This window comes from Mustelus asterias, chromosome 15 (assembly GCF_964213995.1).
Source record: "Mustelus asterias chromosome 15, sMusAst1.hap1.1, whole genome shotgun sequence".
Taxonomy (NCBI): domain Eukaryota; kingdom Metazoa; phylum Chordata; class Chondrichthyes; order Carcharhiniformes; family Triakidae; genus Mustelus; species Mustelus asterias.
The window spans coordinates 11,537,597-11,681,775 of record NC_135815.1 but is presented as its reverse complement, the minus strand read 5'-3'; the positions used below and the strand labels follow the sequence as shown (position 1 = coordinate 11,681,775).

Here is a 144,179-nt window from a genome sequence, read left to right as displayed (position 1 = left end):
GAGAGCGGGTAAATTGAGTTGAAATCAACCATGATTGAATGGTGGAGTGGACTCGATGGGCCGAATGGCCTTACTTCCGCTCCTATGTCTTATGGTCTTATGGACATCACAATTCTCAAAATCCAAGTGTGTAATTTACTATGTACTGAGCTAGCACATTGGGTTTGGTGGTGGACCTCTTCATCAATGTCAGATTTTTAGGATAAATAGCTTCCAAGCTATGGGAAGTGAGGGACATTTTCCAACAACTCACCATGCAATTGAAAACATTGGATTTCATACATTTGGTGCAGATTGATAGAGGACTTTGGTCTTTCTGGTTTTCAGGGCAAGTCCCATGTTGGTTTCAGTGAATACGTCAACTCCCTGGTGTAGCTCTCCTTCAGCATGAGCACTAACCTGTGTGTCATCAGTTATCTATAGTTCTATTACAGAACTGATTGTTGTCTTCGTTGTCGCTTTCAGACAGTTCAGGTTGAAGAGTTTACCATCAGAGTGGTAAGTTATCATTGCATCTGGAGGGTGGGTTTGTCAGTAGCAAGTTGCAGGGTTGCTCCAAGAATGATTGAATGTTGGTGCAATAGGGAAGCTATGTCAATAGAAGCAGGAAAAATCCCAGAGCTATACCAAGGGAGATGCCGCAGGGATGACAAATATGAGGAATGGAACTATCATACTGATGCTTTTTTAAAGACTGGAGCACATTATTGCAGCAGAACCACAGAAGTGACTCTACTTTTTAATTTGGTTCATACATTTAATATTTCCGCAACCTAGGATGCTGACATTAGGTGCTGAAATATTCCAAGGTCTAATACTGAATTAACACAAATAATAAAGACCACATTTCTTCAAATTCTGAAGACCAGTCTTAGTTCTGAAATATTGGCCAGAAATTTCCAGTACCCCTACTGTGTGAGTTTTCCTGGGCTGGGGCCGGTGAGCCATTGAGAACTCCATTCATATCAGCGGAATTGGAAGATCGCACCTTTGTGGAGGGCTAGATAATTTCAGCCATTATCTCGGTTTTCCCATCCACAGGTTGAGTATTTCCACCATTCTATGTTTTCATTCCAATAGACATTTTTAATTGGCCAAACAGCCCCTCAAGCCTGCTCTGGTCAATAAGATCATGACTGAACTTTGACCTCAACTCCACTTGCCCTCCCGATGAGAATAATTTGGTGATGACACAAAGCTGGGTGGGAATGTGAGTTATGAGAAGAACGTAAAAAGGCTCCATGGGGATTTAGGCAAGCTATATGAATGGGCAACAACATGGCAGATGGAATCTAATGTGGAAAAATGTGAAGTTATCCACTTTGGTGCAAAAATACGGAGTAATTCTTAAATTGGGAAGAGTTGATGACCAAAGGGACCGAGTGTCCTTGTTCAGAAGTCACTGAAAGCTAACATGCAGGTGCAGCAAGCAATGTGGAAGGTAAATGGGATATTGGCAAGAAGATTAGAGTTCAGTAGTCAAGATGTCTTTCTGCAGTTGTATAGAGTCTTTGTGAGTGTGTACCTGGGATATTGTGTATAATTCTGGACTTCATACTTATGGAAGGACTTTCCCACCAGAGGGAATGAAGGTTCACCAAACTGGTGATGGGATTTTCCTACAAGGAGAGTTTGTGGAGGTTGGGACTACATTCTTGTAGAATTTACAATAATTCTAGAGGTGATCTTATAGGGCTCAACAGGATAGATGTAGTAAGGATGCTTCCCCTGCTTAGAGTGGTGGCAGTGGGAATGACAGTGAGGGGGGAAGAGTCTAAACCCAGGAGATACAGGAGGGAATTTTCCCATCCCACCCACCATGGGAATCGTAGCGGGCAGGGGCACAGACCATGCAAAGGTCCGTTGATCTCACGTGGGATTTTTCTGTTTTGGGGCGAGTGCAGCCGGAAAATCCTGCCCACAGTCTCAGAATAAGTGATAGGCCATTTGTGACCAAGTTGAAGAGGAATTTCATCACTCAGTGGGTGGTGAATCTTTGGAATTCTCTACCCTGGAGCCATGTGAAGGCTCAGTCATTGAGTATATTCAAGACAGATTTCTAGATGTTAAAGATACAAATGTGTATGGGGATAGTACAGGAAAATGGCGATGAGCTAGAAGGTCAGCCATGATCTAGCTGAACAGTAGAGCAAATAGCCAACTTCTGCTCCTATTTCCTATGTTTTCTCCCAATCCTCATTTCCCTTGATTTTCTTAGCACCTAAAAAAAAAAACAACCAATCTCAGCCTAGAACGAGAGAGGGCTGAATTCTCCCGTCCTAGAATAAGTCCTGTGGCAGGAGCAGGGATGGGGAGTGTTTACCATTGTGGAGGCAGATGAGAAACCACATCATCTAAAGATGTGCAAGTTAGGTGGATTGGCTATGCTAAATCCTCTTAGTGTTCTAAGATGTTTACGTTAGGGGGATTAGTGTGGTGTTTCAGGGATAGGGTGGGGGTTTGGGTCTGGGAAAGATGCTCTGCTGGAGAGTCGGTACAGACTCAATGGGCCAAAAGGCCTCCTTCTGCACTGTAGGGATTCTATGATATGTTCCATCCCCAGCATTATTAATTATGCATCCAGGGGATTTTGCACCTTCTTCCATGGCAGGGCGGGGTTGATGGAGCACACCCCGCTGTTATATCTGGGTGCCATATCGAAAAGGCACCCTACATCACTGACCCAGCGTTGAAGAAAGAAGGTGGATCTCTAGGACACTGAGGCTGGAAGGTGGACTTCCTTGAAGAAACTGAAGCTGGAAGTTCCACCTGATAGATGCCACCCCCACACCCTCCTGTGGTGTTCAAGAATCCAGGATTACTGGTGACCTCCATTCCGAACCCCAGAGGCAGAACCAGGGCTTCTTCCGGTAAATTGTGACTTTTGCACACCAAGTTGGTCCAGACATGCTCTCGACCGACGTGTTTTCCCACTGGAGCCACAGAAAATCGGGCGTCAGGGGAAAATTCAGGTCAGACCTTCATCTGCATCCAATCAGTGGTTTCATGTGAGCCTCGAGTGGGATTACCAATCCGCTATAATGAGATGAAGGGATTATGTTATGAGGAAAGGTTGGGCAACTTGAGCCTGTATCCAGAGGATATTATATGTTTCAATAAGATCACCTTTCATTTTTCTAAACTCCAATGGATACAGGCTCACCTTGCCCAAACTTTCCTTAACAGGGTGGGTACTGAGAGGATATTTCCCCTTATGAGAGAGACTAGAACTAGAGGACACAGGTTAAAAATAAGAGGTCCCCCATGTAAGACAGGGATGTGGAGATTTTCTTTCCTCAGACGGTTGTTGGTCTATGGATTTCTCTTCTACAGAGAGCAGTGGAGGCTGAGTCATTGAATATTTTTAAGGCTGAATTAGCTAGATTCTTGACTAACAAGAGAGTCAAAGGATACAGGAGGTTAGATCTAAAGCCACAAGCATATCAGCCATGAGCTTATTGAATGGCGGAGCAGGCTTGAGGGGCTGAATTACCTAATCCTGCTCCTAATCCACCACCAGCCAACTTCGCCCAACCAGCAGCGAATTGCTAATCCACCAACTGCACCAGTTAGTTGGTGATCCATCTCCACCATCACCAGCAGCCCATTGATATTCCACTACCATGAGCCAGTTGGTAACCCACTGATGGTGGGATCCAATTAGTGATCCACCAGTAGCCTGTTAGCAATCCAATATCACCTTCAGCCAATTGGTAGTCTGCTGTCACCACCAGGAGCCTGTTTTTAAAAACGTATTAACTTGGGGTGGCACAGTAGCACAGCGGTTAACACAGCGCCAGGGACCCGGGTTCAATTCCAGCCTCGGGTCACTGTCTGTGTGGAGTTTGCACATTCTCCCCATGTCTGCGTGGGTTTCCTCCGGGTGCTCCGGTTTCCTCCCACAGTCCAAAGATGTGCGGGTTAGGTTGATTGGCTATGCTAAATTAACTCTAGTGTCAAGGGGGATCAGCAGGGTAAATACGAGGGGTTACAGGAATAGGGCCTGGGTGGGATTGTGGTTGGGAAGACTCAATGGGCCAAATGGCCTCCTTCAGCACGGTAGGCATTCTATGATTCATGGCATGTGGGTGTCAGTGGCAAGACCAACATCTGTTGTCCATTCCTAATTTTCCTTTAACTGATTGGCTAAAGATTAGAGGTTAGAGGATTGGGACCCAAAGTAGCAAGGAGACAGAAGAGAAGGTTGAGGACAGCACAGAAGTTAAAGAGAGCGCATTAAGTAGTAAAGGCAGTGTCAGTAATCGTAGTACCAGACAGATCAGGCAAAAGCAGAGCAGAGAGCAAAGGAAGTCCAGATTCAACTGCATTTATTTCAATGCAAGAGGCCTGAAGGGCAAGGCAGATGAACTCAGGGCATGGTTGGGTATGTGGGACTGGGATATTATAGCACTTACTGAAACATGGCTAAGGGAAGGACAGGACTGGCTCAATTTTCCAGGGTACGGATGCTATAGGAAAGATAGAACAGGAGGTAAAAGAGGGCGAGTTGCAATTTTGATTAGGGAAAACATCACGGCAGTACTGAGAGGGGATATATCCGACGGTTCGGCCACTGAGTCTATATGGGTAGAACTGAGAAATAAGAAGGGGGAAATCACTTTGATAGGGTTGTACTGTAGGCCCCCAAATAGTCAGCGGGAAATTGGGCAGCAAATATGTAAGGAGATTACAGATAGCTCCAAGAAAAATAGAGTGGTAATAGTGGGGGATTTTAATTTTCCCAACATTGACTGGGACAGCCATAGTAGTGAGGGTTGGATGGAGAGAAATTTGTTGAGTATATTCAAGAGGAATTTCTCATTCAGTATGTGGATGGCCCAACTAGAGAGGGGGCAAAACTTGACCTCCTCTTGGAAAATAAGGAAGGGCAGGTGACAGAAGTGTTAGTGAGGGATCACTTTGGGACCAGTGACCAGAATTCTATTAGTTTTAAGATAGCTATGGAGAATGATAGGCCTGGCCCAAAAGTTAAAATTCTAAATTGGGGCAAGGCCAATTTTGATGGTATCAGGCAGGAACTTTCAATAGTTAATTGAGGAGTCTGTGGAAAGGCAAAGGCAAAGTGGGAGACTTTCAAAAGTGTGTTAACGAGGTTCAGGGTAAGCACATTCCTCTTAGAGTGAATGGCAAGGCTGGTAGAAGTAGGGAACCGTGGATAACTCGGGATATTGAGGCTCTGGTCAAAAAGAAGAATGAGACACTTGACATGCATAGGCAGCTGGGATCAAGTGAATCCCTTGAAGAGTATAGAGGGTGTAGGAGTAGAGTTAAGAGAGAAATCAGGAGGGCAAAAAGGGGACACGAGATTGTTTTGGCAGATAAGGCAAAGGAGAATCCAAAGAACTTCTACAAATACATAAAGGCCAAAAGAGTAACTCGGGAGAGAGTACAACCTCTTCAGGATCAACAAGGTCACCTATGTGCAAATCCACAAGAGATGGGTGAGATCCTAAATGACTATTTCTCATCAGTATTTACTGTTGAGAAAAGCATGGATGTTAGGGAACTTGGGGAAATAAATAGAGATGTCTTGAGGAGTGTATATATTACAGAGAAGGAGGGGCTGGAAGTCTTAAAGCGCATCAAGGTAGATAAATCCCCGGGACCTGATGAAGTGTATCCCAGGACATTGTGGGAGACTAAGGAGGAACTTGCGGGTCCCTGGCAGAGATATTTGAATCATCGCTAGTCACAGGTGAGGTGCCTGCAGATTGGAGGGTGGCAAATGTTGTGCCTTTGTTTAAAGGCCTGGGAACTACAGGCCGGTGAGCCTCATCTCTGTAGTGGGCAAGTTGTCGGAAGGTATTTTTAGAGACAGGATCTACAGGCATTTAGAAACGCAAGGATTGATTAGGGACAGTCAGCATGGCTTTGTGAGTGCAAAATCATGTCTCACAAATTTGATTGAGTTTTTTGAAGGGGTAACCAAGAGGGTAGATGAGGGCAGTGCAGTTAATGTTATCTACATGGACTTTAGCAAGGCCTTTGACAAGGTACCACATAGTAGTTGTTGCACAAGGTTAAAGCTCACGGGATCCAGGGCGAGGTAGCTAAATGGATACAAAGTTGGCTTGATGACAGAAGACAGAGTGTGGTTGTAGAGGGTTGTTTTTCAAACTGGAGGCCTGTGACCAGCGGTGTGCCTCAGGCATCGGTACTGGAACCACTGTTATTGTCATTTATAACAAGGGGCGGCACGGTAGCAGTGGTTAGCACTGCTGCTTCACAGCTCCAGGGGCCTGGGTTCGATTCCCGGCTTGGGTCACTGTCTGTGTGGAGTTTACACATTCTCCTCGTGTCTGCGTGGGTTTCTTCCGGGTGCTCCGGTTTCCTCCCACAGTCCAAAGATGTGCGGGTTAGGTTGATTGGCCATGCTAAAATTGCCCCTTAGTGTCCTGGGATGCGTAGATTAGAGGGATTAGTGGGTAAAATATGTAGGGATATGGGGATAGGGCCTGGGTGGGATTGTGGTCGGTGCAGACTCGATGGGCCGAATGGCCTCTTTCTGTACTGTAGGGTTTCTATGATTTCTATTAATGATTTGGATGAGATTATAGGAGGCATGGTTAGTAAGTTTGCAGATGACACTAAGATTGGTGGCATAGTGGACAGTGAAGAAGGTTATCTCAGATTGCAACGGGATCTTGATCAATTGAGCCAGTGGGCTGATGAATGGCAGATGGAGTTTAATTTAGATAAATGTGAGATGACGCATTTTGGTAGATTGAACCAGGGCAGGACTTACTCAGTTAATAGTAGGGCATTGGGGAGAGTTACAGAACAAAGAGATCTCATGGTACATGTTCGTAGCCCCTTGAAAGTGGAGTCACAGGTGGACAGAGTGGTGAAGAAGGCATTCAGCATGCTTGGTTTCATTGGTCAGAATATTGAATACAGGACTTGGGACGGCTTAATGAAGTTGTATAAGACATCAGTAAGGCCACACTTGGAATACTGTGCACAGTTCTGGTCACCTTATTATAGAAAGGATATTATTAAAACTAGAAAGAGTGCAGAAAAGATTTACTAGGATGCTATCAGGACTTGATGGTTTGAGTTATAAGGAGGGGCTGGATAGACTGGGACTTTTTTTCCTGCAGCATAGGAGACTGAGGGATGATCTAATAGAGGTCTATAAAATAATGTGGTCCATAGATCAGCTAGATAGTCAACATCTTTTCCCAAAGGTAGGGGAGTCTAAAACTAGAGGGCATAGGTTTAAGGTGAGAGGGGAGAGATACAAAAGGATCCAGAGGGGCAATTCTTTTCCACACAGAGGGTGGTGAGTGTCTGGAACAAGCTTCCAGAGGTAACAGTAGATGCAGGTACAATTTTGTCTTTTAAAAAGCATTTAGACAGTTACATGGGTCAGATGGGTATAGAGGGATATGGGCTAAATACAGGCAATTGGGACTAGCTTAGGGGTTTTAATAAAAAAGGGTGGCATGGACAAGTTGGGCCTGAGGGCCTGTTTCCATACTGTAAACCCTATGACTATGAGGTGAAGTTAAGAATTAACCACACTGTTGTGGGCCAAACCAGGTAAGGATGACGGATTTCCTTCCTCAAAGGGCAAGGGTGAACCAGATGAGGTTTTGCAACAATCAGTTATATTTCATGACCACTATTACAGATACTAAATTTCAATCCCACTAACAGATAATTAATCAAATGTCAGTAGCCTGTTGAGAGGTCTACGCACATCCAGCAACCAGCTGGTGATTGACCACCATTTTATTATCAGTGATATCCAGTTGGTAATCCATCAGTAGACAGTTGGTGATCCACTATCACCAGCAGCCCTGATGGTGATACGTCATCACTAGCAACCAATGGGGCAGCCCTATTTGTCAGCCACCATCACCAGCAGCCAATAGGGCAATGCCCCAGCAGCCCTGATGGTGATGCACCATCACCAGCAGCCAATGGGGTAATCCCCCAGCAGCCCTATTGGTGCCTGCCATCACCAGCAGCCAATGGGTACTCCCCAGCAGCCCTGATAGTGAGGCACCATCACCAGCAGACAATGGGGGAGCACTGATGGTGATGCACCCACACAAGCAGCCAATGGGGTAATGCTAAAGCAGCTCTGATGGTGATGCACCATCACCAGCAGCCAATGGGGTAATCCCCAACAGCTCTGATGGTGATGCACCATCACCAGCAGACAATGGGGTAATGTTCCAGCAGCTCTGATGGTGATGCACCATCACCAGCAGACAATGGGGTAATGCTCCAGCAGCTCTGATGGTGATGCACCATCACCAGCAGGCAATGGCATAATGCTCCAGCAGCTCTGATGGTGATGCACCATCACCAGCAGCCAATGGGGTAATCCCCCAGCAGCCCTGATGGTGATGCACTGTCACCACCAGCCAATGGGGTAATCCCCCAGCAGCTCTGATGGTGATGCACCATCACCAGCAGCCAATAGGGTAATCACCCAGTAGCCCTATTGATGATGCATCATCACCAGCAGCCAATGGGGTAATCCCCAACAGCCCTGATGGTGATGCACCATCAGCCAATAGGGTAATAAGACCATAAGACATAGGAGCGGAAGTAAGGCCATTCGGCCCATCGAGTCCACTCCACCATTCAATCATGGTTGATTTCAACTCCATTTACCCGCTCTCTCCCCATAGCCCTTAATTCCTCGAGAAATCAAGAATTTATCAATTTCTGTCTTGAAGACGCTCAACGTCTCGGCCTCCACAGCCCTCTGTGGCAATGAATTCCACAGACCTACCACTCTCTGGCTGAAGAAATTTCTCCTCATCTCTGTTCTAAAGTGACTCCCTTTTATTCTAAGGCTGTGCCCCCGCGTCCTAGTCTCCCCTGCTAATGGAAACAACTTCCCTACGTCCATCCTATCTAAGCCGTTCATTATCTTGTAAGTTTCTATTAGATCTCCCCTCAACCTCCTAAACTCCAATGAATATAATCCCACGATCCTCAGACGTTCATCGTATGTCAGGCCTACCATTCCTGGGATCATCCGTGTGAATCTCCGCTGGACCCGCTCCAGTGCCAGTATGTCCTTCCTGAGGTGTGGGGCCCAAAATTGCTCACAGTACTCCAAATGGGGCCTAACCAGTGCTTTATAAAGCCTCAGAAGTACATCCCTGCTTTTGTATTCCAAGCCTCTTGAGATAAATGACAACATTACATTTGCTTTCTTAATTACGGACTCAACCTGCAAGTTTACCTTTAGAGAATCCTGGACTAGGACTCCCAAGTCCCTTTAGCATTATGAATTTTGTCACCGTTTAGAAAATAGTCCATGCCTCTATTCTTTTTTCCAAAGTGCAAGACCTCGCACTTGCCCACGTTGAATGTAATCACGTAATCATCCAGTAGTCCTATTGGTGATGCACCATCACCAGCAGCCAATGGGGTAATCCCCAACAGCTCTGATGGTGATGCACCATCACCAGCAGGCAATGGCATAATGCTCCAGCAGCTCTGATGGTGATGCACCATCACCAGCAGCCAATGGGGTAATCCCCCAGCAGCCCTGATGGTGATGCACCGTCACCACCAGCCAATGGGGTAATCCCCCAGCAGCTCTGATGGTGATGCACCATCACCAGCAGCCAACAGGGTAATCACCCAGTAGCCCTATTGATGATGCATCATCACCAGCAGCCAATGGGGTAATCCCCAACAGCCCTGATGGTGATGCACCATCAGCCAATAGGGTAATCATCCAGTAGTCCTATTGGTGATGCAGCATCACCAGCAGCCAATAGGGTAGTTCTCCAGCAGCCCTGATAGTGATGTACCATCACTAGCAGCCAATGGGGCCACCCTGATAGTGATGCACCAAAACCATCAGCCAATGGGGTAATGCTCCAGCAGCTCTGATGGCGATGCACCGTCACCAGCAGGCAATGGGGTAATCCCCAACAGCCCTGATGGTGATGTACCATCACCAGCAGCCAATAGGGTAATGCTCCAGCAGCTCTGATGGTGATGCACCATCACCAGCAGCCAATAGGGTAATCATCCAGTCGTCCTATTGGTGATGCATCATCACCAGCAGCCAATGGGGTAATCCCCAACAGCCCTGATGGTGATGCACCATCAGCCAATAGGGTAATCATCCAGTAGTCCTATTGGTGATGCAGCATCACCAGCAGCCAATAGGGTAGTTCTCCAGCAGCCCTGATGGTGATGTACCATCACTAGCAGCCAATGGGGCCACCCTGATAGTGATGCACCAACACCATCAGCCAATGGGGTAATGCTCCAGCAGCTCTGATGGTGATGCACCATCACCAGCAGGCAATGGCATAATGCTCCAGCAGCTCTGATGGCGATGCACCGTCACCAGCAGGCAATGGGGTAATCCCCAACAGCCCTGATGGTGATGTACCATCACCAGCAGCCAATAGGGTAATGCTCCAGCAGCTCTGATGGTGATGCACCATCACCAGCAGCCAATAGGGTAATCATCCAGTCGTCCTATTGGTGATGCATCATCACCAGCAGCCAATGGGGTAATCCCCCAGCAGCTCTGATGGTGATGCACCATCACCAGCAGCCAATAGGGTAATGCTCCAGTAGCCCTGATGGTGATGTACCACCACCGGCAGCCAATGGGGCCACCCTGATAGTGATGCACCAACACCAGCAGCCAATGGGGTAATGCTCCAGCAGCTCTGATGGTGATGCACCATCACCAGCAGCCAATGAGGTAATCCCCAACAGCCCTGATGGTGATGCACCATCACCAGCAGCCAATAGGGTAATCACCCAGCAGCCCTATTGGTGATGCATCATCACCAGCAGCTAAAGGGGTAATGCCCCAGCAGCTCTGATGGTGATGCACCACCACCACCAGCTGGCAATGGGGTAATCACCCAGCAGCCCTGATGGTGATGCACCGTCACCAGCAACCCTGTTGGTGATCCATTATCACCAGCAGCCAATTGTGGGGGGTGGAGGGCAACCCTGTTGGTGAGTTGCCTGGGGCACCAGGAGGGGCGCGCACTCTCGGGGTTTTACGGTAGGAGGTGGCTGTGGGCACTGAGGCTGCGCACTCTCGGCATTTTACGGTAGCAGGCCGCACTGAGCGTGCGCGGCGCGCTGCCTCGAGGAGCCGCTCGGTGGGTGCGGGGGAGACGGAGCCGAGTCCCGACCTCAACATGAGCGACATCAACGTCAAGAAGCTGAAGGTGCCCGAGCTGAAGGATGAGCTGAAGCAGCGCGGCCTGAGCGTCCAGGGCCTGAAGGCCGAGCTCCAGGAGCGGCTGCAGGCCGCACTCGACAGCGAGGCGGCGGAGGAGGCGGTAGTGGAGGCCGAGGAGGAGATGGAGGAGGGGGGAGAGGGCGCGGAGGCCGGGCCCGGGCCGCTGGAGACCCCCGAGAACGGCGAGGAAGAGGAGGAGGAGGAGGAAGAAGAAGAGGAGGAGGAGGAGGCCGGCGCCGGGGAGCTGCCCGAGTCGCTGCTGATGGAGGAAGAGGCGGCGGTGGCGGCGACGACGGCGGCAGACAAAGCCGAGGCGCCGGGCCCGGGACTCAACGGCGCTGCCCCGGCCGCTAGGCCGCTGCCCGAGGCGGCCTCCTCCGCCTCGGAGGGGGGTCCGCAGCCCGAGGCCAAGGCCGCCGCCGAGGAGATGGACGACGAGGAGGAGGAGGAGGCCGAGAGCAAGACGGGCGAGAGCGAGAGCGGCCTGGGCGAAGAGGAGGAGGAAGAGGAGGAGGAAAACGGGATGGGCGAGGCGGAAAGAGCGGCGCCGGAGGCGGCCCGGGAGCCGGCACAGGCCGAGGCCGCGGCGCAGCCGAGAGCGGGAGAAGAGGAGACAATGGGGGCGGGCAGCGGCGAGGCGCGGGCTGCCAGCGGGCCGGAGCCGGAGGCCGCTGCCGCCTCGGGCCCGCCTCCCGCCCCGCAGCACTCCGGCAAAGGTGGGCAGCTCGGCCTTTTTATTCCCCATTAAGAGCGGGAGAGGGGGGTTAATTTTTATTGTCATTTAAACGGTAATGAGCCTCAGGACCATCACTTCCGGCGCTGCTGCTCCATTGGCGCGCGTGTGTGGGAGAGATGGGGCGGGGGGGGAGGAGGAGCTGTGCCCTGCCTCTCTCTCACACACTCTTGTGGATTTAAAATGGGAGAAGGGGGATGATTATACAGCATGGGGAAGCAGGCCAGAGAAAATGGAGGGTGGAAATAATGCGAAGCAAAATGGAGTAAGCCCAGGCAGCCAGAGCCAAGGGGATGGAGGAGGAGGGGAAGAGCTGGAGATTAAAAAAAAGGGGGGGGGAACTGGCACGTGGGGACAAATAACTTTCAATATTTTTTTTTCCATTCGCAAATGCATCGGGCTTTTTTGTTTGCACTGCATATTTCGACCTGGGGGGGAAAAAAAACATCCATCCCCAGTCACTTCAATCGAGCCATGAAAGGCATCTATCTTATCTGCATGAGATATGGGTTTTTTTTTGTTTAAGATGGTGGGCAGCATTTGTGACCCTTTTGGAGAGGAGGAGGATGCAGTGCTAAAACAGGATGCCAAGATTACAGATTGTCTCAGCCAGTGTGCAGTCAGGGGCTAGAGTTGGTGGCAAAAGGAAAGATTTTTTGGGGGGGGAGGGGGAAGAGAGGGGGTTTACAACCTGTCTTCCTAATATTTACCCACGTCAAGTTGATGCCTACCCAATCCTGGATTTCATCCAAGAAGTTAGAAGCAGCAGTGAAGGCTAATGCTGGGTATTCGGTGCTGTACATGTGGTGTATGAACAGCGCCATGTGTGTAATAGTTGAATGGAAATTCGTTCTAGGTACAAGGCAAGGATTAGGTTTGTGGAGGTTTCAGGGAAGAAAATAAGACACTGATCTCTGAACGTTGTACAAATGAGAATGGAGCCAAGCAAATTCAGCCCTAATGTGGCAACATTAGTCAAATTGCAGTGTGCGAGGCCCGGTCAGAAATCCGAGATTGACCACAGTGCGTTTTCCAACTTCTATATTTTACAACATAAATACTATTGGCTTTGTGCAAGGCAGTTTTTATTTTGTAGAATGGCTGGAGGTTGATAGGGAGTTGTGGGAAAGATGAATATACAGCTGGGAGATAGTAGTCTGTCAAATGGTGGGATTCTAGCTGGTGTTGCAGAGGGGAATTCTTGAGTTGGTGACCATGTGTTTTGATGGAGATGCAGCACTTAGGGCAAGTGGGCCATTTTCAATGCGGGTAAGCCTTCCGTTTCAATCTTTGAAGCTATATTCTAAGACCAATATTACAGCACTGATGTAGTCAAATTGCAGCACTGCCCAAGTGATTCAAGCTTAAATTCGAAGGTAGGAAAATATGTATTAAAAAGAGTATAAGGTTTTCTGTTGTCTCTACCTTGGCTTAACATTTTCCTAACTAAGTTTACCATAGTACGTTCAAAGTTGGATGCAAAAAGGAAAGATAGATAATTTTACGTTGATTTCTGAACTGAAAGTTTATCGCTTCATAATTAAGATAGATCCCTCACCAACGAGTTGACATCAAACTAAGATCAAGTAGAGTCTGTTTAGTTATATTTTGTAGTCTTCCATTGCATCTCTGCAGCAGAGTAACATATTGTGGTTCCACAGTGTGACAGTCCTGTCATTATAAAGTAACAATTCATCCTATGCAATGTGAGCAATGCCATAGGAGACCATTCACAAACAACTTAGCTGTTCGAGTGTGTGCACATGTGATGGCACTGGCTATTGGGCAATAATTTTGACATACAACTGAGAGCTAGCTAGTGGCTGCATTTCCCATCTGAAAAAAGGCCTAATACAGTTGCTGGTGCCGCAATCAGAAATTGAGTTTGCTCTGTACCCAGATTTGAAGAAATTAGCAATCTTTAAACAAACTGGTAGTGTGCACAGAATGTAGTTATTTAAGGCTACATTGTAGCAGTCCTTGGATCAGTCATTGCAATATTGATTCGCAACCAGCTGCATCTTATTTATGCTGCTTGGCTGCAAATCCAATTTTCTGTCGTGTAGATAGCTGCACACTGCTTATCCAGAGCTTTATTCGGGCTGGTTTATTTTGTGTTTGAAAGCTTTCAGACTTGAAAAAAAATTGTTTTTTAAGTATTCAGACAAGATATATACCATGCAATTACCCCACGCGCTTGTAAGACTTGAGGACCCCCCATAATTCTGCTCGATTCACAGCAGGGTCCTGTCACTTCCTATGAGCCAACTTTTCAACACGGCAGTTACTACGGTAGAGATTGAAATTGGCTGATGTTTGAAAAGCACGATTCCTAAACCTCCCAAATTAGTCAAAAGTGGAAATGCTATTTGTGTTGTTGAGTTAGGGTGAGTTGTCCAAGTGCGCTGTTGGAATATTTCCAGTTTAGTTTTGATTCATTGGAATATCTTTATATTGGCTACAATGTTTAGGTGAAAAGGACCAATAGTCATCCTACAATTCAGTGTTCCAAACTGGATGAGACATGGAGCAGCATTTGGTGTATGTTTCATTCTGTGATGAACTTAATGTTGGTTGATAAGTTTAAGCTGCCTTTAAATAGCTTAGTGCATGCCATGCTTTTCCCTTTTGGTGCCCTACTGATATTAAGCAGTGCAAACTAGGCAGCTGCTCTCAGGCTAACAGAGCAGGATTTGCTTATTAATAGCCAAGAACTATTTCTGGAAGCAGCGTTGTGTGTCCCATTTCAATCTCCCAATGACAGAACTGTCCTATTTATGCTGCAAGGTGTTTCATCAGCACATTTCCACTGAGGAGTAATTCCTCCTTACTTCCTTATTCAAAATGAAAGTGGTTTATGAAAAACTAGATGAGTTCACAATACTACTGCCCTCTGCAAAGAGCAGTTTCGGATTGATAGTGTTTATAATGTAACTGCTTCCTGAATCCCAGGCCTGGAGGAAGCAGTGTCCCATCTTGCTCTGACTCTAACTGTGTGGTACGAATGCACAGTAAATGAGTACCTTACTTCCTTCATACGTCAATACAAAATTTGCAACATTATGTTGCAGAAAAAGAATTACAAACACATTGAGTCTGGTGCAGTGGGTCACTCTTGTTGTGAAGGCTAACACTTGAAAACGACTGGATAAAGGTCTTCCTCTGGAACTATGTTAATGTGTACAGCATTGAACCTTTTCCTTTGTGGAACCACAGTGCTAAACAACCCTTTAAATCAGCATTCTGATTTAGAAATGAGTCTAGGAATTGAACAATGAAGAGTCATGTTGATGCAGTTGAAGTTGAACTGAGTTTCAGCGGGGCAAACCGCTTTGAATGATGCTGTGGTAGTTGGCAGAGTGGAGGTGATAAACCTGGCATGATTGTGCTGGGTGGCAGTACTAGACCAAACTTGGCTCTCAGTCAATTTTATTTCAAATAGCTGCATGTTGTTTAGAGTTGATCAAAATGAAACGACTTTTGAGGAAAAGTCTCCTGCAGTAGAACTAGAATCTGGTGATGTTGAGCTGTTTATAAGGGCTGTGCTCCATGTTTATCAGATTGCGGGGTATGTAGAAACTTCACATAGCGTATCTTCAATCCTTTCGATGCAAAGTCTTGTAATAGTTATGTTCAGTTTATGAATAATACATTTCATGGGCTGAATACTCTCAATTGTAGAAGAGTATTGTAGTGGGTAACAAGCTAATAAATTCTCCGTGTATGCTTTGCAGATACTTTGTGAGAATGAAATGTAAAAGACCACTTACACTTTTCGTCATATTGTGAATTTAATGCATTGTGGGTAAAATGTAATCTATTAAAAGCAAACAAACTGAAGTTGTTCATGAATTGCAATTAACCTCATTTGGAACAGTTAAAGTAATTCCCATATCTTTATGAATTACGCTCATGTTTGACTTCCTACTTTGTGCATGAATTGTATGCTGATTTCCACCCCATCCCCAGTTTAGTACAATCATTGTAATCTTGCATTTGGAGCCAGTATTGGTCAATTTGTTAACCTACTTTTCTCTTTAGGAAAAGAGGGCCAGGCTGAACAGACAACTGATAAGAGTAAAGAGCAAAATCGCAAAGGTGTAAAGAGACCTCATGAAGACCATGGACGTGGCTATTATGAGTATATTGAAGAAAACAAATATCGGCGGTATGATTAACTTCTTGTAATCAGTTTGTAGCACCTTGTTACTGTTCTGTTTAGTTCCAAGCCATTAACCAATATGTATGGTTGTTTCCAGGTCTAAATCTCCCCAGCCACCTGTGGAAGAAGATGAGGAGGAATTTGATGATACTGTAGTTGCCCTGGATACATGTACGTGATGTTAACTAGATTGGATAATGTATGTATTGTAAAGTGGGCGATGAGGCTAGAATTTGAACTACTAGAAACTTGTGAAGAATTGCTACTGAAGTCAAGTTTCAGATATGATTGACCTGAGACCAACCACATCATCCACAGAGCTCCCCATAGTAGCACATTACCATTATTCCACTACCCCTCCCCCCACCCACCCCAAAGTCAAGAATTTCCTGGGAGAGGCAAAAAAATTGGAGTCTTTTCATAAAGGGTCTGGAAAATTCTTTTCAAGGGATAATGAGTCAAGTTCCAGAAACTTTGCAACTCATGAGTGTTACTATTCCTAGCTGCTTTGAAGTTTCCCCATAATTGCTGAATATTTTTTCTCAGACTTGGATGCCTGCCGCACATTTGTTCTTGAACCTGCCTGTGTATTTCATGCACGTGCCTATAAATCTCAGACACGTGCTTCTATCTTTCTGATTAAAATAATGGAAACAATTGGATCAAATGAAGATTGTCACTTGAGCGTGCATTTCTCTAAAGAAAGGAATTCAAACTTATCAAGCCTATCCTAATAACCCATAGCCTGGCTATTCAGTATGTTTGAGGACTAAAACAGATATATAATTTCTACACAGCCTACATGTTGTGTTCTTGTATTGTGCAGTCTTAAAAATTTGGTCTGAATTCTTACCTGTGAGCCACATTAAATTAGCTGAACCTTCAATGACATGTCAACTATGATCCCAGATGTGTTTCAAATACGTTCCGTAACTTGCATTGGACTGTCATTATTCATTGATCTGCTCACTTCAGTCAGGTTAATGGGGTAGGTTGTTCTCTTTTTCGAGCAAAACTGTTACCTAGTAATTGCTAACCTCACCAGCTGATTATGATCACATCCTTTTTAAGACTGTCTAGCATCTTTCACAAGGTTGATGTCAAACTATTAGAATTACAATCCCTAGTCTGATTCCTTCTTAAGTATTGGGATCTCACAACTTCATTCAGTCAGTTCGAACTAGCCAACGCCTTGGAGCACTTAACCAAATGAACTCTTCACTTCCATAATAGATTTCATGTCACTTAGCATTCTATTCTATGGCATCAAGTCCAGAAGCCTGATCAACCCTGAGTGTCTTAATCCTGTTTAAGGCCATTTCTGTGTCACATTTAGAAGTATGTAAATAAGTTATTAGTATTATCTTCAGCAGTGAAAACCTGCTGTGTTAATTTGCCTTTGTGTTTATTCTTGTCCTTAAATCTAACACAGCTAGCTTCTAATGGCTGTGGCAGTCTGAAACACCATTCTGAAACACATTCCAACTAGTTGGGCCGAAGGGCCTGTTTCCATGCTGTAAACCTCTATGAACCCACAATCCTTGGTCTTTCCACTGAAAGCCTAAAGAGGTCCTGGGTTTTTGCCATCATTATAAATAATGTTCCTGACGTCACCTGGCAATAGTACATGTTTCAAATGTTTTTTGCTACTGGGGTGCAAATGCAGGTTTATAATTGTCACTCAAAATTTTATAGGAAAAGTGGACTTCCCTTTTTCTTCAGCTCGTTTCTCATTAACCAGAGCATATACTTGTGACTTGATATCAATCAGTTTCCTTAATAGTTGCCTTGTGCTTCTGTTTTGATATTGTAGCCAAGTCAGTAACTTTAATAGCAAGTTTTATGTTGGGGAAAGCCCTTTGTTTTTAAGACAGTTCAACTGACTTTAAACCAGTAACGGTGTAGCAGTTTTAAAAATTGTCCTCTTTCAGTTTTTCTCATGTCCTAATGTTTGCCTTGGGAAGGGGAGAAAATTAGTGTCTACTATGCTTGTATAGGTGTTAAAAATATCTAGTGAGTTGCATTAATACTCATAGATCTCTATTTTGGTGCCGTTTTGTCCCTGAAAAGATGTTCAAAATGTTCTTTTAGTTGCTCTTGTGTCACTCTGCTGTTCTTATTCTGTTGTAAAATAAGCAGTGTAACATTCGTACAGATCACTTATAGGGGTCCAATTTTTCTTATTTGCTTTTTAACATTCTAGCTTCTAATTAGTGATCTAGTAATGTAAATTTCTTGTTGGTATGTGGCATTATTTTCTAGTGGTATTACATTGGAAATCATAGAATCATAGAAACCCTACAGTGCAGAAGGAGGCCATTCGGCCCATCGAGTCTGCACCGACCACAATCCCACCCAGGCCCTACCCCCACACATTTACCCGCTAATCCCTCTAACCTACGCATCTCAGGACTCTAAGGGACAATTTTTAACCTGGCCAATCAACCTAACCCGCACATCTTTGGACGCTGTTATGTTAATTCTACACATATGCTAATCAGTGTGTACTATTATACTATGTGGTTTACTTTAAATACTAACACGTGTCATGTTCTTTTAAAGACAACTGCGATTTGCACTTTAAGATCAATAGAGATCGTTTTGGCGCCATGCCACTGACTATGGAAGGATTTGCCTACCTCTGGGCTGGAGGGAGAGCTTCCTATGGAGTTACCAAAGGCAAAATCTGCTTTGAAATGAAGGTAAATGCCTTCAGTTTTATAAGCAATTCTTTTGTAAAGTCACAAATTTAGGATGGTATTGTCTGACTTTGACATTTGTCCTGTCAGGTAACTGAGAAGATACCAGTTAAGCATTTGCCACCAGATCAGACTGACCAACATGAAGTGAGGGTTGGCTGGTCCTTGGCTTCCTACAGCATGTTACTTGGTAAGTTTATTTACAGCATCCTATTTTCTTCACCCTTTATCCTCTGTACCTTTTTGCCATTAACAGAGGTGAACATGCGCAACCATTTCTGAGTGGTCTATCAAAATGCTATTTCCCAAATCTGGTAAAGAACTGTTATCTGTTGGTTAACAATTTGAACATTGCTCAATGTTGTGTGTAATAAACCAGTTGGATGCGATTTTATAATACGTGAAGGTTTTCTTTTTATGAGACTGTAATAGGTAAGGAGAGGTTTTATGGTGAGTTCACAGCAGCTTACCTGCTAGTTACCAAGTCGCAGTGGACTGGGAACTATGTTGCAATGATTTCAGTGGCACTTTTCAAAAATGACGCCACTTACTGAGTGGAGTAGTCTTGTTATTTTGTAGGAAAGGTGAAGTGTTGCAGAATTTTATTGATCAGAAACCCAAGTTATTTTTTTCTTGGTGAGAAAGCTATGATTGGGTTATCTGTGAGCTTTTTGTCTTGGCTCAAAAGCTAAAGGTGCCACCTTACTTGGCAAGCTGAGTCCAAGTAGCTGTACGTATTTGCCAGAAGAGAAAATTGTGGATTGATTGCTGCAGTTAATATGGGAAACATATTTATATGGGAAAGAAACACTAAAGGAGACAGAAGAGAATTGGTACATAATAGTACCCACACCATAATACATTTCTGCATATATCAGGTTTTAAAGAATGTTTAAATTGTGCATTGTATTGATGAAGTAATTCATATTCTGGTCTGCATCTTAAAAGGATAATTTGAACGCCTAAAATGTTGTGGCTCTTCTGGTTTCCAGTACCTGAATTTGTGTTCTCTGCAACTTGATATGATCCATTTATTCAATGCATTAAAGCTTTATAGTGTGAAACATCGTTCCATGCTTCCTCTTGTTTCTCACCCTCCACCGTGTGAAACATTTTGAGCATTGATTGCTTGGTTTGGAGATTAAATTTATAGCTACTGGGGAAATTTGCCAAACTTCTTAGATTTTAAAATCTTGGTACTTTTGCAAAAATCATTTAACTCTTTGGAGCATCTCTGCCTTTACTTCTAATTATAATGGCTGTGTTGCAAATCGCCATCCATTAATCAAATGTGCAGGCAACCCTACAGAGACTGTACAGGATTCCAAGGATGTGATAGCTTTTCTTTACTATGTCACATTGCCTTTAACAATGCAGTGCTGTAGATATTCTTTGACCTCTTGTTTTTAAATTATTCCATTCTCAAGTAAACATTGTGCTTTCCTCTTTTGCTTTCAAATTTGCTGTTCAGAATCTTTAGCTGATTTTTTTCTGTTAGATCAGGCAAGGAATGTTTGTATTTTCTATATGTTTGCATCTCTCCGCCTCAGGCCAAGTATTTAGTTGCAAGATATTTTTGTTCTAATAGCTTATTCCTAGTTTTGTTTTCTCTCTTCCTGTCCTTCCCTTTGTTTGATATTTCTTTCCTATTGTGGTTTTCCTGTTTCTCCACACTTGGAATTCCACCTTTTTGTCAATATTTGACCCAGAATGTCTTTCCATGCATGGCTGGCACATATAATCAACATGTAAACTGACAGATTTCCAAACCATTTTATCCTTGTCCCATTTATCTTGGCAAATTGCATTTATCATCTCCACATGTCCAGATTGCCTGTTCTCCTCTGAAAAGCAACTCTGAAGCTTGCTTACATTGTGTTGTACACTTACCCCAGATGGAATTGCACCGTAGGCATCCCACTTCACAAACTGCTGATATAATGGCATTTCCCGAGGCATTTAGACTGGGTTTTCATCATAATGCAGTTTTATCCAGCTATCAAGGTATGGTCCCATTCTGCTCTGAAACCAAGTGATTAGACAGTGTCCTTGCAAGGGTTTCTGGCCCAAAACAATCTTGTAAAGACGGTAGGTGATCTAAACCCTTCTGAAAGTTATCATTGGGTACAGCAAAACAATGATATTGCTTTTACATTTTAAGGCAAACTGGAACACACTCCTCCTTTATGCATATTTCAACTTTCCTTTAATCCAGGATATTGACTGCCGTATGGCCTGTATAACTCTAGGCCATGCTAGAGTGATGACCTGAAATGGGCAATGATGTATTCATTACATTTTTTTTCAAAATTAGGAACATTATATTTTATTCAGTTTGCTTTCTACTGTCCTGATGGTCACATGATGCTATAATTTTGGTAACTCTGGGATCACTAGAATCTAGAAAAATGAGCCACTTGTGTATTTTATCATGAATTCAGTGCACCTGACCATTGCCTGCTCATTCTTTATCAAAATTCTAATGCAATTCAAGTTGCAAACAGTTGTATTGTGGAGCCTATTGCCAAAGGATACATCTACAGGCATTGAATGACCCTGTGCACTCCCAGCATTGCTTCGGAGTCCAGTTTGTAACTCTTAGCCTAGGCAGCATTGTTTGCTTGAGTTCAAATTGTTTAAAAACTCTTTTTTGTTTTCAGGCGAAGAAGAACTTTCTGTCGGGTACTCTGGGAACGGAGCGAAATGTTCAAATTGCAAGTCTGAAGATTATGGTGAAAAATTTGGGGAGAATGATGTGATTGGCTGCTTTCTGGTAAGTCAACAATACTTACAGGGAATCACGGCATCAGGACTAGCAAAGAATTCTGATTTATGAGGTGCTGTCTTTTGCCACCCATTTCTGCTGTGTTCAAATCTAACCCCAGTGCCATCATTGATCAGTATTGGTTTAAAGGAGTCAACAAACCTATGCATTTGACTATCAATTTTGCAGTTTTGGATATAATAATTATCGAAAACTAATTATATCCAGTTAGCTCCTTCACATTGAATTTAGTAACACCACCCTGCCAGTGATACTGTTGTTAGAGAGCAAGAAAGAATTTGCAGTTTAAAAATTATTATTTTTTTAATTTAAAAGGAATCTGCAAAATATATTTAGTGAAAGGAGCTTTTAAAAATGTCTGTTTGCATGTGTACATCAAGAGCTGAGCATTGCAGGTGTTCATGTTTAACAATTGATATGTAGTCCATGGAGGTCGATCCTTTACAGTAAGAATCAGATACCCCATATACCACAAGGATGTTTAATATTCAGCAGAAGTTGTGCGGTAGTCACTATCAAATTCTCTCAAATTGTTGATTGCAGTCAATCTTGGCTTGAATTTTTCTCTTTGCAGGAAATTCTAGTGATCTCAACATTATTTGACACGTTTTTGTTACAGAACTTTGATACTGATGAAGTGGAAGTCTCTTATTCCAAGAATGGTCAGGATCTGGGTGTTGCGTTTAAGATTGGGAAAGACAGTCTCACTGACAGAGCCTTATTTCCACATGTTCTGTGCCACAATTGTGCCGTGGAGTTTAATTTTGGACAGATGGAGACCCCATACTTTCCGATGCCGGAGGGCTTCGCCTTCATCCAGCAGGTTCCATTGGAGGAGCGTGTACGTGGGCCGAAGGGACCCAAAACCAAAGGAGAATGTGAGGTATATGTGAAGCTTTAAATCATTGATTCTTGCATTGTGCTGTGTAAGTCGGAACATAGGAGTAAACCGTTCGGGCAAGATCGTGACTGACATATATCTCAATTCCATTTACCCATCTTTGTTTAAAATCTCTTGACTGTTGAAAAATACAAAAAGTTGTTTTATACGTAGCCTTGACTTTTCTATAAAGTGACATGAGTTATTCAATATTTAAAGCATTGTAGTTGGATTCCATGCTTGATACTGCAGTGTTACCAGCTCTTGTCTCACCCTGGATATAGGCTATAATGTACTTCCTTTCTCACTAGCTGTTTCGCTTCAGATGTCATACATATCTCCAGGCTTCGGAGTATGTCTGCACTATAATTTGCATGTTGGAAGACAATGAAATACAGCAGTATGAATCTTGCCGTGCAAAACACAGCCTGCAGTAAATCTTTTATTCAATATTGACGATTCATGGTCACTTCAGCAAGGGGATGTTTGAATTAATCTGTTATATTTGGTTTGTTTTAGGTTTTGATGATGGTTGGCTTGCCTGGGACTGGCAAATCAGTTTGGGTTTCGAAGCATGCAGCAGAGTACCCAGGCAAATATAACATTTTGGGGACGAACAACATCATGGATATAATGAAGGTGAGATATTTGAGAAAGCTTTACTTTTTGATATGTGCATGTAAAAATAAAATAGGATGTATGTTTAAGTTGCTTTGACCAAAAGAGGTTCATATTTACTTTGCTGTTCATGTGGAAGCACTTTGATGTGCATCTGGGAGGCAGGTATTATTTGTGTATGTATTATTAGATGGCTTGTATATTCATACAATTCCAGTTCAATTTCAGGTTGTGATTACATTGAAGCTGCATGTCTAAAAGAAATTTAGAAATCCTGTATATAAACAATTGGCTGTAATAATATACCGTATTTTCTGATGTATCAGTTGAATTGATTAGATTTTCAATTTTTGTGGACTCCATTCACATATAAGTCAAAGTAGTGTGTAAGACAAGACCAGGCTAGCTTGAGATTCCACAGAGAGAAACAGCACCCATTACATATGTAACCAAAGGTTCATTTCACATCTCTTTCATTAGTACGTTTATTAATGAAAAAGAAAAATCATGCAACATTTTCAATATAGTTTACTTCATCTCAAAGAAGCCTTCAAATTGTTCGTCTTCTGCAGGGGCGGGATAGTGGTTAGCACTGCTGCCTCACAACTCCAGGGAACAGATTCTGTTACGTCCTTGGGTGACTGAGTAGTTTGCATGTTCTCCCCGTGTTTGCATGGGTTTCCTCCCACAGCCCCAAGGTGTGTAGGTAGACGGATGGTAAATGTGTGAGATTACAGGGATAGGGTGGGACAGGGGCCTGGATAAGTTTTAAGGTGTTTTTTTAAGTCTATTTATTAGTGTCACAAGTAGGCTTACATTAACACTGCAATGAAGTTACTGTGAAAATCCCCTAGTCGCCACACTCAGGTGCCTGTTCGGGTACAGAGGGAGAATTTAGCATGGTCAATATACCTAACCAGCACGTCTTTCTATGGGAGGAAACCTACGCAGACATGGGGAGAACGTGCATACTCCGCACAGACAGTGACCCGAGCTGGGAATCGAACCTGGGATAAGATAATCTGTCAGAGAGTCTTTGCAGACTTGATGGGCCAAATGGCACCTCCTGTCTTGTAGGGATTCTACGATTCTGCATATCTCATGACTTCCAGCTTGAACACTTTTATACACGATTGACCTGACTGGACTGGAGACATTTTGGTATGGGATTTGATTGGATTTATTTATACTCAAATTATGTAACTAAAAGGATGATTTCGACTATAGAAACAGATTTAATAATGGTTGACCCAAATTTACACTGTTCTCGGATGTGTTTTTAATTTTCTGCCCTCTTTTTCAGGTTTTGAGCTTCAAGCGTCAGAAGACTGACAGAGGTAAATTAACTACATTGATTCAACAAGCTACACAGTGTTTGAGCAAGTTTATTGAGATTGCAGCTCGCAAAAAGCGCAACTACATTCTTGATCAGGTATGTGGGGAGTTGATATTTCTGCCATTTAACTGACTGGTTGTATATTCTAGTTCGTTTTTGTTTCTGTATATGATGTACACAATAGGTCAGATTGTTTGGGAGACAAAGGATAGATATAGGGCAAGAGTTCAATGTATTGAAAAAATTGAGTACAGATTACAGATAGGACACTTAAGTTCTCGCTAAGTAGGAAAACAACCAAATAACCCAGTATAATTACACTTGATTCCTTACTATAGCCAATCCTCTTTGTAATATGTTTGCTACAATTAATTGTTTACTTGGTGCACAATTAAATTAGTGCTGTCTTATCACCTTTGCTGGGCTTAAATTAAGATGGGATGCTGTGCAAGAATGGGGGGTGTGGGGGTGCCTGGAAAACTCAAAATGAGAAGCATAGCTTTTTTTTTCAAAAAAACTTTTAATTTTCTTGTGTAGACAAATGTGTGTGCAGCTGCACAGAGAAGGAAGATGTGCCTGTTCGCAGGCTTCCAGCGTAAAGCGGTTGTCATTTGCCCATCAGATGAAGAATATAAGGAGCGTTCAAAGAAGAAAGCAGAGGAAGAGGGAAAGGATGTCCCAGAGCATGCTGTTCTGAAAATGAAAGGTGTAGATCCAATTTGAGTGCAACCCTTGTGTTGCCTTATCAATCAGTTTTTCTTTGGAAGCTAGAATACCTGGTCTTACTCTATAGTTTGGATGTGTTAGTGGTACAACAGTGCACTTAATGGTTACTTCTAGTGTTTTTACCAAACCTTTAAAAGTATGATTTTGCCCCTTTTGGATTTTTAAAAATTTATTTGCCTGTTACATTGGTCTTTTTATTTTACATTTAATGCAAGTTTAATTGTAATTTTAGAGATGTTTAACTTGGGTGTTTTACTTGCCTGCTATATAACATGTTTTGTGCCTTTTTTAAAAATCTTGCTTGAGAACTGACCTGTAGCTGTAAGCTGCTGCCATGCAGCTATTTACAAACAGTTTATTTCACTCATGAAAGTGTAACTTTTGTCTGGTGTAATTCTTGTAGGCCAACAGTGCATTATCATTCCCTCACTGATACAAAGTAGTTTCTGGTGCTCAGATATGTGGTGGTGCTACACAGGAATCCTATAAATCTTCTGAATTTCCATGCATTGCAGCTGGGGTATTATCTTGCTACTCAAGGGGCGCACTGTTATAATTCCAACCTGATTTTAAACAGAATGCCCTGATGCCCCCTTTGATCTGGACTTCCCAAATGTATTTATTCAAAGATTTCAAAATTAGTGGCCTTTGCCATAGAGCCGAGTGTGAGGCGTGACCTGGATTTGAAGGAGGAGAGGAAAATAGTGATGTCCTGGATTGTACAAATTTCTGTTTGAACTCCCAGACCCTTTAGTTGACTGCATTGCTCCAAATTTATTTTATTTATTAGTCGCAAGTAGGCTTACACTAACACTGCAATGGAGTTACTGTGAAAATCCCCTAGTTGCCACGCTCTGGCGCCTGTTTGGGTACACAGAGGGAGAATTTAGCACAGCCAATGCACCTAACCGGCATCACTTTGGATAATGGGAGGAAACTAGCGCACCCGGAGGAAACCCACAGGAGAACGTGCAGACTCCACACAGTGACCCAAGCCGGGAATCAAACCCGGGTCCCTGGCGCTGTGAGGCAGCAGTGCTAACCACTGTGCTGCCCCAGAAGAAGTAGCAATCAGGACTATCCTGGATCTGGTTTTAGTACTTCCTCGTACAAGGGTGGGGGGAGGGTGGTTCTGCTGCTGTTCAGTGATACGCGCGCACACGCAGAAAAAGGCATGCATGTGGACTTCGGGTGAGTACAGAGGTCAGCTGTGATGCTTACACAGTTGAATAGTCTATTTACACTCTGTCTGACCTGACTTGAAGAAAGGTGGCAGAGGAGAGCTGATGCCCTGTAGACCCCCCCCCTCTGACGTGAGTCAAGAGTACAGGATGCGAGGGAAATGGTGATGTAACCTGGCCGCACTGACCTCATCTAAGGAGAGCAATTATGGAGCTGCAGACAAACTGGAATATAGAGAGATTCTGCTGCGCCAGGTCGATTCTTACTTTTAATGGTCTGTTTTTCAAGGTATCTTCACACTGCCCGAACCAGGTGACTTCCTGGATGAAGTGAGTTACGCAGAGCTGCAGAAGGAAGATGCTCAGAAATTGCTTGAGAAATACAAGGAGGAAAGTAAAACCGCCCTTCCACCGGAGAAAAAACCCAACACCGGCTCCGGGAAGAGAGCAATGAACCGGGGGCGAAGTGGCCAACGTGGTGGAATGAACCAGTACAACAGAGGTGGCCAGAGAGGAGGGCGTGGTGGATATCAGAACCGTGGCAATTACCGAGGGGGTAGGCAAATATGTAAATTTTGTTTAAACTTGTATAAATGGACTGGGGTTCGTTTTGCTGCAAAATTATCACCTCATTTAGAACTGAGATGAGAAATCCAGAGATTGTGAATCTTTGAAATTCTCTACCCCCGAGGGTTGTGGATGCTCCATTGTTGAATATATTTAAGGCTGGGTTGGACACATTTGTGATCCCTCAGAATTGAGGGATATGGAGAAGGGGGGGGAAAGTAAAGGTTGAAATCCAAGATCAGCCATGATTGCACGGAATGGCAGAGCAGGTCTTGTAGTCTCCAATTATTGTGTTCATCTCTCCTCCCCCCTGCCCCCCGTCAATAGTTTACAACTGGGGAATTTAATCTTACATTGGTGATCAGTAGTAAGACTTGGAAGAGAATTATTTGTGTATTTTTTCAGCTGACCCCTAGGTGTCTATCTTCCCCGCTTCAGGTATGATTTAATTGTTCCCTGGCGTCCTCCATAGTGTCCCTGTAGTAGTCATAATTCCTGTGTGAGCTTCAATAACAACTGTTGATGAGGTGGGAACATTGCAGCCACGCCTAGCTTAGTTCTTGCCTAATATCTGCATGTGCATTTGTAGCAATTGTTATTGGGCAGGAGCAGGAATCTTAATTTCCTTTCTCTGAACTAGGAGCTCCTAATTGTGTAGCAACTTTGTCTGAGATAAAAATGTAGGACAGATTAGAAGTCCATGAGACCAGGCTAGTTTTTAGGCCTCTGCTGCTCACGGGGTCATCCCAGAGTCTGGCTGCAGTTTGTTCCGGAAAAATCTTCTGTAAGGAGATGTCCTGTAAACTCTTTTTTAAAAAAAATACAGCACTGACCGTTTGGACCATCGTGTCTGGATTTTCCCCCATCAGAATTGAATTGAAGAATTAAATGGAAATGAAGTGTGTTAACCCTGAGACTCTCGTCTTTTTCAAGCAGGTTCAAACCGTGGGCAATATAATAGAAGAGGGAATCAACAGAGCCGTGGCTATGCTCATAATCAGCGCTTCACTCCGATGGTAGGCTACAACAGGGGTGGTTTTATCGAAAGACCCTCTTACAGTGGCAGAGGAGGTGCTTACAACCACAGGGGTGCGGCAGACAACCACAGGGGTCCAGGCAGCAACCGAGGAGGCTATGGACAAGTAAAGTATAGATTTTGAATTATTTTTGTCCGAACTGTTCTTGAGATGCACAGCCCGAGTCTTCTAAATTATTCTGTTCACTCGGTCCCAAAATCTTCACAGTTGTGTTTAAGCTGCCAGTAACTAAGCCTCGGCTCCTTTTTTTTCATGACCAGTTACTAATTGCTTCAATTTGCCTTTTGCTCTTTCCATCATCTCTTTCCTTTGCTACTCTTTTCACTGAGTAACAAAGACTCGGAGAAAGCAATGACTATTCTTCCAACCAATTCATACGTGTCTCCACAGTATTTCTTCCTCATGCTGATTTTATAACATACATAGTTGGCCCTCCCACTCAGCATCAGCAGCCCATGTTTATGTAACGCATTCAGCATCATAAAACATCCCAGTGTACCTCGGGTGTTATACAATTTTGACATCGAGCCACTTTGCTGATATTAAGGTCGATGGTCAAGAAAAGTAGATTTTAAGGTGCCTTTTGAAGGGAAAGGATGGGAAGTGGTTTAGGGAAGGAGTTCCCGGAGATTAGGGCTTTGGCAGCAGAAGGCATGGCCACCACCTGTGGAACAATTAAATTCAGGGATCCTCAGAAGGCCAGAAATTGATAAGTGCAGATATCTGAGGGTTGTGGGGCAGGAGGAGAATAGAGATGGGGAGGTAGCGCCAACATTGGCATGAAGGATAAAGCTGCTCATCCAAGGATAAAACTTTGAAATGGTATAGCCCATGAGATATCTTTGCCATTTACTGGATGTTTGAACAGGATTGTGGGACACTGGTTATCAAGCTTGAAGGCTTGTAGGAAACCAGAGTTGGCTTGTAGTAGAAATCCTACCGCACTATGGTTCATCGTTACGAGTGTGTTAATGGCTCACCCACTTTAATGCTGCAATAGGAATGAGAGAATTGTGATGGTATTCACACTTGCTGTTGAAATGGAGCTTACAGTGAATGCAGCTCTACATATTAGTTACACTATGCAGGGTTTTTTTTTTACACAAATCAACACAACACAATACCAAAGAAAACTGGTATTTCCTGCTATTGATGCCAACTGATTTGTGCAGCACTTAACAGGTAGCTGGGTAGCAAGTAGAAAACTGTATGCCTGTCTCTTTGACTAAAACACTTTTTTTATTGCAACAGAATTTCAGGGGCAGGGGAAATCGTGGCTTTAACCAAGGCTACAGAAATGAAAACTTCCTCCAAGGTCAGGGCTTCAAACAGAACTGGAGCCGTCAGCAGCAGGCGGTAAGTAACACTTCAGTCCAAGGTGGTGAGCAGCAGACAGTGCGTTTATCTGCAGCCCTATTAAAAGCTGTTTTGGGCAGTGACTGGTCATGTGTTGCTGTTCTCCATGCAGGTGTCTCAAATCTTGTTGCTGATTTGCAATCTGCTTCGTATAGTTTTTGATCGGGGCTAGGGTGTTTAAAGTATGGAGTCATGCAGGATATTGAAAATGTTTTTTAAAAAATCCTATGAATGATATACGTGAGTGATTTTCAAGTTCAGCTGAAGTGTGAGGGGGTGAGTGCTGATAATAGAATTAGATGCGCTATTATTAAAGATTATGGAGGACCTTGAAGTTGCTTTGAGTGGGAGGATGGAAGAACAGAAGCCTCTGGAGAAACGATTATTGGTAGATGTTAATATTTCCATTTAAATTTGGTTCCTTGTGATAAGAGAATCTCAGAAATCCTAAAGCACAGTAGCAGCAGTTTCTAAAATGGATTTTGATGGTGACGTACTAATAAAACAGTTGTAGTCATCCTGGAATTGCTGCGTTTTATTTTGATGAGCAAAGTTACTTCAGTGCTACTGTGCTGAGACCTAAAGCCCTGGATTGATGCACATTTCAGCTGGCCTCCTTAGGTATGGAGTTCCTCTTGGCATCCTAGGGAAGATAATTTTGAGTAGAAAGCAATCTCTGGTGTGTTAAGCTAACTTTTTAGTGTGCTTACAGTTATGGGTATTTTGTGCATATTGTCAAAACAGCAATGAGATGAATAACCCTGGTATATGATTTTTTTATGCTGGCGTTGTGTACTTTTGCACCCGCTTTAAACTTTTAAAACCTTTCTGGATCTTCTAAGATGCTGCTTTTTAGGGTTTTTCCTGATTCTCTCTATTTTTAAACCTTACAGCGACTTCAACAGTTCTGGAGTCAGTACAGCAATCAGTATAACAAAGACTACTACTAGGATCTGCAGTGAGTGATCCAACGATGGTTTCACCGCAGCTGTAACTTCAACCAAGAGATGTCAACTTTTTTAATCTTGATTTTTAAACATTCCAAAACAAAGTGCCTGCAGGTCGTATTTGGAAGCTTTATCAATTAATTGATTTTTAAGTGTCTTTTATTTTTTTACATTTTAATTGTAATGTTTAGGTGAAATGTGGTGAACCTCCAATTTCTAGAGGATGAAAACATTTTCAGTTTCTGCATTTTTTTCCTGTAAAATTTTATCAAATAAAAACTCCCCTGAACTTGTGCTTTCTGTGTGCCCCTCGTGTTTATTAATGAACCTGCATAGTGATGTGTTCCTAATTCTGCTCGTTTTAATGCTTTTCCTTTCACCCAAACGGTACAACTTCAGGTACTTCCCTCCCTCACTGCTCTTGCAGTGGAAAACTGGCCAATTTCGGGAAACATCCTGGGGAATTCCCCCACATACCCCCTCTTCTTGCACAATTCATCCCCCCCCCCCGCCCACAGTTATTAATGAATTCACTATGTCACTAGTAAGACCAACATTGATCAATCCTGATTGCTCCAGCTTTTGAACACCCATTTTATTTAACTAATTCCTCAGTTGCCATGGTGAGACTTGAACTTGTGTCCTTTAATCGATCATTAGTCTAGTAACTGCTAACTTCAGTCCATGACCTGCAGTCATTTTCCTCATTCAGGAACTCATTCAGTCCAAAGATGTGCAGGTTAGGTGGATTGGCCATGCTAAATTGCCCCTAGGTGTCAGGGGGATTTGCCAGGGTAAATGCATGAGGTTATGGGGATAGAGCTTGGGTGGGATTCTGGTCGGTGCAAACTCGATAGGCTGAATGGCCTCCTGCATTGTAGGATTCTATGATTCTATAACTCATCAAACCTCCTGAAAGGGCTAAATTTAAAGATACTGTACTGGTCAATAGGTGGTGGTTGATGTGTTGGGCAGTGAACATGTGATGTGGATAGATGTAGCTCAGCTGTGGTTCCTACCGTAGGGATTCTAATCACTTAGCTGGCTGATTTTACACATGAACAGCCAATTCAGTGAAGCACCAGGGGAATTCTGCCCGAGCCTTGAAATAAAAATTGGAGGTGGGTGTATAAATATACGTTTGAACAACAATAATGGATGTTTAGTGACAGTTGTAATAATAACTGGCTCTTAAGAAATATTCAGCTGTGTATCAAGTGCCAGTCCATTGATGTCAGCAAAACTCAGGGTAGAATTTTCATTCCCTTCTAACAATCCTTGTAAACATTTAAACTTCCAGTTGATAGCTGAAAAGGTGAAGCAAGATTTTGCATTCTAAAGCTTTGCATTAACTAAGAGCATTATTAATTAAGCATTTGGCTTCTAATACTTTAAACTATAAAACAGATCTTCCCCTTTACATGCAACACTGGGGGAAAAAAAACCCTCCTTTGCAAGTATACTTCCTTTAAGTGGGTGTTCAATTTTTCCAGATCCGGGAAGATTTGTGACTCCTGAAGGAATTGCAAAACTGTTATGGCGCAAATGGAGACATTTCAGCCCATTTTATACGCACCGGTTTACTTGCGTTATTTTCCTTTCCTAGCCTGGTAATTTTTTATCCCTGGCACTGTCTTTTACAGTGAGGGTTTTTTTTGTGGCGATTCTCTAGCACAAACTAGGTCAACATTCCAGCTTTTCAAATCCTCACTTATCTAGTGTTTTCAATGAGTGCAAGCACCCAACCGAATCCTGTGCGGTGAACCATAGAGACTTTTGGCACCAGATACTGGCAGGCTAGTTTCAGATGTACTTTTAGAAGCTTCTCCGAGAATATCAATATGAATCACATAGGCCTTGTATCTAGGTTGAAATGCTGATTAGATATTCTATTCTATCTTGGAGTTAAATGGCTAGTTTAAAGCATACAACCTGATATTCTCTCAACATTTTCTGGGACTTTGGAGGCTACCAGTTGAACCATTGTAAACACCAACACTGCTGCCATTGTCTCCCAAATTTGTGCACCTTCCTGCCAAAACAGTCTAAAGCCTTCCTTTAATCTTTAACTGCCCTTTGATCGAGGCCTCCTCTCAGGCAGACTGCAGAAACGGTCACATGACCCCTTCATTTTATTCTAAATGAGTCCCAAAACAGTCTTTTAAACCTAAATTGTGACACCCTCACCCTGAGCTTTCTACAGTTGAGCTCCATTTGTGTGGTACTTAAATGCAGATTATGTTTGCAGATTGGACCAAAATAGCTGCTCGTGAGGTGATTGCAAAGTGGTATCTTCTGCACCTTAATGTGATAGCTGTACAAACGCGAACACATCAAAGAAAAAGCTTTTGAATATATATGCAGGGTTTGATTTAACACCAGAATAATTTCAGCTTCTTCAACCCTAGGATCCGCATTAATGCTTTGATCCTTGAGCCTGGCTGAGTGGTAGCTGTCTAGCGTTTAGAATCAAAGATGGCATTCAAACCTTTTTCATAGCTTTGGTGTGTGACGAAAGCTGTCGTTTCAATAGTAAAGGGATTGCTGCATAACTTGATGCTAAACATCTGCTTGCCTAGACGGTCAGAAAAGATATCCATTCATTGAAGAGCGGTGTGTCCTGGCGTCCTGGACAACAACAGTTAGCCCAGCAACACCACCATGACAGATTATTTTATTTATTTGATTGAGAGAGCTTGCCGTGTGTAAATTGGCTGCCATGGCTTTGTTTTTCAAGATGATTACACTTCAAAGGCAATTCATTGGCCCTTGAAGCATTCCTGGATGCTTTCTGAGAATTTGAAAAAGCCTGTTTCTTTGAGAGGACTGAAGTGTCGTTTCTCATCCGCCTGCTCTGGTAGATGGAAACATCCCTCGGCATTTTTTTGAAAAAGAGCAGGGGAGTTGACCTGTTGTCTTGCCAATATTTATACCTCAATCGACATCAGAAAGATAAAACATCTGGTCATTATAACATGGCTGTTTGGGAGTTTGCTGGGGGCAATTTGACTGCTGCGTTTCCTACATTACAGCAGTGACTACCCTGAAGTGCCTAATTGGCTGCAACGTGCGGTAGTCATGAAAATACTTGCACCTAACATGACTTACCTGCTCAGGTTGCGTGCAGATCTCAAGGCATGGAGCAACTGGTGATGTAGCTCAGCTGTCTGAGGCAGATTATTCGTCATTGCAATAGTTGCACTTCACTCGTAGTGAGGACATTAATCTGTTGAGAATTGCTGCAGAATCTAAGCAGACACTAGGGAAAAAATAGGAGATGTTCCAATCCTGCCTTCACGAACAGAGAAAACAATTGGGCTCGGCTATGATTCTTCCATGTTGGTTAACTTAACAATCTCTGTTTGCGCATGAATGATTGTCACTGAGGTAGGCCACCTGTGAATCAGCCCAATTAAGGAGTCATTAGAAGGTGGGTAATAGTTACATTGGTACCTTTTATTCCCCTTTTGCAAAGAATAATTGCCAGCTTTGTGGGTACTTCTGTCTGAACTTGGTGATTATTCCAACCCCCGTCCCCCATCTCTATGGAAAACTTAAGTCATCAATTTGTTGCTTTTCATTAAAACACAGTTGCCATAAGCATTATGCATCTGAGATTGTAATTAAAATAAAGTTTGTGGGGTAGCAATCAGTGGTTTGATTCCTTCACAATTATTTCAGAATTTTGCTTGGCTAACAGCTATCCAGACCTGCAAGGAAATACAGGTCCTGGGGTAGACATTTTTACTGTGTGTAAAGTGGTTAGCCTTGTTGCCTCACAGCGCCAGGGACCCAGGTTCAATTCTGACCTTAGGTCACCACACGGTGTGGAGTTTGCACATTCTCCCCATACCTGCATAGGTTTCCTCTGGGTGCTCCGGTTTTCTCCTACAGTCCAAAGATGTGTGGGTTAGGTTCCCATACTCTTGCAACTCGGCCAACGTCTACCTGTTACGCTGCAGGAAAGGATGTCCCGAGGCATAGTACATTGGGGAAACCATGCAGACGCTACGACAACGGATGAATGAACACCGCTCGACAATTACCAGGCAAGACTGTTCTCTTCCTGTTGGGGAGCACTTCAGCGGTCACGGGCATTCAGCCTCTGATCTTCGGGTAAGCGTTCTCCAAGGCGGCCTTCACGACAGCACAAAGTCGCTGAGCAGAGACTGATAGCCAGGCTCCGCACACATGAGGACAGCCTCAACCGGGATATTGGGTTCATGTCACACTATCTGTAACCCCCCACAACCTGCCTGGATGTGCAAAATCTCACTAGCTGTCCTGTCTGGAGACAATACACACCTCTAACCTGTGCTTAATGCTCCCTCCACTCACATTGTCTGTACGTTTAAGACTTGATTAGCTGTAAAGACTCACATTCCAATCATTATTCATGTAAATTGAGTTTGTGTCGTTGCGCCCTGTTTGTGATCAGAACTCCCACCCACCTGACGAAGGGACAGCCTGTTCCGAAAGCCAGTGGCTTTTGCTACCAAATAAACCTGTTGGACTTTAACCTGGTGTTGTCTGACTTCTTACTGTGTTTACCCCAGTCCAACGCCGGCATCTCCATATCATAGGTTGATTGGCCAGGCTAAATTGCCCCTCAGTATCAGGGGGATTAGCAGGGTAAATATGTGGGGTTACAGGGATGGGGTCTGGGTGGGATTGTGGTTGGTGCAGTCTCGATGGGTCAAATGGCCTCTTTCTGCGCTGTAGAATTCTGAGATTCTGTAAAGGACAAACTTATACGAATCATTTATCTGTCTTTTTAGATGCTCTTAATTTCAGATTTCCAGTTAATTTTTTTAAAGTTCAAGCTTGATCAACTAAACCTCAACAGGGATGAAGTAGAAAGTGTCAAGAGCTTCAGGTTTTTAGGTGTCCAGATCACCAGTAACCTGTCTGATTCCACCCCCTCCCCCCCACCCCATGCCAACGCTATAGTTAAGAAAGCCCCACCAATGCCTCTATTTTCTCAGAAAACTAAGGAAATTTGGCAAGTCAGCTACGACTCTCACCAACATTTACAGATGCACCATAGAAAGCATTCTTTCTGGTTGTATCACAGCTCTGCCCAAGACTGCAAGAAACTACAAAAGGTTGCGAATGTAGCCTAATCCATCACGCAAACCAGCCTTCCATCCATTGACTATCTACACTTCCCACTGCCTCGGCAAAGCAGCCAGCATAATTAAGGACTCCACGCACCCCAGACATTCTCTCTTCCACCTTCTTCCGTTGGGAAAAAGATACAAAAATCTGAGGTCACGTACCAACCGACTCAAGAACAGCTTCTTCCCTGCTGCTGTCAGACTTTTGAATGGACCTACCTCGCATTAAGTTGATCTTTCTCTCCACCCTAGCTATAACTGTAACACTACATTCCGCACTCTCTCATTTCCTTCTTTATGAACGGTATGCTTTGTCTGTATAGTGTGCAAGAAACAATACTTTTCACTGTATGCTAATACATGTGACAATAATAAATCAAATCAAATAAACTTTTCTAAAAATTTACCAAAGAATTTTCCTAAATTTAGCATTAGAGTGTTCGCTCAAAAATAAATAATTCAGAAACTTAAGTGGTTATCATAGTATTTTGACTTGTAACTTACAACACGGATCACCTAAAGGATGAGAATTTTAGAATACAATAAACACACTGAAAATGTTGTATACTTCCTCCCCTTTACCCACACGCACGCAAATTCAGATGACAAAAAACCCTGTAGATTATTACTTTTGCCCTACAATAATGTGGCATGGTGGGAGATGAGGTTTTTTGAATGTTTGCTCTCCAGCTGGATATGAATGATCTTATGGTGCTGTTCAGAGGAGTGCAGGGGGATTCTCCCTGGTGTTGCAGCTAATATTTATTCCCCAATTGACATCACTAAACAGATTATCGCATTGCTGTCTGTGGGCTGATTTGCTACCTCCTTCCCCACATGATAACACTGAGTATGTACTTCAATTGCTGTAAATCGCATTAGGGTGCCCTGAGGCTATGAAAGATGTTTGGTAAAGTTTATTTTTTTCTCTCAGCCAAGTATGGCTTTAGGGAGGATGGAGTAAATCCCTTGCCAGAACCGAGATCCTGAGATTGGTGGGAGTCGAAAGGAAAATGCTGCAGTGGCTGAAGTTATACTTGACCCAGGGGTGGCAGGGTGGCATAGTGGTTAGCATTGCTGCTTCACAGCGCCAGGGACCCGGCTTCAATTCTGGCCTCGGGTCACTGTCTGTGCGGAGTTTGCACGTTCTCCCCGTGTCTGTGTGGGTTTCCTCCGGGTGCTCCTGTTTCCTCCCACAGTCCAAAGATGTGCGGGTTAGGTGGATTGGCTAGGCTAAAATTGCCACTTAGTGCCCAAAGGTGTATAGGTTAGGGGGATTAGCAGGCTAAATATGTGGGGTTATGGGGATAGAGCCTGGGTAAGATACTGCATCGGAGACCTGATAGGCCAAATGGCCTCCTTCCGCACTGCAGTGATTCTATGATTCAAACAAAGATGGTTATGCTTGCCAGAAAGCGCTCACCACGGCCTCAGTATATCAATGCCAGGATTCCTCGGGCAATACCCTTGGTGCAGGTGGTTCATCAACATTTGTTATTTGTCATAAAATTAGGAATTAGGCTTTTCAATCACAATCCCAAAGTGTTCAGCTCCATTCATAAGTCTAATAATGAAGTTACTCATGCCAGGCTACAGCAGGATCTGGTGAAAATCCAGCACCTCTCAAGTTCCCTCCAAATCTTACAGCATCCTGACTTGGACAATATTGCTGCTCCTTGATGCTGGGTCAACGTCCTGGAAATCCCTACCTCAGCTCATTGTTGGAGTACCATCACAGGGGTTGGAATGGACCAAGGAGAAGGCCCATTACCACCATCTTTGCAGAACTAGGGATGAGCAATAAATGTGGCATTGTCCATACCCTAAACAAATAACTCAAATAAAAAGGTGTACCAGCCATTTTCCTACATGTGTTGGAAGGCAATGAACATTGGAGGACAATTTAACTGTGGAAAGCACGATGTACAAGCTGACTCCTTGCCTGACTTTCCGATACATCCAAAAACAAAATACTGCAGGAACTGGAATTCTGAAATAAACAGAAGATGCTGGAAATATTCAGCAAATCTGACATCGGGTGAGGTTTCAGTTGAGGCTTTGGCCTTTCACCCTTTTTTAAAGTTTATATTATTAGAGTCACAAGTAGGCTTGCATTAACACTGCAATAAAGTGTTAATGTAAGACTACTTGTGACACTCATAAAATGACCAACTGTCACCTACAGAAAGATGTGGAGATGCCGGCGTTGGACTGGGGTAAACACAGTAAGAAGTCTCACAACACCAGGTTAAAGTCCAACAGGTTTATTTGGTAGCAAAAGCCACTAGGTTTCGGAGCGCTGCTCCTTCGTCAGGTAAGTGGGAGTTCTGTTCACAAACAGGGCATATAAAGATACAAACTCAATTTACAAAATAATGGTTGGAATGCGATTCTTTACAGGTAATCAAGTCTTAAAGGTACAGACAATGTGAGTGGAGAGAGCGTTAAGCACAGGTTAAAGAGATGTGTATTGTCTCCAGCCAGGACAGTTAGTGAGATTTTGCAAGCCCAGGCAAGTCGTGGGAGTTACAGATAGTGTGACATGAACCCAAGATCCCGGTTGAGGCCGTCCTCATGTGTGTGCAACTTGGCTATCAGTCTCTGCTCAGCGACTCTGCATTGTCATGTGTCATGAAGGCTGCCTAGGTAAGCGTTCCAAGGCAGCCTTCATGACACACGACAATGCAGAGTCGCTGAGCAGAGACTGATAGCCAAGTTCCGCACACATGAGGACGGCCTCAACCGGGATCTTGGGTTTATGTCACACTATCTGTAACCCCCACGACTTGCCTGGGCTTGCAAAATCTCACCAACTGTCCTGTCTGGAGACAATACACATCTCTTTAACCTGTGCTTAATGCTCTCTCCACTCACATTGTCTGTACCTTTAAAACTTGATTACCTGTAAAGAATCGCATTCCAGCCATTATTTTGTAAATTGAGTTTGTGTCTTTATATGCTCTGTTTGTGAACAGAACTCCCACTTACCTGACGAAGGAGCAGCGCTCTGAAACCTAGTGGCTTTTGCTACCAAATAAACCTGTTGGACTTTAACCTGGTGTTGTGAGACTTCTTACTGTACCTACAGAAAGACCAGACAGGAGACATGGAAGCTAAAATTTCTGACCCCAGAAAACACTGAGGAACTCCAAAGGGATTACTAAGGCTGGAGAACAATGAATGTCCTCTTTGAGTCCCTGATGCTGCGGTGGGAATTGATAAAGATGAACATCAAGAGGTTCTGCGTCCTCAAAGGTGTTGAGAAGGTGCGAGAGAGAGACAGAGAGAAATACCCCAACTCCAGAAAAGCATGCCAAATCTGTTCCTCCTGTAGTCAATAGGGTTCGATGTTAAAAAGGATCTCGAAGAGCTGAGGGATTATCAAACCTCTCACTTGGCCGTGGAGATCTCCAAGATTATCTTTAGGTCCAGAGTCTGCTTTATGGAGCAGGATGAGATGTGCTCATGTCTCCTCTTCCAAAAGGTTCACAGAGAGAGCTCTGTGAAAAAAGAACAAGGCTCAGTAATATCATTGCAATCTGACAGGCCAAGTTTTAACAAATAGTTCTATGCCGGATTGTATGACCTGAAGTCCACTGACAGCACAGTCCCCCAATCCTTCCTGTCCTACACCCCAGGGGCCTTAGATAACAATACACAGGAGAGTCTGTGCAAATGGTTAACTCTGGACCAGCGAACAAAGTCCTTCAAGATGAATAAAACTCCCGGGAGTGACAGGAGGGCTGAGTTGTATTCGACTCTGTGATAGTTGGGAATCAGAAAGTTTTCCGATCAAATCGGGAGTTAGGCTGGGCTGCCCTCTCTCCTAAGAGGGATGACAATCACAGGCATTGGAGGCACTCAGGTCAAAGCCTTCCTGTACATGGATAATGGCACCGTCTTTTGTTCTGATCCACTGTCAGTGCGAAGACTGATGAACATCTGCGATCAGTTTGAACTGACCTCAGGAGTGTAAGTAAACCATGGCAAGACTGAGACCATGTTCCTTGGGAACTGGGCTGATTGATTCTTTGTCTCCTTCACTGTTAGGTCAGACAGCCTGAAGGTACTGTGGAAATGCACCTAAAACTGGATGGAGCATGTGGCCATGGAGAAACAAAGACTGGGTATGTGAGAGTGATGTTCCCTCTCCAGTGCAGGTATGAATCTGGCCATTAGGTGCGAGGTTCCCTCAGTGTTGCTATACCTGGTGTAGGTCGAGGCCCACACCTGCACATTGGCAAGTCATCTTCCGCTTTGTCTGGAGATTGAAAATGTTCAGTGTTCGCAGGGACACAATGTACAAATCTCTAGAAAAAGGGGGAGAAAGCATATCCAATGCCACCTTCATCCTGATGGCCACCTTTAAGTCTGGCAGCTGTGCATTAACCCGCAATATACAAGCACCAGGAATGGCTAACTGTTGAGGTTCTAACAATCGCTGTGATTGCCAAGGATGGGTCTGGCAAACACTCTAATCATTTGACCACACCACATGTCCCCTGGGGAGAAGTGTGTGCAGAAAAACACCTTTGATAACAAGACCATCACGTAATGCCCACAAGGCCCTGCGGGGAAAGCAGATGGTGAATCCTGTTAGATGGTTCCCTGAGCAGATTGTCGATGTCCTTTGGCAGAACTTCACTAGAACTTTCAAACAAGCACCAAATTATAGCTTGGTCAATGGTGAGAAAGGCCCTCACTCTCAGATCCTTCCTGCACACCCAGAGTCACATTGCCTCCACACATTGCCCTTAAGAGGGCTGTGATCGGGAAGAGACCATTGTCCACCTCCTTCTGGAATGTGTCTTTGCAAAGCAGGTCTGGAGAAAGATACAATGATTTTGGGCGAGGTTCATCCTAGGCAGCAGAACTCTGTGGGCCGTTGCCAAGAGCACGCACTAAGATAAACATCTGGGCGGCACGGTGGCATAGCACCAGGGACCTGGGTTCGATTCCCGGCTTGGGTCACTGTCTGTGTGGAGTTTGCATATTCTCCCCGTGTCTGCGTGGGTTTCCTCCGGGTGCTCCGGTTTCCTCCCACAGCCCAAAGAGGTGCGGGTCAGGTGGATTGGCCATGCTAAATTGACCTTTAGTAACAGGGGGACTAGCTAGGGGAAAATGCATGGGGTTATGGGGATAAGGTCTGGATGGGATTGTTGTCATTGCAGACTCGATGAGTCGAATGGCCTCCTTCGGCACTGCAGGATTTTATGATTCTATGATCAACTGCTGCTGGAGAACCATCAACTTGAAAGACACTCTTTGACAAACCTTTTGGTCTTCCAGTGCGAAGAATTATCCATGACCGAGTGTTGTCCTGGCACATTCCAATGTCCAGGACTACGTGTGAGTGACGCACTAAAGCTTGGGGCAAGGACACAGTGGGGAAAGGGCACCGTCTAATGTCTTCATCCATAACACACAGGACTAGAAACGGTTAAAAAAATGAGCTGTATGTTTAACATGTAATGAACATTGTGAATATTGTCTGTATTTGTAAATGTAATGAGTAATATATTGTATTAGAAAAAAAACTAATTTGTTTTGCACTTTATATAATGTCAACTTTGAACAGTTGTGTAATGTACTTCTGTACATTTTATGAATGAAATACTTTCCACTGACTGGATGTTGCTGTCAGTCCAAAGTGGCATTCTGCCTACCACACCATTGAGCAATGTAGAGTATGAATTTCAGCGTTGGTGTGATGCCAGGTATGTAGGCCATGCTCTCCAATGAATGGCTGCCCGAATCAAGCAGCAAGTTTCTTTGGCTGTTCATAATAGACAGAGTAAAGACCCCAGTCAGCCAGCCCGTGCTTGCAAAATCCAAAGCAGAATGTCTGCAGTCAGTTAGGTGTGATTCTGCGATTGGGCAGCACTTGCTAAACAGGCCTGAGTGTGCTCATAGCTACACGAGCAGCCAATGTAGGATTGAGATTAAGATTTCAATCAAACTTGGAACATGGCTCCTTTACGCTTGCTGGAGGTGACATACTTACACAGAGACCCATTCTCTGCAAACAAAGAGAATATATTCAAGCCTTGCACCTTTTTGAATCACCCTGGAGCTTGGGAAACCTGTAGTTTCCCATTGCTTCCTCCATGACAATGCCACAGCCAATCAGAGTTGACTTGCCAACCAATCAGCACCCTTTTCTCCTTTGGTACAAATTGTTGTTAGAGTTTGAAATTTGGTATTTTTGCATTTGTCCTGATCAACAAAAGATAAAAAGCTTCAGCAATGTGTCTCTCTTTTCAGCAAGATTCAAGTTCAGTCATATCAAGCGACTGTTTATGCAGCAGGATGTTAAGGTCAATGGCCTGACAGAGCTTGATTTTAGTCTTCAGCTTAATGGCATGCTGCCTCTTACTCTATCTCTGATCTACCTTCTTACTTCCATTCTAATTGGCTGTCAAAGCAATTTCTAATTCAAAACTACCTGCGTGTTAACACTGTTCTCACTGCAATGGGTGTAAAAGTGGAGAAAGGGGGAGAAGAGAAGGTGCATTTGGATTTCGGGGTCATTACCATGGGCAGGCTGAAATGACATGAAGATGACCCAGTGAATGCAGACATTGTTTATTTTATTTATTAGTCACAAGTAGGCTTACATTAACACTGCAATGGAGTTACTGTGAAAATCCCCTAGTCGCCACACTCCGGCGCTTGTTTGGGTACACTGAGGGAGAATTTAGCATGGCCAATGCACCTAACCAGCACGTATTTCGGACTGTGGGAGGAAACCGGAGCACCCGGAGGAAACCCACGCAGACACAGGGAGAACGTGCAGACTCCACACAGGCAGTGACCCAAGCCAGGAATCAAACCCGGGTCCCTGACGTCGTGAGGCAGCAGTGCTGACCCCTGTGCCAACCCGAACCTGCGGGGAAACACCAATGGATGTCTAGTCCATCGCCTTAACCACTTGGACATTGAGGGTGGAAGGTGAGGATCAGGGAAACTCTGGTCACAGATGTCAGAGGGAATAGGCAGAATCAGGGGCAGATAGAGCATCACAGCAGAGGGGAATCCAAGGCTGAGACAAAAATAGGTCATTTCAGAACCTCTGCAGCACAAGGTCGAGCCATCAGAGCAGAATTATTCTGATCGTACAAATTTGCAGTTCTGTAAACACATCTTGTGTCCATAGATGCTGACCTGACCTGCTGGGTTTCTCCAGCATTTTAGATATTTGCTTTGACCTTCTAACTATTGTATGACCTTGGACAGTTGATTTCCACAGAAGGCTCTGTATGTATTCACGAATCCACTTGGGGGAGCTGAAGGCTTCATGATTTGAATAGAATGTGTGAGAATTCCCGAGGTGTCAGTTAACTCAGTTGGTTAGACAGCAAGTGTGGGAGTCGGATCTGTGCTAACAGTCTGGGTTTCGATCCTGTTCTGGCTGAGGTAAATCTAGAACCTACCTCCTCATCCCACTGGTACTAAAAAGTCACTGCACTTGGCTATGGTTTGGTGAATTGGTGCCAAGCCATACCTGCAGGCAGATAATTCATGAAGACTGATTGCAAAAGTTAGAATACAATTCCTGCAGCAAATACAGATAAAAACTTGGACAAAATACTGCACTTGCTGGTAATCACTTATGCACCTGGGCTATCCACCCACATCTATTAAACTGACTCCCACAATGGCCTGGATTATACAGTTTACAAACTCCACTCCCTTCTTCCAATATCTCCAACTTCATCACTTCTGTTCAGATGAGGCCCCTTTCCCCACTATCTGCTGGCTAGGACCCTTGACCGAGCCCATTGCTTGTGCTTTGGTGCTCATCCTTTCCTTCCCCTCTGAGAATGGTGACCGGGTCCCCTTTGTCTTCATTCTCTACCTCACCAGCCTCTGTGGCACCACTTGCCAATTCAGCCATCTCCGATGTGAAATCATAGAAACCCTACAGTACAGAAAGAGGCCATTCGGCCCATCGAGTCTGCACCGACCACAATCCCACCCAGGCCCTACCCCTATATCCCTACATATTTTACCCACTAATCCCTCTAACCTATGCATCTCAGGACACTAAGGGGCAATTTTAGCACGGCCAATCAACCTAACCCGCACATCTTTGGACTGTGGGAGGAAACCGGAGCACCCGGAGGAAACCCACGCAGACACGAGGAGAATGTGCAGACTCCACACAGACAGTGACCCAAGCTGAGAATCGAACCCAGCTCCCTGGAGCTGTGAAGCAGCAGTGCTAACCACTGTGCTACCACGCCGCCGTGATTCCATTACTAAATACATCTTGTCCTTCCTTCTCTGCAATCCAAATGGATTAAAGCCTTTGTGACGCCCTGGCTCACTCTTCCATCACCCTCATCGCCTCTGATCAAGACCCAAAACACTCCTTCCAGGTGATACAAGAATCTACCTCTTGCTTACCTCCCACTTAGTATCACAGGGCAAACACCTCTTCACAGAGTAAGGTAACCAAGCGCAATCTAGAACTCCCTGGTGCCTGGCGTTTCCTAAAGTAATAAAAAATCTTCCATTCCAGAAGATGGTACTTGTAAAAATTTTAAATGAGAAAGGGCTGAATGCTGTAGCCTTTTGACAATAAGGCTGCCACATGGGCTTGGGGAATTGTGACAGCTCCCACTGGAACTTCAGAGTCACTCACCAGGAGACAACAATAGAAGCATTACTGCAAGTACACTGGATCCTGGGAAGGCAACATAAAAGCTTATTTATCTAATGTCTTGGGATGTTTTGTTTTACGTTAGTGCTGCTAATATAAGTGCAGCTGTTGTGAATCCTTTAATGGTGCAGAGATTGAGGGAATGCCTGCTGAAAGTAATAGAACATAGAACAGTACAGCACAGAACAGGCCCTTCGGCCCACGATGTTGTGCCGAGCTTTATCTGAAACCAAGATCAAGCTATCCCACTCCCTGTCATCCTGGTGTGCTCCATGTGCCTATCCAATAACCGCTTAAATGTTTCTAAAGTGTCTGACTCCACTATCACTGCAGGCAGTCCATTCCACACCCCAACCACTCTCTGCGTAAAGAACCTACCTCTGATATCCGTCCTGTATCTCCCACCACGAACCCTATAGTTATGCCCCCTTGTAATAGCCCCGTCCACCCGAGGAATCAAACAAGAATAAAATAAGAGGCTGATGGAAAACATTTCATGAAGAACCCATTATTTAATTCAACAAGTTCTGTCTGATGGTTTTCACAGATCCTCAGATCAGTGCTATTATGTCACTGACATTGCTTAGGAGGGCACAGTAAGAAGTCTCACAACACCAGGTTAAAATCCAACAGGTTTATTTGGCACCACGAGCTTTTGGAGCACTGCTCCTTCCTCACCTGACGAAGGAGCAGCGCTCTGAAAGCTCGTGATACCAAATAAACCCTGAAGGACTTTAACCTGGTGTTGTGAGACTTCTTACTGTGCCCACCCCAGTCCAACGCCGGCATCTCCACATCATTGATTAGAAGTCCATTTATACAATGATAAAGCACTTGTTTATAATATTGCCTTTAAAAAAAAACCACACAGGACGAAATTAGCTTTTGGAGCCGTTGTTTCATTTGTAAACATTGTTGCAGGAACCAGAACCTGGTGTGAAAGTGTATATAACCACAGAGTGAGCTCTTGCCATTTTGGGATGTGAGAATTGGTTGCTAGGACATTATTCATCAGTCTTCATGGGACGCTCAAATGCAAAGTTGCGGACACTAAGCACGTGCTCATGGAGTCCCTACAACAGGAGCGACACTTGAAAAATACCTCATTGGCCGTAAAGCACTTTGGAACATCCTGTGAGATGCTGTATAGATGAGAGTTCATTCTTTAATTTCCCACGGCAATTCACCAAAGCTTTTGTTATGCAGGGACCGGGTTCAATTCCCAACTTAGGTGACTGTCTGTGTGGAGTCTGCATGTTCTCCCCGTGCCTGCATGGGGTTTCCTCCCACAATCCAAAAGATGTGCTGGTTAGGGTGCATTAGCCATGCTAAATTCTCCCTCAGTGTACCCGAACAGGCGGTGGAGTTAGGGGATTTTCACAGTAACTTCATTGCAGTGTTAATGTAAGCCTACTTGTGACAATAATAAATAAACTTGAACTTCTAGTATACTGGGATGTCAGGCTGCTGAATGCTGTAATGAATAAGATGTATTGGAAATCCTTGACAGCTTTCATGATTTGCTGACTGCTTGGAGAAAGCTGCCAATCCCTTTTTCCTTGTCGGCCATTTTGGAACACCATAAATGAGCTCAATGGAAAGGCATTCTGGGAAGTTGGGCAAACTGTCCTAGCTGAGGTTTGGAGGACGAGATTTCAGAAGTAAGCTGCACTTCTTTCAGGTAGCTGTAACACCAAGAGAGTTGCTCCACTCCCCCAAGGTTGGCTGAGCAGGTGTTGGTGGTGAAGGATCCTCACTTGTCATTATTTGCCTGCGCAGCCTGCAGAGAGGGAATTCCAATCACGCTGTGAGGACTTCTCTCACCTCGAGGTGAAACGCCACACCTTGCCCTGAGCCCGTTTTCATTACGGCCCAACAAGAACTGAAATGAACAGGGTGAAGCTTCAAAATGGAGTGGGTTCACTGGAACGTAAATGACAGGCTGGAAGCAAAAACATGAGTGGAAAGACTAAAGAATACTCGGGAGAGCAGGTAGAAAATATCAAGGCTCCAGCTTTTTTAAAAGTCCTTGCAGTTGCCAAATGCACAAATCTTGGCTCCTTCCATTTTATGATGGAAATTTGAGTTGCCTACTGAAACATGAGGGTTTTGTTAGGATCATGAAAGGAATCGATAGGGCAGATAAAATGAACCTTTTTCTGTGTCTAAAGGAGGAGACATTAACTTAAAATCAGATCCAGACCATTCAGGAGAGAAGTTAGGAAAGACTTCACACAAAAGGTAGGGCGGCACGGTAGCACAGTGGTTAGCACTGCTGCTTCACAGCTCCAGGGTCCTGGGTTCGATTCCCAGCTCGGGTCACTGTCTGTGTGGAGTTTGCACATTCTCCTCGTGTCTGCGTGGGTTTCCTCCGGGTGCTCCGGTTTCCTCCCACAGTCCAAAGATGTGCGGGTTAGGTTGATTGGCCAGGTTAAAAAAAAAAATTGCCCCTTAGAGTCCTGGGATGCGTAGGTTAGAGGGATTAGCGGGTAAAAAAAAAAGGGAACTTAGTAAGATAGAGGGTTATAGGTAAGCCTAGTAATCGCTAGTTGTTTGGCACAACTTTGTGGGCTGAAGGGCCTGTATTGTGCTGTAGTTTTTCTATGTTTCTAAAACACAGATCAGCCATGGGGGAAGGCGAGATCAAGCTACTGAGTTGGATGGTCAGCCATGATCATAATTAATGGTGGAGCAGGCTCAAAGGGACCACTCCCACTCCTTTTCTATGGTAAGGGGCTGAACGGCCTTCTCCGATTTCCTATGTTACCCCAGCCAATATTAAGTGCCATGAATCCATCAGAAAATTTAAAATGCCATGATGATCCCAATCTGTGCAAGCACCATACTTTTGAGTATGCCAATCCACCTTAGATTTGAGCAAAAGGGTTTGGAAGAGATGGGGGAGGGTGGTGGTGAGGGCAGGAGGCAAGAAAGTAAGGGGACAGAACAAACACCTAGGCTCGATCAGAAGAGGATGGGAGCACAGATGATTCAGAATTCATTTATGACTTGAGACACAAGAAATTCACCACATGACACTTGTAATTTTGTAAACTTTGAACCCAACAAGTTGGAAGCTGATTGCAACAACCTATTTCTCTTCATGCAAACCAGCCTCCCATCCATTAACTCTGTCTATGCTTCCCGCTGCCTCGGAAAAGCGGTCAGCATAATCAAGGACTCCACGCACCCTGGACATTCTCTCTTCCACCTTCTTCCGTTGGGAAAAAGATACAAAAGTCTGAGGTCACGTACCAACCGACTCAAGAACAGCTTCTTCCCTGCTGCTGTCAGACTTTTGAATGGACCGACCTTGCATTAAGTTGATCTTTCTCTACACCATAGCTATGATTGTAACACTACATTCTGCACTCTCTCGTTTCCTTCTCTATGAACGTCATGTTTTGTCTGTATAGCGAGCAAGAAACAATACTTTTCACTGTATGTTAATACATGTGACAATAATAAATCAAACCAAATCTTAAAGACCTTTAGTTTCAAATCAGTGTATTTCTAAGTCCTTGGATATGACTCTGCATTATTGATTCTGGATTTGAATTTTTACATGCAAGGGGTAATCTTCTGGCTTCACATTCAGCAGAGACCCAAGGCAAACAGGAACGCAATATCAGAAACTCAAGTCTAAGAATCATTCCAATCATCTGAAATGAAGTCAAAAACATTGTGCCCGCAAATTGCCAGTATATATTTGCCACTCAAAAGTCAAAAAGTTAACTCGAGAGGTTGAAACTCGAGAGGTTGATCATTATCTTGTCAGGTTAATAGTAAATACATCTCCTCATGATTAAAGCACGGAGCTGCACACTGTCTCAGTCGTTCTCCTTGTATTGGACCGTGTCTCTTATACATTGGGCACCCAATTATGGAAAGACAACTTGGCTTTCTTAAACCAGCAGGCTGGGACTACAATCCAAGGTATGAGATCCTTCGAACTTGCAAGAATTCATCCTTCTGGCCACAAGCTATGTTGCTCTCAAGGCCAACGTCCTATAAGTTTTAGCCTTGGCTGTCATTGTTGCTTCTATCCGATTTTCTGGTTGGATCCAATGTGGTCCCTTCAAACATGATCTTGTTTTTCACACCTTCCTGTACCATTCGCTGCTGGATTCTCAATTTTGCATTCTGGTACCTGCAGAACATCCTGAAAAAGGCGCACATGTGTTTGAAAATCTGAATCAAATTACTTCCAGCAAACACACAGGATTTCAGGTCCGTTGACAAATTGCCACAGCAGGCTTAAAGCCCCATTGTACCACAATGCCTGCTCTAACATAATATCTGTACCAGTATCTTTGTGGTTTGAAGTCAGATTTCCTCTCCAAAGGCCTTAGTAAACCAATTGGGTTTCCTTATAGCTCCGTGGTCACCATGACGGACACAAGCTTTTCATTCCATATTTTAATCAATTAATTGAACTTAAACTTCCCAGTTTCTTGTGGTGGGATTGGATTGGAATTCCAATTTATTAGCCCAGCCCTCTGCATTACTAGTCCAATAACCGCGATGTACCACTTAACCTCAACCCTTACACTGATGGAATAAAGGTTACATTTTCAAGATCAACAGGTAAGCCACTTACCACGTTCCCAAAGTAGTAAGTAGAAAGGTCCCAATACTAAAGTCAAAAGACCGCTTTACTCTGCCTGCAGGAAAGGAGAAGACAGAATTATTGCAAATATTTAAACAAAATTCAATTATGTTCACTAATGTTGCAAATGGCTTGGCATATGGGCTTCCTGGAAGGCTGCTCTGATAAAGCCATTTTGCAAGTGAGGCACAGATACAGACCATTCAGCCCAACTGATCCAATTCCTGTGCTATGTTAATTTAAAGAGTCAATGAATAGGCAGTCATTACCTTGCTGACTACATTCTAATTTCGCTGTGTTCAGCACTGTTCATGTTTTTCACATGTCATAGGTCAGAATGTCCCAGGTCTTACTCCCAGCCTATATCAGAGGTCACACAACACCAGGTTATAGTCCAACACTGCACTTCACCTGAGGAAAGAACAGTGCTCCAAAAGCTTGTGATTTCAAATAAATTTGTTGGACTATAACCTGGTGTCATGTGACTTCACATCTTGCCCACCCCAGTCCAACACCAGCATCTCCACATCATTCCAGCCCATATAGAGTTCATCGGCCTCAGCCAGCGTAACAATGGACTTACTACAATTGGTCTCTTGATTGTCAGTCATTATTGTTCGAACAAAGGCAAAACACTCAGGAGACTGAAAATCTGAAATATAAATCTTAAGTGCCAGAAATAGTCAGGAGGCAAGGTGCCACCAATGGAGATATTGCCTGACTTACTTATTTTTGGAAAATGGACCAGGCTTAGTTGCACTTCCTCCTACGGTTGAATAGTCTACTAAAACTGGTTCTAGCAATGAAAGATTTCAGTTGCGTAGATAGATTGGCAAAACTGGGACTGTTCTCCTTTAAGAAGGTTGAGAGGAAATTTGATAGCGGTTTTCAAAATCATAAGGGGTCTATGATGTGGAGATGTCGGCGTTGGAATGGGGGTGGCACAGTAAGAAGTTTCACAACACCAGATTAAAGTCCAACAGGTTTATTTGGTCGCACGAGCTTTCGGTGCACTGCCCCTTCATCAGGTGAGTAGAGAGTTGGGTTCACAAACAGGGCATATATAGACACAGACTCAACTACAAGTTAATTAGGAAGAGAGTTCCAACCAGCTCCGAAAGCTCGTGCTTCCAAATAAACCTGTTGGATTTTAACCTGATGTTGTGAGACTTCTTACTGTGCATAAGGGGTCTGGGCACATAGGGAGAACCCGTTCCCCTTGTTGGAAGGGTCAAGAACCAGAGGATTTAAGGTAATTGGCAAAAGAAGCTGAGGTGACGTGAGGGAAAAATATTGCAGGGCTACAGGGAAAGAGCGCAGGAGTGGGATTAGCTGAGTTGCTCTTACAGAGAGAAGGCTAGGATCCAAAGACTGAATGACCTCCTTCTTTGCTGGAACCATTCCATGATTAGGGAAGTGTAGTGGAAGCTTCACCTTGTCTACGATGGAGTAAGACTTCAATTAAAGGGTTGCAAACCTTTGGAATTTTCCATTGCAGAGAGCAGCGGATGTTCACTAGTTGAGTATATTCAAGTCATAAATAGCTAGAATTTTGGGTACAAAGGGAATCGAGGTTTATTGGGATACGGTGGGAAGGTGTAGGTAGAAGATTAGCCATCTCATTGAACTGCAGAACAGGTCCGAAGGGCCAAACACCCTATTCTTGCTTCTATTTATGTACAAATGAATGAGAAGCAGGAGTTGGTCATTCAGCCCCTCAAACCTGTTCTACCATCCAATAAAATTATGGCTGACCTGATTGTAGCCTCAATTCCAAATTCCACCTACTCCCGATAACCTTTTACTTCCTTGTTAGTCAAGAATCTATCTACCTCTGCCTAAAAAATATTCATTGACTCTGCCTTCACCAACCTCTGGGGAAGATTCACAACCCTCTGAGAGAAAATATTTCTTCTCGTCTCTGTCTTAAATGGCAGACCCCTGATTTTTAAAACCATATGGGGCGGCACGATGGCACAGTGGTTGGCACTGCTGCCTCACAGGGACCCAGGTTCAATTCCTGGCTTGGGTCACTGTCTGTGTGGAGTTTGCACTTTCTCCCCGTGTCTGCGTGGGTTTCCTCCGGGCGCTCCAGTTTCCTCCCACAGTCCGAAAGACTGTGCGGGTTAGGTGCATTGGCCATGCTAAATCCTCCCTCAGTGTACCTGAACAGGTGCCGGTGTGTGGCAACTTGGGGATTTTCACAGTAACTTAATTGCAGTGTTAATATAAGCCTACTTGTGACGAATAAATAAACTTTAACATTCCCTGGTTCTTATGTTCTCAAGTAAGAAAATGGAGGCTGTCCAATATCCCAGCAGTGACATCCCTCATTTTAAGCAGGCCAATTGCTTCCAAAACAAAACAAAACAAATCCAACAGTATTCAGCATTCATTATTCATAGCAGTATTCTTGCATTGCCCATTGCAAACCTTCAATGTTATCAACTCTTAGGATAGATGTAACAGAAAAGAACTCTAAAAAGATTCACTCCAGTATCAAGAAGGATGCTCACTTGTGGCTAGGAAGTAGCCAAGTCCACCTACGACAGCACCAGCTGATCCATACAGGACCGAGTTTCGGGCACATGGAATATTCTGTACATCCAAGATTCCCAGGAGCTTGAATGACTAAACACAAACAAAAAAATGTCTTATTGCCAAATTAGAATATGATTTGTTTCTAACAATACAGACCAGAAGCCCAAGGTACACAACTCAAAAGCCGACAATCTGATAACCATATGCTCACACCATGAACTACTTGGATGGGCAGTAGCAGTGGCTGTTAAGCAGGGAAACATAGCACCTGTGTCAAAAACACCTTGAGTGAATAATCTGTCGATCTATTTTCAGTTGATGAATAATATGTTATTTAGAAAATGAGGAGAATTCTTGGCTCTTCTTTGAAATTAAAAGATCTGTTTGAAATATCACAACAAGCAAAGGTGATTGTGATTTAATGCCTCAATTGAAGATCAGCATTCTTGACAATGCCGCATTTTTCATGGGGTACAATTCCACAACTTATTTTTTAATTTCAATGTGTTGGCTGGCTAGTTGACCATGTGGGGTGCATCAGAGCCAGGCCTGATCTTGTCCTCTCCTGATCATTCAGACTTGCTGCACAAGTTGCTGGATGCTGATCAGGTGTGGCAAACTTGACCGACTCTTGGCTTCCTAACCAGTGACGCCAAGAACAATTACTGGATCCCATGGTTGAGGTAGGTGAATAGGACAGGGATCAGACCTGGGAATCATTTATGTAGAAACAGTGGGCAATTTGACTCCTTAGGTCATTGCCATCACAGCTCACCTATATGGCTCAACCGCCAGAAAAGGTTACAGCACTGTTTTATATATTTTTAAAATTTATGCTGCCCAGCCTTATTTCCTCTTAGCCGATTCTGAAATCCCGATTCCTAAGTTGAAAACCAAAGATGGTCACCACAGTTAGGAGATTTATGGTCGCAGAGATTGACAAGGATTTCTGCAATTGTTTGAACAAAATGGAGCTATGTTTATTTTTCCAAAAGGAAGTCAGTCATTTGCAGAGTTAAGAATATTTATACAATTTTGAAGTGGAGTAAACCAACTTCAACAGTGGCACATACTGCTGCCTCACAGTTAAGGCTTTAAGACTTGATTACCTGTAAAGACTCGCATTCCAACTATTATTTTGTAAATTGAGTTTGTGTCTTTATATGCCCTGTTTCTGATCAGAACTCCCTGACGAAGGGGCAGCGCTCCGAAAGCTTGTGGCTTGTGCTACCAAATAAACCTGTTGGACTTTAACCTGGTGTTGTGTGACTTCTTACTGTGCCTCACAGTGTCAGGGACCTGGCTTCGATTCTGGCCTTAAGTGACAGTGCAGAGTCTGCACGTTCTCCCTGTGTCTGCGTGGGTTTCTTCTGGATGCTCCAATTTCCTCCCACAGTCCAAAGATGTGCACGTTAAGTTGACTGACAAAGGTAAATTGCCCCTTGGTGTCAGGGGATTAGCAGGGTTGTTTTTCATTCATTCGGTGGGACATGGGCATTGCTGGCTGGCTAGCATTTATTGTAAGAAGTCTAACAACACCAGGTTAAAGTCCAACAGGTTTATTTGGTAGCAAATGCCACTAGCTTTCGGAGCGCTGCCCCTTTGTCAGGTGGAATGAGAGATGTGTTTATCCCAGTCCAACGCCGGCATCTCCACATCATAGCATTTATTGCCCATCCCTGGTTACCCGAGGGCAGTTGAGAGTCAACCATTTTGTTGTGCGTGGGGTCATGGGGATAGGACCTGGGTGGGATTGTTGTTGTTGACTCGATGGACTGAATGGCCTGCATTTGTGCTGCAGGGTATCTATGAACAACACAAAAGGCTGAAAATTTGAAATTTAAACATAAAATGCTGAGTTGGGCTGGATGCTGCTGAGTGTTTTGAGCATTGCTGTTGTTCTATCTCTCTGGAGTCCATTTTCACCATGAACAAAGGGGGGGGGGGGCTGCGACCTTGACTTGACATTGAAGTGGCCCACTGCGCATGCCAGTGACCTTTAAACCCCACCATTCCCCCCCCCCCCCCCCCCGCGGATCGTTCTGACGCATTCACCTTCGGCTTCTCCGCTTCGGTCTCGGTCGACATGGCGGCGGGTGCTGCTCGGCGGCCGTTAAGACTTCTCCCCCACTGCCCCTCTTGGTTCGTGCTCCGAATCCGTCTTCAGCGAGGTCTTTTTAGGGCCGTTGCCGAACAATGGCGACACCGCCTGGACAAGGGCCGAGGGCCGGGAGCCGGCGGCGTTTGGTCACGTGGGCCGAGCCGGGCCAGGTAGCTCTGCGCGTGCGCGCACCTGGGCGGGGTGGGGGAGGGGAGCTCCAGTTCCAGTTCCAGTCTCCTCTGTGCTGTTTGCAAGGACAATCAGCAAACAGGGTTACCAACCCTCCAGGATTAGCCTGGAGTACTCAGGAATTAAAGATCCATCTCCAGAACACCGCTGTGTACAATCCTGGGGAAAAAAATCATCGAGATATTGAAAACTGCTTTTTTAAAAACATTTTATTAAACATTTCTCTTTACCAGATATAAACTGATTGAAAAAGGGAAGGCTGGCTGACGTTCAAGCACCATGCAATTTCTGTAGAATCTCTACAGTGCAGAAGGAGGCCATTCAGCTCATCAAGTCTGTGCCAACTCTTCGAAAGAACATCTTACCCAGCTACACAGCCCCGCTCTATCCCCTTAACCCCTCACATTTACCCCACTAATCCCCCTAATCTACACATAGAATCAGAGAACCCCTACAGTGCAGAAGGAGGCCATTCGGCCCATTGAGTCTGCACCGACCACAATCCCACCTAGGCCCTATTCCCTTGCACCCATATATTTACCCTGCTAATTCCCCCTAACACTAGGGTCAATTTAGCACAGCCAATCAACCTAACCCACACATCTTTGGAGTGTGGGAGGAAACCGGAGCACCCAGAGGAAACCCACGCAGACACGGGGAGAATGTGAAAACCCCACACAGACAGTGACCCGAGGCCGGAATTGTATGTGGGTCCCTGGCGCTGTGAGGTGGCAGTGCTAACTACTGTGCCACCGTGCCACCCATCCTGAGACACTAATGGGCAATTTAGCATGGCCAATCCACCTAACTTGCACATCTTTTTTTCATTCATTCATGGGACATGGGCGTCCCTGGCTGGCCAGCATTTATTGCCCATCCCTAGTTGCTTAGTTGTGACTGTGGGAAGAAACCGGAGCCCCAGGAGGAAACTCATGCAGACACAGGGAGAACGTGCAAACTCCACACAGCCATTCAAGATTGGAATTGAACCCAGGTCCCTGATGCTGTGAGACAGCAGTACTTACCACTGTGCCACGATTGGGTAATGACTCATTCTGCTTTCCAATTGGTGTAGGAAGGCAGTGTGTCACAAAGATGACTAATGGATGGAGCATGGGGGCAATTAGAATCATAGAATCCCTACAGTGCAGGGAGAGACCATTCGGCCCTTTGAGTCTGCACCAACCACAATCTCATCCAGGCCCTATTCCCACAACCCCATGCATTTACCCAAGCTACTGATACTAAGGAGCAATGTAGCATAGCCAATCCACCTAACCGCCACATCTTTGGACTGTGGGAGGAAACCGGAGCACCGGAGGAAACGCATGCAAACACGGGGAGAACGTGCAAACTCCACACCGACAGTGACCCAAGCCGGGAATTGAACCCGGGTCCCTGGCACTGTAAGGCAGCAGTGCTAGCCATTGTGCCACCATGCCAATGGGCCACCATCATGTGATCAAACCTCCAGGAATACATTTGATCACAGTGGACAACCTTACCAAAGATTTTGGAGCTCATTACACTCGCCTTTAACTTACAAACACTTCGTAAAGAACCTCATGTAGTGCATTCAAAATAAAAATAAAGTTTATAGATCCAATCAGGAATTCAGGAGAAATTCCTTAATCCAGTAGGATTTGGTAGCATCAGGTGAAAGAAAGACTTGCATTTACAGTCATAATGGTCTACAGCACAGAAAAAGGCCCTTTGGCCCATCATGCCTGCACTGGTCAAAGACAAACCACCCAATTATTCTAATCCCATTTTTCAGTATTTGGTCCATAGTCTTGTATGTCTTGGCATCACAAGTGCACATCTAAATACTTCTTAAATGTTATGAGGGTCTCTGCCTCCACCACACTTTCAGGCAGTGAGTTCCAGACTCCCACCACCCTTTGGATGGAAAGGTTTTTCCTCACATCCCCTCTATACCTCCTGCCCTTTACCTTAAATTTATGTTCCCTGCTTATTGATCTCTCCACGAAGGGGAAAAGTTTCTTCCTGACTATCTATGCACCTCATAATTTTATACACCTCAATCATGTGCCCCCTCAGTCTCCTCTGCTCCAAGGAAAACAACTCCAGTCTATCCAATCTCTCTTCATAACTAAAACTCCCCAGCCCAGGCAACATCCTAGTAAATCTCCTCTGCACCCTTTCCAGTGTTGTCACATCCCTCCTATAGTGTGAATTCCAGAACTGCTCACTATACTCTCGGCCTAACCATATATATTTCCAGCATAACCTCCCTGCTCTTAAACTCTGTGCCTCAGCTAATAAAGGCAAATATCCCATATGTTTTCTTGACCACTTTATCCACCTGTCCTGCTACCTTAAGGGACCGATGTACTTGTACACCAAGGTCTCTCTGATCTTCAGTGCTTCCCAGGGTCCTGCCATTCATCATGTATCCCCTTGCCTTGTTGGTCCTGCCCAAGTGCATCACCTTCCACTTATCTGGATTGAATTCCTTCTGCCACTGATCAGCCCGTCTGTATCCTCCTGTAATTTAAAGCCATTCTCAATATTTACCATCCTATCAATTTTTGTATCATCTACAAACTTACTGATCAGCCCTCCTTCACTCAAGTCTAAATCATTTATATAAGCCACAAACAGAAAGTGCCCCAACACTGATCCCTGCGGGACCCCGCTGGACACAGGCTTCCGGTCCAAAAAACACCCCTTGGCCATCACCCTCTGCTTCCTGCCACTCGGCCAATTCTGGATCAATAACTCTGTAAACATGTTCATTGGTGGGAGGGCATGCAATGTTGCAGGTCCATTTGTGGGTCAGATCAGATTCACTCCAAAGACACATGCCAGGTTTGAAGGGTTCATTTTATTAAAAATACTCACCTGGGACACCATGTTAAGGAACCATATCAGGTACTTCACAACGATGTAGTTGTGTTCCGGAAGATTCTGTATTATTTGCTTGCATCGAGTTACTCGCAGGCTGCTTTTAATAATTCCAATACTTTGGACCTGATCATAAATCTGAGAGCTTAGAAGTGGCTGTGGAAGCTCCCGGAGCAACGTTTTCAAGATAACAGCAGGAATACACTCATCTCCATACTCCTCAAATTTTATTGGCTCACCAAAATTTGCCAATTTTTCATTGATCCCATGGATCTTCGCTCTCAGTCTCCCATGTGGGACCTTGTCAAAAGCCTTGCTGAAGTCCAAGAAGACTATGTCAAATGCGTTGTCCTCATTTAGACATTTATACAGCGCTTTTCACCACTGGAGGCTCAAAGCGCTTTAAAGCCAATGAAGCACTTTTTGAAGGGTGGTCACTGCTGAAATGTAGAAAACACAGCAGCCAACCCACCCTCAGCAAACTCCCACAAACAGCAATGTGATAAGGACCAGATAATCTGTCTTTTGTGATGTTGATTGAGGCTATTGGCAGGGACACTAGGGATAACTCCCCAAATCTTCTTTGGTGAGATCTTTTACACGTGGAGTAATCAAGACCAATGGCGTAGATGGACTTAACAATAATAACTTGCATTTATATAGCGCATTTATTTTAAAGTTTATTTATTACTGTCTCAAGTAGGCTTACATTAACACTGCAATGAAGTAACTGTGAAAATCCCCTAGTCGCCACACTCCGGCGCTTGTTCGGGTACACTGAGGGAGAAATTAGCATTTCCAATGCACCTAACCAGCACGTCTTTCGGACTGTGGGAGAAAACCGGAGCACCCGGAGGAAACCCATGCAGACACAGGGAGAAAGTGCAAACTCCACACCGACAATGACCCAAGCCAGGAATCTAACCCAGGTCCCTGACGCTGTGAAGCAGCAGTGCTAACCACTGTGCCATAGAATACTTACAGCACAAGAAGCAGCTGTTTGGTGGATCGTTCTCTGCAAGGACAACTCAGCTAGTTTCACAACCCTCCTCTTTCCCTTTAGCCCTGCAGGTTATTTTTCTTTACAGGTGGTTAACCAACTCTCTGTTGAAAGCCGCAGCTGAATCTGTCTCCTGTCTGACTCTCAGACAGTCCATTTATATTTTAATATGAAACACCCCAAGGCTCTTCACAGCAGTGTTATCAAACAAAATTTCACACTGAGACACATAAGATGATAGTAGGGCAGACGGCCAAAAATGTTGGCTCAAGAGGTAGGTTTTAAGTAGTGTCTTAAGAGAGGGAGAGGGTTAGAAAAGTCATTCCAGCACTGTGGCCCTAGTCAGCTGAAGGCATGGCTGCCAATGGCAGAGCAATTAAAATCATGGATGTGAAAGAAACTGACATGTAGCCATATGTAGGGTCCTGCCCACTGCAGGCAAAAGGAACATGTCCATGCATTGTGAACAAAGAACAAAGAAAATTACAGCACAGGAACAGGCCCTTTGGCCCTCTAAGCCTGCACCGACCATGCTGCCCGAGTGAATTAAAGCCCTCTACCCTTCCAGGGACAATATCCCTCTATTTCTATCCTATTCATGTACTTGTCAAGACGCCCCTTAAAAGTCACTATCGTATCTGCTTCCATCACCTCCCCCGGCAGCGGGTTCCAGGCACCCACCACCCTCTGTGTAAAAAACTTGCCTCGTATATCTCCTTTAAACATTGCCCCTCGCACCTTAAACCTATGCCCCCAAGTAATTGACTCTTCCACCCTGGGAAAAAGCTTCAGACTATCCACTCTGTCCAGGCCCCTCATAATCTTGTAGACTTCTATCAGGTCGCCCCTCAACCTCCGTCATTCCAGTGCGAACAAACCAAGTTTCTCCAACCTCTCGTCATAGCTAATGCCCTCCATGCCAGGCACCATCCTGGTAAACCTTTCCTGTACCCTCTCCAAAGACTCCACATCCTTCTGGTAGTGTGTCGACCAAAATTGAACACTATATTCCAAGTGTGGCCTAACTAAAGTTCTATAAGGTGATTTTTAAAAAATTAAACAAAAGCATGAAGATCAGTGGTTCCCTGGTGTACCCTCCATGGCAACAACTTGACCAATAAGAGTCGACGCGCCAACAAATAGGCACCCTTTTTCCCATTATGTATAAATTGTTGTTCCCTTTGAAATTTGGCATTCTTGCATTTGTCCTGTGGAGTGCAAGATGAAAATTTGTGGGCGGCACGGTAGCACAGTGGTTAGCACTGCTGCTTCACAGCTCCAGGGTCCCGGGTTCGATTCCCGGCTCGGGTCACTGTCTGTGTGGAGTTTGCACATTCTCCTCGTGTCTGCGTGGGTTTCCTCCGGGTGCTCCGGTTTCCTCCCACAGTCCAAAGATGTGCAGGTTAGGTTGATTGGCCAGGTTAAAAGTTGCCCCTTAGAGTCCTGAGATGCGTAGGTTGGAGGGATTGGCGGGTAGATATGTGGGGGTGGGGCCTGGGTGGGATTGTGGTCGGTGCAGACTCGATGGGCCGAATGGCCTCCTTCTGCACTGTAGGGTTTCTATGTTTCTATGAAAAGCTTCGACAGCATGAATTTTTTTTAGCAATACTCAAATATATATAGGTCTCAATCTTGAAATTTGGGAGGTGTGGGGGTGGGGTGAGGGTGGGGGTGGGGGTGGGGGTGGGGGGGTGGGTGGGTGAGGGGGGGGTGGTGGCTGAGTTCCAGATTTTCAGCACTGATTTATCTCCTGAATGACTCAGATCTAATTTTACATTGCACCTTCTTGTTCTGGATTTGTTCACCAGAGGGAATAGTTTATCTACTCTATTGAATCTTTCCTTCATTGTAAACACATCAGTTGCATCAACCTGTAACATTTTAAACTCAAGGGAATACAAATCAAGTTTGCAAAACCTATTTCATAATTTAACCATATAAACCCTGGTATAATCCTGTTGACTCAGTGTTGTACTCTCTCTGGGCTCAGTACATTCATCCCAAGGTTCAGTCTCCAAAGTTGAATGCAATTCTCCAGATGGGTCGTAGAATTAAGTAATTCTGACATTAGATTTAATCATTCATCGCCAGATCTGGGGGCCACATCAAGTGTTAACTGGCCTTGTTCTCCTCTGCCAGATCCACCCACTATTACTATAGGGTCATCTGACAAGCAAACAGAACTCCTGGTTTCATATCTCCACTATTAATCGTCCTTTTAAACACCTCTTCTCTGTCCCTCCACCCTCAAGGGAGCTTGTGACTTCTTTGTCACTAAGGTTGAGACCACCCACCCACTTAGCTGCCTCTGTCACATCTTCAGGTTCTTTTGTCTGCCAAGCCTAATACCCAATCCCTCAAAAAGCTCCCAATTACTTTAGCCCCAAATCTGTATCCAACCGACCTAACAATCTCTACCCTCCATAAGTCTCACCTCACCTGAAACTCTGCTGACTCCATTTTAACTCAACACCAAAGAGGATCCAGAGGAGATTTACCAAAATGGTTCCAGGGACGAGGGAATTTAGCTACAAGGTTAGGTTGGAAAGGTGGGGCTTGTTCCCCTTCGAACAAAGGAGGCTGAGGGAAGATTTGATAAAATTATAAAAGGTTATTAAAGGGTTGGACAAGGTAGACAAAGAAAAATTGTTCCCATTAGTTGATGGTACAATGTCTAGGAGACTCAGATTGAAGGTTTTGGACAACAGATACAATGGAGATATGAGGAAGAGCATTTTTATGCAGCGAGTGGTAATAACTTGAAACTTGCTGCTCATGAGGATGATGGAAACAGAGATGATTTCAACAGAAAATTGGATGGGTACTTGAGGGAAGTAAACTTGCAGGGCTCTAGGGGACAGAACAGGGTAAATGGGACTGACTGGATTGCTCTACAGAGAGCTGGCATGGAGTTGAAGGGCTGAATGGTCTCCTTCTGTGTTGTAAAGACATCTGACCAATCCTGATCGCCCATCATTCCTGTGCTCACTGACCTAAATTGGCATCTGGTCTAACAATGCTTCGCATTAAAAATGTCCTATCCTTTTGTTCAAATCCATCTGTGTCAATGTCCTTTCACCTTCTACACCCACTCTCCCAACTCTGTAACCAACTGCAACCCTCCAAGATCTCCCCATCATTGCAGCCATATTACGCAGACTTCATCACAAGAAGTGGCCCACAACTCCGGGTCCACAGTTCCAAGAGCTGGTCTGACTGTAGCCCAAACTGACAATCAATTAACTCACCTTCAGGCTCAGGATCGCCATGTGGGAGTTTCCTGGTTTATTTGCCTCACAACTACGTTTGACATTAAAAGGTCAGGGAGGTTGGTTGTAGTGACCATTACAGTGTGCTAATATTGTACTCAGCTGTCGAGGCCCTAAGCTCTGATATAAAAACAGAAAATACTGGAAATATTCAGTAGTCGGGCAACATTTGTGGAGGGAGAAACAGAATTAATATTTGATTTGATTTGATTTATTATTGTCACGTATTGGGATACAGTGAAAAGTATTGTTTCTTGCGCGCTATACAGACAAAACATATTGTTCATAGAGTACATAGAGGAGAAGGAAAGGAGAGTGTGCAGAGTATAATGCTACAGTTACAGTTAGGGTAAAGAGAAAGATCAGCCGAATATATGCTGGGTCCATTCAAAAGCCTGATGGCAGCAGGGAAGAAGCTGTTCTTGACTCGGTTGGTATAAGTATCTTTTTCCTGATGAAAGATGGTGGAAGAGAGAATGTCCAGGGTGCGTGGGGTCCTTGATTAGGCTGGCTGCTTCTCCGAGGCAATGGGAAGCATAGACAGAGTCAATGAATGAGAGGCTGGTTTGCGTGATGGACTGGGCTACGTTCACAATGCTTTGTAGTTTCTTGCGGTCTTGGTCAGAGCAGGAGACATACCAAGCTGTGATACATCTGGAAAGGATGCTTTCTATGGTGCATCTGGTCAAGAGCCTCATATCAAGCTCTGGAATTCCCTCCCGAAGCCTCTCTATCTCTGTCTTCTTTAAAGATACCCTGTCAAATCCATATCTGAGTAATATCTCATGTGTCTTTGTGTTTTGTTTGATAATGCTCTTGTGAACCACCTTCAGACCTTTTACTTTTGTTATGACCTTGGTAGAGACCAGTAATAATTTTTAAAAAGTAGATGAAATTTGAAATCCCAGCTATTTATTGAAGAATAAAGTCACAAGAATCTACAGTTTAAAACAGAAGCATTTTTACTATATAAGAGTTAACAAAGTGAGCTATTATCTATCTCACTCTCTAATATCCAGAATTAACATGAGTTAAACATGAATTAACAGGCAAATTGTGGTTGAATATAAACTACGATTACATTAAAGAAAGATTTTATGAATTGGCACAGTGGTTCGCTCAGATTGTACACTCAGTCACAAAGTCCTTCAAACTCTGTCTAAATCATGAGGAATTTCTCCTTATCTCAATCCTAATAGTTAGATGTTTATTTATTAGTGTCACAAGTAAGGCTTACATTAACACAGCAATGAAGTTACAGTGAAAATCCCCTAGCCGTCACACCCCAGCGCCTGTTCGGGTACACTGAGGGAGAATTCAGCACGGTCAATGCACCCTAACCAGCACGTCTTTCGGACTGTGGGAGGAAAGCAGAGCACCCGGAGGAAACCCACGGGGAGAACGTGCAAACTCCACACAGACAGTCACCCAAGGACGAAATCGAACCCGGGTCCCTGACGTTGTGAGACAGCAGTGCTAACCACTGTGCTACCATAGCGAATGGGACAAGCTGGAGGCAGAGGTTATGATCTAAAATTGTTGAACTCGATGTTGAGTCCAGAGTGTTGAGTCGCAAGATGTGGTGCTGCGCCTTGCGCTTGGGGTGAGCTTCATTAAGACAGTGCAGCAGACCAAGGACAGAAAGGTCAGAGTGGGAGCAAGGTCGAGAACTGAAATGATAAATGACAGGAAGATGGAGGTCGTATGGGGCTGGAGTCATGAGTAGGCCAGACACCAGGCAGAAGTGGCAGGTTCAGTTCCCTGAAGCATTTGCCACTTCTATACGACAGCCTGGCTGGGTGCCCAGCCCACCAATTACTGGATTGAATCTTAGTGCCACAGTTTGTCAGGGTGGGAGTTGAACTCCTCCTCTCTCGATTGCAAGTCCAGAAGCACAATTGCTGAACTGCCATTCGGTATTTGCCTTTATCCTCTGAGGCTGTCCGATTTGATAACAGCTTTCATGAATTGTCTTGAGGAGTGAAAAAGATTTCAGAGCTTTGACCAGCAAGTATCCCCAGAATGTTGAATCATTCCGAAGCTTAGCAACAATTTGATCAAAACCTCATGAACTGTGTTGTCGTGGTATTACCATTACATTTTATTGATCACTACATTCATTTATTTCTCCTCATCTACTACAACAAGTTCCTTTGATTTTACAGCGATTTTATCGCATTTTTAATTTCGACCTGAGACAAGCCATACAGAGGAAAAATAATTTAAAATATTTCATAGTTATATATTTTACTGATATGAGGTGGGGTGGGGGTGCAATTTGTTGGCAATGTCAACAACTTCATTAATGGTGTATCTTCTCCTTAGGTAGTCCCCCACGGTCGAGACTGACTTGCTTCCATTCCCGTTCAATGGATTCTGACATGGCCAATGAGTCCAATGCAGAGTCTGTACAGACTGTGCCACATGCAGGGCAGGTAGAGCTTGAAGGTTTGGGCAGAAGAGGTATTTGGATGTTTGTGTGCTCCGTCTGATGCCTCGTCTTCACCTCCATCCGATCCCCACGAGGTCCCTCAATGTGTTGGGTGTCTACCTGATTGAACCTTCTCTATTTTGGTCAGTCACAGGCTGGGGAATTCCGTGAGTCAGCGGGGATACTTGCCCTCTTCTGGGGTGGCTTGAGAACATCCCTAAAGCGTTTCCACTGAACTACTGGTCCCCAGTTGCAACCAAGTTCCAAATAGAGTCATCACTTTGGGGGGTCAGGTGTCAGCCTTGCAAACACAAGGATCACAAGGACTGTAGGAAGCCAACTAGACTTGGATCTTTCAGCATCTAGTAATTCATGTGATATTCTGAGAGAGTCGACAGCAGCACAATATACACTCATAGCTGTTTATTTTCCAATCATGTAATTGCAATTTCTATTTTAGTGCAGCCATTTCCAAAGTCCCCATTAACCCCAATCTCCCCAAACTTACACTTGTGAAAAGTTTGTGCCAGAATTCTGCCTGCATCCTCAATGAGCCAAGTCCCCTTCATCCCTGTGTCCTCTATCAGACAAGTCCCCTTCACCCCGTGTCCTCTGTCAGACAAGTCCTCTTCACCCCTGTGAACTCTATCAGACAAGTCCCCATCACCCCGTGTCCTCTGTCAGACAAGTCCTCTTCACCCCTGTGTTCTCTATCAGACAAGTCCCCATCACCCCGTGTCCTCTGTCAGACAAGTCCTCTTCACCCCTGTGTTCTCTATCAGACAAGTCCCCATCACCCATGTCCTCTGTCAGACAAGTCTCCTTCACATCTCATCGAGTTTGTTCTGCTGATCCTCTCTCCATTCTGCTGTTCAAGATAGTCTTTATTCCTTCCTGCCGCTAAAGCTTTATGTATTGTTTTTGAATTTGATCTTGAAGGACAGTTAGCTGTTCTTTCAACTGTTTATTTTTCGTTCAGCCCTTGTCTATCACTCTGCACGTCAGTGCATTGCCTTGTTACTATTGAGTGTTCCAATGCAGCTTTATTGAGGTAGTATTTAATACCTCTTTTAATCTCCTCCTATTTGCCAGGAGCATATGTTGGTTCTAAGGAAATTTGGCATGTCAGCCACGACTCTCACCAACTTTTACAGATGCACCATAGAAAGCATTCTTTCTGGTTGTATCACAGCTTGGTATGGCTCCTGCTCTGCCCAAGAACGCAAGAAAGTACAAAAGGTCGTGAATGTAGCCCAATCCATCATGCAAACCAGCCTCCCATCCATTGACTCTGTTTACACTTCCCGCTGCCTTGGCAAAGCAGCCATATTAATTAAGGACCCCACGCACCCCGGACATTCTCTCTTTCACCTTCTTCCGTCGGGAAAAAGATACAGAAGTCTGAGGTCACGTACCAACCGACTCAAGAACAGCTTCTTCCCTGCTGCTGTCAGACAGTTGAATGGACCTACCTCGCACTAAGTTGACCTTTCTCTGCTCGCTAGCTATGATTGTGACACTACATTCTGCACTGTCTCATTTCCTTCCCTATGAACGGTACGCTTTGTCTGTATAGCGCGCAAGAAACAATACTTTTCACTGTATACTAATACAAGTGACAATAATAAATCAAATCAAATTAAATACTTTATGACAAAATTAAAAAATCTGTATGTTCAGATATTGAACAGTTTGGTTCATTGAAGACGTTAGTTTATTGCGTGTTTTCAAAGGTATATACTCAGCTTGAATTTTGTGTTTCAAATCAGTCTTGATGCAAACACTTTCCAAACTTATCTAATTTTCTTTTTCAACAATGAAAACAGAAAATGCTGGAAAATCTCAGCAGGTCTGACAGCATCTGTGGAGAGAGAATAGAGCCAACATTTCGAGTCAGGATGACCCTTGGTCAGATTTTCTTTTTGCAAGGTTTACGTATTTTGGACTTCAGATAGCTTTCCTTCGTTCACAAGCTCACTCCACGCTGCCACCTACTGTTGCAATTAAAGATTTTCAAAAATATGGAGGACTTCTGGAAAGTTCCCTGCCTTTCTGGTGCCCCCATGTGGCTTATGCATGTATTGCCTTTATTTCTTTCGATGCTTTACTGGGGATTTTCTGTGCCTCTTTTTAAACTCTGTGTGCTCCATATCTTGAAAATTAAAATATTTGTCAAAGGCTTTTAATTTTTATTGAAGCCTGTTGAATATTCACCAATCTACTAGAACTAACGTACGGGGGAGCTATATGATAAATGGCAGAACCATAAAGGGTGTAGATGCGCAGAGGGACCTGGGTGTGCAAGTCCACAGATCCTTGAAGGTGACGTCACAGGTGGAGAAGGTGGTGAATAAGGCATATGGCATGCTTGCCTTTATAGGACGGGGCATAGAGTATAAAAGTTGGGGTCTGATGTTGCGGTTGTATAGAATGTTGGTTCGGCCACATTTGGAATACTGCGTCCAGTTCTGGTCACCACATTACCAGAAGGACGTGGAGGCTTTAGAGAGAGTACAGAGGAGGTTTACCAGGATGTTGCCTGGTATGGAAGGGCTTAGTTATGAGGAGAGATTGGGTAAACTGGGGTTGTTCTCACTGGAAAGACGGAGGATGAGGGGTGACCTAATAGAGGTGTATAAAATTATGAAAGGCATAGATAGGGTGAACGGTGGGAAGCTATTTCCCAGGTCGGTGGTGACGTTCACGAGGGGTCATAGGTTCAAGGTGAGGTGGGGGGAGGTTTAACACGGATATCAGAGGGACGTATTTTACGCAGAGGGTGGTGGGGGCCTGGAATGCGCTGCCGGGCAAGGTGGTGGAGGCGGACACACTGGGAACGTTTAAGACTTATCTAGATAGCCACATGAACGGAGTGGGAATGGAGGGATACAAAAGAATGGTCTAGTTTGGACCAGGGAATGGCGCGGGCTTGGAGGGCCGAAGGGCCTGTTCCTGTGCTGTATTGTTCTTTGTTCTTTGTTGTACTGTATTAGGAGTAGTTATTCAGCAAGTTCACCAAGTAAGTAAAAAAAGGGTATCACTCTGGGCTTTTTCTTACTTAGACCTGATGTACTCCGGTAGTTTAAAATTTCTCTTCATCACGATGTCCAATTTTCCTTTAGGTTTGGCCTTTGGATTAGTCCAAAGTGATCTGGTAAGTCGGATTTTTGATCCATGGTTAAAAGATTGATAGCGTAGGTTCATCTTTAAGAAGTTGCTGAAATTCAAGATGGCGCTGCTGTTTATTTGAAGACAAAGGGTTTATCTGTGCTTGCTGGCTTTGGCCGACTCCCACTGCAAGGGTGGTGAGTGTCTGGAACAAGCTGCCAGAGGCAGTAGTAGAGACAGGTACAATTTTGTCTTTTAAAATGTGTTTAGACAGTTACATGGGTAAGATGGGTATAGAGGGATATGGGCCAAATGCAGGCAATTGGGACTAGCTTAGTGGTTAAAAAAAAGGGGCGGCATGGACAAGTTGGGCCGAAGGGTCTGCTCTATGACTCTATGCACTCGTGCTCATCTCAGTTGTGAAGATTTTTCAAACAATGGCTGTTTGGATTGACTCACTATAAACTTCTCCATTCATGTCAACGCTTTAGGGTTGAGAAGGCTGTGGATCCTATAACTCACCTCCTGATTCCCCAAAGCCTGTCCACCATCTACAGGGCACAAGTCAGGAGTGTGATGGAATACTCCCCACTTGCCTGGATGAGTGCAGCTCTAACAACGCTGAAGACGTTCAACACCATCGAAGATAAAGCATCCCGCTTGATTGCTACCCCTTCCACAAGTGTTCATGCCCCGCACCACTGAAAAATAGTGCCAGCCATGTCCCATCTTCAAGATGCACTGCAGCAACTCACCAAAGTTCCTTTGGCAGCACCTTCCTAACCCATGACTGCAACCACCTAGAAGGACAAGGCTGGCAGATACATTGAAACACCACCACCTGGAGGTTCACCTCAACGCCACTCACCATCCTGACTTGGAAATATATCGCTATTCCTTCACTGTCGCTGCATCAAAATCCCGGAACTCCCTCAGGAACAGCATTGTAGGTGTACCTACAGCACAGGGGTTGCAGCAGTTCAAGAATGTAGCTCACTCAACCTTCTCAAGGACAATTAGAGATGGGCCAGCCAGCGATGCTCACATCCTGTAAACTAACTTAAAAACCATTTTAAGCATCAAATCCTGGCCTTCATCGGCCATTAAACCTGATTCTTTATTCATGATTCTTCAGAATTAATTAAGTTATTTTTTTCTTTATTCCTTTAATGTAATGTGGACATCACTGGCTAGGCCAGTATTTATTATCCATCCCTAATTCCCTTCAAACGGTGCATCACTGCGTGGGCAGGACTGTACTCAGCCCCCTATTAACCCTGTTAGGGTGTAGATACGCAGAGGGACCTGGGTGTGCAAGTCCACAGATCCTTGAAAGTGACGTCACAGGTGGAGAAGGTGGTGAAGAAGGCATATGGTATGCTTGCCTTTATAGGACGGGGCATAGAGTATAAAAGTTGGGGTCTGATGTTGCAGATGTATAGAACGTTGGTTCGGCCGCATCTGGAATACTGCGTCCAGTTCTGGTCGCCACACTACCAGAAGGACGTGGAGGCTTTGGAGAGAGTACAGAGGAGGTTTACCAGGATGTTGCCTGGTATGGAGGGGCTTAGTTATGAGGAGAGATTGGGTAAACTGGGGTTGTTCTCCCTGGAAAGACGGAGGATGAGGGGAGACTTAATAGAGGTGTATAAAATTATGAAAGGCATAGATAGGGTGAACGGTGGGAAGCTTTTCCCCAGGTCGGTGGTGACATTCACGAGGGGCATAGGTTCAAGGTGAAGGGGGGGGTGGTTTAACACAGATATCAGACGGACATATTTTACACAGAGGGTGGTGGGGGCCTGGAATGGGCTGCCAGGCAAGGTGGTGGAGGCGGACACACTGGGAACGTTTAAGACTTATCTAGACAGCCATATGAACGGAGTGGGAATGGAGGGATACAAAAGAATGGTCTAGTTTGGACCAAGGAGCGGCACGGGCTTGGAGGGCCGAAGGGCCTGTTCCTGTGCTGTATTGTTCTTTGTTCTTTGTATCTGCCAGCCCCTTATGCTATTCCATTCTCTAGAATTTCAAAGAACGGAGAGGTGATCTCATTGAAATTTACAGACTTCTTACAGGGTGCGACAGGGGAGATGTAGTTAGGATGTTTCCCTGGGCTTTAAGTCTAGAAACAGAGGGAACGGTCTGAGAACAAGGACAGGAAATCTAGGACAGAGATGAGGAGGAATTTCATCACTCAGAGGGAGGTGACCCGGGTTCGATTCCAGGCTTGGGTCACTGTCTGTGCGGAGTTTGCACGTTCTCCCCGTGTCTGCATGGGTTTCCTCTGGGTGCTCCTGTTTCCTCCCACAGTCTGAAAGATGTGCTGGTTAGGGTGGATTGACCCGAACAGGTGCCGGAGTGTGGCGACTAGGGGAATTTCACAGTAACTTCATTGCACTGTTAATGTAAGCTTTACTTGTGACTAATAAATAAACTTTTTATGGAAATTAACTATGTTCAAGATAGAAATCAATAGATTCCTGGTTGCTAATGACATCAAGGGATATGGGCTAGCGTAAGAAAATGATGTTGGGGTCGAGGATCAGCTATGATCAAATTGACCGGTGGAGCAGGCTCCATGGACCTTCCGGCCTATCCCTGTTCCTTTGTTCCTTTGTTATATTATTTTGTGTTAAACCAATTAAACTAAATTAACCAAACTGAGGTACAAATCAAAAGAACAGCCCCTTAAAGGAGATACTGCATTTAACAAAAATAAATCACAATGGAATCTTAAAACATCAAATCAAACTGAGCTTAATGGGGTCGATGGAACACCCCAGTCCCCTTGGTGCCCACTGGGAATGGGAAGTCTCGATAGTGCCAGCAGACACCACGTGCTCCCTCTCCAGGGACACCCAACCGAGAAGGCTGCTCCTTTGTTACATATGTGACCTAACTTTTCTCCAGTTAGTATCAGCTGCTGATAACCACAACCAGAACGTGCACTCAATTGTCCCAGCAATTTGCAACATTAACACTAAGCTCTGGAATTTCCTCCCTAAACCTCTTGTCTCTCCCTTTCCATCGTTAAGGTGCTTCTTAAAACCAACCTATTTGATCAAGCTGTCTGAATATAGCCTTATGTTGGCTTGGTGTCGAATGTTGCCTTTTTACGCCCCCGTGTGGTCTTACGGCACAGTGGGCAGTGTCACTGCCTCTGAGTCTGAACTTCGAGGTTAAAATTCCACGTCAGGATGTGATGATCAAGGAAGGTATGTTCATAATGTGGCCAAACGGGCCAAGTATCAACCTGCAAATCTTTCCAACACATGCTAACGGCAGGGGGTAAAAGTGGGACAGATTCCTGCCAGCCATGTGACGAAAAGAACTTCTGCCACCGCTGAGTTGATTTGATTTGATTTATTATTGTCGCATGTATTAGCATACAATGAAAAGTATTGTTTCCTGCGTGCTATACAGATAAAACATACCGTTCATAGAGAAGGAAACGAGAGAGTGCAGAATGTAGTGTTACAGTCATAGCTAGGGTGTAGAGAAAGATTAACTTAATGCAAGGTAAGTCCATTCAAAAGTCTGACAGCAGCAGGGAAGAAGCTGTTCTTGAGTTGGTTGGTACGTAACCTCAGACTTTTGTATCTTTTCCCGACGGAAGAAGGCGGAAGAGAGAATGTCCGGGGTGTGTGGGGTCCTTAATTATGCTGGTTGCTTTTCCGAGGCAGCGGGAAGTATAGACAGAGTCAATGGATGGGAGGCTGGTTTGCACGATGGACTGGGCTTAGTTCACGACCCATTATAGTTTCTTGTGGTCTTGGACAGAGCAGGAGCCATACCAAGCTGTGATACAACCAGAAAGAATGCTTTCTATGGTGCATCTGTAAAAGTTGGTGAGAGTCGTGGTGGACATGCCGAATTTCCTTAGTCAAAGGAATGCAAGTTGAATTTCCAGGTGGCTCAACAAAGGAAACTCTGTCACCTGCTACTGCATTTTTCACACAGTTTGACTGAGAAAGAGTTAGGAGCACAGAAGCTCATGTTCCTAGCATTCTGGAAAGAAAGGTAGACGTCCTGTAAGACCCGGGAAAGAAGTTTGGATGGGAGAGGAAAAAGAAGAATGAAAGACGTCTGACATTGAATGAGTGGTTTAGTCACAAAAAGAGCTCAGAAAACCCTGCTTGAAGGTGACCCTTTGGAAGTTAACCAACTTGCCAAAGATCTTGTTGTGAAAAGTGTGGAGAGTTGACTGAAGCTGAAGTCGTAGATCATAGAATATAATCACAGTATCGCTGCAGTGCAGAAGGAGGCCATTCGGCCCATCACATCTGCACTGACCACAATCCCACCCAGCCCTATCCCCGTAACTCCACATATTTACCCTGCTAATCCCCCTGACACTAGGGGCAATTTAGCATGGTCAAGCAACCTAACATGCACATCTTTGGACTGTGGGAGGAAACTGGAGCACCCGGTGTAAACCCACCCAGTGTAAACCCAAGCTCCACACAGACAGTGACCCTTGGCCGGAATTGAACCTGGGTGCCTGGTGCTGTGAAGAAGCCGCCCATAAGAATATTAGTGAACCAGTTGGGATTTTCCAACAATCAACAATGGTTTCGCAGTCATCAGTAGATTCTTAATTCCAGATATCTTTTATTGAATTCAAATTCCACCAGCTGCTGTGGCGGGATTCAAACCTGGGTTCTCAGAACATCAGCTGAGTTTCTGGATCCAGCAATAATACCACTAGGCCATCCCCTCTCATAAGCAGAGGCTGCAGTGGATGTGAATTAAGCTGTGTCGTGGCTTTGGGAAATTTCTAAAGTTTGAGATTCAGCACTGCATCATCCATCATCTCATCAAGTCTAAAGATAATAAAATGTGTCATGAATTTTACGGACTGGAAGGGGAAACGTGAAGATTTGATGTCTTCCGCTGTGCCCAAAAAAAGATCAAGGTCACATTTCATTGCAGCATAAAAGATCTCATGAGATGTGAGCATTTGACTTCAATTTTTAAGATGTAATTCTGTGTTCACCTTTCTAAGATGTTACAGATTTTAAGATGTGCGAAATTTAGGAAAATAAAGTCGCACGGCCAACCTCGAATTTTGTTGCCTCCTTTTATTGCAATCACCACTTTCGTGCAATTTGTGAGATTATCCCAATGTTTGCAGTTAAGTGGGTTCCACCGTATTAACCTCCTGATGAGCAATGTGATTGTTCATCCATCTGTCATGTGCCTAGCAATGATGCTGTCAAACTTCCAACAAATATTAAACCACACATATCCATTTAACACGCTTTTATTTATGATGTTTTGTAACCAGTTTTAATATAACCTACTTACTTAATGATATCATGAGGGGCTATTTGCTGCTAAGGTGTATTCAATGAAAACTATTGTTTATACACATCCCAGCTCGGAGGTGAGTAGGCCTGCTAGTGTATTGATGGTGCACTGTCTGTTTTGTGAAAGGGAAATCATGTTTAATCAATTTATTGGCATTCTTTGAAGAAGTCACATGTCTCGTGGATAAAGGGGAACTGGTAGATGTGCTGTACTTAGATTTCCAGAAGCATTTGGTAAGGTGCCACATCAAAGGTTATTGCAGAAAATAAAAGCTCATGGTGTAGGGGGTAACATATTGGCATGGATAGACGATTGAATGGCTAATAAGGAAATAGAGAGTAGGCATAAATCTGTCATTTTCTGGTTGGCAAGATGTGACGAGTGGTGTGCCACTGGGATCGATTACTGGGGCCTCAACTATTTACAATTTATATAAATTACTTGGATGAAGGGACTGAGGGTATGGTTGCTAAATTTGGAGAGGTAGGAAAGTAAGTTTTGAAGGGGACATAAAGGGATGCAAAAGGTTATAAATGGGTTAATATGGGATTTTCTGCCCACACTGCCAATTTGTGCCCATGCCTCACAGTGCCAGAGAGCCAGGTTCGATTCCCGGCTTGGCTCACTGTCTGTGCTGAGTCTGCACGTTCTCCCTGTGCCTGCGTGGGTTTCCTCCCACAGTCCAAAAGACGTGCTGGTTAGGCGCATTGGCCATGCTAAATTCTCTCTCAGTGTACCCGAAGAGGTGCTGGCATGTGGCGACTAGGGGATTTTCACAGTAACTTCATTGCAGTGTTAGTGTAAGCCTACTTGTGACTAATAAATATTAAATAATTTTTTTTTAAATTGCCTCCTTAATATCAGTTCATTGTGGTTTACAACTTCAGTCCTTCCACAAACTACATATGACTCTTATTGCACTGATTTACAATAATGTATATCTGTACGTGCTGTATCAAACCAAACCCCCAGAAAGGGTGTAAACATCTTGGACAAAACAATTAAAATGGACTTTTATACATCAATGAATCTCAAGCCTTGTGCCTTGATCAGCAAAATGCATTGTTGCAATTAACTAAAAGAGGAAATTGCTTGTTTAACCTTTTACCCTTCCTCTCGTATGTGAGCCTGTTTGTGGTTGTAAGCTACATGGTGTACCAGAACATCTGTTGATAGAATGTTGGTTTAATTTGTTTTCTCTCCCCCCCCCACCCCCCCTCACCCCCCCCTCACCCCCCCCCCCCACCTCCCACCCCCCCCCCCCCCCCCCCCCCCCCCCCACCCACACCTCTTGTCTTCACTCCTTTCCAGAAGGCATTGGCCACACAGTGAGCCACTCTTCAGTGAATGGAAGATGCTCTCCTTTTATTTTGCCCACATGACTGCTCTTCACGGTTGACTCTAGGCATTCAGGTCTCGATGTTTATTGGTAGGGTGAGAGCAAGGCCAAACACCGTGCAAGGCCAGGAACACGGAGGTCCTGGTGAAACTTATGGAAGGACCTCGTCATCTTTGGCTTTGCTTTCTGACCAGCAGGGAGGGACAGAGAGGAAGGCTGCGATTGGCTGGAGGTCAGCAATCAGGAGGGGGAAGAGAGAGGTCATGAGTGACATTGGGGAGGCCATGGATTTCCCTGTGGAGCTTTATGGAGCACTCCTACTGTTCCCGACCCACAAGGCTTGCTGGAAAAGGCACTTACCTCATGGAACCGTCAACTCCCACCTCCCTTTGATTGTTGGATTTACTGATTCTGAGGAAACTGGTGCACCAATAATCAACTTTAAGTTGGGTTCTCAATTGCACTGTTACGCCTGGTTGAAATATGTTAAAGTTTCCCACCTCTCCATGCCCCATATCTGCCACCATAAAAATTGTTGCGGATATGTTCAAAACGCATACCCTATATTTAAGATGTTAGCCACCCTGCACTTCCCCCACCAACCCTCCGCTGTCTGTCGTGGAGAATGGGTGGGGTGGGGTGGGGGTGGTGGAAGGGGAGGGTAGCATTGGGGCCTCAGAGCCAGTAGATTATTTAGCAATATATGTCCTGACACATCAATTCCTGATCTGCAATTCACTGATGGAAAGTTTTCAGCAAGGCCGAGGAATGAGGAAGCAGGAATTACAACTGAGTAATTCCCTCCCTAATTGAGGAGTATTGAGATCAGTTGCAATGCCTCCACTTCCAGCTCCTGCTGAGGTAATCCAGTGCACACCAGCATAGGATGGAAGCAGGTACCTTCATGCTCTTCTGGCTGGATAATCTTTGCCCAGATGGGGGTGAAATAAAAATCAACTACGAGGCCCGCTCCTGATTGCTGCATCATTTTCAAAATTGCACAAGCAGTAAACTCAACATACTGAACCTCAAAGGATTGGGGGGGAAGGCGGCAACAGGTTGGGTGATCAGCCATGATCATAATGAATGGCACAGCAGGCTTGAAGGGTCGAAAGGAATACTCCTGTTCCTATTTTCTACGTTTCTAACCTACAACAAGAAGAACTGGACATTCTGAAAATGAGCATGATGGAGGGTGCAAGTGAACCGGCTGCAGATCCTATTAATTGATGTTTATAGAATCATAGAATTTACAGTGCAGAAGGAGGCCATTTGGCCCATCGAGCCTGCACCGACAACAATCCCACCCAGGTCCCGTCCTATCCCCGTAACCCCACATATTTATCCTTTTTAATCCCCTTGACACTAAGGAGCAATTTAGCATGGCCAATCAACCTAACCCGCACATCTTTGGACAGTGGGAGGAAACCAGAACACCCGGAGGAAACCCACGCAGACATGGGGAGAACGTGCAAACTCCACACTGACAGTGACCCAAGCCGGGAATTGAATCCAGGTCCCTGGCACTGTGAGGCAGCAGTGCGAACCACCGTGCCACCGTGCTACCTCTGATGAATATTTCTGCACAGTTCTGTGCAGGTGCAATCATTCTCCCTGCAGCAATGCAACATTGCACATTATGCTGCTTGGAGTGAAATCACCGCAGCTTGAAGCTTCTCTCATGCAATAACGCAAAGTGGAAACCCAAGCAGGAGCCTTTTGTGTTTGGCATGGCAATGCGCCTTTGCAAGTGACCCTCTCCAGTTTGTATCTTTTAACGATGGTCGTCATTAATAACAAGACAATCAAATATCAAAGCTGCAATTTGTAGGCAATGGAAAATGAGCATATATTGGCAGAAAAGTAGATTTTAACTTTTGCTCTTTGTGAGGAAAATAAAATCCCAATATTTTTAATACATGTCTTGCTTAAAGTTTATATATAAAATATATAGCTTAAAGACTGCCATCATTTTTTTGTTTTATATGTTTAAAATGTTTGTAGCTGTATATAAGCATATATGTATATGTTATATATAATATATATACATTTATACATGATTAAGCAAGATATCTTGCTTGATTATGTATGTGTATATGCCAAAGAAAAATACGAAAACCTTACCCTGAAGGTCAGAACAAAAGAGGAGTTCAAGAGCAGGGCTTTATGTAAAACCACTGACTTCAGTAATTAAACAAGCTTTTTAAAAAAAAAACCAGCTCTGCGGTTGGTTCTGTGAACCCCAGTGACAAACGTGTCCCAAATGCTGCTGAATCAGTATTCCCGCTCGTGTTGTGTCTGAGCTGTTTGCATTCGGCTGATAAGAGATTGTGTCTATTTATGGTACAGAACCAACTGGAGGCACAGAGTGAGTTGCAGTGTTCAGTAACAGGCAGGCTCATTCACATCCACACACACACTGCACACACTGCACCCTGCACAAGAACACCAAGCCAGAAGTCTGCTGACATTTTCGTTATCGCTTATCATCTTCTGTTTCCCCATCCTGATATTTTTCTTTTAGCAGCTGTTGTATTTCCATAATGGATATTGGAAGAAGATTGAACAGAGGTGCAAATATTACATTTATTAACCCCTGGATTAAGTATTATCTATTTTTCTTCAGCTTCCTGTTCTGGGTAAGTAATTGCTGATATATTTACAGTCATTTTTTTTTCCAGAACATGCATGCAGGTGTTCTTTCTTTCAAGGCTAATTCATTGCAGCCTGTTCTGTAACATCTTCTTCACCCAGTAACAGTATCCAGTTCTAATTGAAGCTATTAGCGACGAGATTGTTTGAGCTTTGCTTTCAAATTTCATTTTCATTACTACTTGACTGTGATTCATAATCATTTCTTGAGGTGTCTATTTTTTCAAAGGAGGATCGTGCGCTGTTTCTAAGTGCTGGTGCAGCTTTCGTGAAATTTGCGGGAGTGTACATTGCCACTCTGACCCTGACAGATCAGTTGTGTGTGTGTGTGGGTAAAGTGCGGTAAGAGCTATGGGTAGCTTTAGGGGGTTGGGTGCGTCTGGATGAAGGGGGGATGTTCTTTCTGGTCACCGATAGCTGAAGCGTATGTGGTGCCGACCTTCCATCTCCCTCCCTCGGCTGAAATGGATTGTGTCCTTGAGATTTCTATTGACTTGATTCATTTTATGCAGAGTTCATCAGAAGATTATCTTACCGCGCTTGGTGGTGCGCTGCTCCAGGCTGGGGGCTCTTTGACCATCACGGGCTGGGAGTGCCCTGCTCTGCCTTGGTCAGCTACACATCTGACAATGTGCTCACCACCACCTTCTCAAGGGCAATTAGGGCTGGGCCACAAATGCCGGCTCTCGCAGCAATGCTCACATCCCATGAAAGAATTTTTTAAAACAGAATGATCGGCGAGTCGAGTTGCAATGACCCTGTCACTGTCGGAATGTTGCATTTAACTTCCTGTCGAATTTTTTGAGGATGAGCTAGGAAAATAATGCCAGTATTTGCACGACAATGCTGTAATTACAAAACTAACTGATTGTCCATAATGTCCACAGCACCAAGTAGTCTGGCCCTGGAACATTGCTTGTGACAGTGCGAGGCTGCTTAATCTGATCTGTCTCTTTGATCCCACAGCTCAGACACTCCCTGTGGCGTAGTGATCTGAATCTGCACACTCAGAGGTCAATTAGAAAATAATTGGCACTGCCTGCCTCTTGTCCGTAGAGAGGCAGGTTAGCAAGGTCAGAAAAAAACCCAGCAGCAATGACCAGTTCAAGCTGATACTGTGATTCTTAGAGTAGGATGGACATGTGCTAGATGCATGCAGAATATGCACACACACACACATACACGCACACACCACACATATACCTACACACATACATATACGCATATACACACACACCACACATACATACAAACACACACCACACATATACATACATACATACACACCACACATATACACACACCACGCATATACACACAAGCACATGTAGACACACACACACACAAACACATACACACACACACCATATGTATGCATAAACACATGTACGCACCGTCGTTCACACACATACACACACCCGTATACACACACCACATACACACATATACATTCACCACACCCACATGCACACACACACACACATGTACACACACACCACACCCACATATACACACATGTACACACACACACATGTACACACACCACACACACATGCACACACACACACACATGTACACACACACACAAACACATGTACACACACATGCACACGGAGCCTCTTCAATCCCTCAAAATTTCTTTTGCAAAAAAACCTTAAACTTCAATTTATAAAGTTGTGTATTGGTCAGGATTCTGACCCCCTGATGGAGACAGGCAGAGACAGGTGGCAGCTAAAAACAGCAGTTCAGGCTGGCATGCCTGTTACCCAGCTGCCCCCAGATCATTTTCCCAGAGGCAAGACAAGGATGGGCAATAGGGCTACCCACCTGCAAATGGTGGAAAGCCAATTGATCTGGTTAGAGGCCTATTAAGGTCTATTGCCGGAGACCATCTGGAGTTTTCCAGTTGGCATGCAAGTCTCCAGAGTTGGCACGAGACAGTTTAGGCACCTGGAGGTGGCATCCTGACAGCAGATAAGGGGCCTGTGCTCCAGGTAGACTTAGACATCATCCCTGTGTATCTGGGTTCAGCGGCAGGCATAAGATGCCCTTTCTGCCTACACAATGGAGGTCTGGAAAAGTCTCTTTATTTTAAATTTGGTTTAAGTTGGAGAGGGGGTGTCTCCATCTTGGGGAATGCTGCTGCAATTTCTAAGCTGGACGGCCTCCTATTGGCCTTCCAGCTTTGGGCAGCACGGTGGCACAGTGGTTAGCCCTCCTGCCTCATGGCGCCAGGGATCCAGATTCAATTCCAGCCTTAGGTGACTGTCTGTGTGGAGTTTGCACATTCTCTCTGTGTCTGCGTGGGTTTTCTCTGGGTGCTGTGGTTTCTCCCACAGTCCAAAGATGTGCTGTTAGATGGATTGGCCATGCTAATTTGACCCTTAGTGTCAGGGGGATTAGCAGGGTAAATATGTGGGGTTATGGGGATAGGGCCTGGGTGGGATTGTTGTCAGTGCAGGCTTGATGGGCCGAATGGCCTTCTGCACTGTGGGGATTCTATGAGTCTATGAGAGTCCACCCGCCTTCCTTAATTGGATAGCAAGCCCACCCTCCACCCATTGTTTGGCCTTTTTGGGGAACGACACAGACGAGTACCTGTTTCTAACTCATGAATTAATCTGACAACACGGGACCTGGAGCCTGCAGGGAAATCCTGCCCGGTATGTTTTACAGGAACATCTAGACTTTCGCCCAGCTTGCTGCCTGTGATGCTGTGAGCACTGGGAGATAAGAACTGAGGTAGACTTCCCTTTGATCCTTCCTTTCAATAATGAAATTTCTTAGTCCATTCATCCTTCCCTCAAAGGTACGATGATGGAGCCAAACCAGAGAAAATTGGCCATGATCTGGACTCTTGATTGCTGGTTAGTTAACTCTGTTGGACATGCACATGTATGTGACCATCATACAAGGTCAAGTTTGAGTCTGCTGGGTTGCCTCCTGATATTCAATATCCAGGGTAACAAGGGGAACACAAGCACCTGGGAAGAGTGCTAAGGGGAGGTTGGGAAATTGGATGTGGAATCGTATCTGAGGGAATAGTTAAGGTGTGAGCCTGTCATCAGTTCCGTTGAGTCAGATAAGGTGTGCATCATGTTGCCAACAAAAAGGAAGAATTGCATTTATACAGTGGCTTAATATTTACATCCGATAACCTTTCGCACAGAATGAATTATTGTGAGGTTGGATGGGTGTTGTTAGCTAGACAAATATGACAGCCATTTTATGCATTGCAAGATCCCACAAACAATGTTGAAATAAATGACTTGACCATCTGTTTTTGATAATGGCATCTGAGGGAGAATTGTTGGCTTCAACACCAGGATACAATACCCTGCTCTGGTTTGAATAGTGTCCTGGGATCTTTAGTGACAATCTGGACCATTGGATCAGACAGGTCGGATCGCAGTTAGAACTTGCATTCGAAGGAAAGATTCCATGTATCCTTATCTTGCATATTATTAAGCTTTTGTATGGCACAATATCGAATGCCTTTTGGAAGTCCAAGTATACTGCATCTACTGGTTCCCCTTTATTGACCTTAATTAATATTTTCTTTCATTCTTTTATGAGATGTAGGCATCACTGGCAAGGGCAGCATTTGCTGCCCAACCCTAATTGCCTTTGAAAAGGTGGTGGTGAGCTGCCTTTTTGAACTGCTGCAGTCCGTGTGATGCAGGCCAATCTGTTAGGGAATGAGTGTCAGGATTTTGACAGTGACAATGAAAAAAATACTTGCATTTATATAGATTTTTTTTGTGAACAGGAGATATATCAAAGAGCCTTGTACACAATTAAGTACTTTTGAACTGTAGTCACCATTGTAGAAAACACTCGTAGCCAATTTATGCATGGCAAGGTTCCACAAACATGTAATAATGTAATAATGATCAGATAATCTGTTTGGTGATGTTAACTGATTAGTATTGACTAGGATGGGCTTAGTTTAATGTCCCATCCAAAAAAAACAGCACATCCGAAAGTGTAACACACAGTATGAACAGACAAAGTGGAAGGACAGGTAGTGTTGAGGAAGCAGGGGGGCTGCAGAAGGACTTGGAAGGGTTAGGAGAGTGGGCAAAGAAGTGGCAGACGGAATACAATGTGGAAACGTATGAGGTTATGCACTTTGGAAGGAGGAATGGAGGCATAGACTATTTTCTAAATGGGCAAATGCTGAGGAAATCAGAAACACAAAGGAACTTGGGAGTCATTGTTCAAGATTCTCTTAAGGTTAACATGCAGGTTGAGCCGGCAATTAGGAAGGCAAATGCAATGTTAGCATTCATGTCGAGAGGGCTAGAATACAAGAGCAGGGATGTATTTCTGAGGCTGTATAAGGCTCTGGTCAGACCCCATTTTGAGTATTGTGAGCAGTTTTGGGCCCCATATCTAAGGAAGGATGTGCTGGCCTTGGAAAGGGTCCAGAGGAGGTTCACAAGAATGATCCCTGGAATGAAGAACTTGTCGTACGAGGAACGGTTGAGGACTCTGGGTCTGTACTCGTTGGAGTTTAGGAGGATGAAGAGGGATCTTATCGAAACTTATAGGATTCTGCGAGGCCTGGATAGAGTGGACATGGAGAGGATGTTTCCACTAGTAGGAAAAACTAGAACCAGAGAGCACAGCCTCAGACTAAAGGGACGATCCTTTAAAACAGAGATGAGGAGGAATTTTCTTCAGCCAGAGAGTGGTGAATCTGTGGAACTCTTTGCCGCAGAAGGCTGTGGAGGCCAGGTCATTGAGTGTCTTTAAGACAGAGATAGATAGGTTTTGATATGGGGATCAGGGGTTATGGGGAAAAGGCAGGAGAATGGGGATGAGAAAAAAATCAGCCATGATTGAATGGCGGAACAGACTTGATGGGCCAAGTGGCCTAATTCTGCTCCTATGTCTTCTGGTCTTATGATCTTATGGTCTAAAGTCAACGTGGGTTTACAAAATTTTGACAAATTCATTCAAATGTTTTGAGGATGTGACTAGTAGGATTGATGAAGAAGAACCAGTAGATGCAGTAAACTTGGATTTCCAAAAGCCATTTGATAATGTGCCACACAGAAAGATTAATAATTTACAAGATAAAGACTCACGGAGTTGATGGTAAAATATTAGCATGGATAGAAAATTGGTGAATAGACAGGAAGCAAAGAGTGGGGATAAATGATGCATTTTCAAGTTGGCAGGCTGTGACTAGCAGAGTGTCACAAGGATCAGTACTGGGGGCTCAGCTATTTACAATCCATCTTAATGACTTTGGCAAGGGGACAGAGAGTAATGTATCTAAGTTTGCTGATGACACAAAGATAGTTGAGAATGGAAGCTGTGAGGAGGATACAAAGAGGCTGCAAAGAAATGTAGGGCAGAATTTTCCAATTTCTTACATCATCGGCTGGGCGGGAAATGCGGAATGCAGCCCGCTGGTGCTTTTTCCACCATATTTATTGACAGTTTGAAAAAAAAGTGAAGGGGCAGATCATGATGGCGGGGGATGGGGACAAACAAATGGAGAATCCCGTTGGAGTGAATGCCTTTTCTGGTTTCCCACTCGATTCTCCGACCCCGCTGCATTTCCTGCCCCCTTGAAAACAGGGGTCGGGGGGGGGGGGGGGAATCCCCTGACATAGACATGTTAAGTGAGTGGACAACAAGATGGCAGATGGAATATAATGTGGGAAAGGGTGAGGTTACTCACTTTGGTTGCAAGAATAGAAAAGCAGAATATTTTTTAAAAGGTGTGGAACTTATAAATGTTGATGTTCAAAGGAACTTGAGTGTCAAATTCCAAATGATAAGGGCCGCAGAAAGTTAATGTGCAGGTACAGCAAGCAATCAGGAAGGGAAATGGCACGTTGGCTGCCAGGAGATAGGAGCACAAGAACAAAGAAGTCTTTGCTGCAGTTGTACAGGACTTTGATGAGACCACATCTGGAAGATAGTGGTCTCCATATCTGGGATGAGAGGGCTGTCTTGTGTTGACAAGGTCACTATAAATTGAGGCTATATTCTCTGGCATTCAGAAGAGTGAGAGGTGATCCAATTGAAACGCACAAGATTCCAAAGAGACTTGTCAGGATAGAGGTTGTTCCTCCTGGCTGGGAAATCTGGAACACGGTGATACAATCTCAGGAAAAGGGGATGATCAGTTAGGACAAGATGAGGAGAGATTTCTTCACAAACTTCTGGTCGTTCAAAAGTTGAGGGATATGAGAGCGGGCAGGAAAGTGGAGTTGATGTTGAAGATCAGCCAAGATTGTATTGAATGGCAGAGGGTCCATATGGTTCACTTCTCTTATCGCTAAACATGAGTCATTGATGTGGGTTACTGATGATATTTACAATGTGGAATGAAATATTTTGGCTGATAATGCTGTTATAAACTGCCTTGGGAAGATTTACTTTGGTAAAGATATCACGTAAATGGAAATTGTTTTTAGTTTGCCTTTTGGAAACCACAGCAAAAAAAAATCAAATATAGTACTTAAATAGAGACAGTTCTGGGAACTGAGGTTGTGCCTACAAGATATGTTCTAGATCTTGAGTATGTGATTAGACAGGACAGTATTGTATCTAGGGGATTAAAACAAAATCCTCCTGTGCCTTTAGTTTGTCATGATGTGGAGATGCCAGCGTTGGACTGGGGTAAACACAGTAAGAAGTTTAACAACACCAGGTTAAAGTCCAACAGGTTTATTTGGTAGCAATGCTACCAAATAAACCTGTTGGACTTTAACCTGGTGTTGTTAAACTTCTTACTGCCTTTAGTTTGTCCCATTGCACTGGTAATATGGGTAGAGAAATTTCCTCTCCAGTGTCGTAGACAATAGCCGGGATCCCCCCACACCCCCCCACACACACACCCTGTGGCGAGTTTTCCAGCAGTTTGCCATTGGCTGCAGGTAGGATCTTCCAGTCCCACCAAAGTCCGTGGTGTTTTGTATGGCTCGCTCACCCTGCTACTGGGGAATCCACCAGGGGGGATTGCCTTCGACCAGACAGGAAGATCCCGATGGTGGGAAGGGTCAGGAGAACCCCTGAAATGTCACTGACAGCAGCATCCCATTTCATTAAGATTTTTGCTCCATATTTTGTAATGCAGAAATTGAGTTGACAACTCGCCTACACGTTGGCATTATAGGCACATTGCTTTCAATTTCCCCCTGTTCCCTGTTGATTATTTCAGACATACAGGGCGGAACTTTCCGGCCACGTTGGGCTAAAAGCTGGAAATTCCCGCCCGACCGTCAATGGCATTTCACATTCTCCGCAGCCCGCCCGCTAAAATTCCGGTGGCGGGCGAGATGGGAGAATTCCGGCCACATTCGTCAACCCTAATCCAAACCATTGGACCTGTTACTAAAAACAAGCAACAAATAAGCAGCAAGAAGTAAGATCAATCCTGGGTCTGATGAACCATTTCACAGTTTAACTAACACAAAAGAAAAGGAAGGAACACGAAACAGGGACAGTTGCAAGCAGCATTCATCTCGAAGAATAATCCCTTTTCTGAGAATGTTGTTGTTCTGTGCGTTTGCGGTGCAGTCGCACTTATTTTCTAATGAGAAGCAGCCTCGGAGATCTCAACCTGCCTTCCCTGTTCAGTAGAATCATTGCAGAGCAATCTGCAGGGCTCCACAGCTGACACTGGGAAATACAATCCTTCCGACATCTGTTCTGGATGTTAAGGATTCTATTACTCGAAAAGGCAAAGGGAGTTGTCCCCCTTTGGGTCTAACATTCCTTCCTCCTTCAGAAGCAGAGCAAGATTTCTCATTTTGTTAACACAGAATGGCCAAATTTATATCAGATATACGGCACGGAAACAGGCCATTCAGCCCAACTGGTCCATGCTGGTGTTTATGCTCCATCTGGGACTCCTCCCATTTTCCCTCACCTAAATCTATCATCTATTCCCTTCTCCTTCATAGGCTTGTTAGCTTCCCCTTAAATGCTAAATATTATTCATTTCAATGACTCCCTGTGGTAGCAACTTCCATATTCTCACCATTCTTTGCGTAGGGAAGCTTCTTCTGAACTCCCTATTGGATTTCTTGGAGACTCTTAACGCTGGACAAGTTCCTGCAGATTGCAAGGTGGTAAACATAACCCCACTAATTGAACAAAGGAGGGAGTGAGAAAACAGGGAGCTACAGGTCTATTAGTCTGACATCAGTCACAGGGAAAATGCTAGAATTTAGAATAAAGGATGTGATAGCAGGATTTCTGGGGTGCCACGGTGGCACAGTGGTTAGCATTGCTGCCTCACAGCACCAGGAACCCGGGTTCAATTCCAGCCTCGGGTCACTGTCTGTGCGGAATCTGCACGTTCTCCCATGTCTGCGTGTGTTTCCTCCGGGTGCTCCAGTTTCCTCCCACAGTCTGAAAGATGTGCCGGTTAGGTGAATTGGCCATGCTAAATTCTCCCTCAGTGTACCCGAACAGGCACCGGAGTATGGCGACTGGGGGATTTTCACTGTAACTTCACTGCAGTGTTAATGCAAGCCTACTTGTGACTAATAAATAAACTTACTTACTTAAATAATGGTAGGATTGGGCAGAGACATCATGGATTTATGAATGGATAATAATGATTAACAAACCTGTTGGATTTTTTTGTGAATGAAACTAGCAGAATAGATAAGGGGCAACTGGTGGATGTGATAGATTCAGAAAGCTTTTGGTAAGACTCTGCACAAGAGTTTAGGACACAAAATTAGAGCACATGGGATTGGAGGGAATATACTGGCATGGATTGAAAACTGGTTAATGGACAATAACAGAGAGTAGGAATAAATGGGTCATTTGCCGGTTGATAGAGTGTGACAAGTGGTGTATCGCAAGGTTCAGTGCTTGGGCCCCAGTTATTCACGATCTATATCAATGATTTGGACGTAGGGATTAAGTGTCATATTTTCAGGTTTGCAGATGACACAAAACTTGGTGGAAATGTGAGTTATGAGGTGGATGCAAAGATGCTTCAAGTGGATTCACAGTGGTTAAGTCAGGAGGCAAAGATTTGGCACGCAGAATACAATGTGGAGAAATGCGAGGTTTGTCCACTTTGGTAAAAAAATACAGAGTATTTCTTCAATGGTAAGAGGCTGGGAAGTATTGAACTTCAAAGGGACTTGGGTGTCCTTGTTCATGAGTCACTGAAAGTTAACATGCAGGTATAGCGAGCAATTATGAAGTATGTTGGCCCTTATTACCAAAGAATTTGAGTACAGAAGTAAAGATGTCTTACTGCAATTATATAGCACCTTTGTGAGTTCGCATTTGGAGTACTGTGTACAGTTCTGGGCTGGCATCCCCAGCTTTGCCCGCTGCTGGAATTCTCCGGTCCCAGTGTTGAGAAAGATTGGCTGAGTTGAGTGCCAAATTCTCCGTTCTCGCTGGCAGCGGCAGCGGGGCGTGCGAGACCAGACAATTCCGGCCCTGGTCTCCTTACCAAAGGAAAGATACACTTGCCATTGAGGGACTGCAACAAAGGTTCACCAGACTAATTGTTGGGATGGAGAGATTGTCCAAGGAAAGATCAAAAAAACGGGGCCTTTACTCTGAATTTTGGAAGAATGAGAGCTGATTTTATTCAAATACACAAAATTCTTACAGGGTTCGATAGGATAGATGCAGGAAGGATGTTTCCCTTGGCTGAGGGGGTGTCTCGAACCAGGAGACACAGCCTCAGAAGAAGGGGCAGGTTAGATAAGACTGGGATGAGGGGGAACTTCTTCACTCAGAGGGTGATAGATGTTTGGAATTCTCTGCCCCAAAGGGTTGTGGAGGCTCAGTCAATCATGTTTTGAGTAGGTTCAAAACTGATATTAAGGCTGGGATTCTCCGATCTTGTCTGTGGCTGGGATTCTCCAGTCCCGCTGCTGTGAATGGAGATTTGGCTGAGTGCCAAATTCTCCGTTCTCACTGGCCGAGTTGGTGGGGCGTATGACATTAGAGAATTCTAGCTGAGATTTCTATATATTAAAAACATCAAGGGATGTGGGGATAGTGCGGGAAATGGTGTTGAAGTAGAAGGTCAGCCATGATCCCACTGAATGGTGAAGAGGTCATGAAGGGCTGAATGGCCTCCTCCTGCTCCTGTCTTTTATGTCTCTCAGTATTGATGGTGTCATCACAGATTTAGAAATTGTGTTTTTGATCTGAAGGCCAAATGTAAATTGTGAATAAAGTGATGAATCAAGAGAATAAAGCATTAATTTTGTGGACCACTTTCCACCTTCTGCCACTTTGAATAACTAAGCTTTACTGTCCTGACAGACCCATTGTTCCAGTTTGTTCCTGCCCTGCTGAACTCACTTCTTCTTATCTTGACTATTATTTTACTCTCCCAGTCCAGTCTCTCCCCACCTACACCTGTGGCTCTTTTGATGTCCTACATCGCTTCATCAATTTACAGTTTTTCTGGTCCTAACTGCCTCCACTTCTCCATGGACGTCCAATCCCTCTGCCCTCTACCAGAACAATCTGAGGGCTCTCCACTTCTTCCACTCTCCGCTGCCTGGCTGAACTTGTCCTCTCAGTGAACAATTCCTCCTTTAACTCATCCCACTTCCTCCAAATGAAAGGTTTTGCAATGGTACCTGCATGGGTCCCAATTACGCCTGACATTTTGTAGAAAATGTTGACCATTTCTTGTTTCAGACCTATTTGCGACCTCTCCCTCACCTCTTTCTCTGATACATTGATGACCGTATTGGTGCTGTCTCCTGTTCTCACCTGGAACTCAAAAAAAATCATCAACTTTGCTCCTAACATCCATCCTTCTCTCATCAACACATGCTTTATCTCCAAGTCTTTCTTTCTTCGACTTCTCCATTTCCATTTCTGGGGACATGCTATCAACCATTGGCTATAAACTCATTGACTTTCATAGCTACCTTGACCACATTCCCTCACATCCTGGATTCTGTTCCGTTTTCCTGGTTTTTCCGTCTCCATTGCAACTGTTCTGATGATGCAACTTTCCACAACAATGCTTCTGACATGTCTTCCTTTTTCCTCAACCATGTCCGACTCATTTCCTACACTTCTGCTCACTCCCCTTTCCCTTCCTCCCAGAACTATGATAGAGTGAGTTCCCCCTAAACTCGCCTTCCAACCCACCAACTTCTACATGCAACGGATCATCCTCCGCCATTCCTGACACCTCCAGCATGATGCCACCACCAAACACATCTCCCCCCCTCTACCCCATGGCACCATTTCATGTAAATGCAGGTAATGTAATAACCACCTTTTTACCTCCTTCCTCCAAGACCCTAAACACTCTTTCCAAGTGAAGCAGTAATTGATGTGTATATTTTTCAATTTAGCATATTGTATGAGCTGCTCACAATGCGGTCCCCTCTGCATTGAGGAGACCAAAACGCAGATTGAGTGACCATTTACTCAGTCTGCAAGTATGACCCCAAGCTAGGGACGGCGTGGTGGCACAGTAATTAGCACTGCTGTCTCACAGCGCCAGGGACCCGCATTTGATTCCTGGTTTGGGTCATTGTCTGTGCAGAGTCTGCACATTCTCCCCGTGTGGGTTTCCTCCAGGTGCTCCGATTTCCTCCCACAGTCCAAAGGTGTGTGGGTTAGGTGGATTGGCCCTTAGTGTTGGGCGACCAGCAGGGTAAATGCATGGGTTTATGGGGATATGGCCTGGGTGGAGTTGTGGTTGGTGCAGACTCGATGGGCCAAACGGCCTCCTTCTGCACTGTAGGATTTTATGATTCTGGTAGCTTGCAATTTTAATTATCCACCTTGTTGTTGCTCCTCCGTCCACAGGATGCTGCACTGTTTCAGTGAAGCCCAACCAAACCCTGAGGCACCAGGGCCAGGTGTATCCGTGTCCTGACTGGAGGGAGTGAGGATGGTGAGGGTCTTGCTTGGGGTCCAGGAGGGGGGGGGGATGTGGTGGAGGTGGCAGAGGGAGGACGCCAATGGTGGTCCAATCCCCAGGTCTGTTAGGAGAATTGGAGGCCTTTGAGGGGTATCTGAGGCCAAAGCGAAGGGAGTAATCATTAACCTTGGGTGATAGACGGTTAGATCAGAGAGGTCTGAATGGAGGAGATTCTGAAGGTCTCAGTTGCAAGAGACTGTAGGGATATCAGAGGCTTTGTGGGAAGCTTTGGAGGGCGAGGGGGAGATCGGAAAGGAAATTTGGTTGCAGGGAGTTGGCCAGATTAGCACACTGGTTCTGGTAAATAGGTGGAAAGGCATTTACGTGCCAATGCAGCAGTCCCCCATCCCAGTTTAGCCTGCGACTCTCTTGAAGTGAGGGAAACCTGGTTATCCAGTTCAGTTTCAAATGGCAAATAAAAATGAGTCACTCAGCCACACTGTAATATTTAAAGTGCCGTCCCACCGCTTTGGAGCTGTTTGTGCTGCCCACTGTCCTGACTGCAGTGCGCGGGCTGGGGCAGGATTCAAACCTTAAACAACCAACCTAAACCCACTCCTTTATTGGGGTTAAAATTACCCCTCAGAAATGTCTGAATGAGTCTGGTTGCATATCAGTGAGAGGAAAGGGAGGAGAATACACTGAGCACTGGCCCACAGGTTCCTCTGGACTGTTGTTTTTTCGCTTTGGTGCCATGTTAATTGGACTGTGAAAATGTTTCATCTAAGTTAATCTCATTCTTTTTGTGGCTGACAGTGGCTGCTTTGCATTCCGAACTGAGTGACTGAGACTGAATGGTGATTTTTCAAACACTGCCCTTACTGTGCTTGTTCCTGTTTACGCAGCAGTTCATACATCATTTATATAATGCACGAGCCACCATCAAAGATAGCAAGCAGGATCTGTGACTACCAGACAGTGTTCATACTCACTGACGCAACTATACTTTCAGATTGTCCAATTGATCCATTAATTCTTACAAGTAATTGTATGCATCAGGGAACATTCAAATGTAGATGTAGTCTGTGTTGTAAGTGCAGAGAAGCAACTTAGAATGGTGTGTACTTTTTTGAGGCAAATGGATCTGTAATGTACTCAATGGACTGTCAGACATGAATTGTATTGTAATGTTGTGAATATCTAGTTCATTGTCCATGTGTTTTAATATACAACTTTAATTTTTAGAAATTAAAGTTGAACTGTGGAAAGGGGGATAAATGCAACTAAAGCTTGGAGGCTATTACACTTAGAAGGTTGGGTCCACGCCATCTTGCTTTGAGAGGTTAACTGCTCTTAAAAGGTTCAGATCATGAAGCAATAGATGGGCTTCCTTAGCTGGAGAACTGGAGACATGGGCCCTGATTTTACCGGCACAGCCGCTCCGAAATTGGGGTGGGCGGGGCTCACAGAACAGCATTCCACGTTGGCTTCGGGCGCGATCGTACGAGCCTTGGGCGTCCGTGCTGGTAAAATTCCGGTAATGATATCCACACTGCTTGCAACGAAATACAGCTCAAAGAGATGTTTTGTTTTGGGATTTTGAGCTAAGGAGTTGAAAGGCATTCAATGAATCCTGAAAAGTTATAAAACCCATTTACCTCATCAGAACAAAAAATGAATTGTAACTGAGGGATAACTAACTTAAAAGTCAGATTGAGGACTCCTCAGAGCAGACTACATCATCATGGAGGTGGGTAGGACAAAAAGCATCTCTGGTTTCTCAATTTATTTTGTTATTTGCTAGGAAAGATTTTAAGTTGCACATTGGCCCTCTAATGGTTTGCATCTTACTGAGATCAGTTAGCCAAAATAAATGACAGTTAGACAGGCCTGCACTGTAAGCAGAGTAAAACACTAACTTCATATTTGACTGCATGGAAGATGCATGAGGCTTAATCTCAGTTCAAACTTTGTGAGAAACAGAAGCTGGAATATTGACTGATTTGAAGCTACTGGGAAATCTACAGTAGGCCTCATAGTGTCTTATTGCAAAGAGAAGTAATCAGCAAATTAACTTGGAAGTATTGGAAAATTAACCGGAACAAGGGACTGAGGCACCCAAAGTCAAGGGTTTATATTTTTTGCACAAATATATTTTAAAATATCTGGAAGAACGTTACAAACATTTCAAAGTGGCCATCACGTAAAGTGCAATAATATTCAGCTTCTCCACATATATCATGTTGCACTCCCGGGGGGGGCTTCAGTATGGTCAAAGAAACGTGACAGACATTTCAACATGGTCTTTACAAATGGTGAAAAGGTATTGAAGTTGCACTCTGAGATGTGATATTTATGATATATATTCAATGAGTTATTACAGCCTGAGGGCTGAGTGAAAGATTTACTTTTATCAATTTTTAAAATTCCATTCTTAAAGTTACAAAGGCAATGCTCAGAGGGGACCAGGCAAACCCCAATCCATTCCTTGCTTCCTCCAAAAACCAAGTTCAAATTCTAATTGAATCCAATTCATGGTCCCCACGAGAGAGATAAACACGATCCGAGCTGACAAGATAAGGCATTGCATTCCATCTTTGAGCTTGATCTGACACTTTATCTTAGCCAAAATTCTGAGGAGCGATACGCCCTGAGAATACATGGAGCTGGGGAAAATTCTCTGGAGGACTGGGGCATACTTTCGAGAGGTCCCTACAGAAGAAAATAACTTTAAGATTAATGTGTCTTATAAGAGAATTCACGAGGGAAGAAGGAAATAAACCTGAATGCATAGTTAGAAACAATGCACTGCTTCTTATCATAGAATCCTACAGTGCAAAAGGAGGCCATTTGGCCCATCGAGCCTGCACCGACCACAACCCTACCCAGGCCCAATCCCCATAACTATACCCTAGCTAATCCCCTGACACTGAGGGGCAATTTAGCATGGCCAATCCACCTAACCCGCACATTTTTGGACTGTGGGAGGAAACCGGAGCACCCGGAGGAAACCCACGCAGACATGGGGAGAACGGTCAAACTCCACACGGACAGTGACCCAAGACGGGAATCAAACCCGGGTCCCTGGTGCTGTGAGGCAGCAGTGCTAACCGTACCGTTATAAAGCATTTAAGTTAATAGTGTTTTAAAAAAATATACAATAACATTTGTGTCATTAAAATTACATGAAATCTTATGACGTAGTTCTGTGGTTAAAATGAGGTCCAAAAGCTAACATTTGCCGATCTAGCCCATTAGGAGAGTGTGGCAAGCAGAGCCTGCTGTCTGAACGTTGGTGATTTAATGCTCATTCCTGCTCTTGTCTTTGATGATGTGGAGACGCCGGTGTTGGACTGGGGTAAACACAGTAAGAAGTCTAACAACACCAGGTTAAAGTCCAACAGGTTTATTTGGTAGCAAAAGCCACGAGCTTTCGGAACAGGCTGTTCCTTCGTCAGGTGGGTGGGAGTTCTGATCACAAGCAGGGCACAAAGACTTTGTCTTTGATCACAGCTCCATAATACATTGCTGCTTTAACATACTGTTTTAGTAGGAGTTTGTTGTGCTTCTGATTTAATGAGCAGAGGTCACTGATCTGTTAACCGTTGATGTTCATACAGCTGTTTACGGTATTTACATTCTCACCTTACAGATCATCTCACTGGTGATTGTTGCCATTGGAGTATACGCTAAGATTCAGAAAGCTACAGGTAGGTGATAAACTTTCCTTTCACTCACTGATATTGGGTATGGGCAATGGGTTTCGAGATTCTGCAAAGCCCTGCATTGGCATCTGGAGATTTCCAAGATCAAAGCAAAATACTGCGGATGCTGGAATCTGAAACAAAAACAGAGAATGCTGGAAAATCTCAGCAGATCTGACAGCGTCCGTGGGGAGAGAATAGAGCCAATATTTTGAGCCTGGATGACCCTTCATCAGAGCTAAGAGCAAAGAGAGTCAGCAGAGATTTATACTCTGAGGATGGTGGAGGGTGAGGGGGCTGGAATGGAACAAAGGGAATGTGAATGAATGAGATGAACGAAATGAAATAAAATAGGGTGAAGGTGGAGGGGAGAGTTCACGCTCTGAAGTTGTTGAACTCAATGTTCAGTCCGGAAGGTTGTAAAGTGTCCAATCGGAAGATGAGGTGCTGTTCCTCCAGTTTGCATTGGGGTTCACTGGAACATTGCAAAAGGCCAAGGACGGACACGTGGGCAGGAGAGCAGGGTGGTGTCTTGAAGTGGCAAGCGACAGGAAGGTCTGGGTCCTGCTTGCGGATGGAGCGAAGGTGTTCAGCAAAGTGATTACCCAGAGATTTCCAATACCTATAACTCCTGAACTTTGTGGTAGCGCCTGTGTTCTACTTATACACCAGCAGTGGCCTGACTTCAGAATTCTGAATAAACCAGGAATGAGAGGGTTGTCACATGAGGAAAGGTTGGAGAGGTTAGGTTGTATCCACTAGAGTTTAGAAGAGTGAGAGGTGATTTGATCAAAACCTTATAGATTCTGAGGGGTATTGACAGGGTGGGTGTGGAGAGGATGTTTCTCTCGTCGGAGAATCTAGAACTCGGGGTCACTGTTTAAAAATAAGGGGTCACTCATTTAAGACAGAGATGAGGAGAAATGTTTTCTCTCAGAGGGTGGTAAGTCTCTGGAACTCTCTTCCTCAAAAGGCAGTGGAAACAGAGTCTTTGAACATTTTTAAGGCAGAGCTCGATAGATTCTTGATTAACAAAGTGGGGGAGGGGGGGTGAAAGGCTATTGGGTGTCGGCAGGAATGTGGGGTTGATGCTACAATCAGATCAGCCATGATCCTACTGAAAGGTGGAGCTGGCTCAAGGGGCCGAGTGGCCTCCTTCTGCTCCTAATTCGTGTGTGTGTACACAGAACGGGCGGGGATTTACAGCCTCGCTCGTTCCAAAACCGCAAAATCCCACCTGAGGTCAACGGACCTTCCCATGGTCCGCCCCTCGCCAGCTCCGATTCCCGTGGTGGGCGGGGCGGTAAAATTCTAGCAAACATCTCTTCAGTGAAGGTCAGATATAGCAACTTTGCATAAAGATGAACACATACTGCCTGAGTATGATGAGTTGTGGCAGTTCTATACTCATACTGGATGCAAAGAGATTGTCTCCTCTCTGGGAGTCAGTTAGACTGGTCTTTTGTGTCTCCTAAGATTATGGAACTTTATCCCTAATAAATACAGGTCTTACATGAGTTTCAAAGATTCACAACTCACAAAAGAGCAGCACCAATCCTCTAAGTAGGAAGCAATGGTTCACAGTTCAGTATTTTGAGATTAGATGGGATAGCAGGGTAGAAGCTCGATACCTGAATCTCAAAACTGGATCACATCCATTGAGCACAACTCATTCAACTATTTCTTGAATGATTTATGGTTTTTTGATTGCCTTACCACTGAAAGTATGAGAAAATGTCTTGCGCAAGGTGGGAAAAGTTCCCCAAATAAGAATTCTGGTCACAAGCACATGCAGCAGATGAAATTAATTAGAAGCACAAATTCAGCTTAAAGGATATGATGCGATTGATGTTAGGGACTGACTACAACCTGAATGTGATAGCTAAATATTCCTGGGATCCTTAGAAAGGTCAAGAACAAACAAAAAACAATACAGCACAGGAACAGGCCCTTCGGCCCTCCAAGCCCGTGCCGCTCCCTGGTCCAAACTAGACCATTCTTTTGTATCCCTCCATTCCCACTCTGTTCATATGGCTATCTAGATAAGTCTTAAATGTTCCCAGTGTGTCCGCCTCCACCACCTTGCCTGGCAGCACATTCCAGGCCCCCACCACCCTCTGTGTAAAATATGTCCTTCTGATATCTGTGTTAAACCTCCCCCCCTTCACCTTGAACCTATGACCCCTCGTGAACATCACCACCGACCTGGGGAAAAGCTTCCCACCATTCACCCTATCTATGCCTTTCATAATTTTATACACCTCTATTAAGTCTCCCCTCATCCTCCGTCTTTCCAGGGAGAACAACCCCAGTTTACCCAATCTCTCCTCATAACTAAGCCCCTCCATACCAGGCAACATCCTGGTAAACCTCCTCTGTACTCTCTCCAAAGCCTCCACGTCCTTCTGGTCGTGTGGCGACCAGAACTGGATGCAGTATTCCAAATACGGCTGAACCAACGTTCTATACATCTGCAACATCAGACCCCAACTTTTATACTCTATGCCCCGTCCTATAAAGGCAAGCATGCCATATGCCTTCTTCACCACCTTCTCCACCTGTGACGTCACCTTCAAGGATCTGTGGACTTGCACACCCAGGTCCCTCTGCGTATCTACACCCTTTATGGTTCTGCCATTTATCGTATAGCTCCTCCCTACATTATTTCTACCAAAATGCATCACTTCGCATTTATCAGGATTGAACTCCATCTGCCATTTCTTTGCCCAAATTTCCAGCCTATCTATATCCTTCTGTAGCTTCTGACAATGCTCCTCACTATCTGCAAGTCCTGCCAATTTTGTGTCGTCCGCAAACTTACTGATCACCCCAGTTACACCTTCTTCCAGATCGTTTATATAAATCACAAACTGCAGAGGTCCCAGTACAGAGCCCTGCGGAACACCACTAGTCACAGGCCTCCAGCTGGACAAAGACCCTTCCACTACCACCCTCTGTCTTCTGTGACCAAGCCAGTTCTCCACCCATCTAGCCACCTCCCCCTTTATCCCATGAGATCCAACCTTTCTCACCAGCCTACCATGAGGGACCTTGTCAAACGCTTTACTGAAGTCCATATAGACGACATCCACGGCCCTTCCCTCGTCAACCATTCTGGTCACTTCTTCAAAAAACGCCACCAGGTTAGTGAGGCATGACCTCCCTCTCACAAAACCATGCTGACTATCGTTAATGAGTTTACTCCTTTCTAAATGCGCATACATCCTATCTCTAAGAATCTTCTCCAACAACTTCCCCACCACGGACGTCAAGCTCACCAGCCTATAATTACCCAGGTTATCCTTCCTACCCTTCTTAAATAACCGGACCACATTAGCTATCCTCCAATCCTCTGGGACCTCACCTGCGTCCAGTGACGAGACAAAGATTTGCGTCAGAGGCCCAGCGATTTCATCTCTCGTCTCCCTGAGCAGCCTTGGATAGATTCCATCAGGCCCTGGGGATTTGTCAGTCTTTATATTCTCTAACAAACCTAACACTTCCTCCCTTGTAATGGAGATTTTCTCCAATGGTTCAATACTCCCCTCCGAGACACTCCCAGTCAACACATCCCTCTCCTTTGTGAATACCGACGCAAAGTATTCATTTAGGATCTCCCCTACTTCTTTGGGCTCCAAACATAATTCCCCACTTTTGTCCCCGAGAGGTCCAATTTTTTTCCCTGACAACCCTTTTGTTCCTAACGTATGAATAAAATGCCTTGGAATTCTCCTTAATCCTGTCTGCCAAGAACATTTCGTGACCCCTTTTTGCCCTTCTAATTCCCCCTTTGAGTTCTTTCCTACTTTCTTTGTACTCCTCCAGAGCTCCCTCCGTTTTTAGCTGCCTGGACCTAACATACCTTTTCTTTTTGACCAGTCCCTCAATTTTCCTGGTTATCCACGGTTCTTGAATCCTACCCTTCCTATCCTTCTTTTTTACAGGCACATGCCTGTCCTGTAGCCCTAACAACTGTTCCTTAAAAGACTCCCACATGCCAGATGTGGATTTACCCTCAAACAGCTATATTAAGTTCATTTATTATTGTCACAAGTAGGCTTACATTAACACTGCAATAGAAACATAGAAAATAGGTGCAGGAATAGGCCATTCGGCCCTTCGAATCTGCACCATTCAACACAATCATGGCTGACCATGCACTTTCACTATCCCACTCCCGCTTTCTCTCCATACCCATAAGACCATAAGACATAGGAGCAGAATTAGGCCACTCGGCCCATCGAGTCTGCTCTACCATTCAATCATGGCTGATATTTTTAGAAACATAGAAAAACTACAGCACAAACAGGCCCTTCGGCCCCGCAAGTTGTGCCGAACACATCCCTACCTTCTAGGCCTACCTATAACCCTCCATCCGATTAAGTCCCATGTACTCATCCAGGAGTCTCTTAAAAGTTCCTATTGAGTTTTCCTCCACCACCACTGACGGCAGCCAATTCCACTTGCCCACCACCCTCTGTGTGAAAGACTTCCCCCTAACATTTCCCCTGTACCTACCCCCCAGCACCTTAAACCTGTGTCCTCTCGTAGCAGCCATTTCCACCCTGGGAAAAAGCCTCTGAGAGTCCACCCGATCTATGCCTCTCAACATCTTATATACCTCTATTAGGACTCCTCTCATCCTACGTCTCTCCAAGGAGAAAAGACTGAGCTCCCTCAGCCTACCCTCATAAGGCATGCCACTCAATCCAGGCAACATCCTTGTAAATCTCCTCTGCACCCTTTCAACCATTTCCATATCCTTCATGTAATGAGGCGACCAGAACTGAACACAGTACTCCAAGTGGGGTCTGATGAGGGTCTTATATAGCTGCATCATTATCCCCGGACCCCTAAACTCAATCCCTCGATTGATAAAGGCCAGCACACCATACGCCTTCTTAACCACCTCCTCCACCTGCGGGGCCGATTTTAGAGTCCTATGGACCCGGACCCCAAGGTCCTTCTGATCCTCTACAGTACTAAGAGTCTTTCCCTTTATATTGTACTCCTTCACCCTATTTGACCTGCCAAAATGGACCACTACGCATTTATCTGGGTTGAAGTCCATCTGCCACTTCTCCGCCCAGTCTTGCATCCTATCTATGTCCCTCTGTAACTTCTGACATCCCTCCAGACTATCCACAACCCGACCAACCTTCGTGTCGTCGGCAAACTTACCAACCCATCCCTCCACTTCCTCATCCAGGTCATTTATGAAAATGACAAACAGCAAGGGTCCCAGAACAGATCCCTGGGGCACACCACTGGTGACCGACCTCCATTTAGAAAAAGACCCATCTATACACACTCTCTGCCTCCTTTGGGCAAGCCAGTTCTGGATCCACAGGGCAGCAGCCCCTTGGATCCCATGCCCTCTCACTTTTTCGAGAAGCCTTGTATGGGGGACCTTATCGAGCACCTTGCTAAAATCCATATAAACCACATCTACCGCTTTCCCTTCGTCAATGTGTTCAGTCACATTTTCGAAGAACTCCACCAGACTCGTAAGGCACGATCTGCCTTTGACAAAGCCATGCTGAGTATTCTTGAGCATACCAAACCTCTCTAAATGCTCATAAATCCTGTCCCTCAGGATCTTCTCCATCAGCTCACCAACCACTGAGGTTAGACTCACCAGTCGGTAATTTCCTGGGCTTTCCCTATTCCCCTTCTTGAAAATAGGAACCACATCCGCAATCCTCCAATCCTCCGGCACCTCTCCCATCTCCATCGACGACGCAAAGATCATCGCCAGAGGCTCTGCAATCTCTTCCCTCGCCTCCCACAGTAACCTGGGGTACATCCCATCCGGACCCGGCGACTTATCTATCTTGATGCCATTCAAAGATTCCAGCACAACCTCTTTCTTGAAGTCCACATACTCAATCTTTTCAGTCCACCACAAGCCCGCAGAACATCCACCCACGTCCTTTTCCTCTGTGAAAACCGAGGCAAAATAAGCACCTCTGCCATTTCTACTGGTTCCGCACAGACTTTCCCGCCTTCACCTTTTATAGGCCCTATTCCTTCACGTCTCATCCTTTTACTTTTCACATATTTATAGAACGCCTTAGGGTTCTCCTTAATTCTACCTGCCAAGGCCTTCTCGTGACCCCTTCTGGCTCTCCTAATTTCCTTCTTTAGTCCCTTCCTACAAGCCGTATACTCATCTACATCCCTATCTTCGCCAAGCTCTCTGAACCTTTTGTACGCTTTCCTTTTCTTCGCAACTAGGTCCTGCACAGCTTTCGTGCGCCACAGTCCCTTTAACCTACCAACACCTCCCTGTCTGCTCGGAACGTTCATCCCCATTCTCCTGCCTTTTCCCCATAAGCCCTGATCCTCTTATTAATCAAGAACCTATCTATCTCTGTCTTAAAGACACTCAATGACCTGGCCTCCACAGCCTTCTGAGGCACAGAGTTCCACAGATTTACCACTCTCTGGCTGAAGAAATTCCTCCGATAAAACCATAAGACATAGGAGCAGAATTAGACCACTTGGCCCGTCAAGTCTGCTCTGCCATTCAATCATGGCTGATATTTTTCTCATACCCCTTGATCCCTTTAGCCACAAGGGCCACGTCCATCTCCCTCTTCAACATATCTAATGAACTGGCCCCAACAACTTTCTGTGGTAGAGAGTTCCACAGGTTCACAACTCTCTGAGTGAAGACGTTCTTCCTCGTCTCAGTCTTGAATGGCTTATCCCTTATTCTTAGACTATGACCCCTAGTTCTGCACTTCCCCAATATTGGGAACATTCTTCCAGCATCTAGCCTGTCCAGTCCCATCAGGGTTTTATATGTTTCTATGAGATCCCCTCTCATTCTTCTAAATTCCAGTGAGTGCAAGCCCATTCAATCCAGTCTCTCTTCATATGTTATTCCTGCCATTCTGGGAATCAGGAATCAGTCTGGTGAACAAATGAAGTTACTGTGAAAATCCCCTAGTCGCCACACTCTGGCGCCTGTTCGGGTACACTGAGGGAGAATTTAACATGGCCAATGCACCTAACCTGCACGTCTTTTGGACTGTGGGAAGAAACCGGAGCACCCGGAAAAAGCCACACAGACATAGAACATAGAACATAGAACATAGAACATTACAGCGCAGAACAGGCCCTTCGGCCCACGATGTTGCACCGACCAGTTAAAAAAAAAAAAAAAACTGTGACCCTCCAACCTAAACCAATTTCTTTTCGTCCATGAACCTATCTACGGATCTCTTAAACACCCCCAAACTAGGCGCATTTACTACTGATGCTGGCAGGGCATTCCAATCCCTCACCACCCTCTGGGTAAAGAACCTACCCCTGACATCGGTTCTATAACTACCCCCCCTCAATTTAAAGCCATGCCCCCTCGTGCTGGATTTCTCCATCAGAGGAAAAAGGCTATCACTATCCACCCTATCTAAACCTCTAATCATCTTATATGTTTCAATAAGATCCCCTCTTAGCCGCCGCCTTTCCAGCGAAAACAATCCCAAATCCCTCAGCCTCTCCTCATAGGATCTCCCCTCCATACCAGGCAACATCCTGGTAAACCTCCTCTGCACCCTCTCCAAAGCCTCCACATCCTTCCTGTAATGTGGGGACCAGAACTGCACACAGTACTCCAAGTGCGGCCGCACCAGAGTTGTGTACAGTTGCAACATAACGCTACGACTCCTAAATTCAATCCCCCTGCCAATAAACGCCAAGACACCATATGCCTTCTTAACAACCTTATCTACTTGATTCCCAACTTTCAGGGATCTATGCACACATACACCTAGATCCCTCTGCTCCTCCACACTATTCAAAGTCCTCCCGTTAGCCCTATACTCAACACATCTGTTATTCCTACCAAAGTGAATTACCTCACACTTCTCCGCATTAAACTCCATCCGCCACCTCTCGGCCCAACTTTGCAACCTGTCTAAGTCTTCCTGCAAACTACGACACCCTTCCTCACTGTCTACCACACCACCGACTTTGGTGTCATCAGCAAATTTGCTAATCCACCCAACTATACCCTCATCCAGATCATTAATAAATATTACAAACAGCAGTGGCCCCAAAACAGATCCCTGAGGTACACCACTTGTAACCGCACTCCATGATGAATATTTACTATCAACCACCACCCTCTGTTTCCTATCCGCTAGCCAATTCCTGATCCAATTTCCTAGATCACCCCCAATCCCATACATCTGCATTTTCTGCAGAAGCCTACCATGGTGAACCTTATCAAACGCCTTACTAAAATCCATATATACCACGTCCACTGACATGGTGAGAACATGCAGACTCCGCACAGACGGTCACCCAAGCCGAGAATCGGACCCGGGTCCCTGGCGCTCTGAGGCAGCAGTGCGAACCACTGTGGCACCGTGCCACCCTAATTTCAGTAAAGGTGATCATGCAGATGTTCTAGTGAGAGTCGTCTATTGACATACCTGGGTGTTGGAGTTGATTGTTGCATAAACAGAGTCAGGGAAACATGGAATTGGGGATTGGCTATCTAACAGGAAGCAGAGAGTTGGGATAAATCGGTGCTTTTCTGGTTGGCAGTTGGTGACCAGTGGCGTGCCGCAGGGATCGGTGCTGGGGCCTCAATTGTTTACCATTTACATAGATGATCTGGAGGAGGGGACTGAATGTAGGGTATTCAAGTTTGCTGAAGACACGAAGGTGAGTGGGAAAGCGAATTGCGTGGAGGACGCGGAAAGTCTGCAGAGAGATTTGGATAGGCTGAGCGAGTGGGCGAGGATCTGGCAGATGGAATATAACGTTAGCAAATGTGAGGTTATCCACTTTGGAAGAAATAATAGTAAATTGGAATATTATTTAAATGGAGCAAAATTACATCGTGCGACTGTGCAGAGGGACCTGGGGGTCCTTGTGCACGAATCGCAAAAACTCAGTCTGCAGGTGCAGCAGGTGATCAAGAAGGCGAATGGAATGTTGGCCTTTATCGCGAGGGGGATAGAATATAAAAGCAGGGAGGTCTTGCTGCAACTGTACAAGGCACTGGTGAGGCCGCAACTGGAGTACTGTGTGCAGTTTTGGTCCCCTTATTTGCGAAAGGATATATTGGCCTTGGAGGGAGTGCAGAGAAGGTTCACCAGGTTGATACCGGAGATGAGGGGTGTAGCTTATGAGGAGAGATTAAACAGATTGGGTCTGTACTCGTTGGAGTTTAGAAGGATGAGGGGTGATCTTTTAGAGACATATAATATAATGAATGGGCTGGATAGGGTAGAGGTGTAGAGATTCTTTCCACTTAGAAGGGAAACCAGAACTAGAGGGCACAGCCTCAAAATAAGGGGGGGCCGGTTCAGAACAGAGTTGAGGGGGAACTTCTTCTCTCAGAGGGTGGTAAATCTCTGGAATTCTCTGCCCATTGAAGTGGTGGAGGCTTCCTCGTTGAATATGTTTAAATCATGGGTAGATAGTTTTCTGATCGATAAGGGAATTAGGGGATATGGGGAGCAGGCGGGTAAGTGGAACTGATTCGCTTCAGATCAGCCATGATCTTGTTGAATGGCGGGGCAGGCTCGATGGGCCAGATGGCCTACTCCTGCTCCTATTTCTTATGTTCTTATGTTCTTATGGGTGGCACAGCGGCACAATGGTTAGCATTGCTGTCTCACAGGGCCAGGGACACGGGTTCAATTTCAGTCTTGGGTCACTGTCTGTGTGGAGTTTGCACATTCTCCCCATGTCTGCGTGGGTTTCCTCTGGGTGCTCTGGTTTTCTCCCACAGTCCGAAAGACATGCTGGTTAGGTGATAAAAGCAAATTACTGCAGATGCTGGAATCTGAAACTAAAAGAGAAAACGCTGGAAAATCTCAGCAGGTCTGGCAGCATCTGTAAGGAGAGAAAAGAGCTGATGTTTCGAGTCCAGATGACCCTTTGTCAAAGCAGCTTTTTCTCTCCTTACAGATGCTGCCAGACCTGCTGAGATTTTCCAGCATTTTCTCTTTTAGTGCTGGTTAGGTGGATTGGCCATGCTAAATTGCCCCTTAGTGTCAGGGAGATTAGCAGGGTAAATACATGGGGTTAGGGGGATAGGACCTGATTGTTGCTGGTGCAGACTTGATGGACTGAATGGCCTCCTTCTGCATTGTAAGAATTCTACGATTCTATGATTATAATGGAAATTTTTGCATTTAAAAATAATTAGGTCTTTAGATGTGGGCCTCAATTGCTAGGTCAGTATTTACATCCCCATTCCTGTGTGGTTTTGATACAACTGAGTGGCTTGCTAGATCACTTCATGGAGTCTTTAAGAGTCATCTCGAGTCACATAGAGGCCAGATGGGGTCAGGTTTCCTTCCTAGCTATCCCGGTTCATGTTGAAGTGAAGGATCTATTCCACTGAGTCAATGAAATGATGGCCCCTCTGCTTTTCTTACAGACGCTGTGCGGGATACCTTTGTGATTGACCCTGCGATCATTATGATTGTGGTTGGAGCCGTTATGTTTTTAATCACCTTCTGCGGCTGCATTGGGGCCTTGCGAGAAAACATTGTGTTACTGCAACTGGTGAGTTTATTGAAGCAAAAACCATATCCATAGAACGTCGATGCATGACTGCACACATTTCAAAAACCGTACAAAATACATTGTCCCCACAACCTTCCTGGGGTCATAGAGTCATAGAGTTTTATAGCACAGAAAGAGGCCATTCAGCCCATCGTGTCTGCACTGGCCATCAAGCACTTATCTGTTCTAATTCCATTTTCCAGCACTTGGTCTGTGTGCGATGACAATTTACATTTAATTATGGACAAAACTCTAGCTTTAGATCATTTTAGATCCTCTCCTTCCGAGGCCACTGGGCCACAATGGAGAGGTTCCATTGAAAATGTGGGATTGCAGACTGGTGTAATCTGCAGCTATGCAGAAAGACACACTACTTGCTAAATATGCAAAGCTTTCCTTCCCCTTTTTGTACTTTGTATTTTTGTTTTAGTACCATTCCTCCTGGAGAAGTTGACTCAGGGAAAGGTAGGCAGCCTTAGTGTGGACCAGCCCACACATATATAGGTACATGTGTCTGTGTGTATCCGTCTGCCTGTGACAGTATTCTCTGCCGATGCTGAAACCACAACCCCTACAGGTATGAGTGTTAAGTAGTGATATAAATATTCTTTGGGGCGGTATGGTGGCACAGTGGTTAGCACTGCTGCCTCACAGTGCCAGGGACCCGAGTTCGATTCCCAACTTCGGTCACTGTCTGTGCGGAGTCTGCACGTTCTCCCTGTGTCTGCGTGGGTTTCCTCCAGGTGCTCCAGTTTCCTCCCACAGTCCGAAAGATGGGCTGGTTAGGTGCATTGGCCATGCTAAGTTCTCCCCCAGTGTACCTGAACAGGTGCCGGAGTGTGGCGACTTGGGGATTTTCTCAGTAACTTCATTGTAGTGTTAATGTAAGCCTACTTGTGACACTAATAAATAAACTAAACTAAACATAACTCGACAAGTTCCAGACACCGTGCAGAACCCCAAGGTCCTTCCTGATGTGAGAGTCGAGGCAGGGAAGACAGCTGACCATGGGGCTGTCATAGCAGAGTTCAGTCCTCTCCTTTTCAACAGGAATCCGTGTATAGCAACTAAAGGGAAACCTTACCGATAGCAGCTAAATAGTAACAAAGCATTTTATCCAAGGTGTCAGTTTGTTGAAGATTCAATCCCATTCTGAGTTTTGCACACATATTGTGTCCAGGCTGCCACTCCAGTGCGGTACAGAGGCAATGATTCCTTGACCACTGGAAACAGACTGCTTCTATCTACCATGTCCCATCTTTTATCATTTTAAGCACATCTACCAAAGTGCTTGAGCACCAAACGATCAAAGCTGCAACTCCAGCACTACAGTCTTAGAGGGGCCTTCTTCCAGATGAGATGTTAACCAAGACCTCATTTGGCTTCACAGTGGATGTGACAAATTCCATGGCACAATTTCAATGAAGAACAGGGGGCTTATCCCCGGTGTCCTGGCCAATATTTACCCCTCAATCATCATCACAAAACAAAACAGATTATTTAGTGTTTGTCATTTTGCTATTTGTAGGATCCTGTATTCAAAATGGCTGCCACGTTTCTGACATTATCACTGTGCCTATATTTCTAAAGTACTTCACTGGCTGAATGTGAAAAGGGTGACCCCTAATAGAAGAGCCACAAAGTTAGAATGAGCCTGAGAGTAAGCCACCTACCATTCTGGTCAAGAGTGCACCTTGCTTTGATTTGGTTTACTCCTGGTCTACTATACGGGCACAATTTACTGATTTGGTGATTAGTCTTTTGCTAATTCTTTCATGGGAGGTGGGCATCATTGGCAAGACCAGCATTTTTTGCCCATCCCATAATTGCCCCTTGAACTGAGTGGCTTGCTCGGCCATTTCAGAGGGCAGTTAAGAGTCTGGAGTCACATGTAGGCCATAGCAGGTAAGAAAGGCAGATTTCCTTCCCTAAAGGGGGATTAGTGATCATTTCATGTTTGCCTAACTGAGACAAGCTTTATATTCCAGGTCAATTAACTCAATTGAAGTTCCACCAGCTGCCATGCTGGGATTTGAACCCATGTCCCCAGAGCATTAATCCAGGCCTCAGTGGTATTACCACTACACCATTGCCACCTCTCAGTCGTTGCTAAAATCCACAAGCACGTAACATTCTCTGCCACACGTAGGCATTTTTTCTGTGTCTTGCACATTGAGGAGATGTGTGTGGTAATAAAAGGAATGCTTTCTTCTCATGGCAACCTTTTCCCTGTAACCTTTACTGTTCAAATAAAGTATCTCCTTTTCCAAGGTTCCCTAGGTTGCCCTTCCACCCTTTTGTTCTTTCTTTATTCCCCTTCGCGACTGAGACACAAAAAGAAGCTGACCAATTATTATTCCCAGGAATCTCCATAACCGGAAAAGTCATCAATGATGTTAGAATTTGGGATTGAGATTTTCCCCATATGTTCATAAGATTTTGGAGCAGAATTAGGCCATTCGGCCCATCGAGTTTGCTCCGCCATTCGACCATGGCTGATATGCTCCTCATCCCCATTTCCCTGCCTTCTCCCCATAGCCCTACAACCCATCACCAATTAAAAATCTGCCTAACTCCTCCGTAAATTTACTCACTGTCCCAGCATCCACCGCTCTTTGGGGTAGCGAATTACACAGATTCACAACCCTCTGGGAGATGTAGTTTCTTCTCAACTCTGTTTTAAATTTACTACCTCTTATCCTAAGACTATGACCTCTCATTCTAGAATGTCCCACAAGAGGAAGCATCTGCTCCACCTTTACCTTTTATCATCTTGTATCCCTCAATTTGATAGGTATAATGCAGCATTCTGCCTTACTTCTGCCACGTTCCCAGCTCACAAGGTTCCTTAAGCTTGTACTTCAAGTGAAGCTTCTTATCTCTTCCTCAGAGTGGTCATCTCCAATCATGTTTCTTCACAGACTGCAATGGCAGTGTGCAGTTTGAGTGCTTTGTTGGTACAATGAAGCCCTCCAGCACCATCAGCGCTGATAGAATAATGCCACATCGACACAAGGAGGCATTGATTTTGGCATTAATCTCACCAAGCATATTTTGCAGATCAATAGTTATGATCTTTTCCAAGCCTACAGTGTCAGCAAACTGAAAGGCAAGATTTCAGGCCAATGTTACAATGCACAATGAAGGTTACCCTCTTTTTTAAGTTTATTTATTAGTGTCACAAGTAGGCTTACGTTAACACTGCAATTAAGTTACTGTGAAAATCCCCTGGTCGCCATACTCTGGCTCCTGTTCAGATACACTGAGGGAGAATTTAGCACGGCCAATGCACCTAACCAGCACATCTTTCAGACTGCGGGAGGAAACCGGAGCACCCGGAGGAAACCTACACAGACATAGGGAGAACATGCAGACTCTGCACAGACAGTGACCCAAGCTGGGAATCGAATCAGGTCACTGGCGCTGAGGTGCAGCAGTGCTAACCACTACGCTACCATGCCACCCTTCAGAAACATACCAAAAATGCGTGACCATTTACAATCCCACAGTTGTCTACTTCATTGCATGGGGGGGCAATGGCTTAGTGGTGTTATCACTAGACTATTAATCCAGAAACTCAGCTAATGTTCTGGGAGCCCAGGTTCGAATCCCACCATGGCAAACGGTGGAATTTGAATTTAATAAAAAAAATCTGGAATTATGAATCTACTGATGACCATGAAACCACTGTCAATTGTCAGAAAAACCCATCTGGTTCACTAATGTCCTTTAGGGAAGGAAATCTGCTGTCCTTATTGGGTCTGGCCCACATGTGACTCCAGACCCACAACAATGTGCTTGACTTGCAACTGCCCTCCAAGGGCAACTAGGGATGGGCAATAAATGCTGGCCAGCCAGCGACGCCCATGTCCCATGAATGAATTTTTTAAAAATGTAGCATAATTTTCTGAGCCAGTTCTACATTTCTCCACAAGGACTCTCGTTAGCTGTGAAAATGTTGGTGTATGAGGACACCTAACAGATTAATAAGTCAATACTAACACTAGTCGGCACTACTTCAATTGCTCTGTTGCAAACATGGCTTTGTCAATTTTCTTTGCAGTTTTCGGTGAGCCTGACCATCCTCTTCTTGGTACAGTTGGCGGTTGGAGTCCTGGGATTTGTCTATTCTGATAAGGTAATTTTAGGGTGGACACACTGTTCTAGGTTGGAAGTTCCCTCTTGGAACATGAAAGCAGTGCGTCCACCCCCAAATCCAGGGGTAACTCGTTCTAAGGGTAGTCAAAGATTCCCTGAGGTCTCAGTGAGTTCCATAGCACTGTATTATACAGTCTCACTTCTCCACTGAGACACATAAAGAATCTCCCCCCTCCACTGTTCTGTCCCTGCCCACATCTGATAAAGATGTCTCACCTCCTTGTTTTCTTCATACCTAACATTAAGCTTTTAACAAACATTGATGCCCTTCCTGATCCCTTTGCCGTCTATAAACCGATGAAAGAATGCAGAGATTGGGGCTCTTTTCCATAGAAGAGAGAAGGCGGGGGGGGGGGTGACACGATTGGAGTTTTTAACATGATAAAGGTGTTTGATAGGGTAGATGTAGAGATGTTTTCACTTGGGGGGAGCCCATGATTGGGGTCATGAATGTGAGATAGTTATTAATACATTCAACAGAGAATGCTGAAGAGATTTTCCTATCTGGAGAGTGGTTGGAACCTGGAACTTAATATCACAGCAAGCAGTTGAGTTGAATAGTTTTAGATGTATTTAAGAGGAAGCTGGATAAGAACATCAGAGAAAGGAGGGGAAGGATATGTTGGTGGGGTTAGCTGAAGCAAAGTGGGTGGAGGTTCATGTGAGACATGGACGCTGGCATTGTCCATTTGAGCCCTGTTCCTGTGCTGTATATTCTATGTCATTTGAATCTATGTAAAGAGTTATATGGTGATCAGACTAATCAACATTTAAGGAAAGCTTTGATCTTATAGGGACCTGGTTTGTTTTATTTTCCCTTTAGTTCAGCACCTACTTCAGAGTTGGAAGATTCAAGGGGCTGTATTTTCCAGCCTTTCCTGCCAACAGGATCTTCCGGTCCCACCAAAGGCGACCGCCACCCCCCCCCCCCCCCCCCCCACACACACACACACACACACACATAGCACGTTCCCCACTGGTGTCTATTTGAACCATCAGAACAAGTAGACAATGGCTTAATGTCTCATCCTAAGATCTAATGGCTCAATTCAAAGAAGAACAGGGAGGGGGAGTGGGGTGGGGAGGTCCTGCTGATGCCCCGCAGGAGAAATCCGATGATCAAAAATATTTTCCTAGCTGGTGAGGTGGATATGGAGGATTAAATGTGCTGGATTGTGACATTTGTGAGACATTGTGACACATAAGTGGCAGATGGAATTTAACCCTGATAAGTGTGAGGTGATGCACTTTGGAAGGAATAATATGACAAGGAAGCATAATATGAAAGGTCTGACACTGGGAAGTTACAAAGAACAAAGAGACCTTGGCGTGTTTGTCCATAGATCTCTGAAGGCGGAACGGTAGGTTAATAGGGAGGTGAAAAAGGCATATGGCACACTCGGCTTTATCAATCAGGGTATAGATTACAAAGACAGAGAGGTCATGTCGGAGTTGTATAGAACTTTGATGAGGCCACAGCTGGAGTACCATGTGCAGTTCTAGTGCAGAGGAGATTCACCAGGATGTTGCCTGGGATGGAACATTTAAGTTATAAAGAGAGGTTAGATAGGCTTGGGTTGTTTTCTCTACAGCAGAGAAGACTGAGGGGCGAACGGATTGAGGTGTTCAATATTATGAGGGGCATGGACAGGGTGGATAGGGAGCAGCTGTTGCCCTTAGTTGAAGGGTCAGTTATGAGGGGACACAAGTTAAAAGTGAGGGGTGGGAGGTTTAGGGGGGGATTTGAGGAAAAATGTTTACCCAGAGGGTGGTGGCGGCTTGGAATGCGCTGCCTGGGAGGGTGGTGGAGGCGGGATGCCTCACATCCTTTACAAAGTACCTGGATGAATACTTGGCGCGCCAGAACATTCAGGGCTATGGGCCAAGTGCTGGCAAGTGGGATTAGGTGGGCAGGTCAGGGCATTTCAGTGCAGACTCGATGGGCTGAAGGGCCTCTTCTACACTGTAGTATTCTGTGATTCCGTGATTGCTGTTCCTGTTGAACTCTCCTACTCTTCAAAATAGCACCGTGGCATCTTTTACATAACCTGAGTGGGCAGACGAGGCCTCCGTTTATCTGAAAGACTGCGCCTCTGACAGGGCAGCACTCTCACAATACCGCACTGACGTGCCTGCTCACATTATGTGCTTTAGCCTCTGGTCTGGGACTTAAGACCATAAGACCATAAGACATAGGAGCGGAAGTAAGGCCATTCGGCCCATCGAGTCCACTCCACCATTCAATCATGGTTGATTTCAACTCCATTTACTTGAAGCCACAGCCTTCTGATTCGAAGGAGAGGGTGTTTCCCACTGAATCAGGGTGACACCTACAAACTGCTACTTGACATTTAGCACCAAGGCTGCAAAAAAAACCCCAGTTAGTGGAACCACTGACGAAGCTGGAGCAGAAATAACTGGCGGTGCTGCTTCTTAATTCAAATACACATCAACACTGAACCTTCAGAACCAGTGACCTTTCTGTTGACAATTCGATTTTTAATACAGAGACTTCTATGTAAGCCGTTAGCACACTAATTTACCTTCATTTCTGACATCAATCACTTTGATCTTTTATTCTCTATGTAGGCCGAAGAGACGGTGAGTAAATTTATGAAGAAAGCCATTGTGCATTACAGAAATGACATTGACCTGCAGAATCTGATCGACTATATTCAGAGAGAGGTAATTGCACTGTTCACAGTGAGGTTGCAGCATTGACGGTCTGTACATTTTAGTCTGTGCTGTATTTTTATCAAGACCACACCCGTCCCCCCCCCTCCGATTGATTTCCAACTGTAGGCCACAGGCTCCCCGTATGAAAAGCAGGGATCGAAAATAACCTAAAATCACAACCATTGATCCCGAACCTCAAACTATTCCGCCGTGTATTAATTTATCGGGATGGGAAACAGAATAAGTAGCTCCAGGTTCGAGTCCCACGCCAGAATTCCATTTCTCTCTTCCTTTGAGGTCAGGGTGTTGGAGATTTTGACCCTGTGCAGGCCATGGGTACCACATCAGAGACTGCCCATTGCTCACTGGCGCCGGTGGGGGGTGCGGGGGCGGGGGGGGGGGGGGGGGGGGGGGGGGGAGTCATTTGGAGGGGTGGGTCTCATCAGCATTGAAATGGTGGGCTGTGAGTGGAAAGCTGGGCCCCGGAGGCAGTCTGCAATATTGAGGAGAGTGATCAGCCTCATGGATCAAAGTTGATCTGTTGGTGGGGATTGGGACAGATGGAACAATGATGAGCCCCCCACCCCCCCCCCCACCCCCCACCCCGCCCCCATGGTGGGCTTTGACAAAGGATCATCTGGACTCGAAACGTCAGCTCTTTTCCCTCCTTACAGATGCTGCCAGACCTGCTGAGATTTTCCAGCATTTTCTCTTTTGGTTTCAGATTCCAGCATCCGCAGTAATTTGCTTTTATTTATTATAATGGTGGCCCCCTCTCCTGACCCCATAACAATTCAGTCTAATTTATCCCTGGGCTCCTCATGGCCTGGAATCCCAGCTGATACTGGGCAGAGTGTGCACTATGACCATCTGACCAATACTGTACTAAATATTGTCCATAATCTTGAATTCATCCAAAGCTCTGCTGCTCCTAACTTGCACCAAGTCACGATAGCTCTGTAGTTGTCCAGTCTAATGCCTCCATTTTAAAATGATGTCCATAGACCAATCCCAGTCCTTTACAGTATTGATTGACAGGGCAATTGCCCAGTCATCTTTATCCTGGTCAGGAATAGTGCTAATGTGGTATCTGAATTTCAGTGCCAGTGTAATGCCAGGTATGTAAGCCATACATCCCAACAACTAGGGGTGGCACGATGGCAGAATGGTTAGCACTACTGCCTCACAGCGCCAGGCACCCAGGTTCAATTCCCCGCTTGGGTCACTGTCTGTGCGGAGTCCGCACATTCTCCCCGCGTCTGCGTGGGTTTCCTCCGGGTGCTCCAGTTTCCTCCCACAGTCTGAAAGACGTGCTGGTTAGGTGCATTGGCAATGCTAAATTCTCCCTCAGTGTATCCGACCAGGCACTGGAGTGTGGCAACTAGGGGATTTTCACAGTAATTTCATTGGAGTGTTAATGTAAGCCTACTTGTGACCAATAAATAAACTTTAACTTTAATCGATCATATCAAACAGCACGTCCCTTCAGCATGTTTGCAACAGACAAAGTACAGACTGTACTCAACCAGCCCATGTTTGCAAAGCTCAAAAGTGTCCAACATTGGATGTGAACCCACAATTAAACCACATTGACTAAGCAATCCCAATTGTGCTATGAATTACACTAACAGCCAATTTAAGATTATCATTCAGGTTTGCAGTGTAGCTCACTTATAAGTGCTCGAAGCTGCTTATATTCATACACAGGGCCCTGTCCTTTGCAAACAGGAAGAACATGCCCATGCATCGCGTCCTTTTCACCAAAACAATAGCTGAGAGGACAGACATATTCCCCACGGCAACACCATGCCCAATCAGAGACAAATTGCCTGCTTTGAATTTAACCAAAAAGCTTGGCAGTTAACTGTTCCCTGGTGCATTCTCCATGACAACATGTCTACCAATCAGAGTGTGTTTGTCAACCAATCAGCACCCTCCTCTTATGCAGTATAAAGTGTTGTTCCTTTTAAGATTTGGTATTCCTGAGAATTTGTCCTGATGAGTGCAAGATGAAAAGCTTTGACAACATGTCTCCTTTTGCATCAAAACTCAAGTTCTGTATTACCAAGCGACTATATATTTTTATAATATATATTTGATATGTCTGTATAAAAACAACATAGACACACAAGATTTTATGTAGTAGTTAATGATGATTGGAATGAAATGTACAGCTTGTAAAAGATTTTCTTCCTTTACCTTCATGTAGTTTCAGTGCTGTGGATGGAACAATTACAAAGATTGGTCAAAGAACATGTATTTCAACTGTACCCCTAACAATCCCAGCCCTGAGCGCTGTGGTGTGCCTTACTCCTGCTGTACCCTGATACCCGGCGAGGTAAGCTGTTTCACAAAACTGCGATTTAAAAAAAATAACAAACTATTCATCTCTTCTAAGGGTACCCAGGGTTGCTAGGGCACGATTCTTTCGGTGCTGACGGCCTGCAACACCTCAGCTGTTGTTTGTGAATTTAGAGAACTTCCTCTGAACGAAGTTCAAAGTTAACTCTCTCCACAGGAGCTGCCAACTACTGAGTATTTCCAGCGTTTTCTGTTTTTATTTCAGATTTCCAGCATCCGCAGTATTTTGCTTTTATACCGGACTTCATTTATTTATTATTTATTTATGTATTATTTATTATTAGTGTCACAAGTAGGCTTACATTAACACTGCAATGAAATTCGTGAGAAAATCCCCTAGTCGCCACACTCCGGCGCCTGTTCGGGTAACACTGAGGGAGAATTTAGCATGGCCAATGCACCCTAACCAGCACGTCTTTCGGACTGTGGGAGGAAACCCACGCAGACACGAGGAGAACGTGCAGACTCTGCACAGACAGTGACCCAAGCCGGGAATCGAACCTGGGTCCCTGGCGCTGTGAGGCAGCAGTGCTGACCACTGTGCCACCTTGAACTTGATATGGGCATTAAGCACCCGGATCAAATAAACATTTAATTTCGCGACTTGCCTGAAATTCACCAAAGTAAGTGCCTGGTGACTTGAAATATGGACGCAAAATCAGCTCCAATTTCATGGTCGTTACCTGCTCAGGAGTACTCTGGAGGGGAGGCGATGGCCTAGTGGTATTATCGCTAGACTATTAATCCAGAAACTCTGCTAATGTTAGGGGCGGCACGGTAGCACAGTGGTTAGCACTGCTGCTTCACAGCTCCAGGGTCCCGGGTTCGATTCCCGGCTCGGGTCACTGTCTGTGTGGAGTTTGCACATTCTCCTCGTGTTTGCGTGGGTTTCCTCCGGGTGCTCCGGTTTCCTCCCACAGTCCAAAGATGTGCGGGTTAGGTTGATTGGCCAGGTTAAAATTGCCCCTGAGATGCGTAGGTTAGAGGGATTAGCGGGTAAATATGTGGGGGTAGGGCCTGGGTGGGATTGTGGTCGGTGCAGACTCGATGGGCCGAATGGCCTCCTTCTGCACTGTAGGGTTTCTATGATTTCTAGGGACCCGGGTACGAATTCCGCCATGGCAGATGATGGAATTTGAATTCAATTAAAAAAAACTGGAATTAAGAATCTATTGATGACCATGAAACCATTATCAATTGTCAGAAAAACCCATCTGGTTCACTAATGTCCTTTAGGGAAGGAAATCTGCCATCCTCACCCGGTCTGGCCTACATGTGACTACAGAGCCACAGCAATGTGGTTGACTCTGAACTGCCTCTTCAGGGCAATTAGGAATGGGCAACGCCCATGTCCCACAAATCAATGAAAAAAGCCTCTGGATTAGTAATGAGCGGTGGACATCTGACCCATATTGCGAATGTATGTCATACCCCACAGGCACAGCGCTGTGGCAATGTCCATCTCACTCAATCTGTGATGTTTTATTTGTTTCTGCTTCTCTACCCCTGCCTCCAGACGGTGATCAACACAATGTGTGGGTTTGGGAAGCAATCCCTAAACCAACTGGAGGCCTCGAAATTCTTGCACCCGGCGGGCTGTGCAGACAAAGCAGCGATCTGGATAGAGAGTCATCTGCTGCTGGTGGGGGGCGTTGTCCTTGGGTTGGCACTGCCACAGGTAGGTAGCCTTTGTGTGGATCAGCCCACACATATATAGGTACATGTGTCTGTGTGTATCAATCTGACTGTGTCAGTATTCTCTGTCTATACCGAAACCACAACTCCTATAGGTTAAATAGTGATATATATATATATATTCTTACTGGGAATGGGTTTGGCAGCTGTTTTTGCGGGGGGGTGGGGGGCAATACTGGGGGGTAACTGGGAGTGGGTAACAAGAGATTTGTTTATGCAGCAGCTAGAACCATATTGGGGAATGTAAACTCAAGCTCATTGTGGATTTCCCAAAACCCCAAGAAACTCGCAAACCCGCAGGAAATTTCCAAACTATCACAGGGAACTCTGAAACGCCCAGGAAACTCCCAGACCATTAGGAAATTCCCAAGCTCCCAAGAAATTCCCGAACCCCCAGGAAATTCCCAAACCATCACGGCAAACTCTGAAACCCCTAGGAAAATCCCAATCAGTAAACCCCCAAACCCTAAGGAAAATCCCAATCAGTAAACTCCCAAATCCCCAGGAAAATCCCAAATCAGTAAACTCCCAAATGCAGGAAATTCCTAAACCATCACAGGGAACTGCCAAACTATCAGGAAACTTCCTAACCCCTAGGAAGTTCACAAAACGGCACAGTGGCACAGTGGTGGGAGGCATGGTATCGCAGTGGTTAGTACTGCTGCTTCACAGCTCTAGGGCCCCGGGTTCAATTCCCGGCTTGGGTCACTGTCTGTGCGGAGTCTGTATGTTCTCCCTGTGTCTGCTTGGGTTTCGTCTGGGTGCTCCGGTTTCCTCCCACAATCTGAAAGACGTGCTGGTTAGGTACATTGATCCGAACAGGCGCCGGAGTGTGGCAACTAGGGGAATTTCACAGTAACTTCATTGCAGTGTTAATGTAAGCCTTACTTGTGACTAATAAATAAACTATACTTTACTTTTTACTTAAACCCAAACCCCTACAAAACCCCCGAGCCATCAGGAAACTCAAAAACCCTTTCCCAGGATGCCTCAAAATTCCCATGAAACCCCCAAACGATCAGGAAACTCTCCAACTCCCAGGAAACTGCGGAATCACTAGGAAACTATCAAACTCTGCAGGAAACTCCCATGCCCCTACTAAATAGTCCCCTCCCCCCTGCCCCCACAAATAATACTGAATCTCCCGGAAACTCCCAAACTTCGCAGGAAACTCCAGAACCACAAGGCAATGCCCAAAGCCCTAATAAAGGCCCAAACCTCAAAAAAACTATCAAGCCACAGCTCTGGGAATCCCTCACACCACCAGGAAGCTCTCACCCCCCGCCCCGCCCCAAAACTCCAGAAACATGAACAAACTGTCAAAGCCACAGGAAACTCCTGAAGCCCCAGGACCCCCTCCCCAGCAGAGTGAGGTTCAGTGACTCAACAAGGACAGCAAGGTGGCGGCTGCAAGCTGCCATTAATGGATATTGATGCCATTATGAGGTGACCCATATTTACCATTAAAAGAAAGTGTTTACAAGTCTAAGGCTGCCATTCAGAACATTGAGTGAATTACAATGAGAGTGCATGTAGGAGGCTGGGATTAAATGCACGAAGTTGTGCAGTTGTTGGTATTGTCTGTTTTCGGAAAGTAAACATTTCTCTCATCTGTCATTGTAGATTGGAGGAATTGTACTGTCGCACATGCTGATTGGACAGATCAAAGAGGAAATTAAGTCAATATAATGGCAGGGCCTTTGTCAACAAGGAACAAACCAAAGGCAGTGAGATTCACCGAGAGTCTTAGCCAAGAAACAAAGAAGCAAAGAAACGTGGAAGAAAGAGCATTCAAGACTTTTTGTTTGAGAAACATACCACAGATACTATTCTTTTTGAGGATGGCGCATCATCAGTCTCACTCCTCACCTTTCACCCTCAGGGTTCAGAGTTGAAGAGAGCAAATAATGTAGCCCATGTGAGAGATACTGAGGGTCACGGGGACCACAACTCTCAGCGGCATCCTTAGTCGGTGTCCCCATTCCCCCTCCCCTCAGCCAGTCTCCCCATTCCCTCTCCCCTCAGCCAGTCTCCCCATTCCCTCTCCCCTCAGCCAGTCTCCCCATTCCCCCTCCCCTCAGCCAGTGTCCCCATTCCCCCTCCCCTCAGTCAGTGTCCCCTTTCCCCTCCCCTCAGCCAGTGTCCCCATTCCCCCTCCCCTCAGCCAGTGTCCCCATTCCTCCTTCCCTCAGTCAGTCTCCCCATTCCCCTCCCCTCAATGTCCCCATTCCCCCTCCCCTCAGTGTCCCCATTCCCCTCCCCTCAATGTCCCCATTTCCCCTCCCCTCAATGTCCCCATTTCCCCTCCACCCAGTGTCCCCATTTCCCTTCCCCTCAGTCAGTCTCCCCATTCCCCCTCCCCTCAGTGTCCCCATTCCCCCTCCCCTCTGCCAGTGTTTAATTAGTCGTTTCACGGGGAATGGATTGAGTGATCGCGCAAGGCCACATAATACTGATAGCAGTTTGAACATTTCCAGCGTGATTTTGTGTCACAGAAACACTTGTAAAAAACCAATATATTTACCAGACTAAATTAACAGCGCAATTCACCTGATGCTGTTCAGGAAGATAGGAGGTGGAAATCTCCCATTTTCAGGCTAAGTGCCAACACTGGTGGGAAAACAGGAGAGTTTCCCCTGCACTGGGAGTTTCCCCCGGCACTGGGAGTTTCCCCCGGCACTGGGAGTTTCCCCTGGCACTGGGAGTTTCCCCTGGCACTGGGAGTTTCCCCCGGCACTGGGAGTTTCCCCTGGCACTGGGAGTTTCCCCTGACACTGGGAGTTTCCCCAGCACTGGGAGTTTCCTGGGCACTGGGAGTTTCCCCTGACACTAGGAGTTTCCCCAGCACTGGGAGTTTCCCCTGGTACTGGGAGTTTCCCCTGGCACTGGGAGTTTCCTGGGCACTGAGAGTTTCCTGGGCACTGGGAGTTTCCTCTGGCACTGGGAGTTTCCCCAGGCACTGGGAGTTTCCCCAGCACTGGGAGTTTCCTGGGCACTGGGAGTTTCCCCTGGCACTGGGAGTTTCCAGCTGGCACTGGGAGTTTCCAGCTGGCACTGGGAGTTTCCTGGGCTCTGGGAGTTTCCTGGGCACTGGGCGTTTCCTCTGACACTGGGGGTTTCCCCTGATACTGGGAGTTTCCTGGGCATTGAGAGTTTCCTGGGCACTGGGAGTTACCCCTGGCACTGGGAGTTTCCCCTGGCATTGGGAGTTTCCCCTGATACTGGGAGTTTCCTGGGCACGGAGAGTTTCCTGGGCACTGGGAGTTTCCCGCAGGCACTGGGAGTTTCCCCCAGCACTGGGAGTTTCCCCCAGCACTGGGAGTTTCCACCGGCACTGGGCGTTTCCTGGGCACTGGGGGTTTCCTGGGCACTGGGAGTTTCCTGGGCACTGGGAGTTTCCCCCAGCACTGGGAGTTTCCCCCGGCACTGGGAGTTTCCCCCGGCACTGGGAGTTTCCTCCGGCACTGGGAGTTTCCCGCTGGCACTGGGAGTTTCCCCTGACACTGGGAGTTTCCTGGGCACTGGGAGTTTCCCCTGGCACTGGGGGTTTCCTGGGCACTGGGAGTTTCCCCTGGCACTGGGGGTTTCCTGGGCACTGGGAGTTTCCCCCGGCATTTGGGAGTTTCCTGGGCACTGGGAGTTTCTGGCTGACACTGGAAGTTTCTCCCGGCATTTGGGAGCGTCTGCCAGGTGGGATTCACCCACTTGAAAGATGATAATGAGGTCATTTCAGGGAACCTGTTGGCCGTCGCCGCTGTTCAGCCATTGGGACGGACTTTTTAAAGGCTGCCCCGATCTCCATGCTCGGAGACAGCCCCCTCCCCCCCACCCTCCCACCCACTGAGGGAGGGTCTAAGGAGGGCTGAGAGGGGATTGGTCATCTTCATGCCTGCATTGTGTGGTGGGGGGGGGATGCCCCTCTTTCCCCAGGGGATGGTGGTGTCCCCCTGTGGGGACATGGCGTACTGGAGCCCTTGTTATTAGTGGCACCAAAGCCCACTCAGTGCCATTCCCGCTTGGAGGGGATGCTTGGCGGTGGTGGGGTGGCGGGGGGGGGGGGGGGGGGGGGGGTGCGGTGGTGAATGGGCCATCAAACCCGCGAACTGTCTTACAATTAACGGGTTTACATAGTTACCAGGCTAGTGCCTGGTGTGGGCAGAAACCGGCAGCGCGGGTTGGGTGAATCCTGATGGCCTTGACGCCCATTGGGAATGCCGATTTGTTGCTGATGCCCCTTTCTGCGGGGCATCGGGGTTCCCGACGGCCTTTTGCCAAGGCTGGAGAATCCCACCCATGGAGTAGGGAACAGCTGCCTTCTCAGCATTGCAATAGTTATAAAACTCAGCAAAGAGGTTCGCACCTCAGAAACATACAACATCCACACACCTCTCTTACTGTGAATCATCCTGGGTATTATTCTAATTTTCTCCCTTTCCATCGTATCTCCTACCCCCTCCCCTCCCTCCTCCTCCCTGCTCCTAAAGGATGAGGCTATGTTTTGTTACGGTTCAGGTTGCTATGGCAACATGCATATTGGAATCTGGAGCTATGATAGTCGAGTGTGCCCAACTTCCTTTCCAACACATGGCTGATGAAGAGTCTCTCCTGCGCTTACCTCCGACCATTGGGTGTGTGATGGAAGGATTTACAGATTGATAATCAACATTCTTGGCCAAGTCCTGGGATGGGGTTTGATCACAGAGTTTCTGGCTGAGGGGAACAGCGACACTACCCACTGCGTCACGAGACCTGCACACTTGGTGAATGGCAGCAGGTTATTTGACCTCTGACCTCTGTCCTTCACCCTCATCGGACATTTGCATGCATACATTTGCCAGCGTTCATGGAGATACTCGTTGCTAGGGAGCAGTTAAGAGCCACCACATACCCCAGTTTTGAGGTGCTGAGCCCAACATGGAGCAGCTAACGTCAGCTGAAACACCGAGGGTAGCACTCTCGCCTTGGAGTCAGAAGGTTGCGTGCGGTTCAAGCCCCACACCAAATTCCAGGCTGACACTGCCAGGACAGTGGTGATGGCCTAGTGGTATTATCACTAGATTATCAATCCAGAACTTCAGCTAATGTTCTGGGGACCTGGGTTCGAATCCCGCCATGGCAGATGGTGGAATTTGAATTCAATAAAAATATCTGGAATTAAGAATCTACTGATGACCATGAAACCATTGTTGGAAAAACCCGTCTGGTTCACTAATGTCCTTTAGGGAAGGAAATCTGCCGTCCTTACCTGGTCTGGCCGACATGTGACTCCAGAGCCACAGCAATGTGGTTGACTCTCAATTGCCCTGCAAGGGCAACTAGGGATGGGCAATAAATGCTGGCCAATCAGCAGCGCCCGTGTCCCATGAATGAATAAAAAAATGTAGGGAGGAAGTGCTGCACTGTCAAAGGCGCTGTATTTTAAATGAGGTATTAAACCCAGGCCCCTGGTCTCTTAGGTGGAAGTAAATGATCCCGTGACATTATTCTGAAGGGGTGTCCCCCTTCAACTAACATCACTAAAGTAGAGATTATCTGATCATCATCACTTGTGTTCCATTGGCTGCCCTGTTTCCTGCATTACATTTCATTGGTTGTAAAGTGCTCTGGGGGATCCTGAGGTCACAAAAGGTGCTAAATGAATGCAGGTTCCTTATTTAATTTAATACAAATCAAGGTATGTTCTGTGTATCTTGGTGCAAGTCGCCAGCAGATCATTCGTGACCACCGGATAATTCGAACAGGAATCCTGCATCTCGTGATCTGCAGAAAATACACCAAAGGTTAATCAGCGTCTGAAAGGGAGAGATGGGTCAACATTTCGAGAATGTCTTTTCAACAGAAGCAGCCCCAATCAACCCCCGACAATTTCTGCAATGTCCAATTTCCATTATGTGTATTTTTTTTAACCTCAGCTAAATAACACATCCCTTCCACAGCCAGTTCTTAATTCTGCCTCATGGAAAAGCTGGACTAAATCCTGCATTTTAAAGCAGGAACGATCTCTCCCTATAATAATACAAAGAACAAAAGAAATGTCTGTTCATGTGGAACAAGTGAAATCGGATATCACTGGGACATTCACTAATGCTCGAAAACAGTTGGTGTTATCAGCAGCTAAATTTGTTTTCTTCACAGAATCATAGATTCCCGGCTTGGGTCACTGTCTGTGCGGAGTTTGCACATTCTCCCCGTGTCTGCGTGGGTTTCCTCCGGGTGCTCCGGTTTCCTCCCACAGTCTGAAAACTGGTTAGGGTGCATTGACCTGAACAGGCGCCGGACTGTGGCGACTAGGGGAATTTCACAGTAACTTCATTGCAGTGTTAATGTAAGCCTTACTTGTGACTAATAAATAAACTTTAAACTTTAGAATCCTGCAGTGCAGAAGGAAGCCATTTGGCCAATCGAATCTGCACCAACCACGATCCTGCCCGGGCCCTATCCCCATAACCCCATGCTTTTACTCTAGGTAGTCCCCTGACACTAAGGGGCAATTTAGCATGGACAATCCACCCAACCAGTCTTTGGACTGTGGGAGGAAACTGGAGCTCCCGGAGGAAACCCACACAGACAGTGCAAACTCCACACAGACAGTGGCCCGAGGCCGGAATTGAACCCAGGTCCCTGGCGCTGTGAGGCAGCAGTGCTAACCACTGTGTCACCGTGCCATCCTTTGTCTTGTCTTAAAAAGATCAGTCTATTTTCCAACAAGCTGCTTCTCCCACAATAAAAGAGTCTGTGGAGAGAAACAGAGTTAACGGTCAGAATTCTTCGGCCATTCATGCCTCCGCGCCGCTGCAAGCAAGGGCGGAGAATTTGGCACGCGGCCAAGTCTCCGTTCACCGCAGCAGGACCGCAGAATCCCACCAGCATGAACGGCCAGAGAATTCCGGGCAACATTTCAGCTTGAGTATTTTCAATATTTTTCTGTTTTCAATTCAGACTTCGAGCCGGTTTGGTATTTTGCTTTGGTGAAGGGTTTGTGCCTTAGCTATCTCACCCCAGTTTTAACATTTCACCCCTCTTGCCCCGGTTTACTCTTCTGAGAATGATTGACTTGTGCCAGGGCGCAGTGTTGCGGGAGGCTGAATATGGGGTAGAGAATGTAACGTGCAGCTAATGCACTACCGCCTGTTCTGGCATGGCTGCCAAAGGTGCACTTCTATCCCGTAGCTGCCTGCAAAGAGGGTGGGCTGTTAGCTCAGTTGGTTAGATAGCGAGCAGGTGGATCAGGTTAGTGCCAACAGCGCAGGGTTTAATCCCCTGGTGGCTGAGGTAGACTCGAGGCCTCCTCTCCCTACCCGTAGTACAAAATGTGGCACTCTGCAATGGTTTGGCGAATAATTGCCAAAGGGCCTGCCTCGGGGCAGGGAACTGAAGAAGAAGCTTCCTGCAGCCGGATTGGGCAATGAGATAGACGCTACAATATCAGAGCTAAGGTAGCAGATACCTCACCGGAACCTGACCTGAGGGACAGCGGGTTAAAGGGAGCTCTAGTAGCGATGGATGACACTCAGCAATATCCCATATCAAAAGCATTCGTGCACTCCCCCTGCAACTGATAGCAGCGTTCATTCTTGGGGATTTTAAAAAAAGATCAATTTCGGGGAGTAAGAGCTGGGAAATTCCTTTCTAATCCCACGTGGGTGATCCAGGAGACCATGCCTCCCAGTGGTGGATCACTCAGCCAGCTGAAGCAATGTGCCTACACCACCCCCTTCAATCCAATATACCGCTGCTTCCTCCTCTCTCAAGAACTGGTCAGACTCCTTCTTAAAGAGTGACACATGCGACTTCCACCAGTGACCTGTACCAGGAGATACAGAGAGGGCGAGACGGTCCGCATTAGCAGTTTCTTGTGAGAAGCCACACAATCTATTACAGAGCTACAGCAGGGAAGGGGGGGGGGGGGTGGCTAAAGCCTTAGACAACCCTGAACTTCAAACTCCTCAATGCGAAAAGATTTATTTTTTTAATTAACTTTGAGTTCTGCAAATTCCGTTGCAGTTTTCAAAATAATTTATAGCGTGTTTTCTATACTAGCCATTGGAATAATTTCCTGAAGGTTCTTTATGTAAGAAATATTATTTGAGTGTTAGAAGGCTGAATACACTGGAGCTTGTTTGATTTCAGAACTGCAGCCCTGAAAGGGCTAAAGGCAAGACTTTGAATTCTGGAATTAATAGGACTTTTTTTAATACACATTTATTAATGGTTGTTTATGATTATTTATATATGTTAATGTCACATGATATTAAAAAGTGATTGCATCTAGTATTCAAACAACAATGCAATAATGTTTCGCCAAATGATTGAATAAACATTTATTCATTTATTGTGCTTGGTTTTTTCTCCTCCACTTGTTGTTCTGCGATATTTGATTGCTGTGTCTTCAGATTTGATTTGATTTATTATTGTCACATGTATTAGCATACAATGAAAAGTATTGTTTCTTGCGCGCTACACAGACAGAGCATACCATTCATAGAGAAGGAAAGGAGAGAGTGCAGAATGTAGTGTTACAATCATAGCTAGGGTGGAGAGAAAGATCAACTTAATGCAAGGTAGATCCATTCAAAAGTCTGACGGCAGCAGGGAAGAAGCTGTTCTTGAGTCGGTTGGTACGTGACCTCAGACTTTTGTATCTTTTTCCCGACGGAAGAAGGTGGAAGAGGGGATGGGGGGTGGGGTTTGGTGATGGGGGATGGGGGGTGTGGGATGGAGGTGGGGGATGTGGGATGGAGGTGGAGGGTGTGGGACGGAGGTGGGGGGTGTGGGACGGGGGTGAGGGGTGCGGGATGGGGGTGGGGGTGGGGGTTGGGGGTGGGGATTGGGGGTGGGGTGGGGGGTGGGGGGGGGGTGTTACAGGGACAGGAAGGGGCCACGGTGGAATTTGAAAACAAGGATGGAGCATTTTAAAATCCAGACATTGTTTGACTGGGAGCCAACGTCGGACACTGAGCACAGGATGCTCGGGGAACAGAACTTCAGCTTAAGTTTATTCATTCATGTCACAAGTAAGGCTTACATTAATACTGCAATGAAGTTACTGTGAAAATCCCTAGTCGCCACACTCCTGCACCTGTTCGGGTACACTGAGGGAGAACTTAACATGGTCAATGTACCAAACCAGCAGGTCTTTCCGACTGTGGGAGGAAACCGGAGCACGCGGAGGAAACCCACGCAGACACGGGGAGAAGGTGCAGACTCCACACGGACAGTGACCCAAGCTGGGAGTCGAACCTGGGTCCCTGGCGCTGTGAGGCCGCAGTGCTAACCCACTGTGCAAGTTAAGATGCAGCAGCAGAGTTTTGGATGACCTCAGGTTTACCGAGGTGACAGGTCCGACCTGGAGCACATTAGTCAAATCTGGAAAGGCGTGAATGGGGGTTTGAGAGCCAGGTGAGCTGAGGCAAAGTCCTACAGTATTATGGAGGTGGAAAATAGGGTCTTAGTGATGGCGTCAACGTGAGTGTTTAAGCTCAGCTTAGGGTCAAACGTGACACCAATATTGTGAACAGACTGGTTTAGTCTCAGACTGAATGGTGCAGCAGCCTCAAAGGGCACAATGGCCTACTCCAGCTCCTATTTTCTACGAAGTAGGTGACTGCAGTCCCACCAAAGGTGATGTAGGTGTGGTCAACCCACCAAACTCTGCCGACAAGCCAAAAAATACAAGGAGGAACATTTGCTTTTGTCATATCGGACGTCATTGGTGAATTTGGTAAGAGCTGTTTTTGTTACGGTGGCAGAGTGGCAGCCTGATTGGAGGAATTCAAACACAGAGTTCCAGGAAAGATGGGAATGGATTTTGGAGGTGATAATGCGTTCAAGGACTTTGGAAAGGAAAAGCGAGTTGGAGATGGGGCAGTAGTTTGAAGGACAGTGGGGCCTAGGGGTATTTTTGAGGAAAGGGGTGATGATGGCAGACGCAAAGGAAGGAGAGAAAGCATCTGAACAGAGAGAACCATTAACAATATTGGCTAACATAGGGATCAGGTTAGATGCTGGGTGGTCACCAGTTTAGTGGGAATAGTGTCAAGGGAGCAGAAATGGGTCTAATGGACAAGATGAACTCAGAGAAGGCATGAGGACAGATTGGAGAGATACTAGAGAAAGATGCAAGATCAGGACCAGGGCAGTGGGGAGCTTCAGAGGTCAGGGTACTTTAAAAAATCACAATAGGCAAAGGGAAATTTTGCCTGACGAATCAAATATTATGTTTTTGAGAATGTAACTACCAGGGTGAAAGATGGAACCAGTGGGTGTGGTATATTTGGATTTTTAAAAGACATTCAATAAGCTTAAGTTTAAGTTTATTTATTAGTGTCACAAGTAGGCATACATTAACACTGCAATGAAGTTACTGTGAAAATCTCCTAATCGCCACATTCCGGCGCCTGTTCGGGTACACGGAGGGAGAATTTAGCATGGCCAATGCACCTAACCAGCACTGTGGGAGGAAATCGGAGCATCCGGTGGAAACCCACGCAGACGCGGGGAGAATGTGCAGACTCCTCACAGGCAGTGACCCAAGCCGGGAATCGAACCGGGGTCCCTGCACTGTGAGGCAGCAGTGCTAACCGCAATAAGGTGGCACATAAAGGTTGTTGTGCAATATAAAGTTTCGTGGGATTAGGAGTAAAGCAGTTGCAAGAATAGAGGATCGGTTAAGAAAGAAGAAAGGAGTAAAAGGGTCATTTTCAAGTTGCCTAGCTGTTACAGGGGAAATGCCGTAAGTGCTGTGGCTTAATTTATTTACAATCCACATTAATGATTTAAATGAAGACGGTCTGAGTGTGATGTGTCCTAATGATTCAAAACTGGGTAGCAAAGCAAGCCGTAAGGAAGGCACAAAGGGCGGAATTTTACCAGCAGGTCTGCCCGAGGTTTGTACGATCCCGCTTGAGGCTAACGGAGAATGCCGTTCTCCGAGCCTCGCCCGCCGCCAGAATCGGGGCAGGCGTGCCAGTAAAACTCCGGCCAAGGAGTCTGCAAATAGACATGGACACCTTTGAATGGTGGAGCAGGTTCGATGGGCTGCATGATCTACTCCTGCTCCTGTCTCCTGTGTTCTTGTGAGACACATTAAGTATGCAAGCAAGAAGGTGACAGATTGAGTATAATGTGGGGAATCGTGAGATGATTAACTATAGTAGGAAAAATAGAGAAAACAATATTTTTTAAATAGTGTAAAGTTCTAAAATGTTGGTGTTCAGGGGATTTGAATGTCCTTTTTATAAGAAACACAAAAACATTCCATGCAGGTACAGCAAGCAATTAGGAAACAAATGATATCTTGGCCTTTAGTACAGTGTTAGGGGAGTCTTGCTGCGACTGTACAAGGCTTTGTTGAAGCCACACTTGGAGCATTGTTTGATCTCCATACCTAAGAGTGAGTTAAACAAAAAGTTCTTCAGATTGATTCCTGGGATGAAAGGGTTGCCATATGAAGAGAGATTGAATAACCTGGTCCACACACTCCGGAGTTCAGAAAAAAGAGAGGTTATCTCATTGAAATATAAGATTCTGAGGGGGACTTGATAGGGTAGAACTTCAGAGGCATTTAACCCGGGCTGGAGAATCTAGAACTCGAGATTATAGTCTCAGGATAAAGGGTCAGCCAGTTTGTACTATGAGGAGGAATTTCTTCACTTGGAAGGTTGCGAATCTTTGGAATGACCTAACCCAGAAGGTGAAGGTGCTCCAATGCTGAGCCTATCCAAGCTCAGATCAGTAGAATGCTGAACTCCAAGGGAAATAGGGATGGCTGAGCAAGTGGTGTTGAGGTCAAAGATCAGCCATGGTCACATTGAATGGGAGCAAGCTCAATGGGCCGAATGGCCTACTCTTAAATCAACAGGGTTAGACAGGGCAGATTCAGAAAGAATGTTCCCAATGGTGGGGGAGTCCAGAACTAGGGGTCATAGTTTGAGGATAAGGGGTAAACGTTTTAGAACTGAGGTGAGGAGAAATTTCTTCACCCAGAGGGTGGCGAATGTGTGGAACTCACTACCACAGAAAGTAGTTGAGGCCAAAATGTTTTCTGATTTCAAGAAGAAATTAGATATAGCTCTTGGGGCTAAAGGAATCAAGGGATATGGGGGGGAAGGGGGGGAATCAGGATATTGAATTTGATGATCAGCCATGATCAAAATGAATGGTGGAGCAGGTTCGAAGGGCCGAATGGCCTACTCCTGCTTCTGGTTTCAATGTTTCTATGTAACAGTACTGAATAACCTTTTCATCAGTAGCTGTATCTGGTCAATGATGACCAAGATCTGATGCTGCAACACATTGAGTGACCAGTAGGTGATGCTCCCGGGCTATGGAGCAGAATCAGGTTCAGCCGATTCACAGATATTAACTTAATGCCGGGGAATGGATCACTGGTGTTACAGACACAAAGTTTCATAGAATCGTTATGTTTCGGGACTGTGTCCTAGGTTTAGGGTAAAATGGAAGAATTAAGAGGGTCATGTGACCTGTTCAGAATTCTGTTGATGCCAAGTCTAGGGGAGCTGGGTGTTAAAGATTAAAGGGTGTAGGGGTCGGGGGTGGGGTTTGGGGGGGGCAGGTTATTTTACTCGGAAGAAGGTACAATGTATGTAAACAATGACCATGGTCATTGATGGTGGATAGACTGTTAGTCTCCAATGTGGAGATGCTGGCGTTGGACTGGGGTAAACACAGTAAGAGTTTTAACAACACCAGGTTAAAGTCCAACAGGTTTATTTGGTAGCAAATGCTACCAAATTTGCTACCAAATAAACCTGTTGGACTTTAACCTGGTGTTGTTAAAACTCTTACAGTCTCCAGTGTCCCAGGAAGCTGTTAAGAACTGAGGTTTTGTCAACTGTTATATTTTAAACTATCTATTTAGTTTCAATAGCATTGGGAATCTAAGGGATAGCTAATTGGCATTTCTACCTGAATACCAGGCTCATGTGATTCACATTGCCGATGTGATGGGCTTTGAGAGGGGGAGGGTCCATAGGAAGCCATTGTAGGATCGGCTTACAAGGTGTTTTCTTAAAATATCACAGAACTCACAGACAGTGCCAGAATCCGAGGCAGAGAGAAAGGGAGCCGAGATATAGAGGCAACAAGTCCCTATGGTTCATCACGCAAGGTGGGAGCTCATGCTTGCATTGAAGCGATTGAGTTTATGGGGATTAGAATGAAAGTGGACGATTTGCCGAGCTTTGGCTTGGAGGGAGAATCTCCAGGGTAACCTTCGCTGTTAAAAAAAAACAGTTTGGGGATTAAATGTTAACCGGCTAGATAAGGAAAAGAGAGGGGAAGCAAGCCATCAAGAACTAAGAATCACTTTGGACTGGTTTCAGGAAAATAGAAAATCTACTTCATAGAATGCCTACACTGCAGAAAGAGGCCAGTCAGCCCATGGAGTCTGCAGTGACTCTTGACAGAGAATCTTACCCAGGTCCACACACACCACCCCTCCTAACCCCATGCGTTTACGTAACCTACACATCTTGGGACACTAAGGGGCAATTTAGCATGACCAGTCAACCTAACCCGCACAACTTTGGACTGTGGGAGGAAACCGGAGCACTCGGAGGAAACCCATGCAGACACGGGGAGAATGTAAAAACTCCACAAAGTCACCCAAGGCCGGGTCCCTGGAGCTGTGAGGCAGCAGTGCGAACTACTGTGCCACCGTGCTGCCCACTTAAGGGCCAGAGTAAAGTAAAAACGTAGAGGAAGACTTCACTCACGTTAATATTAACAAGGGAATTTTTCTGTGGATTCGAGTAAAAGTTGCCTACAAAATAGTGTTTAATCATTGCTGCTTTTGGTTTATTTGGTACAGTAAAACTTGACATACTGTCGTACAACTCCTTTAAATTGACCACTGAGAGTTTGTTTGTTTCTTTAGTTATCAGTTTCTGTGGGAATTGTAACATTGGCAAAAGACAAACTGTGTACGAAGAAGCAACGTCCTGAGAAAGGAGTGCAGTCATTTTGTTAACTGCATGGTGCAAATTTGCAATGATTGTGTCTATCCCTCTCTGCACTGGAGATATATTTTACTATGTGTCCTCTAGATAATTGCTGCAGTTTTAAGGGGAAAAAACTCTTAGTTTATCGTCATTTCTTTACAAAAAGGAACAAAGCTACGCTCACTGAAGGAATGAATTGATACACTATTATCGACAGGACCTTCTATATGGTCCAGTCTACAAATATTAATATTATCTTCAATCTGAAAGTCCTCACACAAGTTTTTCCTGACACAAAATATGCAATGAACTTAAGTTGCCTTAATGAGCATGGGATGTAATTATAATGTTGCAATATTTAAGGTTGAAGGGTCAGTTACAAGGGGACACAAGTTAAAAGCGAGGGGTGGGAGGTTTAGGGGGGATTTGAGGAAAAACCTTTTTACCCAGAGGGTGGTGACTGTCTGGAATGCACTGCCTGGGAGGGTGGTGGAGGTGGGATGCCTCACATCCTTTACAAAGTACCTGGATGAGTACTTGGCGCGCCAGAACATTCAAGGCTATGGGTCAAGTGCTGGCAAGTGGGATTAGATGGGCAGGTCAGGGCATTTCATGTGTTGGCGCAGACTTGATGGGCTGAAGGGCCTCTTCTGCTCGACAGTATTCTGTGTGATTCTGTTGGCAACAATTTGGTTCATTAGAATCATAGAATCACAGAAACTCTACAGTGCAGAAGGAGGCCCTTCTGCCATCGTGCCACCGTGCTGCCCCATTATAGCCCTCTTGCCTTGGAGTCAGAAGGTTGTGGATACAAAGAATTGGAGGCAGTTCAGAGGAGGTTAAATTGATACCTGGAATGAGCGGATTGTCTTATGAGGAAAGGTTAGACAGACTGGGTTTGTTTCCACTGGAATTTAGAAGAGTGAGGGGTGACTTTATTGAAGTATATAAGATCCTGAATGGCCTTGACAAAGTGAATGTGGAAAAGGCGTTTCCTCTTGTGGATGTGTCCAGAACTAGGGAGCACTGTTCTAAAACTTAGGGATCACCCTTACAGGACAGAGATGCGGAGAATTTCTCTCAGAGGATTATGTGACTTTGGATCTCTCTGCCTCAGAAGGTGGCGGAGGTAGGTTACTGAATAATTTTCAGGCAAAGGTAGATAGATTCTTATTAGGCAAGGGAATCATTGGGTTAGATGGGGAATGTGGAACTCAACACAAACAGAGCAGCCATGATCTTACTTAATGACAGATCAGGTTTGGGGGACCAAATGGCCGAATTCTGCTCCTACTTCACATGTTTGTATGTTCATATGTTATACTTTAAACTATCTATTTGGTTTAAAACGAGAACTAAACTGGGAGTCCAAAGGATACTACTTAGCATTTCTACCTGGATACAAGACCCGTGTGATTCACATGGAACATGCTGTACGTCGTCTGCAAAGTGGTTTGGGGCATCCTGAAAATGTGAAAGTTATTACATAATTTCATGATATTTACCATGAAAGAAACAATTTATCAGACAATATCCAGGCTCGAGCTAACAAGTGGCAAGTAATATTTGTGCCACACAAGTGCCAGGCAATGACTGTCTCCAGCAAGACTGGATCTAACCATTGCCCCTTGACATTCAATAACGTCGCTATCGCTGAATCCCCTGCTATCAACATGGGATAACCATTGACCAGAAACTGAACTGGACTAGCCATACAAATACCATAGCTACAAGAGCAGGTCAGAGGCTAGGAATTGCATGGTGAGTAACTCACTGTCTCCCCAAAGCCTGTCCACCATCTACAAGGCACAAGTCAGGAGTGTGATGGAATACTCTCCACTTGCCTGGATGAGCAGTTCCAACAACACTCAAGAAACTCAACACCATCCGGGACAAAGCAGCCCGTTTGATTGCTACCCCTTCCATAAACAGTCAATCCCTCTATCATTGACAAACAGTAGCAGTTGCGTGTACCATCTACAAGATGCACTGCAGGAACTCACCAAGGTTCCTTAGACAGAAACATAGAAACCCTACAGTGCAGAAGGAGGCCATTCGGCCCATCGAGTCTGCACCGACCACAATCCCACCCAGGCCCTACCCCCAGATATTTACCCACTAATCCCTTTAACCTACGCATCCCAGGACACTAAGGGGCAATTTTAGCATGGCCAATCAACCTAACCCGCACATCTTTGGACTGTGGGAGGAAACCAGAGCACCCGGAGGAAACCCACGCAGACACGAGGAGAATGTGCAAACTCCACACAGAGAGTGACCCGAGCCGGGAATCGAACCCGGGACCCTGGAGCTGTGAAGCAGCAGTGCTAACCACTGTGCTACCGTGCCGCCCCTTCCAAAGCTACGACCACTACCATCTAGAAGGACAAGAGCAACAGACACCTGGGAGGACCACTGCCTGGAGGTTCCTTTCCAAGTCCCTCACCATCCTGATATGAAATATATCTCCGTTCCTTCACTGTCGCTGGGTCAAAATTTTGGAATTCCCTCCCTAACCACGCTGTGGGTGTACCTACAGCACAGGGACTGCTGTGATTCAGGAGAGCAGTTTACCACCACCTTCTCAAGGGCAACTAGGGATGGGCAATAAACAGCAAAAAATACCATCGACACCGCAAACTGCCAGCTCCAAGTGGAGAGGATCTCCAAGAAGATCGCGCATATCGACACAGACGTCAAGTTTCTACAAAGATGCAAGAAAGCAGACAAGATAACGAAAGAACTACAGATCACGAACCCACTCAGGTCAACCAATAACACAGACTACGCTGAGAGACTTTGCCGTCGCACCTCTCTCACCCTCCTCAACCACCTCATACACCAGCTCTACAGCAAACGCCGCAGCCTGGAAACCAAGATAGAATCCATATTCTCAACTTGCGCTCAGGACGCAGACCAGCTGCGAAACTCTGCCAAGCAGACGAGACAAAGGAACTACGCCACCTACATGCACACCAAGAACAGGAAACTTGAGAAACTCGGCATCACCACCAGCAGCAACCAAGCCTCCCCCAGTACCACAGTAGAAAACAGTACCACTGCAGGGAAGTCCATTGTCAACTTGTCCGACTACACACTTCAACCAGATGAAATCGAAGTTCTCAGCTGAGGGCTCAATTTCTGCCCACCACCAAAATAGACACCATCAGTCTCGCAGCAGACACAGAGGAATTCATCAGGCGAATGAGGCTGCGGGAGCTCTTCCACAAACCCCAAGAGGCCAACAACGAACACAATGAAACAGCCAATGAACCGGAACAGCCGACAGAGAGATCCGCAGTGCATCCAAAGAGGATAGAGTCAAATTGGACTCCTCCAGAAGGCCGCTGTCCTCAACTCAACATGTATGCCCAAGCCATCAGGAGGTGCGTCAATGCCAGAGTCATCAGCCGCACTCACAAGACAGCCCCGAACATCACCCAAGCACAACGCAACGCCATCCACGCTCTCAAGACCAACCGCAACATTGTCATCAAACCAGCAGACAAAGGAGGGGCCATCGTCATACTGAACAGAACGGATTACTGCAAAGAAGTGTACCGACAACTGAACAATGAGGAACACTACAGACAGTTACCCGCAGATCCAACCAAAGAATACACCTGTCAACTCAACAGACTGATCAAGACCTTTGATTCGGACCTTCAGAGCACCCTCCGTGCTCTCATCCCACGTACTCCCCGCGTTGGAGATCTCTACTGCCTCCCAAAGACACACAAGGCAAACACACCTGGCCGTCCCATCGTATCGGGCAATGGGACCCTGTGTGAGAACCTCTCCGGCTATGTCGAGGGCATCCTGAAACCCATTGTACAAACAACCCCCAACTTTTGTCGCGACACGACGGACTTCCTACAGAAACTCAGCACACATGGAGCAGTTGAACCAGGAGCGTTCCTCGTCACAATGGATGTCTCGGCACTCTACACCAGCATCCCCCATGACGATGGCATTGCTGCAACTGCCTCGGTGCTCAGCGCCGACAACTGTCAATCTCCAGATGCAATTTTACATCTCATCCGCTTCATCCTGGACCACAATATCTTCATCTTCAACAACCAGTTCTTCATCCAGACACGCGGAACAGTCATGAGGACCAAATGCGCACCTCAATATGCCAACATCTTCATGCACAGGTTCGAACAAGACCTCTTCACCGCACAGGACCTTCAACTGATGCTATACACTAGATACATCGATGACATTTTCTTCCTTTGGACAGTGAACAATCACTGAAACAACTATATGTTGACATCAACAAGTTCCATCCCACCATCAGACTCACCAGGGACTACTCTCCGGAATCAGTTGCATTCTTGGACACACGCATCTCCATCAAGGACGGTCACCTCAGCACCTCACTGTACCGCAAGCCCATGGATAACCTCACGATGCTCCACTTCTCCAGCTTCCACCCTAAACACGTTAAAGAAGCCATCCCCTACGGACAAGCCCTCCGTATACACAGGATCTGCTCGGATGAGGAGGATCGCAACAGACACCTCCAGACGCTGAAAGATGCCCTCATAAGAACAGAATATGGCGCTCGACTCATCGATCGATAGTTCCGACGTGCCACAGTGAAAAACCGCACCGACCTCCTCAGAAGACAAACACGGGATACAGTGGACAGAGTACCCTTCGTCGTCCAGTACTTCCCCGGAGTGGAGAAGCTACGACACCTTCTCTGGAGCCTTCAACATGTCATTGATGAAGACGAACATCTCGCCAAGGCCATCCCCACACCCCCACTTCTTGCCTTCAAACACCCGCACAACCTCAAACAGACCATTGTCCGCAGCAAACTACCCAGCCTTCAGGAGAACAGTGACCACGACACCACACAACCCTGCCACAGCAACCTCTGCAAGACGTGCCGGATCATCGACACAGATGCCATCATCTCACTTGAGAACACCATTCACCAGGTACACGGTACATACACTTGCAACTTGGCCAATGCTGTCTACCTGATACGCTGCAGGAAAGGATGTCCTGAGGCATGGTACATTGGGGAGACCATGCAGACGCTACGACAATGGATGAATGAACACCACTCGACAATCACCAGGCAGGAGTGTTCTCTTCCTGTTGGGGAACACTTCAGCAGTCACGGGCATTCGGCCTCTGCTCTTCAGGTAAGCGTTCTCCAAAGCAGCCTCCACGACACACAACAACGCAGAGTCGCTGAGCAGAGACTGATAGCCAGGTTCCGCACACATGAGGACGGCCTCAACCAGGATCTTGGGTTCATGTCACACTATCTGTAACCCTTACGATGCTCACGACTTGCCTGGACTTGCAAAATCTCACTAACTGTCCTGTCTGGAAACAATACACATCTCTTTAACCTGTGCTTAATGCTCTCTCCACTCGCATTGTCTGTACCTTTAAGCCTTGATTACCTGTAAAGACTCACATTCCAACCATTATTTTGTAAATTGAGTTTGTGTCTTTATATGCCCTGTTTGTGAACAGAACTCCCACTCACCTGACGAAGGAGCAGCGCTCCGAAAGCTTGTGTGGCTTTTGCTACCAAATAAACCTGTTGGACTTTAACCTGGTGTTGTTAAACTTCTTACTGTGTTTACCCCAGTCCAACGCCGGCATCTCCACATCATGAATGGTGGCCCAGCCAGTAGTGCCCATGCGCCATAAATGAATTTTTAAAATAAAGTTCCTTGCTGGGATTCCCGATATGAGGCTGTCTGCCAAACATTATACACGGCTTCCGGCTTACCCAGTTTCCCAACTCTATGGAATTTTCCAGAGTTTCCATTCAGCAAATCCCTGCTCATTTCAGAGCGAGTGCTAATCTTATATTTTAACATTCTTCCAGCTTTTCTTTTCCTTGGCTGAGTAATTCAAAACACGGAGTGGGATTTTCCAGCTGCGCTTGGCCCCAAAACCGGAAAATCCTACCCAAGTCAATGGACCTTCGCATGGCCCCCCGCCCCCCACCACTCCCCCTTCCCCCACCCCGCCCGCTATGATTCCCATGGTGGGCGGGACAGGAACATTCCAGTCATAGCTGTCCTCCCATTTTCCACAGGTGTCACTGCACACCAGCCAAGTGCTGACTCTTCAAGGGGTCAGGGTGTAACCTTGGACCTTTGACCTGTGTGGTATATAAGTTAAGTTTATTTATTAGTCACAAGTAAGGCTTACATTAACACTGCAATGAAGTTACTGTGAAATTCCCCTAGTCGCCACACTCCGGCTCCTGTTTGGGTCAATGAACCTAACCAGCATCTCTTTCAGACTGTGGGAGGAAACCGGAGCACCCGGAGGAAACCCACGCAGACACGGGGAGAATGTGCAAACTCCACACAGACAGTGACCCAAGCCTGGAATTGAACCCAGGTCCCTGGTGCTGTGAGGCAGCAGTGCTAACCCACTGTGCCACCCTGTAGTTCAATCTGGTATCATTGGTCACGAGACGGAGAGTACTCTCAGAATAGTTCTCAGACCATTATTTTTTAGATGAAGAAGCTGTCTCATTATCAGATTCCATTATAAATTTGTAAAAAGTGGAAACAGCTGAAGCTATTGCTTCAGGGAGTAGATTGTCTAATGATAATTGACTTGTGTTATGGCATGGCGGACAGACTGTACGTTCCCATCATGCAAAAATAATGGCCCCAGGGCTGTTGTAGCCCGCGGAGAAAACAGGAGCGGAATAAACAGTCGATATTGATGTCTCTCAGTAATGGTTAAATGGATTCCAATTCAGCCTGGCCCGAATCATAAATCTCATTTCCAATGTTCCCGCTGCTGTTACACTCCTAGTGTTTGGAGATAATAATTCATTCTTAATAACTGCAGTGTCCATGAGTTATGTGCTTGTCCCAGCTCTGAATCAATGGCTGTAACTCACTCTCACCGCTCGTACGTCCTTTATGTATTTATGTATCATTGCCACACACTTTCCCCCCTTGTCTCCAAACTGCTAGAAAGATTTATCTTCAACGATTAAATATTTTTTCTCTTCAGCTTTCAGATAATGTCACTGCTCGGGGACGCAGTTATATGTTATGTTTGTGTCACTGTGACACACTTTCTGCTTCCAGGTCACAGTCTGACCTCCCCTTCCCCAGTCTGACTCCCCCTAGTCTGACCCGCCCCCCCCCAACCCCCCTCCACCATCTGGTCTGAACCCTCCCCAGTCTGATTCCCCCACCCCAACCCCTCACAGTCTGAGCACTCTGCCCCACTTCTGACCCCCCCAAGTCTGACCCACTCCCCCAGTCTGAACCCCCCCCAGTCTGACCCACTCCCCCAGTCTGACCCCCTCACCCAGCGAGCCTGGCCCCCTGGGGGAGGTAGATATATTCACTCTGCTTGGGTTTGATGGTGTGGAGTGTAACTTCAGGCCAATGGTTCCACCTCAGATTGAAAACTATTCAGGGCTTCCCTGGAACCCTGATCACCTTAGTAACTGAGGCGGAGGTTTGTGAATCTGGGAATGCCTTGCCGCACACTCACAACCCTGGAGGGTTCCCGGAGGTTGTCCTTTCCAGGGTCCGTCTTAACTGTCATTTATAGAATGCACTTAATGTAGAAAAATCTCCCATGGCACATTCCAGGAATGTTGGCAACCAGAAGAAAATAAACATTTGTATTAATATAGCCAATTTGCACACAGCAAGATCCCACAAACCGCAATGTGATAATGACCAGATCATCTATTTAATGATATTGGTCGAGGGATGAATGTTGTCCAGGATGCTGGGGACAACTCCTCTGCTCTTCTCCAAGATATTGCCACGGGATCTTTTACATCAATCTCAGCAAACAATTTAACATCTCACCGGAGAAAACCGCACCTCTGACAGTGTAGCACTCCCTCATAACCGCAGGAGGACATCAGTGTTGGTTTTTGTACTCGAGTCCTTGCGTGGGACTTGAACCCAGAATCTTGACATTCAGGAGCATGTGCAGTACCAATGGAGCCACACAGCTAACACACATCAGACATGACTTGATTTGATTTATTATTGTCACATGTGTTAACATACAGTGAGAAGTATTGTTTCTTGTGCACTATACAGACAAAGCATACCATTCATAGAGAAGGAAACGAGAGAGTGCAGAATGTAGCATTACAGTCATAGCTAGGGTGTAGAGAAAGATTAACTTAATGCAAGGTAGGTCCATTCAAAAGTCTGACAGCAGCAGGGAAGAAGCTGTTCTTGAGTCGGTTGGTGCGTGACCTCAGACTTTTGTATCTTTTTCCCGATGGAAGAAGGTGGAAGAGAGAATGTGCGGTGTGCGTGGGATCCTTAATTATGCTGGCTGCTTTGCCGAGGCAGCAGGAAGTGTAGACAGAATCAATGGATGGGAGGCTGGTTTGCGTGATGGATTGGGCTACATTCACGACCTTTTGTAGTTTCTTGTGGTCTTGGGCAGAGCAGGAGCCATACCAAGCTGTGATACAACCAGAAATAATGCTTTCTATGGTGCATCTGTAAAAGTTGGAGAGAGTTGTAGCTGACATGCCAAATTTCCTTAGTCTTCTGAGAAAGTAGAGGCGTTGGTGTCACCATGGGGGGGACAAGGACAGGTTGTTGGTGATCTGGACACCTAAAAACGTGAAGCTCTCGACTATTTCTACTTCATCCCCATTGATGTAGACAGGGGCATGTTCTCCAATGTGCTTCCTGAAGTCGATGATAATCTCCTTCGTTTTGTTGACGTTGAGGGAGAGATAATTGTTGCTGCACCAGTTCACCAGATTCTCTATCTCCGTCATCGTTTGTGTCACTGTAAAATACTTTCTGAAGATCAAACCACAAGAGCGGGATATTAGGATCAAAAGATGAGAAGAATCATAAGATATTAAGAAATAGGAGAGGCCATTCAGCCCATCAGGCCTGTTCCATTGTTCAATGAGAGTATGGTTGATCTGGACATTAGGGGTTTTGAGATGGTCGAATGATTGGGTGAGGAGTGCCGAGGGCTGAGGGCCAGGGATACAAGGTCCTAGAATTGGAGGAAGAAAGAGTCTGTGGGAGGTTGTAGGGCTTGGAGGAGGTCACAGAGCGACACTCTCCTTCAGAGAGCCAGCACTGAAACAAAGGGTTGATTGGCCTCCTTCTGTGGTGCGATTCTGTGACGAGGCATGATAGTCATCTCTCTTTGGGCATTTAAGTTCTAAGATCTATTAATTAAACTCACAAAAGTAACCTCACTTTATAAAGAGCCTGCGACTTTATGCCAGTTTTTGCACAGTGCTCTGAGAGAGACATTAATAACAGTTTTTTAAAATATAAATGTCACTCGCTGCAGGACCATTATCTAGCCCGCAGCAACCAATTCCACCCTCTAAACACTCTGAGAAATTTACATTTATGGTGATTTGGGCGGTACAGTGGTTAGCACTGCAGCCTCCCAGCAACCAGAGACCTGGGTTCGATTCCAAGCTTGTGTCACTGTCTGTGCAGAGTTTGCACGTTCTCCCTGTGTCTGCACAGGTTTCCTCCGGGTGCTCCGGTTTCCCCCCCATACTCCAAAGATGTGCGGGTTAGGTTGATTGGCCATGGTAAAGTTGCTCCTTAGTGTCAGGGGGATTAGCAGGGTAAATATGTGGCATACAGGGATAGGGCCTGGATGGGATTGTTGTCGATGCAGGCTCGATGGGCTGAATGGCCTCCTTCTGCACTGTAGGGATTCTATGATTCTATATTGGGGGTGGATTATCACAGCATTGAAGCTGTACAGGTCTCACAGCAGGATACAGAAGAGGGTAGCAGAATTCTGGATAAGGTCCACAGACAGAGCTCTGTGACTAAGTAGACACTATCCTGAGTGCAGGAGCAGAGACCCACAGTATAACTCTGTTCTCGTTACCCAAAGATGTGCGGGTTAGGCTGATTGGCTATGCTAAATTGCCCCTTAGTGTCAGGGGGATTAGCAGGGTAAATACTTGGGGTTACGGGGATAAGGCCTGGATGGGATTGTTGTCGGTGCTGGTTCAATGGGCCGAATGGCCTCTTTCTGCACTGTAAGGATTGTATGATAGCTGGTATCATGTTCTGTAGCTACTCCTGCTTCCCCGAGCTGTATAACCACAGCCGTGACGCAGACTTCTGCATTTTGTGTCTAACTTGGTCAGTGAGGCATCAGTTATTGCCATCGACGTTATCACAAGTCTAGTTCTCTCTTGTCACCCACAGTGACAGAAGTGAAGAACTTACTTTCTCTCCGGTCAATGTATCAATCTGCCCCGCAGCGATTCACAGATAAACTATTCCTGAAGTCAGCATCGCTTTTAATTTGGAACAGTATTTACTAATTATTCATCACATCGAACCAGCAATTGTTTCGCACGAGTGGCCGTGAATAATTTTATGCCGTTATTGTCTATTTTACATCATTCAGCAGCTTTTTTCCGGAGGGTGGAATTGGTTGCTGCGGGCTAGATAATGGTCCTGCAGTGAGTGACATTTAGATTGAAAAAAAGGTTATTAATGTCTCCCCCACAGCGCTGTGCAAAAACTGGAATAAAGCCAGGAGCTCTTTATAAACCGAAGTTACTCTTGTGAATTTATTTAACTGGTATTAGAACTTGAATTGCCCAAAGAAAGATGATAACTCATCACATGAGTTGTTACAGCACAGGAGGAGGCCATTCAACCCATCATGTCTGTGCTGGCTCTCTGAAGGAGCAATTCACCCAGAGTCACTCCCCAGTCTTCTCCCCATATCCCTGCACATCCTTCCCTTTCAGATATGAACCCAATTTCCTCAATTAATGCCTCAATTGTATCTGCTTCCACCAAACTCTTAGGCAGTTAATTCCAGACTTTAACCACTCGCTGCGGGAAAAGGTTTCTCCTCATGTTGCCACTGCCCCTTTTGGCAATTACATTTAAGCTGTGCCCTCCGATTCTAGATCCTTCCACCAAAGGAACAGATTTTCCCGATACACACTGTCCAGAACTCTCATGATTTGGAACATCTCGATTAAATCTCCTCACAACTTTCCCTCCTCCAAGGAAAACAGTCCCAACTTCTCCAATCTATCCACATAACTGAAGTTCCTCTGTCCTGGAATCATTCTCATGAATCTTTTCTACACTCTGTCTAATGTCTTCACATCTTCCCTGAATGTGGCCCCTAGAACGGGACATGATTCTGCAGTCGAGGCCGAACCAATGTTTTATAGGGCGGCACAGTGGCACAGTGGTTAGCACTGCTGCCTCACGGCACCAGGGACCCGGGTTTGATTCCCGGCTTGGGTCACTGTCTGTGTGGAGTCTGCACGTTTTTCTGGTGTCTGTGTGGGTTCCTCCAAAGATGTGCAGGTTAGGTGGATTGGTCGTGGTAAAGATGTAGGGTTACGGAGATAGGGCAGAGGGGAGGACCGAGGTGGGATGTCCTTTCAGAGAGTTGGTGCAGGTACAGTGGTTAGCACTGCAGCCTCACAGCGACAGGGACCCGAGGTTCAATTCCCAGCTTGGATCACTGCCTGTGTGGAGTTTGCATGTTCTCCCCATGTCTGCGTGGGTTTCCTCCGGGTGCTCTGGTTTCCCCCCCACAGTCCAAAAGACGTGCTGATTAGGTGCATTGACCGTGCTAAATTCTCCCTCAGGGTACCCGAACAGGCGCCGGAGTGTGGCGACTAGGGGATTTTCACAGTAACTTCATTGCGGTGTTAATGTAAGCCTACTTGTGACAATAATAAATATACTATACTTTCTGCACTGTAAAGATTCTATGTGACCTCTCAGCTGTTAACACTAATGCAGAGGAAACGTATTCAATTTCTTCTAACTACTTAAGATGGAAGGGAACTACATGAGACTCGCTCTTTACTGACTGCACAGTATTACTCATGCATCCTTTCCCAGAAATCAGATTGTTCTATGATTGACCACTGCAGTTGTTTTTTCACAGTGATACCCCTTGAGGGCGCTGCTCACCAACATTCAGGGATATAGAGCCGCTCCATCCTCCTTGTTCAGGCTGCCATGTGCGGAGCTGAGAATCGAACCATTTGTTCATGAAGATAGTGGCTGAAAGCAGCATCCAAAATATCCTCATTCTCTTCCATTAGACCTTTGTATGAGTTCTGGGGTTTTATAGGTTTGCAGCACTGCTCCCCCCATAGCAGCCATCAGACTGTGTGCTGGACCAGCAAAGCTCACACTGGATTAAAATAAAACTTTGCTAAAACCTCATTTCTAAAAGTAGTAACCCTCCATCATCACCATTCTTCTCCTTCCGTTTGTCAGCCTGTGTTAGGTACTGTCGATCTCACATCTTTCACAGCAGTCTCTGACAGGTCCGCCTCACTCTCTCCAGCAGAAGATAGAGTCCTAGGGTTATAGAGGTTTACAGCATGGAAACAGGCCCTTCGGCCCAACTTGTCCATGCCGCCCTTTTTTTTTAAACCCCTAAGCTAATCCCAATTGCCCACATTTGGTCCATATCCCTCTATACCCATCTTACCCATGTAACTATCTAAACACTTTTTAAAAGACAAAATTACACCCGCCTCTACTACTACCTCTGGCAGCTTGTTCCAGACACTCACCACCCTCTGTGTGAAAAAATTGTCCCTCTGGACCCTTTTGTATCTCTCCCCTCTCATCTTAAACCTATGCCCTCTAGTTTTAGACTCCCCTACCTTTGGGAAAAGATATCGACTATCTAGCTGATCTGTGCCCCTCATTATTTTATAGACCTCTATAAGATCACCCCTCAGCCTCCTACGCTCCAGAGAAAAACATCTCAATCTACCCAGCCTCTCCTCATAACTCAAACCATCAAGTCCCGGTAGCATCCTAGTAAATCTCTTCTGCACTCTTTCTAGTTTAATAATATCCTTTCTATAACAGGGTGACCAGAACTGTACACAGTATTCCAAGTGTGGCCTTACCGATGTCTTGTACAACTTCAACAAGATGTCTGAACTCCTGTATTCAATGTTCTGACCAATGAAACCAAACATGCCGAATGCCTTCACCACAATTCCAGCACGATTCCAAAGAGGATCAAAGGGGAGTTCTCCCCAGTTTCCTGTCCAATATTTATCCCCAAATTAACCTCACTCCAATCATTTTCACGTTGTGTGTGGGATTCCGCTGTGCACAGATTGGTTGCTTATATTACAGCAGTGGGTTTTTTTTATTTGTCCATGGGATGTGGGCGCTGCTGGCTAGGACAGCATTTATTGCCCATTCTGAGGGCATTTTTAAGTGTCAATCATATTGCTGTGGCTCTGGAGTCACATGTTGGCCAGGACAGGTAACGGCGACAGATTTCCTTCCCTAAAGGATATTAGTGAACCAGATGGGCTTTTCCGACAATCGACAATGGTTTCATGGTCACCAGGAGATTCTTAATTCCAGATATTTTAAAATGAATTCAGATTTCACCACCTGCCGTGGTGGGATTCGAACCCGGGTCCCCAGAGCATTAACCTGGCTCTCTGGATTACTCGTCCAACCACAGCACCATTACCACTGCGTCCCCTTCAAAAGCACAGAAATACTTTGGGTTGCGCCCAGAAAATGGAAGATTATCCCGGAACACAGGTTTACTCTTTCTGGGTCGACTGTGGACTTCAGTTAAAGTGTGAACCTGCTGGGAAGAGTGTTGGATTGTCACAGGCACTCTCTTGGGATTGAAATGCTTAAACCAATGCCCTTGCCTACCTGTTCAGGTGAACGTCAAAGTTCTTATTTTATTTTTATTCTTTCACTGGCTGTGGGTGTCGCTGGCTGGGTCAGCATTTATTGCCCATCCCTAATTGCCTTTGAATTGACCTGAGTTTGCCAGTTCAGAGGATATTCGCAAGTCAACTACATTGTTGTGCATCTGGAGACAAGTAAAGACAGCAGATTTCCTTCACTAAAGGCCATTAGTCAACCAGATAGGTTCTTACATAGAATCATACAGTGCAGAAGGAGGCCATTTGGCCCATCGAGTCTGCACTGACCATAATCCCACCCAGACCCTATCCCCATAACCCCACGCATTTACCCTAGCTAGTCCCCCTGACACTAAAGGGCAATTTAGTACAGCCAATCCCCCTAATCCGCACATCTTTGGAGTGTGGGAGGAAACCGGAGCAGCCGGAGGAAACCCACGCAGACACGGGGAGAATGTGCAAACTCCACACAGACAGTGACCCAAGCCGGGAATCAAACAAACCCGGGTCCCTGGTGCTGCGAGGCAGCAGTGCTAACCACTGTGCCACCATGCTGCCCATGATAATCATTTCATGATTTCATGGTCAGAATTTATCAACTCATCATCAGAATTTTAATTCCAGACTTTTATTGAATTCAAATTTTACCACGTGGGATTCGAAACCAGATCGTTATTTTGGGTCACTGGATTACTAGTCCAGTAACAATACCACTACGCCATTGCCTCCCCTGAAGAACAGGGAGATCTCGATGCCCCTGGACAACATTCTGCCCTTGGGAGATATTCGCTTCTTAATTGTACCGTTGCGGACATTGTTGCCTGCCACAAAATGGCTGCCAGTTTATGGCTTAGCTGCACAACCTCAAAAGATTCAACAAGAATCTGATTAAATGCTTCACAAACAGCTTGTTCCTCCTTTTCCGTCCCCAGCAGTGACTGTGTTGTCAGGGCATTCACCATTCAGGCAAACCATAGAATCCCTACAGTGCAGAATGAGGCCATTCAGCCCATCAAATCTGCACCAATTCTCTGTTGGAGTATCTTACCCAGGCCTTCCCCCACCCTATCTCTGTAACCCTGCACATGTACCATGGCTAATCTACCTAACCTGCACATTTTGGGGCACTAAATGTCAATTTAACATGGCCAATGCACCTAACCCGCACATCTTTGGACTCTGAGGGGAAACCAGAGCACCCAGAGGAAACCTACGCAGACACGGGGAGAATGTGCAAACTCCACACAGACAGTGACCCGAGGCTGGAATTGAACCCGGGTCCCTAGCGCTGTGAGGCAGCAGTGCTAACCACTGTGCCACAGTGCCACCCCTGGGCAAAATGCATTCTCGTCAAGAATATATTGATGGTCACCAACCTAAAGTAGCTTTTCTCTCCACAGAGCGGCACAGTGGTTAGCACTGCTCCCTCACAGCGCCAGGGACCCGGGTTCGATTCCGGCCTCGGATAACTGTCTGTGTGGAGTCTGCACATTCTCCCGTGTCTGCGTGAGTTTCCTCCAGGTGCTCCGGTTTCCTCCCACAGTCCAAGGATGTGCGGGTTAGGTTGATTGGCTATGCTAAATTGACCCTAGTGTCAGGGGGATTAGCAGGGTAAATGTCTGGGGTTACAGGAATAGGGCCTGGGTAGGGTTGTGATTGGTGCAGACTCGATGGGCCAAATGGCCTCCTTCCGCACTGTAGGGATTCAATTATTCTACGATTCATGGAGATGCTTCTTGACCTGCTGAGCATTCCCCCCATTCGTACTGTGCTCAGTTCTGGTCGCCTCATTACAGGAAGGATGTGGAAAAGATTGAAAGGGGGCAGAGGAGATTTACAAGGATGTTGCCTGGATTGAGTGGCATGCCTTATGAGGATAGGCTGAGGGAGCTCGGTCTTTTCTCCTTGGAGAGACGTAGGATGAGAGGAGACCTAATAGAGGTATATAAGATGTTGAGAGGCATAGATCGGGTGGACTCTCAGAGGCTTTTTCCCAGGGTGGAAATGGCTGCTACGAGAGGACACAGGTTTAAGGTGCTGGGGGGTAGGTACAGGGGAGATGTTAGGGGGAAGTTTTTCACACAGAGGGTGGTGGGCAAGTGGAATTGGCTGCCGTCAGTGGTGGTGGAGGCAAACTCAATACGGTCTTTTAAGAGACTCCTGGATGAGTACATGGGACTTAATAGGATGGAGGGTTATAGGTAGGCCTAAAAGGTAGGGATATGTTCGGCACAACTTGTGGGGACGAAGGGCCTGTTTTGTGCTGTAGTTTTTCTATGTTTCTATTCCTGTTCATAATTGAGATTTCCACCATCTGCAGTATTTCGCCATCGCTGTACAACACCATCTGACGGCTAGGAGGCTCAAAGCAAACAGCGGAGATTTGTCACTACATGCCTTCAAGTGAGTGAACCTGAGTAGATAGGGAGGTTCTAGGTAATCTTCCTCCGCCCAAAGACATCCCCATTTGGAAGTGTGAATGGATTTGATTCTGGTTAAGGCTACACTGCTGTCCAAACCCACTGTAGAGACTCAACCTAAGCTGATTCATCTAACAGGGCCTGATTGGCAGTGACTGCAGACACGCACCAGAATAGGTTAGCACCTTCAGGTGACAGGGAGGAAAAGGGAAATCAGCAGCCGCTCTTAACAAAGCTTTCTTTTCTGGCTCGAGTTTTGATGCTTATTCTATATGTTCGTGTTTTGGTCTCGGATGCTTATCTTGGATTTGCATTCATGTTTTGTGGAAGTCTTACCACAGGGATGGGGGAGGGTCCAGTGAAAGATCAAAAGCCAATGCCATTTCCCACCTAAAAGAAAAGATCAATTTTAGCAGAGCTTTCTAATGGTGATATTTGCTGGGTGTTTAAAGTTTATGTATTGGTGTCACAAGCAGGCTTACATTAACACCGTAAGAAGTCTCACAACACCAGGTTAAAGTCCAACAGGTTTATTTAGAATCACGAGCTTATGGAGCACTGCTCCTTCTTCACTCACCTGAGGAAGGAGCAGCGCTCCGAAAGCTTGTGATTCCAAATAAGCCTGTTGAACTTTAACCTGGTGTTGTGAGACTTCTTACTGTGCCCAAGGTGAGAGGGGAGAGATACAAAAGTGTCCAGAGGGGCAATTTTTTCACACAGAGGGCAGTGAGTGTCTGGAACAAGCTGCCAGAGGTAGTAGTAGAGGCAGGTACAATTTTATCTTTTAAAAAGCATTTCGATAGTTACATGGGTATAGAGGGGTATAGAGGGATATGGGCCAAATGCAGGCAATTGGGATTAGCTTAAGGGTTTAAAAAAAAAAGGGCTGCATAGACAAGTTGGGCCAAAGGGCCTGTTTCCATGCTGTAAACCTCTATGACTCTAATAGGTGTTTCACCAGCAGAATTGCTAATGAAACGTCATCTCAGAACGAGACTAAGCCTCGTGTTTCCAAATTTGCTGGGAAGGTTAGAAGCCAGTAAAAGTGATCAGAAAGCAAGCCATGATTCAGACAGTATAGCACAATCCTTTATGGCAAATGAAGTCGGATACATGAGAAACCTTGGCAATGTATCAAAGTTGGATCCCTGGAATCATTGTCTCGAAGACCTGACACCTTTCATACCAACCCGACATGGAGAGAGGGTTTGTAGACATGTGAACCCCTTGAGGAATAGCAAGACACTCCAGCAGTCAGTGTTGCCATTAAGAAATGTTTTTGAACCCCTAAACACGAAGTACCTGATCGACCCATTATCAACATAACTGATGTCTCCATGAAGCAAGTAGTAATGAATAACCTGCACTACAAGAGATGGCCATTATTACAGTTCCTGTTCACATCGATTCTGTGGAAGCATCTCAGACTACAGAATTACGCTGCTCTACAAGGAACAAAAAACCCTCTCAAAGACTCTATTTAGAATTGTCCAACTCATGTACATAATGTTTAGGACTGAGTAAATTAGTTATTGAAGATTATATAAAGGACTTAAAGGGGGAGGGATGTTGTGATCGTCTCTCTAAGAGCAACACAGCAGGGTAAGGGTGAGAAAGGCTCCAAGGCAGAGACATTTTGTATCTACAACCCATGCAGCTGCTTTCTAATAAATACCTTGTGTGTTCATTAATGAAGTCTGC

At 45.5% G+C, this 144,179-nt stretch overlaps 3 protein-coding genes across 4 annotated transcripts; 2 read left to right on the top strand and 1 right to left on the bottom strand.

Annotated features, from left to right (window-relative positions):
* The first annotated feature begins 11,085 nt into the window (after window positions 1–11,085).
* On the top strand, window positions 11,086–30,536 carry hnrnpua (heterogeneous nuclear ribonucleoprotein Ua). Of its 2 annotated transcripts, none has more exons than XM_078229495.1 (14): window positions 11,086–11,931; window positions 15,990–16,116; window positions 16,208–16,281; window positions 18,673–18,812; window positions 18,900–18,999; window positions 21,470–21,582; window positions 22,214–22,477; window positions 22,994–23,113; window positions 24,396–24,524; window positions 24,966–25,134; window positions 26,625–26,891; window positions 27,839–28,044; window positions 29,191–29,295; window positions 30,189–30,536. In XM_078229495.1, exons 1-14 carry the CDS (start codon window positions 11,172–11,174, stop codon window positions 30,243–30,245), a joined length of 2,631 nt encoding a protein of 876 aa, XP_078085621.1. In that variant the 5' UTR covers window positions 11,086–11,171; the 3' UTR covers window positions 30,246–30,536. The 2 variants fall into 2 exon arrangements, with proteins under 2 accessions (XP_078085621.1, XP_078085620.1); XM_078229494.1 differs by having other exon boundaries at window positions 27,836–28,044.
* Window positions 30,537–44,525: 13,989 nt separating this feature from the next.
* cox20 (cytochrome c oxidase assembly factor COX20) lies at window positions 44,526–53,463 on the bottom strand. Its single transcript, XM_078229502.1, has 4 exons — window positions 53,230–53,463; window positions 51,150–51,264; window positions 48,625–48,688; window positions 44,526–48,186 (listed from the first exon to the last, which is right to left on the bottom strand). The coding sequence occupies exons 1-4, from the start codon at window positions 53,260–53,262 to the stop codon at window positions 48,042–48,044; spliced, it is 357 nt and encodes a 118-aa protein (XP_078085628.1). The 5' UTR covers window positions 53,263–53,463; the 3' UTR covers window positions 44,526–48,041.
* Window positions 53,337–114,455, top strand: LOC144504334 (tetraspanin-33-like). Its single transcript, XM_078229500.1, has 8 exons — window positions 53,337–53,445; window positions 90,942–90,999; window positions 101,402–101,529; window positions 105,593–105,667; window positions 108,277–108,372; window positions 110,573–110,701; window positions 112,241–112,402; window positions 114,043–114,455. Exons 1-8 carry the CDS (start codon window positions 53,371–53,373, stop codon window positions 114,106–114,108), a joined length of 789 nt encoding a protein of 262 aa, XP_078085626.1. The 5' UTR covers window positions 53,337–53,370; the 3' UTR covers window positions 114,109–114,455.
* Window positions 114,456–144,179: the final 29,724 nt, after the last annotated feature.

Bases quoted from the DNA above. Each gene is read 5' to 3' on its own strand.
- hnrnpua (XM_078229494.1), top strand. From the start codon at position 11,172: ATGAGCGACATCAACGTCAAGAAGCTGAAGGTGCCCGAGCTGAAGGAT. The intron at 23,114-24,395 runs GTGAGATATTTG...CCTCTTTTTCAG, and splicing joins ACATCATGGATATAATGAAG to GTTTTGAGCTTCAAGCGTCA. The intron at 26,892-27,835 runs GTAGGCAAATAT...GTCTTTTTCAAG, and splicing joins CCGTGGCAATTACCGAGGGG to CAGGTTCAAACCGTGGGCAA.
- cox20 (XM_078229502.1), bottom strand. From the start codon at position 53,262: ATGTCGACCGAGACCGAAGCGGAGAAGCCGAAG. The intron at 48,689-51,149 runs GTGAGCATCCTT...CCTTTCCTGCAG, and splicing joins TGGCTACTTCCTAGCCACAA to GCAGAGTAAAGCGGTCTTTT. The intron at 48,187-48,624 runs GTAAGTGGCTTA...CGCCTTTTTCAG, and splicing joins CTTACTACTTTGGGAACGTG to GATGTTCTGCAGGTACCAGA.
- LOC144504334 (XM_078229500.1), top strand. From the start codon at position 53,371: ATGGCGACACCGCCTGGACAAGGGCCGAGGGCCGGGAGCCGGCGGCGT. The intron at 53,446-90,941 runs GTAGCTCTGCGC...CTCACCTTACAG, and splicing joins CGTGGGCCGAGCCGGGCCAG to ATCATCTCACTGGTGATTGT. The intron at 91,000-101,401 runs GTAGGTGATAAA...CTTTTCTTACAG, and splicing joins TAAGATTCAGAAAGCTACAG to ACGCTGTGCGGGATACCTTT.